Below are 144,179 nucleotides of genomic sequence, written 5' to 3'. Positions count from 1 at the left end.
GCTTACAAGACGAAGCCGACTTTTTAAAACCTCCACAGTTCTGTTCCATTAATGAAAACTGCACACGGATGCCAGTAAAAAAAGGACACCAATGTAAATAAAATGAACTATGAAATATTTGGAGGTTACAACACAAAATCATAGATAATGGTTATTTGGGGGTAATAACACAACATCATAAATAATGGTTATTCGGGGGTTATTACATAAAATTATAGATACTGGTTATACCAGTATCTTTTTCTATTTTGTTTAAAATAATCGGCCAATATATTAATATTTACAGTAGAAAAAAAATCGTTCCATGTAACTTTATTGAGTGCCTTTTACACTGAAATTCCCGACGCCCTTTGATGCTTTGCATCAATACTTATCTTGTTATATGCTTTAATACATCTGACCTCCCAATTCTCACCAAAATGCCTGTCTTATTTAGATTAAAAAATAGTCATAATTTGTATGATTAAACAGTTTCCTTTTATTTTTTCATGAAATTCTGCCTTGCCCCTTATCGATATAAAGATCATATTCAGTTGAAGAAAGGGATGAAAGTGTAATAACTGATTAAATGGTAATATAAATATGTGTTATTATATTGCATTCTTGTTAGCAATTCGGAAATGAATATGCTTGGGCTATTACGGCCGTTATTAACGACCTCTAAACGACAATATAATACATCGCTTTGCACCAAACCATCCAGGAATAAAAAACGCAGCTTAGATTAGGCGCTGTCATTTTAAGAACGGTTCAAAATATTCTGGTATCTTTTTACCTCTACAATAATAGTGTAATCATGCACAGTAACTGACAGTTGTGCCTATGTTGCCAAAAGTTTCTACTAATGGACCCGTAATGCAGATAAAATTACTGCAACTCACAGATATGTCGCCATAAATCAATTCTCATGCTTTTAAAATGCATTAATTTCGCATTAGGTTTCGGCATATCTTATTTTATTGGTGTGTCGGTCAATAATGTAAAGTTCCATCACATTTAGTTGTGATTTGTAACATATGACTGTATTGCATTTAGATCTGTAAACGAACAGGTATAAAATACAACATCTGTTTTTGCGAAGAATTCAATAAATAAATATCTGGCTTATATTTCACAAAAACATACTATTAATAGACTCGTTATTGCTTGTCTGCCTGTTGTTGTTTTTTTTCCCTGTTCACACTATCACTTGTTTGATACCTTTTAATAAAGAAATCTAAAGAACATTATGCTTTACTGATTACTGATCTGAGGACAAAAGTTTAATGCCCACGATTGTCAGACTTCATTACAAGATATGGTTGTAAAATATGCATTACCGTTTATATTTACTACCGTATTTAAACAGACCAAGTTAATAATACGTTAACTTAAACATAACAGCTTTAAGCTTCATTAAAATAACAGTGGTGTGTTTTAATAAATGCGAGAAGCATGTGGTTCATTAGATACGAATAATTGACATGACGCCTTATGAGTGATCGCTCCGCCCACTTAACCACGTGGCTCAGCGGGAAGAAAACCTAGACAAGCTAACACCAAAATGGCTTCTTTGCCTATAGACTACATATAGATTTACGCGATATTCCGGATGATTTTATGGACTTGTTTAATACTATATTACACTTGTAAAGGGGTTGATGCCATTTAGTTATTCTGCAAATGCAAAATATATACGATTAAAGAGAACATCAGCTATTTATAACGGGTAAATCGGTACATTAAACACGCTCTCAAACGCTTGCGCGCTTACCGAAATCAAACCTGTTATTACGTGTAATGGTGGTATTTGCAATAAATTAACACTTCACCGGTATTTACCCGTGTTATTAACACAAATATTACCGAAACATTCCCCCGTACCCGTGTATTTGACACGAAATAGCGCTTTATAACTGGGAATTCGGTGAAGTTTTAAGCGCTTTCTGACGCCGGTTGGGTACCTCAATCCCACATGTTATTGCGTATAAAAGTGATATTAATCATATTAAACATTGCTTATGGGACCTTTATCAATCACTATAATTTAAAGCGCAAAAACAACAGAGTAAGTTTGGACATTGTCTGATATAAAAATCGCGTTGTACGAAATGGAATACGGTCAGGCTATTATAAATTAATATGGCAACCAATATCAGACGCTCGCGCAGGTACCGACTTCCCCGAAGTTACCGCATTTATTGGTTAACTTATATCAGTAATAATAACTCTTTTACAATAGCATTTATCGATACGTCTTTATTAAAATAATAACAAAATGGTTTTCACTTGTTTCTGACACACACAGAAACGCGATTTTTAACGGGGATTTCGTAAAGTTACACGAATTGGGTACCAAAATTCTCAATTATTTTACGTGCACACATGACATATTACATACTTAATAATGCTTAGTTATTGCTTATATGACACTTCAAGTTTGTGAAATAAATTAATCTTCTATAAAGGGTATCTGGGTAATTCTTGAAGCTTCCACTCGCTCTTGTCAAGACCGCATTACCGCGTTGGAAATGGTATAAATATAATTCATCTAACTTATCTTTCTGGATACCAAATGTCAGAGTTGCATTAACCCTTTTTACACCGTTTTTGATATATTTTATTTCCTTTTTTTAATTCGAACAAAATAAACGAAACTCGTTTAAAAAATGAGATCTAGGCATTCGAGCTCCTAGTGTGAATTAAAAGCGTTTATTGGTGACACCACATGCGTGCAAATGTGTAGATACCGTTAATAAGATAATATATCACATGTCACCTTCAAATAACATGTATGATGTCAATTAAGTGCATTACTATCAGAGTAATAAAACACAGCATGAATTAGGCTTCATGCTGGGTTTTATTTCTCTTTAAGTAATGCAGATGAACCTCGCTTCTGACCTAGTAACTGATAAAACTATAAAAAAAGTGAAATATTATGTGATAATCAGATCGATAACATAAACTATTTAAATCTGCTAGTATATCCTATAAAAATATATTATAATTGTCTTTGACAGTGTTGACGTTCAGTTGTTCGTGGTGACGACCGCATGTATTTATACATCTCTTACACTTCTCAAGATCTCTTTTCGGCTTAGGAAACGATATAAATTAAATGTCACCAACTTATCTTTCAGGATATCGATTGTCCGAGTTACATAATCCCCATTGACACCGTTTAACCATTTTTAATCGTTTTTTTTTTAAGCGGAAAACAAAAGAAACTAGTTGGAATAAAAGTGAACCTAAACATTTAGCTTGTCTAGAAAATGGCGGACAGGTCGTTGCTAACGAGTGCGCCCGATTAATCGATCGCTGATTGGTGGATCAATTCTAGTGGGCGGAGCGATCATAGATAAGGCGTCATGTCAATTTCTCTGGATAGCGATTAGCTTATTTACTTATGGCTTGATGACTTGGCGCTGTTCCTCAAACTAGTAACAGTTATATGATTTTCTCATTTAAGCGAACTTAAAAGCAGCACGATGCGACTTTGGGCCAGACCGCTTATTTTAAGGTTATATATTCAAAGTGTGTTTGAACTTCGACGTCCAATCTGCTAATTAGTTTTCTCAGTTTATTAATAAATAAGCAGCTTTAGGAAAATAGCCATCGCTACACTTTTTTCCAAAAGCAAAATGTTTTACATATTTTGATGAAATTCTTACAATATTTTTGGTTTATAAGTACAATTTATATCTAAGTATATTCACTTAAAAATCCCGGCAAGAGAAAACAAAGCTGTGAAGTTTTTTTATCTTAAAATAGAAACACTATTGTAAATTGATTTATTGCTTTTATTTAAATATAATTATAATTTTCGGACATTTAATTTTTGTCTCTAAATTTTCGTACACCTGAAATTGTTGAATATTTTCCGTATCTAAATTTTCGGACACGAACAAATATAATTATTTTAAGTATTCGAAAACTTAGAGTTATTTAGGTATATAAACGGCGAACGTGTGCGCCAACACTGTCAAACAAGTGGATATTACAAATATCGACCTATTGGTTAAGTTTTTCCGCACTAGCATTTGTATATTCACCAAGACAATTAACTTTACATTACAAACTGATTGTGAAATATATTCGAAAAAAAAAAACAGTCGTTGATCCTCAATACGCGAGTAGCTTAGCAATCTAGGTTTAACGATGCCTGGCATTTCCAGGATGCCTTTTTAGATATTGTAGTTTTTGACGCTATATAACAAATACTTACCAATAAATTGTGTCGTAAAGTGTAACGTTTGAATAGAAAACAATAGAAACGCTATTTTTACAGAAACGCTTCTAACTGTAAACTTTAACCACAATCAGTATAATATAATATTAAAAAGCACAGATTTAGTCAATCTAGGTAACGGTTATCATCACATATAATGAGAATTGAATGTGGCATATGTTTCAAGCGCAACACTACACGTTTCGAGCAAAGGCCCGCGCGGTCTGTAACAATCTTCAAGACGGATATCATGTTGCTCTTGGTTGTCACCTGTATACCGCTTTAGGATATAAATATTTTTTAATTTCATAAACACAGAACAAATATGCCAAAAAGTGCACGTATGTCATCCGATAGTGAGTCGAATAAACCTAGTGCACGTGTACATGCCGCATTTCTAGCAAGATCGACCAAAGTGTACGTTTAAATCTGATGGATGATCTAAATAAATCGTAGTCTATGCATGTCGTCTATCTATTCGTGTCTTATATATCAATTGATGCTTTTTGTGCGCTTTTACTTCTGTAGTATTAGAATGGTAAATATAGATTGATTACTGTTAATATAAATTTATATTATTTGTGCATTTATTAGTATTAACGTTTTCTGAACCTCGTTTATTATTATTTAGATGATCGTTATAGTTATCTTTATTAATTAGTATGATTGTTTTCTGAACCGCGTGTATTATTTATTATTTAGTTAGTCGTTCTTACTATGTATAAAATTGTGTCTATTTATGTCATAAAACCTCTAATGGAAGCTGTCTTGTCCTTCTGGAATAGCTGTAAATAAATCTATAATAAACTAAATATATGTTATACATATTTAAAGAAAGATGACATAGAATCTATACCAAAACAAAGATATGGCATGTGTTGTACTATTTGTTAGTTAAACCCACATGTAAACAACACCAGGTAACATGCAACTACGTTCACGTGTATACATATATTTAATTGTGTTTAATCTTATCTAACGATTTATGAACTTCTTTGATGTTAGTACTCAAAAATTGCGACTCGGCAAATGTTGTACTCTTACGTTCTACCGTTACATTACACAAATACAGATTACTACAAGACATTTATTTTTTCCCCGCAAATCACTTTGAACTTTACTTGTAATCGCTTTGCGGACATTTTACCAGTGGGATATAAATCGCTGCGATTAAGTTACATGCGGTAAATATATATTTAAGTGTACATGCTTAGACTTTTGTCGTTCCTGTCACGACAAAACGTTCACAATGTCAATAAAAACAGAAAGTTTAAACTGTTATTAGCAACACTTGGCGGTTTAATATAAATAGAAATGTCAAGAATAATTGTCACATTAGAATTGTATAAGCAATCTTAATCAATGTATTATCCCTACTTCAAACGCAATCATAATCTTCTTTTACGGACAAACTGCCTGAGAATCGGAGAAAAACACAAGAAAGATGATCATGTGAGCGTACATACTCTAATTACTCTAAGATCTCGAACATTAAAAATCAAAGCGCTGACGGCACTGAAAATGTTCGTTATTGCATAATCTTAGACGCAAGTTCATTTTCAAAATTATGTCTTTTTTATGCGCTTGTTTGAAATTAACACAAGCCATTAAAATTTAATGGATAGTAAGTTGGTTCCTTTTTCCTAGTTCCTTATTCCTTATTCAAATAAGGAATAAGGAACTGTTCCTTATTCCTTATTCACGCGTTACATATTTGTTATAGGGTTTTAAAGAACAATAATGCAATTATTTCTGAAGTAAATCAATTCAAAATAACTCGAATACATTTACTTTATGTATTACGTTACATATTCATGTTTCTTCATCGCGCTTGCATGGTTTTTTTTGTTTAAACCGAACCGATATTTTCTAATTCGAAGATGTCAGATACAGCCGTGGTGCTGCTACAATCTCCTTCATCACGTTGGGCCATATTCATCGGACGTTTCGGCACTGTCCAACTACGTCCTCCTATTGTGTGCCGACCGGAAGTGATACATTTCCAGACAGGAGATAATACCTCCGCTACACTTCCTCATCTGCCAGGTCTCGGTGGCCAGTCGCTAGTCAACTGCCCTATGTCCCCCTATCCACTTCTCTCTCTCTCTTCCGCCATAGCCACAAGGAAGCAGACTCCTTTTCACGTGCAACAACCGATATGGCCCGTTTCCGGACCTGTCCTGTAACCCCCAGTCTGCTGAAAGAGCGCAACAGAGATTGCGCTGGGAAACCTCTGCAGCCCACCTTCACCGGAAAACACCATGCCTTCCAGCCTTTCTCTGTGCAGGTATCTGTGAGAGACTGGTACGTTTCGCGCTTCCGTTCGAAGCTCTCCTCGATCCACTCTTCCCATGGTACTGTGAGCTCCACCATCACAACCTCTTCTGATGCATCTGACCACAGTACTATGTCGGGTCTCTGGCTTGTTACGATGATCTCCAGTGGAAACTTCAGCTGTTTATTAAAGTCTGCTTCCATTCTCCAATCTGTTGCCCTGCCAAGAATCCCACATGCGCGTTTGCCCCTTCTTCTCCAGCTCTGACAAAGGAAATGAATAAGGGGCCTTTGTTGGTCGTCTTCTGCGCTGTTCGTGCTTGATCTAGGTGATCGGCGATTGAAGCAAGAACTCTGTCGTGACGCCATCTGTATCTGCCATCAGCTAGGGCTGTATGAGCTCAGGACATGTTCCAGATTCGCTGGTCATCCACAGAGCTTGCAATCCGGCGTTTCAGCGAGACCTCAAGTCACTAGGTTTATTTGGACTTGACAGCACGTCGTAGACAGACTTAAGCAGGAAACTAAGTCTGTCGCTTTTCATGGTCCAGATCGCATTTCATGTAAGCTTCCTCTGTGGTACTCCCTCCCAGTTCATCCATTTTCCCTGCTTCCGTAGGGTAACAGCTTTGGTGAGCCTGGATTCTTCCTCCATTCGGCGAACCTCTTCCTGCACTTGGATGCGTCGGTCTTTTGCACTGGCTTTGCTCCACTGCGAACGGGTGACGCATCCGAAACCTAGTCGCCTCTGTGCGACATTACCGATAATGTCGCTGTGCCGAAGACGAGCCTCATCCTCTTCCACTGCCTTGTCAGCCCTCCACTTTCTCCCGGTGTTGACCTGCACTCCTGCTTCTCTAACCTTCTCATCACTACTTGCATCGTAGCATGATGACTTTCCGAGCCTTTGTGACCTTGTATTCCTCCGTCAGTGATCTGAGAGGTATCTGCAGCTTGCTGCCTGTGCAGTACAAACCGAGGCTGGTGAAACTCTTTGGCACTCCCATCCACCTCCTGAGGAATGAATTTATTGTCCTCTCCATTGCTGCCACTGTTGATGACGGTACACTGTACACCAGCAGCGGCCACAATAGGTGTGGTAGGATGCCATGTTGGTAAATCCAGGCCTTGAATTTTGCTGGCAGATAACACTTGTCCAAATCTTTCAACAAGTTCTCCATTTGCATTACCGTGTCTCTGATACTCTGTTGATCATTGAGCGAGTCTCGAAACCAATTCCCGAGGCACTTCACTGGTTGCTCCTTAACAGTCGGGATGAGCTTATCTTTGATTCTATATCTTGCACTCTCTTGAATCTTTCCCTTCCTCAGAACCATGCTCCTTGATTTCTGGGGTTTGAACTGGCCCTCTCGATAAGTTTGCCAATGTCTTGCAGCATCCACCTTCCCTCGACGTACGACTTTGCTGTAATAGTCATATCGTCCATAATGCCCTCGTTGGTGGTTGGATACACCCCGAAGTCATTTTGGGATCTCTGGATGGCTTTTCCGCTGACTTCACTATCAGATTTTTGGCTGCGGCAAACAGCACCACTGAAATTGTGCACCCGGTAACGATGCCTACTTCGTGTCTCTGCCAGTCAGTGGTTTTTGCCCTCGTTGAAAATTTCATGATGAAGCTGTCGAATTAGTGCCGCAACATCTGCCGAAATCGAATGGGTACATGATAACAACTGTAGAGTCTTTTGTATCATCGGATGCGGAACAGAACCATATGCATTCGCTAGGTCAAACCAGATCACTGCGATGTCTCCTTTGTTCTCGCGTGCTTCCTTTATGATTTGGGTGATGACACTGGTATGCTTGACGCACCCAGATACGCCGGGTAATCCTCCTTTCTGCACAGCTGTATTGATGTACTTGTTCTGAAGCAAATAAGAGGTCATGTCATTCTTTTTGAAAGGACAGCGAGGAGTACCTTCCCCTCCACGTTCAGCAAGGGTTGATGAATCCTCTTCTTTAGGAATAAAACAGCCCTCTGCCTTCAACCATTCTCTGCAAAGCTCTCCTTTCCTCCAAACAACCTTTATGAGCTTCTACAACCAAAGCAAGATCTTGGGGCAGTTCTTGTACACTCTGTACGGTACTCCATTGAGTCCTGGTGCTGAAGACGCTCTGGCCTCCTTAAATGTCCTTGACTTCTTGCAACCTAGGTTCTGCGCAATCAAAGTCGTGTTCAGGCTCATCTGGTGTGAGCAACTTGTCGCACTCGCCCAGTTCCTAGTGACGGTCACTGTCACTGTACATATCTTTGATGTACTTGTTTGCCTCCTCTTTTGTGCATTGAGGTTCACAAACTGAAAGGGATTGCTAGTGAACTGAGCTCTCTTTCGCCTTCTCTCGTGTCTCTTCTTGCGCAGATTCTCAGCTCTCCGCAAACACTGGATCTCCTTTCGTACACCGTCTCTCAGTTCAGCCAGACCTTGTTTCTCCTCCTCCTCTGCTTGCCTGTATCTGCTTTTCAAGCGTCTGAGTTCTCCCCTTAGGTTTGAAATCTTCTGCAGTCTTCTATTCCCGCCAACCATAGGTTGTCCGAATTTCTCTTTAGCAGTTCCGAATCGCTCTTTTCCAAATGTGTAGATCAGCTCAGACATGACATGCAGCTTGCTCTCTACTTTGCCTTTCAAGACGTTCTCCATCACCAGTTCCAGCTCCTCTTCAAACGCCTAAGACTTCACTCTCTCTGTACTTGCGGGCCACATCACTTTCTTCCGCCGCTCTGTAGATTCTACTGCAGCTTGATCTTCAGTCCTCTCTGCGTTATCGATGGTTACCTCAGCCTCTTCTGATGCGTGGAGGCTTTGAACACTGTTGTGTTCATCCTGATCCAGCTCCTCCTCCGTCTCACCAAGTTGCCTGGCGCGTTGCAACAGATTTAGGATTGGTGCGCATCCCATCTTTGTGCGATGAATCTTCAGTCCCACCTTATTCTTAAACACCGTCCCACAACTACATGTTCTTGACCAGTTCCGTGTTCTGATTTGTTGTCGGTTGATCGAGCGTGTTCGTTACCTTGTGGTCTGTAGGTCGATCATCCATACTAACTTCACATCAACAAAACCTAAAGCATATGCTTTTATTTAACATGTATGTGATAAAAAAGCGATCTTGTACATTTAAACATGTTTGTTTTTATTTATAATCCAGTTCCTTATTCGAGGCTAATAATGTAGTGTTAATGTAGGTTGGGTATAGAAACATTATGTGCAGTACATCTCTAATAAGTTTAATTTAATGATAACATAGTTCCTTATTCGTATTGAAAAAGGAACAAGGAACTGGTTGACGCATTGAAATCGCTTTTCATCCTTAATCATATCCTCTTGTAACTGTTAAGGTATAAGAACGGAATGGGATAGCTAAATCATGACTGGTATTCAGCTATCGGAAAGTTTTCTCTAGAAGTTAGGGTCAGAAAAAAACTTCAAGAACTGTATCAGACATATCAATAAAAAATTCTTACATTAAAGGGGCCTTTTCACAGATTTTGGCATTTTTTAACTTATTCATTAAATGCTTTATATTGATAAATGTAAAAGCTCCAGTAAAAAATCAAGAATAAAATTAAAAAAAGGAAAAGAACATTGCCCGGAGCAGGTTTCGATCCAGTGACCCCTGGAGTCCTGCCAAAGTCCTGAAGTAAAAACGCTTTAGCCTACTGAGCTATTCCGCCGAGTACACATACTTGACGTATTGTATACCTTATATAAGCAATCTTCGTAGTTTCACAAAATTTAACGACAAAAACAGAACTCTCCAAATTATTCAATCGTTTCGCGTTGCAACGCTTTATATTTTTTAGGTTTTAAAATCGTCAAAAGATGCATATAATGGCTATATTAGACCATGGTAAATGTTCAGTATTACTGTTTCCTTACAAATATCATAACTAAAACGAAAATGTGCGAATCTGAAACAACTTTTTTCAATTTTGTCAATTTACCAAAGCGTGAAAAGATCCCTTTAAATATAGCCAATAATAAAGAATATATAGCTGTGCTATTCTAGAATGATCCGAATTTTAAGTTCCGAAATTATGGCCTCTGAATAAGGAATTGGGCGTAAAGTTAGTTCCTTATTCGGAAGCCTGTATTTCGGACAATCACTTTCGGATATGTTATATTTAAGATGTAGTGTGGGTTATTTAAGCATGATTTTGTTATATGGACGTATTCTTTCACATTTCTTTTTATATTCTATGTCACTATACACGCTGAAAACAAGTTTTATGAAGAGGATAATTGGGAAATGATATTGTCTTTCTCAAACATAAAGTAAAATTAACCAAATAATATCAAATGTCGATGAAAATCATGGTTTATGTAGTTTCAAAGTTAAAAATATTTATTGCAATATATTTCTACCTAGTATTATTTAATAATAAAACAGTTCCCTATTCAGTGCGAATAAGGAATGAGGAACTTGTTCCTTATTCCTTATTCAAATCAAATCAAATAGGAACTTGTTTTTTCATACTAAACTAACTATTAAAATAAACCAAAGAGACCAATAAATCATTGTAAATTTAGGTTGGGTATCAAAAACATTAATTGCAGTATATCTCTACTATGTTTTATTTAATGATAAGCGTGTTCCTTATTCGGACTGAAAAAGGAATAACGAACTGGTTCCTTATTCCTTATTCAAATCAAATCGAATAGGAACTTGTTTTTTCATACTAAACTAACTATTAAAATAAACCAAAGAGACCAATAAATCATTGTAAATTTAGGTTGGGTATCAAAAACATTAATTGCAGTATATCTCTACTATGTTTTATTTAATGATAAGCTTGTTCCTTATTCGTATTTAAAAAAGGAATAGGGAACTGGTTCCTTGTTCCGTATTCAAATCGAATAAGGAACTGGCTTTTTCATACTAAAGAAACTAATAAAATGACTAAAGAGACCAATAAATCAATGAAATTCATTGTAAATATAGGTTGGGTATCAAAAACATTTTATTGCAGTACATCTTTACTATGTTTGATTTAATGATAACCTAGTTCCTTATTCGGATTGAAAAAGGAATAAGGAACTGGTTCCTTTTTCCTTATTCAAATCGAATAAGGAACTGGCGTTTTCATACTAAATAAAATATCAAAATGAACCAAAGAGACTAATAAATCAATGAAAATCATTGTAAATTTAGGTTTGGTATCAAGAACATTAATTGCAGTACATCTCTACTATGTTTCATTTAATCATAACCTAGTTCCTTATTCGGATCAAAAAAGGAATAAGGAACTTATTCAAATCCAATAAGGAACTGGCATTTTCTTACTTAAACATCATTGAAATTGATCCAATATTAACCACATATAAATGGACATATTATTTATATATTGGTTGTATTTGTAACATTCTAATTGCAATATATTTCTACTAAGTTTTAAGTGATGATTATCCAGTTCATTATTCAGTTTGAATAATAAATAAGTAACTGGTTCCTTATTCCTTATTCAAATCGAATAAGGAACTGGAATGTTTCTATAAATTATAAATCAAAATTACCAACGAGACGAATAACTCAACGAAAATTATTAAATATGTTGGACGGGTATAAAAATATTAATTGCAGTGCATTTCTACTTTGTTGTATTTAATTATAACATAGTTACTTATTCGATCTGAATAAGGAATAAGGAAATAGAAATAGAATAAGGAACTGGTATTTTCTTACTTAACAAATAAAATACTATGAATTAAGAGACGCATACATCAAAGAAAATCACTGTATATGTAGGTAGGGAATACAAAATATGTATTTATTACAGTACATTTCTTTTTAGTATTCTTGTGTAATGATAACCTAGTTCCGTTTTCGCGGCTGAATAAGGAAAGCGAAACCAGTTGCATTATCTAAAGATATCACTTATAACCACCGAAAACAGTGCCATTTTGTCGGTTCTCACGACTTTTAATCGTGCGCCAATTTGAAGGTGGTCGGATGTAACCTAGGCATCCTAGAGCGAGGAAACGCGCTTTCGGAGATAGACAATCTATTGAAATTAAACCACCGAATTACAGCTATGCAAGTTTTTGTTTTTAATTGAAAAAACAACAACAACAGCAACAACGAAATACAGAGGAATTTCGATGAAACTTTCCAGTCTAATAGAGGCACCGTGGCCGCTGCATCCGGTTCAGTCTCGCTTTATTGTGACATCAGTGACGTCGCACTGATAACAACTCTGTCCGGAACATTGGCATTCGTCTGTGCCGAGGTTGAAAGTCGCCGAATGTACCGTCGGTCTGCATGAGCGAGAAAACGCGTATTCGCACTTAAAATAATATCAGAAGAAAACACACTTTTACAGCTAAAATGCGCGTTTTTTCGTTTCAATTATAAAATAAATAAAAATATTGAGGCATTTGGATAAAACTTTTCAGTCTTACAGTGGCACTTGGACCGCTGCTTCCGGTGCAGTCTTTCTTTTGTGGAGACGTTTTGAAATCATTTTGCATTCTTAATCATATCCCTTCGTAACAGTTTTCGTATGAAAACGGAACAATATATCTAAAACATGTTAAGTTTTCAGCAGTTATATAGTCTTGACCGAAGTTCAGGTCAGATAAGAGTTCAAGAACTGTACAGAGATATAAGTAACAAATTTTACACACAAAAATCGCCAATAATAACAAATATAAAGCTGTGCTATTCTAAAATGATCCGAATTAAAATATCCGAAATTATGGCCTCTGAATAAGGAATGGGCGTAAAGTTAGTTCCTTATTCGGAAGCCTGTATGTCGGACGATAACTTTCGGATATGTTATATTTTATAAGGTGTGTGGGTTATTTAAGCTTGAATATGTTATATGGACGTATTTTGTCAGATTTCTTTTTATATTCTATTTGACGATACACGCTTAAAACAAGCAATATGAAGACGATAATAAGGAAATTGTATTGCCTTACTCAAACATAAATTGAAATTAACCATATAATATTAAATGTCGATGAAAATCATGGTTTATGTAGGTTCGAAGTTAAAAATATTTAATGTAATATGTTTAGACCTAGTATTATTTTATAATAACACAGTTCCTTATTCAGTGCGAACAAGGAATAAGGAACTGGTTCCTTATTCAAATCGAATAAGGAACTGGATTGTCATCACTTAAAACTTAGTAGAAATATATTGCAATAAGTATTTAACATGTACAACCAATATATAAATAATATGTTCATTTATATGTGGTTAATTTTGGATCAATTTCATTAATGTTTAACTTAGAAAATGCCAGATTCTTATTCGGCTTGAAAAAGGAATAAGGAACAAGTTCCCTTTTCCTTATTTAGCCGCGAATAAGGAACTGGATTATAAATAAAAACAAACATGTTTAAATGTACATTATTTCACTTTTATATTACATTCATGTAAAATAATAGTATATGCTTTTGGTTTTGTTGATGTGAAGTTAGTATTCGAATTAGAAAATATCGGTTCGGTTTAAACAAGAAATCCTATGAAAGCGCGAAGATGAAACATGAATATGTAACGTAATACATAAAGTCAATACATTCGAGTTATTTTGTTTTGCTTTACATCATAAATAATTGAATTATTGTTCTTTAAAACCATATAACAAATATATTACGCGTGAATAAGGAATAGGGAACAGTTCCTTATTCCTTATTCGAATAAGGAATAAGGAACTAGGAAAAAGGAACCAACTTACTATCCATTCAAATTTATAAAGAGTGTGTCTTAACGCACCGTCGTGTATGCGTTATGTTTATGTTAATGTTATAGAGATAACTTAGACAAAATAACAACAACATGTCCCTTTGACGTTCTGAAAGTATAGAAATTATGATGAAAATGGTATGATAAGAACCAAGTATAAAAGAAAATGTGCAATCACCATCATATTAAATGAATATTTATGAAATATCGAAAACCTATCGCACTAAGAATATAATTGCATGATGTCACTTCCCTGTACAAAACAAATGATTAATGACACCCTATACAAATTCAAAATATGCCATAAGATAATTGATGAAAATAAAAGAAAAATAAATATGCTAGCAATACTTTTTCGGCATAGCGGTTTTACCCAGCTTGACCTTTACATAACACCAGCAGACACGAATGAAAATTTTCGACTATTTCATAGGCTGATTCGAGTGAAATCCTCTGAACTTTGGCTGCATCGCTGTGTCTTTGCACAGCGTAAAGGATGTAGCACTGCTCGGTGTAAGGAATTCCGGACTTTTCTGTGTATGTTCAAACAACACAAATTGTGCCCCAGTGACAATTACGCATTAAAATCCATCTGTACTCGGTCACTAAATCGTCCGGGTAAGACATAATAGACTTTCGATAAACACGGTTTTGCTTTCAAGATGAGAAAACAAACACTACCGAAATAGTATAGTGTCACGATAAGAGGAAGATCGTTTAATATCTAACCACAATTTTTGCCGCACTCGATCAGCACGTCTGGAAATCGTTCCTGAACGCCTGGATATGCTACCCTTATTTACCAGTTTGCGATATTTGCTAATGCTGGTTTTGTTGTTGTGTTTATAGGTTCCTCCGATGACTTTGCGAAGTACCAAAGACGATAAGTCGACTTGGTAGATAAATGACTGGCACACGCGAATGTTTAATACTGGTGGTAACACACGGTTACAAAAATAAAAATAAAATAGAAATAAAAGTAAAAATATACGAAATTACGTAATAATCTTGACAGCTAACGCGATTAAAAATATAGTTACAGTTTTGATATATATATACATATGGAGGAGGGTATATCACTGATGATGTCATTGCCTTAAAGCATAACGGGCGGTCTCCTGCAAGCATGTAGCACCTTTTGAAAATTTAGTTTTGACAGGAATTCCCTGGATAGCAATTCGATCCTATCAAGTAGTATTGAATTGAAATCGATTTTGTATCGAAACTCATTGTGCTAAATGTGCCATTTACAATTCGCAATAAAAATGTTTAAAGTGATATTATGGGCATTTTTCACTGTTGAATTGAGCTGAAACGAATTAACAGGTCAAAAGAGTTAGTTAAAATGCAGTAACTGACCAATTATCTGCAACTCATCTTGCTACCAGTTGTTTATAAAAATATATATTATATTCGATATTGTACATGACTCACTCAGTCTTCTAAGCCGAAATGATCCGTAAAACAAAATTGTGTCTTTGTGTCGTTTGAACTAATCTGCACTAAAACTAAATTTAGATTCACATCGTACATCGAATCATTTGTCAAAACGAAAGTACGCTTGATATACAAATGCATTATTTTTCCCTTTCCGTGATATTGTTTTAGTATGTCGATGCTGCATTAACAAATATAAGTGCATATGAAGTGAAAACACCAAAAATAAACAACGGATGCAATAGACACTTATGAACCTAGCATATACTATTAGATGCCCATAATATCACTTGAAGACCCTCGTCATCTGAAAATGGGTATCATGCCATATGCGTCCATCATATCTATAGCCCACCCAACCTGCGCACCTCTCAGTCTGGTCAGGAGATACATAATTAGACCATAACACCTTGGGTTATTTTATAGCGGGCAGCAACGCCTTAGACCAGACTGCGCAAATGCACAGGTTGGGGTTCAGCTACTCTGGCCGCAATGCCATAAAACCCATTTTCGCATGACGCGGCTATGATTGTGTCGGAAGAAAACTGCGTGTTAATCAAATATTAGCATACGATATACGGTGGTAAAGAAATACACTCATAATAAGCCATGTGAGGACATGTATGTGAACTCCCGTAGTATAATTTCTATCTACTTACACACATGTGTGGTTTAACTGTAATAACACACATTTCATGCTGTGAATATGCGACTCCACGTGAAAAAACACAATAGTTAAAATTTTGCTTTCAATTTAATTATTTAGAAATGTAAATTTAAAACTTGATTTCAGAGTCAGCATTAATGCCGAATATCTTGTAAAAAGATAGTTCTTGTTATATTTAGTTGTTTTTTATATTCGGTTTTAGAGATTATAAAGCAAAGTTGTCGTTGTCTATGGTTTACCTGTAGTTATTGGTGAACTCGTGTTTAACGTTTTATAAATTGAGAACTATAAATATAAACAAACTTAAACTAATACTATTGCGTTGTCATCATCCGCGCAATTGATAATACAAGAGAGATCGCCGCTACCTGTTGAGAACAAAAGAACGCTTCACAGACATATCAAATTTAACCCCACTGTACTAGCAAGAACTATAATTGAGGTTACGCAACAGACGCGCGATAGTGTATTAGACTCTCGATATCCCAATATACTTGATGATCAGCAGTGGTTTTATTTTCCTGCATCTTTGTATAGCCTCAGATTATGAATGACCTGTGCTGAGCAAAAATACCACGTAATTAAGACGCAGCAAATAGTGGACAATTTTATTCATTCATAAACATTCTCTTCCGCGACACATATAATTCAAACATTGTTCAAACATTTAGAGGCATTTTGATGAATATCTGATTTTCTTTTCAAATTTTCATCAGTCGGTTGTCATTGTGTTTCTTTTTGCAAAAATATCGTATAACTGCAGTAATTTAATTTCATTAATTCACTTTATTTTGATTGATTTTATTTTCTTTTTATAGTAACACAATGTTCAATTACAAAGGCAATAAGTCATTTTTATCAAAGGTCAATGCTGTCTCTATTTACAAACATTATCAAAACCAAAACATAATCATGAAAAAAAGTGCATCCCTTAGTATTTTTAAGAAAAGACAATACTATTTTATACAAATACCAATGCAACGTATATGCGTAAAAAAATAACGTAAAACAGGTGCGTACATAAAAAAGCAGCATGTGTTTCTAAAATTGCACTAAAATATAATTATAGCTGTATAATGGTATTGAATTTCCTATAAAACACAAACCATACATGCAATACAACATAAATTATCAATTTCCAATTCGTGTTTAACTGCAGTTGAACGATCAATGCTCCGTCACTTTTAAACAGTAAAATATGAATGCAAAAAAATGGTAATCGCAATCCTTGATTGATGGAAAACCTCCTGACCCACGCTTACAGTGTTGATTACTCAGAAAAAGAACCTGAACATATGGCGAAGAAATTGTCTTCTTCGGATACTTTTTTTAAATACAATTTAGAAAATTCTTCGCTAATCTTAATTTAATTTAATTCGTCGTAAATGACTATTAATTCATATTCAGGTCTGCAGAAAATGCTTCTAGTCATATCCTCTTTAATATTCTTAAATTGTAAAATCAGTATCGATGTGTTATTAAAAGTTATTATGAAAATGATAAATAATTGTATGTCTTTAAATTTGTCTTGAGAGTCAATTTTTAATGTAATCAAATTTGCTTAAAGCGTATAAGTCATAATGTGATCATTTAATCCAATCATGTTTGATTATGGTATGATTAAAAATAAAAGGATGTATGAATGTAGGATGATGTACAAATTTATCAAGCTAATAACATCAAATAATGCACTTTTACAAAAACATTTTAGCTGTTATATTTATCATTCCTTTCAGATTCGATCGCAACATGTACATGCATACCCATCCTTTCGAATAGGTAGCATGCAAGGGCTGATGTTTATGCTATTATTACATGCATGTGATATACTATAATACTAGTAATTTACTTGTATTATAGAACATCTAAATGTCAACAAGTATTTTTCAAGTCTGTTACTATCACAAACTGTACTACTACTCTAAAACATATGATGTACATGTATATTTACATGTACTAGTATCATTAGAATGGTCCTCATCAAACGAATTTGTTACACCGGATTAGTACAAAGTATTATTATTATTGCACTTGACTTATGAAGGCCTAGTAAATGTTAATTACAGTTTGTTTGGTATATTGCATTAATTAAATTTAAGCCTCATTACAATTTGACGTAATTTTGACATATTAAATATGCCATATTTACACGCCACGTAAAATTACATATATAATTTCGATATTTAATTAATTAAAGTTCAAGTGTAAATTCATGTATGTATCGCAACAAAACGTTTTACTTCTTTGTATAACTATAATTTGTAAAATCATTAACTTTGTACGTTGTTAACACTGTGTGCTTGCCGTGTCCACTTAGGCTTTTTTGCCTTCTGGATGTACAAGCTAATTAATAAACCCTTTTCTACTTTATCATGCTTTAAGTGAAAACTTAATGTTGAGATTATAAACTTTCAAAATGTTCACCCTTAATATTTAGATTGTAAACACTTAATACAATGTTCACTCTTAATGTTAAGATTATAAACATTTTAAATGGTCACCCTTAATGCTAATTGATAAACACTTAAAATAAATAATCATATTGTTACGATTATATAGACGATGTTTGTTCGAATCGGTGTAATATCGATTTTAATTCATGAATGATTCTATTTTCACGATTTGTGCAGCCACGTGTGAAAATATATTTGTATATAATCATGAGTGATTGAAATCGATTTTTCACGGAATCCAAAAACATAAAAATAATATATATTATGCTTTTTCTCCGTTTATTTGCATGATTTAATAGTTCAGCTTAAGAACTTCGCTGGAATAATGATGTCATTTCGTCCAAAAAATGACTTCATTTAACAGTAAAACTTAAAATTTTCACTGTTTATTTGCATTGTTTCAGGGTGCATGATCAATTATTGAGTTTGTGGAGTTATGCCTCAGTCATAAATAGAGACCAATCACCGTCAGATCAGCGGACGAAGTTTTTTAACGCTCATCGGGCGTCCCGGCCGATGATCGCACGGACACCTGGTCATTTTTAGCATCGGGCGGCGTCCGGATTAATTTTAACTCTCACTTCAAAGTTTTTCCGACGTCGGGTCAGGAATCGAGTTGAGATAGAACAAGAAATATCTTTAAAAAAGATATACGGCGTTGATTGTGGTCGATGTTTATGAACGATCAAAAGTTATCTCTATGAGATAAAAAGTAGCGGATGCCTTTTTTCTGCGCAGTTGTTAGCTACATCATAAGCAAATCAATTACGGGGTGTTGCGCCAGATTTCGTGGCTTATTTTGCTTTATGTGATATTATTACTCAGATATCTATATTTACAGAATAGAAAAACACAAGAAACATGAAAATAAACGAGTGCATATAGGTCAGCCGGCAATACTCGAATCTTATTTAATTGCATAATTATAGTATAGCGAATTATTGTGGTCATGCTTAATAAACTGGTCTAAATGGATAAATATTTCTAATTAATTTTATCAAAATTGGTCCTTATCATGCAAATTTTGAAACCATATTAAAAATCGATGATTGACATACCACAATAATATCGCCGAATATCTTTATTTAGTATCTTTCTGATCAAAACAGACTTCAAGTGCACAAAGTTTACGAGACGGCGTTTATATAAAGATTTCTGCAACTGACCGCAAACTGACCTTGATACCTTGCGGATTGGAATGCAATGCATTACAGTCACTACGTTATTGTCAGTAAGACACAATGATCGCAACCCCTTTTGCGAACTCCGGTGATGAACTGTATATAAACTCTGACTTTCACAAAATGACCGCGTATTGACCCGAAATCTCGCGGGTTGAAATGCAATGCAAGTAAGTACTAAATATGACAACATAGCCTTTAGTTAAACGCTTTTGCGCTGGTAATTCTCTGAAAATAAAAGGTGAACGCACAAACTGTATTTATGTCGAAAATTGATTGTAAAACTGTTCTATCTATTGGGCCTTTTCATTAGAGATAAAATTGTTTCATGCAGTAAAACAGTGTTACAAAGACGCGGATATGTTTCCAATGTTCTGGTGTTATACTCAAATCAGCCAATGGAATAAATGAAGTGCATTCATTCGTAGCTAGCCGCGGGAAATTTGATTTGAGTATTATTGGACACTTACAAAGGTCAAGTCAGGGTGAAAAGCTGGCTTATTCAGCTTACGCCGAAAAAAGATCGGTCGATCAACGCCCGGTAATCGCCCGGCGATTAGTGTGCCAGACAGCTGTTTTTTTCTCTGTACAAGAATGTGTTCAGTTTGCAGTTTTTCTAACCAATGTACTGTTTTTATTGCACGTTTTAGGTACAGCTTTCTATTATAATTTTCAGTGGCATAACATTTAATTTACATTACCAGTTTACAATAAGTACTATGTATAATTAAATTTAAATATGCTGTAGTTTAAGGTCCTACATAAGGCTAAGAAGACTACACACACAGTGGCAACATTTCGTCGAGCCCTCTACAGACTTCAATGGACCATTAACGGCAACACCAATAAATACAACTGAAAGTGTCGCAGACTTGAGCACTCTTGCCACAATTGCCTACAACACACAGCCCCTTCCAGTTGCCTACAACACACAGCCCCTTCCAGTTGCCTACAACACACAGCCCCTTCCAGTTGCCTACAACACACAGCCCCTTCCAGTTCATGAAGCATACCATGTTCAATGCCAGACACCAGCTTCGGTGAGTTGTATAATTGAGTCACATGTAACTCGACACAATTACAGTGTATTTGTTCATTCTGATAGTAAAACTGAATAGTCAATAAGAAAAATTAAGTAGGGTGGCATAGTGATCATTAATTCATACACTCATTAGACGGCGGACGGCTCCGACGTGTCCAGTCTTCCCGATGCCTGGAGATCGGACCGGATTATTTGTGACTAAAACATAAGTTGTGTTTTTTCGAATAACCTTTTAAAACTATTTTTCTTAAGAATTTCGAAAATGCATTAAAGACAGGTTTTTATGCTGCTTATGGCATTGTTAAATACATCAGAATAACTTGTGTTCTTCTTCAAAAATGATAATATTATGTTTACTGCATTTATTTATACGGTTATGCTTCACGCAACGTAAAATTTTGGCACCGATTTCAGACGTATTGAAGGATTTATTCGTATACCTGAAGATATCGGCAATAACTTCAAGAAAAACTGTTCTGCACAAAATATTTTTTCAAATGAATTTCAATAATTTAAGATATTTGCAAAAATAAAGTTTTTAACGGTGTGTTTACATTTTGTCCAGCCCGTGTGCAAGCCCCTGAAAACCCCGTTTAGTCTGCACCCTGTGTTTGTAACAATGAATTATCAATGTTAATCCACTGATATTTCTCTATAAACAATCGTGAAGCATAAAATAAAAACGCTGAACATGTTCATCCATATTCTCGTTTTATTTTTTATGATCAATTAATTTACATGCATTATGTACGTTAAATAAATCAACACATGTAATAACATACCAAATGCAATTTCTGGCTCGTCTTTGTATATGCAGATGAATACATTTATATTTTCAATCGTGGTTTAGTTCATTTCGATAACAGCATTGGTAAATCTAGTGTCAGCGTTTCAGGAATAGAATTATGTAATTTGCAACCTTTACATTACAGGCGAAAACTTTTATCAAAATCACACTATTTTTGCAAATTATAGTCCACAGCCCTTTCAAAATGTATTGCCACTTATTAACTTTTTCTAGACAGCCATATACCGTAAATTGATGTAATCAAAGCTATTTATGTTTTATATCAGATTATAGTAGAGGCAGTCAGACTATTCAAGGACAAACTCAACGCTCTTTCAAAAGCTTAAGCAGTTATCATCATTTTATAAAAACTGTAGTTGTCTTCAAAAGATTCGTTGTGTTTATCTGTTAACACAGTTTCATGTTTTGTTTTAATATGCAAAACGTTTTTGTGCCATTGCTGCTGAGACAGGTGCCATGTTGTTTACATAATATGTGCCCCATGCTATTGCAAGATAAGGATATAAGTACATACGTAAAGGATCGTGTATTCATATATAGTGATGATACAATAATTGCTTATATAAGTTTGGTGTCGTTGTTCAGTCTCAATGAAGGGCCATACGTCTATATACGTATATACCGGTATACCGTCGTGCAGCTAGTATTGAAAACTGCCGTGCGGCAATTATTGAACAACATCAGTTCATCGCGAGAGATGTTCACCGATACATTATATCGTTACGATAGTGCAAATGTATCTAGACATATCATAGACGCAAAAAATACGAACAGCAACTATTCCTTTTGTGCTCAACAAAAAGCAAGAAATACATGTATTTATTTCAATAAATAATTGCATGTATGTTGCTGTATTTGTAAAAAAAATCACGAACGATGCGGAACGGAGAATTATATCGTATACAAAAATAATAGCTTATAAAGATTGTATTTTTGTGGGGGAAAAATCTCGCAATATGGTTACAGTTTACTTAATATTTTCGTGCGCAATGCCTTACTCTCTCAAAAAAGACCATCGTATATTTTAAGACACTTTTGGGCACTTGTAATGACTTTATTTTATCATATTTCTTTACGCTTGTGGTAGGAAAAGTATCGTTGTGTAGAACAAAATGACTGCGTGTCTTTAAGGTAGAACTACATGGAACTTTGACAGTTTGTGTGAAACCCTCATCAACTGGAAAGAAGCTGGTAAAAAGTTAACGTTTAACAGTGGCCGTTGATTCGCGTTGAGTTCTATGCAACATATGACATATTGTTTTTATTATTAATATCATGTCGGCTTAGAATGCTCTTTTAGAAATGCGCAAAAGTCTAACTCTATTTGTTGATGAAATTATTGCTTTTACATTGACTTTGTTTGGGAAATCTTTAAGTCTATTGTGACCTAATTCTTAAAAGTAAACCGAAGAGATTATACGAATTATAAACTGTAAAAAGAAGTGTGTAATATGAGAAGTTATCATGAAATGCTGTTTATTTACGTTCAGTAATAAACAAATCAAACCTGAATTTAAATAAGCAGCAGCGTGCAATTTTCAAATATCACTTTCTTACGTGAATGACAAATTCAGACACAATTAAGCATGGTAACGGCTAACTGGAATTTATAGTTTATATGTTGTTGTCATAAAAGGTCTATGTAAAATATATAGATAATATGATGTGAGCGATCTGCGTGAAAGAAAAAACCCATATACGCCATGTGTATGTGATTCGGAGTTTATTAACAGGTCGTCGCTGAGTCGTCACGTGTACGCTATGTTATTTCACATTGTTAATGACCTCAGTGAAAAAAATTGTACGCGGATTAAGTCACAGCGGTGATAATTACAGAATCGCCGTCATTAAGACCCGAGACTTCGTGAACGGTCAAGAATCCGATCCAGGTTTATCAAATAGAAAGCAGTTTGTACCTTCGGCTTCTCTACCTTATCCAGCTCAGAAACCAGCTCTGGACCCCGAGGTTTAGAAGTTAGGCACAGTAATTAAAATCATTAAGATGGTATTCTTCCACATGCATGTGTAGTAAAAGGTTAGCAGAAATTTACAATCTTCATTGACCGATCATTGAGTCTCTTTCGAGATAGATTTAATTGACCGTAAATGGTCAAATATGTCCGCGGTGGGTAAAGGGATGTCAGCGGTTAGTCCGGCGTAAAACTGTACCAGAGCGAGCAACTGGTTTAGTAAATAATCACTCGTCTTTCCCAATTGAATTGACTTAAATTGCATTTCTTTCCTTAAAAACGACCAAGGGAGATTTTGAAAACATCTTGGTAATTGACGAATATTGTCATGATGTTCTGGGGAAATTCCAAAGAACAAAACCACCCGAAATACGTCGCGCGATCACTATTTTGCTCAGTATGGATTCCCGGAAAAGTTACATACTCATCGGGGCCAAAACCTCCTTTCAAAGGTCATACAGATACTCTGTAAATTCAAATGTACCCGGCAAATACACACAACAACAGACAGACAGACAGGCAGGCAGGCAGGCAGCCAGACAGGCAGACAGACAGACAGACAGACAGACAGACAGACAGACAGACAGACAGACAGACAGACAGACAGACAGACAGACAGACAGACAGACAGACAGACAGGCAGACAGACAGAGCGACTTTAAACATTTTATGAAGTCATCGGATGCATGAGCCACGGTCAGGTTACGTCATAACCGAAACCTTTCATAGATTTATTTTTAAGTTAAGAAACTCGTTTCTTTGGTATTTTTAATTTTGCGTTTATATATTTATTAATATTATGGTGTTGCTTACCATTCAAATGAACGTTGACTTCTTTTCTACATTATTTCTGAAAACTTGTGGTTTTTTTTCGGCATAGCTGTTTAACCCAGCTTGTCACCTTAAATCACCATTACATGACGCCAGCAGATCCGAATTAGTACATTAAATATTGAATTGGCTGTTTTGAGAGAAAGTCCGCAGAACTATGTTCACATCACTGCATCTGTGAACAGCGTAAAGGATGAAACATTGCTCAGCGTAAGGAATTCCGGACTACTGTCTGCATTTTTATACGACATATACACAAAAATTTGGACCCACTTACAATTACGCGTTAACATTAATCTCCATTAATTTTAAGGTCAGTACTCGGTCACCAAATCGTCCGGGAAAGACATAATCGACTATCATTAAACGTTGATAACACAGCATTGCTTCGATGATGAAAAATCAAACACTTCCATAATTGTGTATTGCCATGATACGACGAAAACGTTTTATTTTCTAACCACACATATTTGCCGTACTCGGTCAGACCGTCTGAAAATCGCACCTGAAAGCGTGAACAGGCTACCGAAATTTACAAGTAGGCTATTAATAACACAGTTGACTTCATTTTTCTATCAAAAAGTATTGTGCTTAGTTGTTGCATTTACAAGAAGAAATAAGATTTTTGAGGACACGCGTCATGCGAAAATGGGTGCTATGCCATATGCGGAAAATGTATCTATAGCCCAGCCTGCGGATCTCGCAGTCTGGTCAGGACATACCTACTATGACCACGAACCTTGCTTGATTTTATAGATGGCAGATCAGCTCCTCGCCAAACCCATAAGACCAATGACGCGGCTCTGAAGGCGTGATTTGAATGTAACGAATGAAAACTGTGTGTTAATCAAATGTTAACATACAATATATTCGGATCGTGAAGAAATACACTCATTATAAGCCATATGCGGGCACATATGATGTGATCTCCTGTGGTATAATTTTTATGTACGAACACTAGTGTGTGGTTTTAGTATACGTACACTTAAAAAACATTTCATGCGGTGGATATGCGACTAACATGTGGAAAAAACTATCAAACCTGTTTTCAATTAAATTATTTTAAAACGTATTTTTTCTAATTTTATTTCGAAGTCAGGATATACGCCGAATATTTTTTCTAAACATATTCTTGGTTTGAGTTACATGAGTGCTGATGTTGTTGATGATTGTGTCGATAATGTTTTACTGACGAACATTTTAATTTCAACCAAATATAAACATCAATCGAATACGAAAACAATAGCATGCATTGATTTTATAGCAGAATAAAAGTTTCTTTAAAGCATAAAATCATATTCCTAGCAAAACATGTTATCGAGAGGCAATTATAACGACATGTACTAAGCATTTGCGACATAATATGGATATAATGTTTATTGAAGTAACTTCTTCACAGAGGATTTTTAATGTTGAAGTTTTCTCAATTTAAATGGTTTCATATAACTGCTCAAATTGTCGATGTATGACACATTTAAATAAGGTTCAATCCATTGCAAACGTTGAAGAATTCATTACATGTATATATAAATCGGTGAAATGTCACTAAGGACGAAGAAATATATAAAATAAATATCCCTTCGTGTAATAATGTTTATATATTGATATTTAAATGTAATTTAAGGAAATACATGTACTAATAACATTGCATATATGATTTTTGTTCAATACGGTAATCCTTTAAAGGATATCATCAAATGCAATTAAGTGTTCAAGAAAATGACCTGACTAAAAATGGCTACAAAAACCCGACATTAAAAACGTTACCGAGTTTCATGTATGCACAATTAAAAAAATACCTGTACCGATCATAAATTGAGCTTTATACTAATCTGTTTTCATGAACTTGAAAGGAAGACCTAGGAAACAAATATGAAAGGTAAGGTGCTATGATAAGAAATTCAATAATGGCATTGATCTTTAAACTTTCTTTATCCGTTGACTGTTCCTTGAAATATTTACTGATTTATTATGATGTGCGGGACGCTTTTTATCTGAACATTGATGATCTACCTCCCTTGAAAGTTTGTGTGTAATTTAACCTAAAATATTAGTATTTTGCAGCCTTTTACAATGTCAATTATTGAAAACCTTTATTTGCAGTTATAATCCGATGTCAATGCATATGTCTGCCTTTTGTCAGAGAGCAAACAGTTGCTGGAAATGTAATTTGATTTTCCTTTCTTCTGACTTGAAAAGCAATCATATATTGAGCAATTATAACGTAGTCACATATTTTCGCGGTAAACTGTATGTATGAATAAATCATGACATACATTTCATTGCTTTCAGACACAGTGTATAAATCAAAGTATTGACCCATAATACATAAATATTAGCGGAATCAAGGTTGTAAAACATGGTTACACATACAAATGTAGCTCTTAACATGCGGTAAGCGAATTAAACATGCAATTTTTGTGGAAACTGAATGAATATTGAATGGAATATGGTTGTTACTGGTTGAGTCGTGGGTTCTGTTTGATTCGTGGGTATAGAAATCGCCTGAAATCTCGCGATAGAATGTTCGCACATGATGCAGTTCGTTACGGAAAAATGTTTTGACACGGTCACTATTTTTTCCGATCAAAAATGTGTCAAAAACAAGTAAATAGTGTAATTCATCATAACTTGATAGGTCGGTATGAAATATTTCCTCATTTATGTATTGTTCATATAGTGTTTCAAAATAACACAAAATCGTTTATTTAGAAGTATTTACCATGCATCATCGTCTGTTGATATTTTTTCACAAGAAATTAACCTGTCCTGCAAGGTCAGTTTAAAGGCTATTTATAGTATGCAAATCTTGAAATTCTGGCAGCCAATCAGAACCCACGAATCAACCGGAAGCTTATTTTCATGATGGTAGTATTACACTATCAACACAGTCGATTATTTTGATGATAAAAGACGATAAACATATGGAAAAAAGCAACAAATCTTAAACAAGAAAGGTTAATTATTATTTTCATAATGATTCATAGTCATATATTTATAAAATATTTGTGATGTAACAACTTTATGAAAATTACCCACGACTCAACCAGACTATAGCATACTTGTTAAGCGCCAGTAATCGGAAATGTTATCCGCTAGAGGGGGGGGGGGGGGGTATATTAAGATTAATTTTTAGTCTCAAAACTGGAATCAAATTACTTAAGATTACAAGTAGCATGTCTATCCGTAGTATAGAAAGTATAGTCTTGGAAGTGAGCAAATACAAAAGGCAGTGGCTAGTCGTACAGCCCCGTACCACTAGCCAATATAGGCTAGTCGTACGGCCCCGTAGGGCTAGCTTATATTGGCTAGTCATACAGCTCTGTACATATAGCCTTTCCAATAGGGACTGTCTAGCTGAACGGCTGTTGTAACAAATAAATATATTGATTGTTTATTGATCTATGTGCAGATTTCTTTGCCATGCCTCATGAGAAAACGTCCTAATACATTGTACATGTACTTAAATAAGTATGCTACCACGCTAGCTAAAGAAACTTCAGCGTACAGTTTATATAGTATTGACATACCTGTACGCTGAAGCCAACCCATTAGCGAAAGTCAACCAGAGTCGTAACATATTTATGTCACGCTATAAATCAAAGAAAGCTCATTTTCTTGGATACATTTCTACATATATTGGTGAATGAATATAAATTACTGCATCGGGGAATATTTTAAGGTTCAAATATTTCAAATGCATCTTACAATAGATGAAGATAACTCTCATCAGTCTGAAATTCACAATTTTGATGCCTTTGTCGCTTTGTCACGTGACGAATTTTCATTTGGATACTTTCGGATCGACATTTTTTGCTGAAATTGTAAAAATTACTTTCGTTTTCTGAAATCTATTATTTGTGATTAACAACTTACGTCTGGTGGATTATAAGACTGATTTCAGTGTGAATCAGGTAGTTTTAAATAATATTTACTTTGAGTTTGTATTTACACTACAATTTGTGTACAAAACAAGCCAGAATAATCTAAAATACCGGGAAATGTCATTCTGAATTTGAAAACACTTGAGCACATGGAATGTTACTAAAAATAGAAATAACGTCATATGACCGTGAAATCTCGGGTGATTTGCATTTGTCACATCGCTGTTTTTCTCGATATGTAAGAGCAGAATAGATAAATTTTAAATGTTTAAGATAGTATTTTGTGAAAGAATATATCAGTTAAATGTGAAAAATATTTATCTTTCCGATCAAGAGGTTGATTTGGGCCAATAACTGCATTTAAAAGCTGTTTTGGACCGGTCTTTGTTAACTGTCAACTTTTCGGGAATTTCTGGTTGACTTTCCTAATGGGGTTGGTCCATAACTATAAAGTCGCGCCTGTCAAAAATCATAACAAGCGACATTTAAAGTTATGGTAGCCAGAACTACTGCAACGCATGCTTATTAGATGATAATTGTTTTTCGCTACATGAACGTCCCGCAAGATAATCAGTGCATTTGTTTTAGCTACTTAGATAGTGAAATTCCAAAATGTCTAGCCTTTAGACTAGCTCGTGTAGTCGTCGTCACAGAATTTGCAGTCTGGTTTATGTTTCGTCGTGGTTGAAAATCTGATTCTTGCAGGGTGTAAATAAAAAAGGAAGATACAAAAATGTAAATTTATTTCGCCAAGCAACAATTACAGCAATCAATATAAATCACAGTTATGGAGTATATAAATATGCAATGTACACGCAAATATCAAATGTATACATTAAATGTAATAGTAAATAATCTTAACTTAGTCAATAAAAATTGCGACACAATGACAAAAGTTTTTAACAAAACAAATCTAAGGAAACTTAACGTGAAAATGATAAAACGATAAAAGAGAATGGGAAACCTAAATTTAAAGAAGTATTATACATGTAGAACAAAAACAATTAAATATGATTTGATTGCTTTCAGATAATAGCACTTGACAAAAGCATATACTGGTACAACATGAAACATACCCAATTTCACAATATGAGGCACCATTTCATGACAATTGGGAATAATACATGCAATGTCGACTAAGAATACAAATACATCTTCGGAACTACAATGATTGCTTTTTGATTTGTAATTTCTATTAATGATGCAGCTGGAACAAAGAGGCTGATTAGACAGTGTGAATACATAGGCTTATCCGTGAGTTTGTTTTTGCATCTATGACATATGAAGTTGCTCATAGCTTAAATCATGTTACTTAAAAGAACCACCATGCGCGATGCACGAGAAATGATACAGTATACAAACTTCACTAAATCAACCGATATATACATTAATATGACATGGTTCGCTCGAACCAAAGGAAACAATGATAATTGTCTTAAATTTTGATCAAAATCATAGTTTGTGGATATACAAAAGCTTGAATCCATATGTACAACTTTCTCTACACCGAGAATATGCACCATGTGCATTTTACATCGTACATACATATTCAAACTTTTATTATCTTAATCATTTAAGATAACCTATACTAGATTATTATTATTAGATTATTATTTACTTCCTCAGACCTTTTAATCTGTTTCTCAACCAAAGAATACGCGTATTCAGTAAGCTCCTTTCTGTACTCAGCAGCAACAGAGTCGTCTGAGTGGGCTACAATAGGCGGTCATTTTCCACAGTTTGCCGTTTATCTCAGTTCTGTGAATGTTAAAGAACACTAAAATGTCCTGTGCAAAGTCGTCAAATTTGGCATTTTTGTCAACGACCTGTTTGATTTTCTGGTTGATACTTTCAAGAGGATTGTTGGTATTGTTACCCAAGGAACATGAAGTAGCCAGACCGATGACCCACTGGTCCTTGATGGGATCCCAAGACTGACGGAAATATTCAATTGCTTGATGATTCTGTATCTCCATCAGTAGCGCCTTGTTTGATTCCTATCGCTCCGGTGTAGATGAGTATGCACGTTTCTGTAGAATTTCCAATTTATTGTCTCTTTGGCGTTTATTCACACCGATTTTCGCACTTGTTATTTCTCTGCGAAAAGTTATTTCTCTACGGAAAGATCTAAGCACATAAAACAAGCAGATTTTGAGCTTCGCTTGGGGCAGCTCTTTCTTAAATACCTCTCTCTCTCTACAAAATCTTTTTCTGATCTGACTGTTTGTACTTTATCCCAGCTAGGGTTCTGTTCTTTAAATAGTCTAACCTTTTTTGTCATCATTTCTTCTGTCTCGTCTGCAACTGACCACATTCCAACTACCTCACTCTGTCCATTTCCATTTTCTATAAGAAATATACACATGGGCATTCGGAGATCGTTCACCTTGTACGTGGCATCTATACAGAGGAATTCAGGATATGCTTGAAATATATCACGCATCCTTGCGTCCTGAAAGTAAAGTTCTCTCAGTTCACTATTTTCATTCTTCACAAGTTTTACATAGGCGCCATTACACTTTGAGAGATGATCAACAGCGGACTGGAGGGTGGTCACATCTTTAGTAGTGCTTTTTAATTTCGCATGCAAGTTGTGTATATCTTTCAACAATAGAAATTTCCCTGTTTCATTCATAACTTGTTGTGTGATCATTTTGTTGTTCGCTTTAACACTAAGCATATTCGCAATATTATCCTTTTCATGGGTTTCCAGTTGACGCTGCTGAGGCAAAGTCCTGAACACTGCATTATTTGTTTCATGTTTGTGAAGCTCGTTGAGTGACCCCACTTCCAGGAATTGTGCGTCAGCTGAAGCACGGACCTTGATTTCAGCTTTGCACCCCATTTGAAACGTACTGGAAATTTATAACAAATTGAATAGTACAAAGAAGACGAATTTTGAGTAGAAGAACTGGTCGTGACATTCGCATACAGTTGGTTTATTCCCACTTTGTCTACTTCCCATTGCGTCCTCTCCCTTTTCCCCTAATGTTAGTTTTTCTAAAAAGTGACTATAATAATTTTTTAAAGCATTTTTTTTATTAGTTTTACAGTTGTTATAGCTAATTTATACTATTTTCCAAGAAAGAAAAATGACTATTTGCATTAAAAAGATGTTTTTACAAAGAAAATAAGAGTTGGCAAAATGAAGTAGATGAAATGAGAATTCAACAAAGTGGGACGACACCCTACATAGCTAAAGACATATCACAATGCTAACATGTCCGTGTGGTTAAGACCCAGATCCCTTCAAGCGTATTTAACTCCTTAAACAGTGGTTGAGGAGGATATTCGTTTTTTATGCCCCCTTTGAAGAAGAGGGGTTTTATTGTTTTGCACATGTCGGTCCGTCCGTCCACCAGATGGTTTCCTGATGATAACTCAAGAATTCTTAAGCCTAGGATCATGAAACTGAAACTTCATAGGTACATTGATCTGGCAGATGACCCCTATTGATTTTCAGGTCACTAAGTCAAAGGTCAAGGTCACAGTGACTGGAAACAGTAAAATGGTTTCCTGATGATAACTCAAGAATAATTAGGCCTAGGATCATGAAACTTCATTGGTACATTGATCATGACTGGCAGATGGCCCCTATTGATTTTCAGGTCAAAGGTCAAAGTCACAGTGACAAAAAACATATTCACACAATGGCTGCCACTACAACTGACAGCCCATATGGGGGGCATGCATGTTTTACAAAGAGCCCTTGTTATTCTTATTTCTGCTGCAAACATAGATTTTTGATAGTCGTTAGAAACTGGGTGGGTCTAACAAGTACTTGCATTGTGTTTTAGAGCAGAAATAAGAAGACAAATGAAATAGTTTTCATAATTTGTCATATGATAATTGTCTTTTTTCAGCTGTAGAAATCAGTTGTAAGCATATGCATTACGAGCGGACGGGAAAGCACACACAAGTAAGCATGCCGAATCATACAGACATATCATGGTTGAACAGCGACACAATTCAGATACATATCATGGTTAAACAGCGACACAATTCAGATACATATTGTTGAATAGCGATACAATTCAGATACATATCATAGTTGAACAGTGACACAATTCAGATACATATGGTTGAACAGCGATACAATTCAGATACATACATGGTTGAACAGCGACACAATTCAGATACATACATGGTTGAACAGCAATACAATTCAAATACATATTATGGTTGAACAGTGATACAATTCAGATACATATGGTTGAACAGCAATACAATTCAGATACATATGGTTGAACAGCGACACAATTCAGATACATATAGTTGAACAGCGTTACAATTCAGATACATATGTTTGAACAGAGATACAATTCAGATACATATCATGGTTGGACAGCGATACAATTCAGATACATTTGGTTGAACAGCGACACAGTTCAGATACATATCATGGTTAAACAGTGATACAATTCAGATACATTTGGTTGAACAGCGATACAATTCAGATACATATGGTTGAACATCGATACAATTCAGATACATATCATGGTTGAACAGTGATACAATTCAGATACATGTGGTTGAAAAGCGATACAATTCAGATAATATCATGGTTGAAAAGCGACACAATTCAGATACATATGGTTGAACAGCGATACAATTCAGATACATATCATGGTTGAACAGCGATACAATTCAGATACATATGGTTGAACAGCAACACAGTTCAGATAAATATATGGTTGAACAGCATCACAATTCAGATACATACATGGTTGAACAGCGACACAATTCAGATACATACATGGTTGAACAGCGTCACAATTCAGATACATATGGTTGAACAGCGACACAATTCAGATACATACATAGTTGAACAGCAACACAACTCAGATACATATCATGGTTGAACAGCCACACAATTCAGATACATATCATGGTTGAACAGCGATACAATTCAGATACATATGGTTGAACAGCGATACAATTCAGATACAAATTATGGTTGAACAGCGACACATTTCAGATACATATGGTTGAACAATATTACAATTCAGATACATATCATGATTGAACAGCGACACAATTCAGATACATATCATGGTTGAACAGCGATACAATTCAGATACATATCATGGTTGAACAACGATACAATTCAGATACATATGGTTGAACAGCGATACAATTCAGATACATTTCATGGTTGAACAGTGACGCAATTCAGATACATATGGTTGAACAGCGACACAATTCAGATACATATCATGGTTGAACAGCGATACAATTCAGATACATATGGTTGAACAGCGATACAATTCAGATACATATCATGGTTGAACAGCGACGCAATTCAGATACATATGGTTGAACAGCGACACAATTCAGATACATATGGTTAAACAGCGATACAATTCAGATACATATTATGGTTGAACAGCGACACAATTCAGATACATATCATGGTTGAACAGCGACACAATTCAGATACATATGGTTGAACAGCGACACAATTCAGATACATATGGTTGAACAGTGATACAATTCAGATACATACATGGTTGAACAGCGACACAATTCAGATACATATGGTTGAACAGCGACACAATTCAGATACATTTCATGGTTGAACAGCGACACAATTCAGATACATATCATGGTTGAACAGCGATACAATTTGGATACATATGGTTGAACAGCGACACAATTTAGATACATATCATGGTTGAACAGCGACACAATTCAGATACATATCATGGTTGAACAGCGATACAATTCAGATACATATGGTTGAACAGCAACCCAGTTCAGATAAATATATGGTTGAACAGCATCACAATTCAGATACATAACATGGTTGAACAGCGATACAATTCAGATACATATCATGGTTGAACAGCGATACAATTCAGATACAAATGATGGTTGAACAGCGACACATTTCAGATACATATTGTTGAACAGCAATACAATTCAGATACATATCATGATTGAACAGCGACACAATTCAGATACATATCATGGTGGGACAGCGACACAATTCAGATACATTTCATGGTTGAACAGCGATACAATTCAGATACATATGGATGAACAGTGACACAATTCAGATACATACATGGTTGAACAGCAACACAATTCAGATACATATCATGGTTGAACAGCGACACAATTCAGATACATATCATGGTTGAACAGCGATACAATTCAGATACATATGGTTGAACAGCGATACAATTCAGATACATATCATGGTTGAACAGCGACGCAATTCAGATACATATGGTTGAACAGCGACACAATTCAGATACATATGGTTAAACAGCGATACAATTCAGATACATATTATGGTTGAACAGCGACACAATTCAGATACATATCATGGTTGAACAGCGACACAATTCAGATACATATGGTTGAACAGCGATACAATTCAGATACATACATGGTTGAACAGCGATACAATCAGATACATATCATGGTTGAACAGCGACACAGTTCAGATACATATCATGGTTGAACAGCAATACAATTCAGATACATATGGTTAAACAGCAATACAATTCAGATACATATCATGGTTGAACCGCAACACAATTCAGATACATACATGGTTGAACAGCGACACAATTCAGATACATATCATGGTTGAACAGCGACACAATTCAGATACATATCATGGTTGAACAGCGATACAATTCAGATACATATCATGGTTGAACAGCGATACAATTTAGATACATATGGTTGAACAGCGACACAATTTAGATACATATCATGGTTGAACCAGGGGCACAATTCAGATACATATCATGGTTGAACAGCGACACAATTCAGATACATATCATGGTTGAACAGCGATACAATTCAGATACATATCATGGTTGAACAGCGATACAATTTAGATACATATGGTTGAACAGCGACACAATTCAGATACATACATGGTTGAACAGCGATACAATTCAGATACATACATGGTTGAACAGCGACACAATTCAGATACATATCATGGTTGAACAGCGACACAATTCAGATACATATCATGGTTGAACAGCGATACAATTCAGATACATACATGGTTGAACAGCGAGGGTTTGTCTCACAGGGTGTTTTGTTGAGCCTTACAGAATGATTTTTAAAGTGTGTTATCCAATACGGACATCTGTGATACCTATTTAATATATAAAACTACAATTTTAATACAATGCTGAATAGCTTAAGGAGGAAAAAATCAATAGATTTATTTGTCATTTATATTACTTGACAAAAAGTATTTAAAAAAATTAACACTTCAATAACATGTTTCATTAAAATATTAGAATGTCTTCATATTTATGAAAATATGTTGATTTGATACTTTTTAAACTTCAAACAGGCAATTATTCATAGGGAACAACTTTCCTTAATAAATCTGCATAACTAATGTCTACATTTATCAATGTGGTCGGACTTCAATGACTATGACAAGACTCAGGAAATCATTTCTATCAGCCACTAAATAATGTGCTTAAGTTGAAAGAATAAAGGAATATCAAGAATGCGAACGTTATGCTATTTACCTCTGATTTTCCTTGCCTGCGCCTTGTGATTTGAAGTTCTTCCCTCCATAAATACAACTGTATGTAATTTCTGACACTTAGGTTTTCATTGAAAGCTTTCTTAGGGCATTTGCTTTTAGCAGCCTTAATTTTCCTTGAACTACGTTTGTAAAACTGTACACAATTTGAAAGCTGGTGCAGTTCAATTTTGCCTATTAATGCACCATAAGTGGAGAATTTTTCCCCAACGGCAAGGCCATTTTTAGAGAACTGATAGATTGCTTGTATGAAACCATCTATTTATCAATTGTCTAAAAGATAATTAAATTATTTGTGTAACTTAATTTCTAGGACCTACCTTTGACGGTTGCCGTCATTGAATTTCATCATATCAATGCCGCAACTCATTAAAAACAGTCTTTCACACCTTACTTAGGAAAGTCGCCTACTTAAAGAATCAAATTAGAAACCGTATTACATAAAAGGTAGCCGAAACAGATGAAGAATTTGTGTACTTAAAAGTCTTTCATGAGCTCAAACAAACTAATTACTGATTAACAGCACTGAATGACAATTCTATACTTAATTAAGCCTTTTGGCTAGACAATCCTCATAGGAAAGGCTATACGTGCAGAGCCGTGCGAGTAGCCAATACATGTGCTTGTTCTAAAAAAGTAATTTAATGGAAAAACGAAACTCTTGTTCATGTTGTTCTTAAAATATTTTTACATTTCATTCAAATTAAGTGAAATATAAAACAATTTTGATAAACATAAACAAAATAACATAATTGTGTGTTATGTAATTAAAAATCATAGCATCACCCAGTCCCTGGAATAAACATGACCTACTTTCCAACGAACACCAGAAAGGATCAGAATGATTGTCTTAATAGTCATGGATAACCATCAAATAAATTACAACTTCTAAAAATTGAAAAAAAAACATTAATTATCTAGCACTTCTTGAAGGTTTTAAGGTTAAGGCACAATACTATGAGGAGGACCGATACTTTGAGAGTAAGGGATAGCTCCTAATTTAAAGGGGAATATGGATTGAATATTGTCACATTATTTATGGAAGTGGTGTGTTTATTTTCAGGTTTGGTATATAGGGGATGGAATCCTGTCATGATGGGCACAACTAGACAACTGTCAACCACTCTTCCTCTTCAGCGAGTAAAAAGGAAGCAATCTGCATATCAGCCAATAGTTCCACCTTTCTATTCTTATGGGTCTACCCATCGACTTATGTAAGAGCATCTCATAACTGAAAAGTCTATGTTTTCTTTTCTAAAAGTTGTGTTTTTACATTAGTAATTGAAGATTATATGTTTCCTATTACATTTTTATGATATAATATCCTTATTCTGACTTTGCAGTTACAATAACCTAACTTTATGCCCCCAGCGGGCGGCATATAGTTTTCGCACTGTCGGTCGGTGGGTCAGTCTGTCTGTAGGTCTGTCCATCCGTCACACTTTTTGTGTCAGCTCTCTAAATCAAGTAGTTCTCATCAGATCTTGACCAAACTTGGTCAGAAGTTGTTTCTAGATAACGTTTAGGCCAAGTTCGAACATGGGTCATGCCGGGCCAAAAACTAGGTCACGGGGTCACTTAGTGCGTTTCAAACATTCAGCATGGTGTCCGCTCTCTAATTCAAGTAGTTTTCATCCCATCTTCCCCCAAACTTGGTCAGAAGTTATATCTAGATAATGTCTTCGCCAAGTTCGAACATGGGCCATGCTGGGCCAAAAACTAGGTCACCGGGTCACTTAGCGCGTTTTAAACATCCAGCATGATGTCCGCTGTCTAATTTAAGTAGTTTTCATTTATTTAAATAAGAATAATTTAAATATTGAACACCTGTTATTCAGCAAACTAATAGTTTAATAAAATAAAGGTGATGTATATCTCAAAATCATTTACATAGTTATGCTTTTATGTAGCAACAAAGTTACAGTTGGAGGCATCCGTGTCATGTGGACACATTTCTTGTTTTCTTAATAACTTATATTGTTTTATCCAATTATTTTTTTCAGCAGTAATTGATCTGGTTCAGCTTGCATATATTTTCAGGCGGGGTAAAAGTCTCCAACCAGAAAACAACTATGGCCCATTGGTGGATCTGCCAGATTATACTTACCTGGGTTTGTTTTCTTTTATTTATGAGGAAACCGTTAAATTCAAATCACACTAATATAAGTAAGGACCATGGTATGATAATGTTGGTCTTAAAAATTCCAAATGACCACAATGGAAGTTCAAGGACTTTGGAAGTTAGACATTTTAGGTGACCGTGAGAGTTATAAAGAAATTGAAATGATATTTTGTATCCAAAACAAGCTTCACTTGATGAAAGCCAAAACTATGAAAGTGTTAAAGCTGTTGGTTGAGTTTAAAATGTATGTAGTAAAACAGGAATATGTTCATTTCATAACTCTAAAATTCTTACATTCTAATATTCAGATGGCCGTCCCACTCCATTGACCCCAGAACAGAGGCAGAAGAAGCAAGAACGTAGAGAAATGGCTGTAAGATATATTATTTAGCTCTTTTATTACAAAATAAAGTGCATTTCTCTAACAATTACCGGTATTCACATCAAACTTGGACTCTATAAACAGGAATTATTAGTCATTTCATTTCACTTGATTAAAAATGATATAGGTCAAGACATAAAATATATTATAAACTCAATTTAAACTGATTACAATTTGTATTTAAAGTTATGTGATGTGCTGGACTCGATATATTTTTATGCCCCCTTTCGAAGAGAAGGGGGTATATAGTTTTCGCACTGTCCGTCAGTCTGTCACACTTTTCGTGTCCGCTCTCTAATTCAAATAGTTTTCATCCCATCTTTACGAAACTTGGTCAGAAGTTGTATCTAGACAATATCTAGGTCAAGTTTGAATATGGGTCATGCTGGGTCAAAAACTAGGTCACGGGGTCGAAAAAAACAAATCCAAGGGAAGTATTAAGCTTTAAATGGACATAATTATCTGACCTGCCAAATTAGATATTTTTGTTAAATAAATCAAAGCAGTAGGCGGCATTGTGTTTCTGACAAACACATCATGGTAAAAGGTCAAGGTCATCCTTCAAGGTCTAAAGTCAAAAATACAAATCCAAGGGAAGTAATTAGCTTTAAAGGGAGATAATTATTCAATATTGAACATAGCAACTTGATATTTGGCATGCATGTGTATCTCATGGAGCTGCACATTTTGAGTGGTGAATCTACAGTCACGGAAGTGGCTTTTAATTATTTGCTAGAGATTTGTTAGAGACAATTATTTTCAAGGGAAGTAATTTATATAATTATAAATCTCAGATTATATATTTCCTTACCAAGAATTGGAGTTCTTTTCACAGTTACTGCACAGATTTTTTATTTTGATTATTTATAACTCTAATGATTGATTTGTCAAAGTTTTTTTTTTAATGATATAATTATCATTTCTTTCGTGTACTAATTTGTGAATGGTAGGGTTCATTACATAAAATGTGTCCATATATACATGATGAACTCTGGCTATGATCTCTTTGATAAACCACAGGCCTTGGTTGTCAGTGATGTCTGACTTGGTCATTTGTTACCCCCCCCCCCCCCCCCCCCCCCTGGTAGGATTGGACAAATCCAAGGGAAGTAATAAGCTTTAAAGGAAGATGATTTCTATACCTGCCAAATGATAAATAGAAATTTTATTTCAAAGCGGCGCAGTAGGGGGCATTGTGTTTCTGACGAACACATCTCTTGTTTTTCATATTGCCATCATAGTTCATGAGAAACCATTGTTGCCAATTCATGACCCTTGACAAAAGTCAACTAGTTTTTAGCTCTTGGTTTCGTGAGTTGTAAAAAAATGGTTCCAGTTGGTTGAAAAACATTGTGATAAGAGTGGCTAGCGCAGATTGCGTTATATGGTTGTAGCAGAACCTTGTTAACACTCTAGAAGTCATATTTTTTGGACTAATGATGATGAAACATTCTCAGACCATTTGTTCAAATAATATCTCGGCTGACTTAAAATATGGTTGGGGTCTTTTGAAAAGCATGGCTGCCAGAAAAATGAGCAGTTTACCTGATATGGCTACATTAACACATTGTTATCACTCAAGAGGTCACTTTGTTTAGTACAATCTTCATAACACTTGGTCAGAATATTTGTTGTTTTGATTTCTTGATGGAGTTCAAAATGGTTCATGGTTCAATGAAAAACATGGCTGCGAAGGTTCATAGAAGTTTTCCTTGTACAGCTTTGTTGAGACTTTGTTAACACTCTTATTAAAGTCATATACTAGTATTTGGTCCAATCACCCTTGCTCAGAAAATTTGTTGTGATGACATGTCAATTGAGCTGAACATGGTCCTGATTTGATGAAACACATGTCCACCACGGGGTGATGAAGTTGCCTTATATGGCTGTTTTGAAACCTTTTTAGCACTGTAGAAGTCACATTTTTATGCCCCTGGTAGGGTGGCATATAGCAGTTGAACTGTCCGTTAGTCAGTATGTCAGTCTGTCCGTCCGAAAAAACTTTAACATTGGACATAACTTTTTAAATATTGAAGATAGCACCTTGATATTTTGCATGCATGTGTATCTCATGGAGCTGCACTTTATGAGTGGTTAAATTTCAAGGTGAACATCATCCTTCAAGGTCTAGGGTCGAAAAAACAAAGTCAAGGGAAGTTATAAGCTTTAAATGGACATAGTTATCTTACCTGCCCATGTATATATTTTTGTTAAATAAATCAAAGCGGCGCAGTAGGCAGCATTGTGTTTCTGACAAACACATTGTGGTAAAAGGTCAAGGTCATCCTTTACGGTCTACGGTAAAAAATACAGATTTAAGGGAAGTAATAAGTTTTAAAAAGGGAGAAAATTATTCAATATTGAACATAGCCACTTTATATATTTGGCATGCATGTGTATCTCATGGAGCTGCACATTTTGAGTGGTGAATCTACAGTCATGGTAGTGGCTTTTTATTATTTGCTACTAAAAATAGAGATTCGTTACAGACAATTATTTTTAAGGGAAGTAATTTATATAATTATAAATCTCATATTATATATTTCCTTACCAAGAATTGAAGTTCTTTTTACAGTTACTGTACAGATTTATTATTTTGATTATTTGTAACCCAAATGATTGTTTTTTCTAAGTTTTTTTTTTTAATGAAATAATTATAATTTCTTTGATGTTCATTACATACCTGTGGACTTATGTCCATAGATACATGATCAACTCTGGCTGTGATCTCTGCCAAATGATAAATAGAAATTTTATTTCAATGCGGCGCAGTAGGGGTCATTGTGTTTCTGACAAACACATCTCTTGTTTATTCAAGCATCATAAAACTTCCACATAACAATAATGTCTTAACTGAGTTTAAAACTTGGTCATGTGGTGTCGCAAACAAGGTTGCTAGGTCAAATTAAAGGATAAGCTTGTGAACACTGTAGTTACATGGAAATCATATCATGCATATTTCTTAAAGAAACTTTGTCAGAACATTTTTCCCACGTTATGAACACTCTTTCTAGGCTGTTAATCACGGGCACCACCTCTTTTTTGCGATGCATTAATACATGAGCCAATTTTACTATCGAGGTGACGTTAAGGAGGATCGGATGTTTTTTTAACCCTTTCCCACTCAGGATTATACTGATAACCCTTTCCTTCTAGGAAGCAAAGTGAAAATAGCTATGTGAAAACAGCATAAAACCAGAACAGCCTGCGAGTAACTCGCAGATTTTTTACTGTTTGCTGCTGATCAACATCTAAGGGTTTCATCTAAGGGTTGGCAATGAAACCTTTTAAACTTGAATCTAGGAAGAAAGGTTTTTGATTAAATTTAACTTTCTCAGGGACTACACATGCATAAAAATGCATATCTAAGTGGAAAAGGGTGAAAGTTCACGGATAATTCTTAAGATTGAGTAGGTTTTATATATTTTTAACATATTTCTCATTATTTTAACATTCGGGCAATGTAGTGCCATTCAGAGAAGATTGATATATCCAAAAATGTACATACACTGGAAACAAAACATACAATCACAACGGCTTTGGTTTACTTTAAGATCTTTATAAGTTGTGGCATGGTGAAGTTTTTGAAAGCAAATCTATGTCTTTTGCATGTGTGACTAGCAAATGTCCACCCCATTGATTCGCCAACGACATCAAACCATTGCGTTAAACATATACTAGTTGCTGCATACACAAACACATGTTGTTACTTGCAGAACTAATAGATAATTTGGAATTGTCTAAAAGAGACGGAGCCAATGCCATGGAGGTGGTGCTAGGGATAGGAGGTGGTGCCAATGCTCGATATATGAATCATCACATGACTAACATTTCATAGATAATGTTCCTTTGTCATATTAATTTTTATTTTTCAACGCAAATACGTTAACAAGATGTAAATATATATAATATAAATAACCAAATCAAGAAAGAATTTAGCAATATTAATATTTATGCTCCGCTTTGAAGAAGAGGGGGTATATTGTTTTGCACATGTCGGTTCGTCGGTCGGTCGGTCCGTCCGTCGGTCCGTTCACCAGATGGTTTCCGGATGATAACTCAAGAACGCCTTGGCCTAGGATCATGAAACTTAATAGGTACATTAATCATGACTGGCAGATGACCCCTATTGATTTTCAGGTCAAAGGTCAAGGTCACAGTGACTCTAAATAGTAAAATGGTTTCCGGATGATAACTCAAGAATACTTAGGCCTAGGATCATGAAACTTCATAGGTACATTGATCATGAATTGCAGATGACCCCTATCGATTTTCAGGTCACTAGGTCAAAGTTCAAGGTCCCAGTGACTCGAAATAGTAAAATGGTTTCCGGATGAAAACTCAAGAATGCTTACGCCTAGGATCATGAAACTTCATAGGTAGATTGATCATGACTGGCAAATGATTCCTATTGATTTTCAGGTCACTAGGTCAAAGCTCAAGGTCCCAGTGACTCGAAACAGTAAAATGGTTTCCGGATGATTACTCAAGAATGCTTACGCCTAGGATCATGAAACTTCATAGGCACATTGATCATGACTGGCAGATGACCCCTATTGATTTTCAGGTCACTAGGTCAAAGGTCATGGTCACAGTGACTCGAAACAGTAAAATGGTTTCCAGATGATAACTCAAGAACGCTTACGCTTAGGATCATGAAACTTCATAGGAACATTAATCATGACTGGCAGATGACCCCTATTGATTTTCAGGTCACTAGGTCAAAGGTCAAGGTCACAGTGACTCGAAACAGTAAAATGGTTTCAGGATGATAACTCAAGAATGCTTACGCCTAGGATCATGAAACTTCATAGGTACATTGATAATGACTGGCAGATGACCCCTATTGATTTTCAGGTCAATGGTCAAGGTCAAAGTGACTCGAAATAGTTAAATGGTTTCCGGATGATAACTCAAGAATGCTTCCGCCTAGGAGCATGAAACTTCATAGGTACATTGATCATGACTGGCAGATGACCCCTATTAATTTTCAGGTACTTAGGTCAAAGGTCAAGGTCACAGTGACTCGAAACAGTAAAATGGTTTCCTTATGATAACTCAAGAATAATTAGGCCTAGGATCTTGAAACTTCATAGGTACATTGATCATGACTGGCAGATGACCCCTATTGATTTTCAGGTCACTAGGTCAAAGGTCATGGTCACAGTGACAAAAAACGTATTCAAACAATGGCTGCCACTACAACTGAAAGCCCATATGGGGGCATGCATGTTTTACAAACAGCCCTTGTTTTTAAATAATGCGAAATATGTTGGGGAAAAAAAACCTACTAACCCTGTAGAAATATCCGTAAAATTACAAAACATCTGGTCCTTAGCGCCATCTTGAGGGTATCATTGGCTCATTTATTAATGCTTGAAAAAAGAGGTGGCACCCATGATTAACAGACGTATCTTTAGGCCACATTTATTACCAGATATTCATGAAACTTGGTCTAATCATTTGTTGTTATGATTTGTCCACTGAGTGAGATATGATTCCAGTCCATTTTAAAACATGGCTACCATGAGGTTGGGCATTTGTCCTTATCAGGCTTCAGTAAATTAATTGTACACCCAGAAAAACATTTGCAGCAATCTCATCTTGAAACTTGCAAAGAATATGTATGTTATGATATCTGGACTGAGTTTAAAGGAGTGTGGTTTGTTAACAAACATGGCTTCCGGGTGATGGGCAGTTTATTTTGTTTTGTTATCTTAGTTCTTTTGGTCATCTTGTTTATGTGTTTTTGTATAAATTCACTTACTGATTTGTATGAATGGTAAAATAATAACACGTGATCTTTATATAAATTTACATTATTCCATGAATCTATAAAAATGCCAGTGAAAAATTAATTGTTCCTAATAAATATTCCCTTGTTTTGAAAATCAGTAACTTAATTCATTTCAGGAACAAGTAATGCAGTATATGCAAGAAATCGACACTGTGAAAAGATATGCGATCGAAAAGAAACAAAAAGTGTTAGATGTTGAAAGACACTTGCAAAGTAGAAAGCTTAAACCTAAATCTTAATACTTATGTTGTATGTTTCTGAATATCTAATAAAACATTTTAGTAGTTATGATGTTGGTCAGTTTTGATGCAGCTTATTTATCTGTAGGCTATTGTTTGTATTGTAGCCTGGTGTCGTGGTGAAACGACATGTCTATCACTGTATTAAGCTTTTGAACTCAAATATAGATTTTATTTGATAAATAAAAGACTACACCTAATTTTCATCCATTGACCATTTTCATGCAGAAACGAACATCCAGTTCGTTGTATTGGTGTATATTTGCTCAGCTATCAACTGCATTCTACATATGGTCATCCATCATTTTATTTTTTTCAGAAAGTACCATCTACCTATGTACATGTATAAATGATTACCTATCCAAATGGTTGCTAGAATAAATTCAGTTTTTGAAATAAGCTTAAGAGACAAAGTTTAAAATAAGTTGAAAATAATACATTGTGATTTATCTTTTTTGTATGTATTTATTTTAAATTTAGGTATATTTATAGGAAAAAAATACATTACATACATAGTAAAAGAACCCCAATAATTACTTAAAACCAGTGGACGCAATTAACTATGTGTTTTCAAATTTTGTTATTAAAATGTATTTTTGAAAGTTCATTTTTGTGATTATAGACAGCTTAAAATATGGAACTTGATGACAACACAAGAAAAAACACAATTTTACAATCCATTTATAGGTATAATGATTAAACCAGCAATGTGTGGATTTATTAAAATAGCTTCAGCCTTCATATGTCATGCACACTGCTTGTCATGAGACTACTGATTGTTGTCAATCCATAAAATAGAACCAAAAGTTTATATTTCTTTTATTATTTTGTCATATCTTTAGGGAGCCCATTTTTCGTCACTGGATGATAACTCAAGAATGCTTACGCCTAGGATCATGAAACTTCATAGGTACATTGATCATGACTTGCAGATGAATTAATGATGAAACTTGACCAGGATGGAAAATATCTAGGTCAAGTTTGGATTTGGTAAAGATTGAATGAACCGACTCCTCTCAGGTGAGGGAACTAGGGCCATCTTGGCCTTCTTGTTATATGTAATGCAAATTTTACCGTGAGAAAATATTGGTTACTAATCAGATCAAAAGTATTCATTAAAACTGCCAATATAGCGCATGTTTTGGATTACATTTTAATCATATATATTGTAATGATTATATTGACATAATTCTTCATGTGTGCGCAACATTAAATTGTTTAAATGAAAAGGTAATGCATCCAAAATATTAAATCTGATTTTTGCATGATTAAAAATGCGTCTTACATCTGCCAAGCTTTAAGACCTAATATCTTATAATTGGGTACTTAATTAGACAGGGTTCGGTGACTGCGGAAAATCGCAATATCGTGAACTTTCATGAATAAACGTGTTTTTGATGACCACAACTTATCGGAATATTGCTCATGAGCACAGGTAAAACTGCTTTCTGAGAGCGAATGGTAAATTGGATCACGGTTTCTGACATGTGAACAGCTCGTAGGGGGCGCAATTCATATACCGCGAGAACACATATGCCAACTATAATGTTTTGAACAAATCATTTTTTAGCTCAACTATTATATATCAAATATATATAGTGGAGCTATCCTACTCACCCTGGCGTCGGCGTTCCCGTTAGCGTTAGCTTGCAAATGTAAAAGATTGCGTACTACCCCAAATATTTCCTATGTCCTTTGACATATTGCTTTTATATTTTGCATACTTCTTAACAAACATGACCCCAATCTATAAACAAGAGCAGACAACTGTATCAAGCATTTTGACAGAATTATTGCCCCTTTTATACTTAGAATATGCATATGATTGATAAATCAATGTTAAAGTTTGCGTACCACCTCAAATATTGTCTATGTCCTCTGACATATTGCTTTCATATTTTGCATACTTCTTTACCAACATGATCCCAATCTATAAACACGAGCAGACAACTGTATCAAGCATTTTGACAGAATTATGGCCCCTTTAATACTTAGATAATTGAACATTTTGCTTAAATTGCCTTGCCATAACTTCTTAATTATGCCCCCCTTCAAAGAAGAGGGGGTATAATGCTTTGCACATGTCGGTCGGTCGTACGGTCTGTCGGTCGGTCGGTCTGTCGGTCGGTCCGTCCACCAGGTGATTTCCGGATGATAACTCAAGAACGCTTGGGCCTAGGATCATGAAACTTCATAGGTACATTGATCATGACTCGCAGATGACCCCATTGATTTTGAGGTCAATAGGTCAAAGGTCAGATCACGGTGACCCGAAATAGTAAAATGGTTTCCGGATGATAACTCAAGAACGCTTAGGCCTAGGATCATGAAACTTCATAGGTACATTGATCATGACTCGCAGATGACCCATACTGATTTTGAGGTCACTAGGTCAAAGGTCAAGGTCACAGTGACCTGAAATAGTAAAATGGTTTCCGGATGATAACTCAAGAACGCTTATGCCTAAGATCATGAAACTTCATAGGTACATTGATCATGACTCGCAGATGACCCCTATTGATTTTCAGGTCACTAGGTCAAAGGTTAAGGTCTCAGTGCCAAAAAACGTATTCACACAATGGCTGCCACTACAACTGACAGCCCATATGGGGGGCATGCATGTTTTACAAACAGCCCTTGTTTCAAAAATGTTTTCATGCAGTATACTTATATTGATATTTACAAAATTGATGCATATGAATGATAGACTTTTACTAAAATCATTTTAATTATACTGAAATCATGACAGTGAATTAATACTGATAATTATTTAATATATTTTGCTTGATACAATCATGTACATCTATATCAAATGAGATCATACTGTAACTTCAGTGATGAATTTCAGTGAATTAAATTAAATCCAAAATATAAGTAACTCCTATATCTCTCCCGCAGCGCGCACACCTAAACATCCTGCTGTGTACCTATCCAGATCCAGATAAAAAGATATGATACATAATTATGTATCATATTGTTCAGAGGGGATGATTTTACCTCTGTTGTATCAATGCATTGTTTTACTTCTTTAATCAGTGTGTTTAAAGATATATAAACATAGCTCCAGGGTCTTTGCTTCAGGCAATGAATATTTCATATCCTGATCTCTTTTTCTAATGGATATTTTAACTAGTTCCTACATTCAATACAGTCAAATATATGTTAAGTAGTATCAGTACACATTGGTAGATTAAATTTGTACATCAAATATTATTTTTTAATTGTTTTAAAAAGATATAGTTCAAATGTTCATACTAGATTAATTTAGAACCTTAGTCATGTGAAACTCTATGTGCATAAATATCTCAAGTCTTCATGAAATCAGGACAACAAAAAATGTTTTTTAAGTCCTTAATTGACCTGGCTATAGTAATCAGATTATTATAAGCTCAATTAGTCTATTTATGTCATATGCTTTGTGTATTGTAAACATACACACAATATTGCAGGTACATGATAGCAATAAATAATAACAAAGCCATCCATACTATAAAGGTCAATGGCAAAGCCTGTGAGAAAAAATTTAACGCATTAAGTGTAATCACACAACGTGCTCATGGTGAGCTTTTGTGATCGCTTTATGGCCGTCGTGAGCCGTCAACATTTACCTTGTTTACTCTGTGGATGCCACGTTTATATTCCAATCTTCATAAAATTTGGCCAGAATATAAGTCTCAATTATATCTTGGATCATTTCGAAATTGGTTACAATTGGTTGAAAAACATGGCTGCCAGGCCAAGGGGGTGGGGCATTTTTCCTTAGATTGCTATATTAAAACATTGTTAACACTGGAGAGGTCACATTTATTTTTCGATCTTCATGAATTTTGGTCACAATATTTGTCCCAATAATATCTTGTTATTTCAGGTGAACGACTTTGGGCCTTTCAGGCCCTCTTGTTTGTTAATCTTACCATTTGAAGAAAAGATATCATTGCACAGATGTCTTTTACTTTTAGAATGTGTTATGCTGCATTTCTAATGTGGCTTGTTCGGGGTATATTTTTTAACACATGTCGGTCAGTCCGTCAGTCGGTCCGTCCACCAGATGGTTTCCGGATGATAACTCAAGAATGCTTAGGAGTAGGATCATGAAACTTCATAGGTACATTGATCAAGACTGGCAGATGAACCCTATTGATTTTCAGGTCACTAGATAAAAGGGTAAGGTCACAGTGACTAGAATGCTTAGGCCTAGGATCATGAAACTTCATAGGTACTTTGATCATGACTGGCATATGACCCCTATTGATGTTCAGGTCATTAGGTCAAAGGTAAATGTCACAGTGAATCAAAAAAGTTTAATGATTTCCGGATGATAACTCAAGAATGCTTACGTCTAGGATCATGAAACTTCATAGGTACATTTATCATGACTTCCAGATTACCCCTATTGATGTATAGGTCACTAGGTCAAAGGTCAAGGTCAAAGAGACTCAAAACAGTAAAATAGTATCCGGATGATAACTCTAAAATGCTTACGCCTAGGACCATTTAACTTCATAGGTACATTGATCATCACTGATATATAACCCTTATTGATTTTCAGGTCACTTGGTCAAAGGTCAAGGTCACAGTGACTCATAACAGTAAAAAGGTTTCCTGATGATAACTCAAGAATAGTAAGGCCTAGGATCATGAAACTTCATAGGTAAATTTATCATGACTGGCATTGATCATGAATGGATCATGAATTGATTTTCAGGTCACTAGGTCAAGGTCACAGTGACAAAAAATGTATTCACACAATTGCTACCACTACAACTGACAGCCCATATGGGGGGGCATGCATGTTTTACAAACAGCCCTTGTTTGTCTTATGTTGGTAAATGTTCATCTCGGTCAATTCTAGGTTAAGTTTAAAAGTAGGTCATATGTGGTCCAAACTAGGTCAACAAACCAAATCACAGAAAAGGTTAGTGAACACTCCAGAGGTCACATTTTCTTCCAGATCTTCATGAAAATTGGACAGAATGTTATCTTGATGAAATAAAGTTTCAGTTTGAAAGTTGGTAGTTTGTCAAAAACTGGGTCATTAAGTCAAAATATAGAAAACTTCCTTAACCTTTCTACAGGTCCAATATCTTCCTGATTTTCATGAAAATTGCTTACAATGTCCATCTTAATCAAATCAAAAGCTGAATTTGCAAGTTGGTCATGTGCAGGCTAAAGCTAGGTTACAACTTAGTCAAATCATACACAAGTTTTTGACACTATAGAATGAGTTTTGGGTGAGCGATACAGGGCTATCTTGTTTTAGAACAGCCTGTAGTAAGAAAGGGAAGGTATTGTATTTGTTTCAAAAGTAACATTTTATTGTTATTGGAAGTAAATGAGCAATTATATGATGTCATAGTTTTGGTTATTTTGCTCACTTGTTATGATGTGACAAGGTGAGCTTTTGTTATCACTCTTAGTCTGGTGTATTTAATCCAAAGTTTATTGTGAACACATAAGATATCATTTTACAATGTTTAAATTTGGGTGTCACCTATTTGCCAGATTCTTATGAAACTAGTCACCTCTATGTCATTTTGGGTTTCATATTCTATCAAAAATTAGGGCACTATATCAAATATAAGAAAAGGTCTGTTAGTGGTCACATTCTCTCTCTGATCCACTTGTAAATTGGTTAGAACATTATTTTAAATGATTTCAAAGTCAAGCTTGAAAGTAGCATACTAGTATTCAACATTAAGGTCACAAGGTCTAGTCTCAGTGATTAACAGGTCACGTTCCAAAGTGGGTCATGTGCTTCCAATATAAAGAAGTGAAACTCCAGCTGCTGGAGCAGTATTGAATTTTCATTAAAAACAATTAGTTGGTCCTTTATTTAAGGCAAGTGACCGATTGCCCAAACAGTACAAAACAGCACAATACAGCACTATACAAACCAACATTAACACAAAATATGAATAAAGCTGGGTCACCGCCTTGGAACGGTCAATGCAAAGCATTGGGGGTTTAAACCTGGTTATAGAGCGCTCAACCTCACACTTGGCCCAGCAATATTCATAATACATTTAAGTGTAAATAAAATTTAACGTCATAGCATTGTAACTCAAATTAAACAATAATAAAAGGGAATTAAAACGCATTCAATTTAATTACTATTTAATTACTCAATTGCATTGAAGATACAAGAGTAACAGAATTACAACTTTTTGACGAACGATCAAATAAAACTATTAACAATTGTCAACTACATTCCTTCTTTATAGAAAAGATTTGAGAATATAGAATCATGGAGTTAATATCTCAGATAATCATCGCGCAAATACAGGGAGAAGCAGCAATAATGGGTGTAAAAATTCCATATTACATAGCTTGGATGTTTATGTGACTGCTAAAAAAATAAAAAAATAATTAAATAAAACAAGAAACGCCTATCAGAGAGAAAATATAAATAAAATGGAACGTTATAAACCCAATGACCTATGCATGTAGATTACAACTGGGAAAGTCGGTCGTATGACGTCACAAAAATCCATAATGACATAATGACGTGAACAAATTCCAGGGGCAGTACTAACTAAAAATATTAATGGGGCTGTGCTACTAATAAAACAAGTTTAGGTGATTTAATATTAAGAAGCAGATAAATAAAAATGGTAATTCCATTAAAGCGACATTATTGGAATCAAACAGTATATAGGTGTTTTGACAACTGAAGACAGAAATGATTTGATGTACGATTTGAGTCCAAATGTAGTTTACATGCAGATTTGTTCATACGACACAATGACACAATTTTATTAAACAGTGAAAAATGCCTATAATGTAGTATTCATGCAGATTTGTTCATACGACACAATGACACAATTTTATTCAACAGTGAAAAATGCCTATAATATCACTAATGATTCCAAATTTTAAGGGAAGAAAGATATAGTGAATCGAAAACCATCAAACACGTGTTTTTAAGTACATAAGCATCGTATCCTTTTGATAAAAACAAGTTAATTAAATTGAAAAGTTTAATATGAACATTTGGTTTAACATATTTTAATTTGCGGACACGCTTCAAAACATCTCCGTAAAATGATGGATGGGAGATTCCATTATTTAAATGCCATTTTAAAGAAACATTATATTTTGAAATTAAATCACCATACTTAGAGTAAAAATCTAGCAAATTTATTTCTTAGGTTATGATACAAAAAGCCTTGTTTTAGCAATTTTTTAGTTAATATTAGATTACGATCATTAAACTCTTTAATACACGAACATGCTCTGGCATAACGTACCAACTGCGAAATGTAAATACCATAGGAAGGTCCTTTAGGGATGTTGCCATCTAGAAACGGAAAATTCACAATTTCAAAGTTAAAATCGTCCCGTTTGTCGTATGAACTAGTTTTGATCAAATTATTATAAATAGTTAAATGTAAGTCTAAATACGCAGCGTCTGTATTGGCTATACACGATCTATTTAAGACTAGTTCTTTTGGGTAGATTTTGTGAATATATTGTTCAAATAATGGATTATCTAAATTAAGTATGTCATCAATGTACCTACTAGTAAGGTTAAAACAATTAATCAAATCTACTTGCTTAGTTTTAGATAATTCTAACATAAATTCGCTTTCATAACAATATAAAAAAAGGTCAGCTATAAGTGGCGCACAACTAGTACCCATAGGAACGCCAATAATTTGTTTAAATATTTTACCATTAAATTCAACAAACAAGTTATCCAAAAGAAAAGTAAGTGCTGCACAAAAGTCAAGACCAGTCCAAATGATGTTATTATCTAATATCTGATTAGTAAAAAAAGCTGTTTTAGTGTTTAAAGCTAGATACAAACACTTCTCTCTAGCAAAAGTTTTTTCAATCAAAGAAACAAGTTTGGATTATATTAAAGCGTGAGGAAGCGTTGTATATAGTGTAGAAAAATCATAAGTACTTACCTGTGACACCTTATATTTTTTATTTTCAATTTTATCAATAACTTCTAAGGTGTTTTTTATTGACCAAAATAGGTTAATATTACTATTTTCATAAACTTTATTACAAAATTTAGCTATATGATTTCTAATAGCACTCAATGCAGATGTAAGATACACTGATAATTGTTTGGTGGTACAAGACACTAAATTAGCGATAAAACGACTTTTATATGGCGTCTTATGTAATTTAGGTATCCAGTAAAGTGATGGCAATTTCTTGTCAGTAATATTGACTTTTACATTTAACTTTATGCATTGGGCAATATGGTCGGTAATAATTTCATTAGGTTGCTTATTGTACTCACAATATGATGTAGTTTGTGAAAGTTCTTGTGAAATAGTTTGAACATAAAACACTCGTCATATTATGATAACATTATTAGCAGCCTTATCAGCAGGAACTAAGACGAATTTAGATTTTAAGTCTTCAAGCAATTTACAGAGATTTTGTTTATTAAATTTAGGTGAATGTGGTAGGGCCAAAGGATGTGTATCGTAAACAAATATTTTATTCATGGCCATACTAAATATTTTTGTTTTCCAATCATTGAGTGCAGTAATTTCAGCATTTTCCTTCCTGCACCATTTAGTGCAATAATCATGTAAGGATGTTACGATATTCTTAATGCAGTCATCAAAATCAACAGGAATAGGCAGTCTGTACTTAGGGCCTCTGCGTAGAAAATTTCTAAGGTTTTTATTTTGAATAAAATTAAGGTCACCAGTAATAACATGTCCAACTGGACCATATATATATATATATATATATATATATATATATATATATATATATATATATATATATATATATATATATATATATATATATATATATATATATATATATATATATATATTTAGAACTAGTACAGCATTTGATCAATAACTTAAATCATTAAATCTTTGTTAACACTTACATTTTTTACCTGATCTTCATGGCAGTTGATCAGAATGTTCAAATTAATAAAAGTAGGAACTCGGTAACAAGGCTTAACTAGATCGGATAGACGCAAATAATTTATTCATACTCACAATCCTTTTTTTTCTAGATCTTCATGAAAAATTAGTTAACACCACTAGGAAACAATCAGTTTCAGGTGAGCCACGTTGTGCTGTTAAAGCTATCTATGTATAGTATAGATTGTTACAAAACCTTGTTTATCAATAAAAATAAAGGAAAACAATGGCTTTCTAAAAGTTGTAGTATTGGATAATATATTCTTCAACTTATAATCTACGACAATCTTTTGAGAAGAAAAACCAAATTTGACTATTATTATACCCCAACATACTGTGATTGGGGGCTAGCACAGGAATTCTCAATTATGTTCCTAAAAAAATAATGGGTTAGCATATTGTTGCTGTTTTATCCAGTTGTCTGGACCATTACTCCCAAAAGAATTGTAAGTTCAAATATGAGATATGTAGGTAAATAAATCTCATTGAAGGGAGTGCAGTGTCCAAGAACGAAAACGATTGCACCACAACGATTAACTATTGGCCTGCGTATAAATGACGAGCAATAAAAATTACACAATTGCGGTGATGTAGATTAAATGGATGCTTATTTATTTTATGCTTTCCGGTGATTTATACAGAAATATCAGTGAAATAAACTGGTATTTCACTGTTTTTAACAGTGAAAAATAACAGTGAAAATAACGATATTTTTCGCTGCTTTTCTGGGAAAATCGAAATTCCACAGAATCCAACAAATATCCTCTATATATCCATCCTCTTCAAAAGCATCGTCAAACCAGTACTTTCAGTACTTTGATTTGTAGTTCCCATGGTGCGGACTCTTGTAACCATTGTGTATTTTATTTAACTGATTTAATTCCTCGAATGAATTGACTTTTGATCCTTTGCTAATACTTTAAAACTTCAAAGTTCTATGGGTTTTTCCGAAGTCGTGTGAAAATTGCTGGTTTAAGGTAGCGCATCTGTAATGATTTCCTGCTATTTCTTCGAAGATCGAAGAGCCTTTTTACATGTTTACTTATGGATATCTAATTTAAGCAGGTACTAATGTGAAGTTGTCGTGGTCGAGTGGTAAAGGCGATACACTAGAATACTTTTGGGATCGAATCCTGCCGACAACGCATACTTTTTGCGACGCGTTTTATTTCTTTTCTAACGTAATTTGATTTAATATAGCATATAAGCTATGTTTATTGTTAAATATTAGTCCGGTTTTCCAGCAATAACACAAAAATTGCAATAACTACCTGTATAAACCAAGCTTTGCATCGACGTACAAAAACTTCATATTTTCACTAGCGCCATGCGCTCGCGAAAATATTGCAATTTTCTCACTTCTCATTGAAATAAATGTTTCATATTCACTCAAAACAAACAAATATCATCAATTTATCTGACATAAGGAAACTTCTTTAATATATGTGTTATTTTTAGAAGCTTTTGTCATAGTATATATAACATATACATTGGCTTAAATTGTGAAAACTGTGGTACTTCAGCGTCTTTTGATAAAGCCTCTTCACACGCCCGGTAAACCAACTTATGAATCCCCTATAGGGATACGCTTGAAATCATAAGTTGTACTTCCGGAGATACATAAATTGACTGGAAAACTGCCAAAATGGAGCCTCAAGAGGTGAGTCGTTTTGATTGTTCACATATATGCTCTACTTGTAGACCTTTTCTCCCAAAAAGCTCAATGCTATTCGACCACACACACATTATTTATAGTAAATTTGTACTGAATATAGATTATTCTTTTGAATCCGTCCCGAAATCGCTTTCCTAGTGCTGACCTAGATAGACAATGTGGTTAGCATGTTGCATTTTCATCAAAATTCTTACTCGTAACAGTCGGACATTGTATCCATTTTGTTATTTTTTGAACATTTCATATTGCCAGCGACATCAGAATCTTCTCCTTTGTCGAAAATCGTTTTGAAACGGCCACAATTCACCAAAATCTAATAGGGATACATAAGTGGTATTGAGATACATAGGTTGTATTCTTAGACAGCATATCTCTCGCTCGTGTAAATTACTTTGGGGGTCGAGCCCGGGGGTCAAGTTATATTGCTGTTCAAAAAGAAATGACGGTTATTAGGTCTACTCGTATATTCTGATACTATCTTACAATTGTGGTCTTACAATTTTCAAAAGTTACTACCCTTGTAAGTAAAGTTGCCTCTCAAAGCGAATGTTTCATGATGCAGGACCTCTACAAATTTTATCGGAAGCCAGAGGCCCGATGTCTTTCTCATGGGTTGGTAAATTTCTCCACTTATCCTAGTCCATATAAACGGACTCCCAGAACCTTTGATAATTTTTGCTATGGCGGCTCTGGGAGTCCATATGCACTCCTTAATACACATGGGTGCAGTTCAGCGCACGGAATCCGTGCGCTTCACTAAACAGAATTACAGACGTCGTTCGAGACAAATTGAGGAAAATAATGAATAAACTTCATAACCATGTTAAATTTACCTGAATGGAAACCTACGGATGTTATCCTTTGCATGCATCCGATAAAAACGCGACGATGTTTCAACACACTTTTCTCGTTGACACTGTTATGTTTAAATTTGAAACAGTGTATTCTGTATCGAATACCACATCGTTATCGACTTTTTTGCTCCAACACATAACGCGACGTACAAAATATTGGTGTTATTCGACCTGACCTATATTGGGTCAATTTTCCATTATGGCAGATACAGCGTACACAACAAAACCTTAGTCAATACAAATCAATTATTTCTTGCTTTAATGGTACGATTTGGATGAGTTTGTGGTTTAGATAGGTAAATTTTAATAAGCTCTTGCAGTTTCAGTGTTCATTAACCTTTGAATTGTTGACAACATTTTGCACCCATGGGCAAGAGAGAGCGCATTGCAACTCTCTAGTTCTTCTTGCAACTATGAGTTGAATTATTGCAACTACACTAATCCTAGTTTGGATGTGGTATCCGCCTATCGATAGGGGGGTTGCTGGTGCCATGTCCACACATGGAGAGTTCTCATGATCTCTTTCATAGACACCAAGAGAGTGCGCATGCGTCAAGGAAGCACACCTGAAATTTTTAAGGGATTAAATTTTTATGATTTATAAATTTTTAAAGTGTTTATAAAGAGCAATTTTTAGTGAAATAATAACTAAAAGCTGTATAAATAGTGTGTGGAGTGAACTGGACACTTTTTTATCGAGGAACTTTTTCAACTTCGGACTTTATTGAATTTTTCTAGCGTGGTCTCTCCCGCCTCGTGTCAATTTTCTATAGTGTTCATTGGACGCCATATTGGATTTTAGTGAAAATGCATTGGAGAACTTTTATTACTGTTTTTATCATTATTTTAATCAAGTATGTGAAAACGCATGACATTTTTAACTGTGCAGGTCTAAGTGGATGTGAAAGTTGCAACAATTTTAATGATTTTTTAACACGTGATAGTTGTGAAAATTTTAATGATTTTTTAACTCGTGAACTAAATCAACGGTCGGTCTTCTCGTCGGTCTCAAAACCGGGGATTCACCTGCGGAGTACTCAAGCTAAGTACAACCTATCATACTTTCATAGACGTAGAATAGTTTCTTATATCAACATTCTGTTGTTGCTGGCTGGTGACATTGGGAGCAACCCTGGTCCGCGTTCAGGATGTGGTATATGCAGAAAGCTTGTTAGGAGTCAGGATAAGGCGGTGCAATGTGACAATTGTGATCACTGGAATCACATAGCCTGTGTCAATATTGACGTTGATCACTATAAACTTTTGCAAAACTCAGATGAGAAATGGTTCTGCCCAAATTGTGTTTCACCGTGCGGTATTTGCACAAAAGTCGCCACAAAGACAGATCGAGCTATTGAATGTGACTCATGCAAGCTTTGGATACATACCTCTTGCGCAGTAGTATCGCCCGAGGAATATATGATCGTGCAAGCCACAAACTGCTCTTGGTCGTGCCCAAAGTGTGACTCAGATAACATTTTATCATCTTTTTCTAGTGTATTGTCAGATTATGAAACCAGAAACCAATTTGAAGTTCTATCTGATACTTATAAAAGTATTAAAAAGCAAGTACGTTCAATAAATAGGAGTAAACTCGTTATTATGTCAATAAATATCAACAGTGTTAGGGGTAAAAAACTGGAACTACAAACCTTCTTAGCAACGGAAAATCCGGACGTGGTCGCAATACAGGAAACCAAGTTGGATAATAGTATTAAATCAAATGAAATTATACCAGACAGTTTAGAATATGACATATATAGAAAGGACAGAAATTTAAACGGTGGTGGTACGATGTTACTCATCAAATCTAATTTACTTTCTTCTCCGTTAAACTCAGTTGAAAATGAATCAGAATCAGTATGGGCCAAATTATCTTTAAAAGGGAAAATTCACTTCTTCGGCAGTTGGTATAGGCAGCCGGATACCCCAGTAGACCATCTTGTCTTATTTAAATATCAGTTATGTAAAATTAAATCTTATGTGAAAGAAAATGTCACACCATGTATACATGTATTGGGTGATTTTAACTTCAGAAAAATAAACTGGCAAAATAAACTAAATAAATTTACGTCATCATGCTTATCGGACTGTGAAGGCCAATCCCTTATTGATATCCTAGACGAACATAGTGCTGAACAACCCGTAAATTTTCCCATGAGGGACGAAAACACTCTGGATTTGTTAATTACAACACTACCCGGTCAATTTGAAAATATCTACTCGCCAGACAAGTTTAGTGATCATGATGTTATCGCTGGTACGTTGAAGTGTGATATCCCGTACAAGAAACAACCAAAACGTTCTTATTTCCAATATTCAAAAGGAGATTATGACGCAATGAGAAAGGAAACTTCGGACTTTGCTAAGGACAAATATTTCAACGGTTATCAAAACTCCAGAACAGTGGAAGAAAATTGGCAATTAATCAAGAAATTCTTATTAAAATGTATAGATACTCATGTTCCAAGTAAAATATCTAAAAGTGTACAATCTTTACCTTGGATTACCCGAGAAATCAAAACATTAGTAAAACGTAGAAATAAAACTCACGCAAATTTTAAAAAAACTGGAAATATCAGACTTAAGAATAAGTGGAAATTGTTAAGAAAACAAGTCAAAACTGAAGTACAAGATGCTCATGACAATTATGTGAATAATTTAATTGGTGAAATTAAAAAAGACTCTAAGCCTTTTTGGAAATACATAAACTGTCAAAAATCCGACAAACAGGGTTTACCCCCGTTAGCAACAAAATGTGGCTCTACTGTAGAATCAGATTTAGATAAAGCTAAAGTTTTAAATGAACAATTCACCAGTGTCTTTACGTACACCGAATATACATCAGTTCCTTATGAAACACCTCTATATGAAAAAATGGACTTAATAAATATTACTGAAAAAGGAGTAGAAAAATTGCATTAAGGCTTAAATACAACCAAGGCCATGGGTCCTGATAGTATACATCCAAAAGTATTAAAAGAACTTGCAACTAGTATATCAAGCGTCTTAGCGCATCTCTTTCAACAATCAGTAAACATTGGTACTATTTCGGAGGATTGGAAATCAGCAAATATTTGTCCGTTATACAAGAAAGATGACAGATCAAAACCTAGTAATTATAGACCTGTGTCGTTGACTTGCATATGTTGCAAGCTTCTAGAGCACATCATCTGTTCCAACTTAATGCAACACTTTGATAACAACTCTATTCTGAACAAAAATCAACATGCCTTTCGTAAAAATCACAGTTGTGAAACCCAACTTGTAACAGTCATTAATGACTGGGCAACATCTATAGATAAATCCAAACAAGTGAACATTTTTATACTAGACTTCGAAAAAGCGTTCGACACCGTGCCTCATGAATTATTAAAAACTAAATTACACAAATATGGAGTTTCCGTAAATATTCTACAGTGGATAGACTCATTTTTAGTAAACCGTAAGCAATGCGTTGTAGTTAATGGCGCCAGATCAGAATCATCAATTGTTAAATCCGGAGTACCGCAGGGAACTGTGTTAGGCCCTTTCCTATTTTTGGTGCATATTAATGACATCTCTATGGACATAACTTCGAATATTAGACTTTTTGCCGACGATTTTGTTTGCTATAGGGAAATTAATAATTTTGAAGACTGCTTAGATCTACAATCGGACATTAATAAATTTGGTAATTGGGCCACTTCTTGGGGTATGAGATTCCAACCCAGTAAATGCAACATGATGACTCTTACACGTAAAAAGAAGAAAATAATTTTGACTACACATTGAAAAATACTCGTCTAGACTTCTTATCTTGTATTAAATATCTTGGAGTGAATATCACATGTGATCTGAATTGGAGCAAACATATAAATGAAGTCTGCAACAAATCGTACAGAACGTTAGGTCTTCTCAAAAGAAATTTATCCATGTGTCCTCAAGACGTAAAACTTCAGGCATACAAAGGCCTAATCCACCCAGTGTTAGAATATGCCAGCGCGGCCTGGGACCCGCATCAAATTTATTTACAAGAAAAACTTGAAAGCGTACAAAAGCGTTCAGCTAGATTCATCACTTCTAATTATCGGGACTATGAACCAGGATCCATGACTAAAATTTTAAAAGAGTTAGAACTACAACCTTTGAAAGAAAGAAGAAATCAAAATAGACTAATATTACTATGTAAAGGACTTAATTCACGTGCAAATTTACCATTGGATCAACTCCATCGACCTATTCGTTTTACCAAAAACATGCATTATGAACATTTTAACAGAATTTCGACAAGGACAAACGTACTGAAGTTCAGTTTAATCCCAAACACAATATGTGACTGGAACTCTCTTCCTCCGGACTTGATTCGCAAATATCAAACAGCTACAAACGATCCTGTTTCTGTGTTTATAAACCAAATTAAAGTATGTTTCACAGCTACTTGACGCACGCGCGGTGAGTAAACGTTTTTCAATGTTTCACCATAACACATCAAGATCAAGATCAGACCAAGTAATGGTTCTTCTCAGTAAAACAGACTTGAGAATGTCTCAATAAGCCTTAGGCTGTCAATGCAAATACCAGGTCTTTCTATTTTAAACTCAGTAAGCATTATCAATTGATTGGGGGTATTGTGTAGAACTTTCAATAATTGCTCATAATGAGTACAAACGGATAAATTAATGTTTGTTTTGTAACTGTGCTTTCAGAAAATGGAAAGCAAGAGAAAACGTAAAGCCTGTGACCATTGCGGTAAAGGTGTTTTCGAAGGCATACATCTTGAGCCACATCAAAAGATGCCATAAAATGGAGGAAAAAATGACCGATACTCATGCTCTGTTTGTGGTAAAGAATTCAAAGAAAGGTGGATTTGCTCAAGGCATGAGCAGAGTATTCATTTCCATGCAAAGCCTTTTAAATGTAGTGACTGCAGTAAAACTTTTGAACATATACACCAACTGGACATTCATATGGGGAAGAATCATGCAAAGGACACCTTATTTGAATGTGACAAATGTCAGAAAAGGTTTCAAATAAAGTGCAATTTCCAAATCCATCATAAGGCTTGCAACAACCAGAGCAACAGAAGAGTAATGTGTGAAATTTTTCTCAAAACGTTAAAAAATGAATCGTCGCTTTGCACGCATGTGGCAGTAATTCACAGGGCAAAAACCTTCAAATGTGAAGTTTGTGATACAGCCTTCAAACGAAAAGACCATTTCACAAGACACTTGAAAACAAAAAGCCATCAAAGACATCTATAAAGTTGTTGAATTCAAAATTGGTTCAACTATTGCTAATAATCCAAATTTCTTGTTATTAAAACTGTTTTATGTTTCATTATTTTTGTCAATAAAGATAGTTTGTTGCCATCTCTAACATGTAATTGAAATTATAAGCATGTTTACTTCTTATTTAAAAAGTCACCTTTGCCCAGGTATGTCTATAATGTGTTCTGTTTTCTTAATTCTAAAAAAGATTATAACTTGTTTTTCAAATTAAACGTTAATTGATTTTAATTGATTAAAATCAGATGTGGTTAGCGTGTAGCTATGATATTAATTAGTGAAAACATCATTTTGAATGATAAATAATCATATTTTAACGAAAATTTAAATTTTATGAAAAAAAAATTCACTATCAAATATATATATAACAAGGTATGCAACTCAAAATCACCCCAAAACGGGGTGCATCGCTTTGAACAGCCATATCTTCATCAATTGTTCAACGATTTTCACGATCTTGGTCTTATTCAACGCAGAAATGAATTTCCTTTCTGGAAATGTATATGTCTTGCAATATTTATACAAATGCTGGGTCATCTTTTAAGAAATAACACGATACACAACTCGCATGACCCAGTATGCATCAAGACTAACTGTCCAGCGCCGTTTGAAACCTTTGTTTACATACATTTCAACTAACGGACATTTTAAACACACGAGTGATTTCATTGGGCCAATGCGGAGGTGTGTCTTTACAACTGGAGATTTCATTCATAAAGACTGCATGATCATTGTCAACTGGGTCATGCGAGTATATATATATATATATATATATATATATATATATATATATATATATATATATATATATATATATATATATATATATATATATATATATATATATATATATATATATATATATATATATATTTGATAGTGAAATAGTTTTTTTCAGAAAATTTAATTTTCCGTTATAATATGATCATTTATCATTCAAAATGATGTTTTCACTAATTAATATCATAGCCACACGCTAATCACCTGTGATTAAGATTAGTGCAAATGCAGTTTTAAAGATGTTTTCCATAAAATAAATGGTCAAACATTTTTTTGTTGGTAACGGTATTTGAACTTTTTCTTCACAAGGGTTACTCTATATTAATAACTATGTGTTGTTTTGTAAAAAACAAAACACTTCGAAACTTTATGTACACATGTGCTTTTATGATAGGATTATCAGTTTACATTACCTTTCAAACATTTTTGTTTAATTGATTGTTTGATTGAAAACAATGAAAATCTTGTATATATGTATCATGTATAAATCTATAACTTTCAACAGCACACAAGTTTATCCTTTAACAAAATATCATCATTAGCAAAATGCAGAAAAATGGAAATGCATTTTACCTTTGTTTTTCAATTGCTTTAATGTTAAAACTGTTACATGTAAGTTGTACACATGTTGCTATGTTATATGTAATTTGATGTTTTAAACAGTACATTCCAAAACACAAGTCAATTTATAAACTTATCTTACTTTATTATAACAGAAATATGTCATGTAAATGCATATATCAAGTTATTGAATGTTGTATTAGATTTCTAATATGTAGATGGTTTACACAGATGTATCACTAGAAATTACTTATTTTTTATGGATTAAGTGCAAATATTAAGATTCTCGTCCTAAATTTCCTACGCCAGAATCCATTGAAACACATTTTTTTTAATCATCAAGATTTGCCCTATGAATAGTTGACATTTTAGAAGGATGAATATCATACCATTCCAGTTGGAAGTTTCCATGTCATTAGCATGTTTACATTTTATTTAGTGATCAAAATGTGTACAAAAGTAATAATTTAATAAGACTCAAAAAAGTTTAACTAGTTCATGTATGTTTGTATCACTTTAGTCTTAAATATTGCATTTTTTATGCATTTCACCTTTTGTGACCAACCTTTGTCCGCCATGTGTAAACACTCTTTAACTAACCTCCTAAACCAGTGAGCCATATTAATGAACCTGCACAGGAATAATCATTTTGTGGATCCATGCAAATGTTATCTAAGCCGCTCTGGTCGTCAACTGCTAAAGCAGGTTACTAGAGCAAAAATTGCTTTGTGAAAACTTTTTTTTTAAATGACATCTCCAGAACACCAAAGTTTTTATAAATTAGTTGAGTGATATGAGGGTCATCATGGCCCTGTGTTTTTTTATCCCTCGCCATAGGCGAAGGGATATTGTTTTGGCGTTGTCCGTCCGTCCGTCCGTCTTTCCGTCCGTCTTTCCATCCGTCCGGCACTTTTGTGTCCGGAGCCATATCTTGGAAGTGCTTTGGCGGATTTCAATGAAACTTAGTATGAGTATATATATGGATAAGAGGATGATGCACGCCTAATGGCATTGTACACCATCTGTTAATAACAGAGTTATGGCCCTTTGTATCTGGGAAAAATGCTTTTTTGTGTCCGGAGCCATATCTTGGAAGTGCTTTGGCGGATTTCATTGAAACTTGGTATGAGTATATATATGGATAAGAGGATGATGCACGCCAAATGGCATTGTACACCATTGGATAATAAAGGAGTTATGGCCCTTTGTATCTTGAAAAAATGCTTTTTTGAGTGTCAAATATAACACTTTTGTGTCCAGAAGCATATTGGCGGGGGGATATCAATTCAACGAATTTGCTTGTTGTGTTAATCTTTGAATTGATTGTGCATTAAGTATTTGCTTTGTGATAAATCTTGGTATAATTATATTGCTCAGGCAGAGCTTCAATGTGATAATTACTGTAAATTAAGTATTTGTTTTGTGATAAATCTTGGGATAATTATTTTTCTCAGGCAGAGCTTCTGTGTGATAATTACCTTGCTCAAGAAGAGCATTAATGTGATAATATTGCTCAGGATTGTAACTTGTTAATGCCTAATAGAAGGCCATGCAATTAAGGCTGAACCAAGTTATTAAGTTTAACAGGCTCATATATTTAAACACAGTTATGCAGTAAGTTTTTTTCTTCAAATATGGTAAATATGCACTGAACCGATAAATTATCAAATATTCACAATATTTTTCGCTAAGTGTTGAATTGATTATGACATTGACATAAATTGAAATGTAAATCTGAACAAAAGGATTTAAAAAAATATTATTGTACCTAATGTGGCCATGAAGGTCATATGTGGCAGAGCCTATTAAACAAAGAAATACTTTGTTTGTTCAGCCTTACTACTGTAGTTTTTTTAAGATACATTTTACGTTTTGCTGTTACTGTTAGTTTTATATATTAAAAATACAAATGAATGAGTCTCGCTGTTTTGTATTTTTTTAAGTCAACTCAGACACATTTCAACATTTTACGAAGTTGACTGACCGATGTAAGCTTCACACATGTTTCTTTGAAGTAACATGCAACAAATAGCAACTTACATAACTTACTGTAGTGTGCAGTATCTGTTTATTCGACTAATAAGAAATTGCATAACATATTACAATGTGATTGTAACATTTCAAATGACACATGTGAAGTCAAGAAATGAAAGTAATGCTTGTTCATGTTGTAAAAAAGGCACAAGCTTAAATTAAGAATCAAAGTTTAAATTGCCTTTTATGATGAAGAAACAACAGATTGACCTCCGTTTTGACAGGGGAAGGTGGTCAGAATACACCAAAACCATGATGATGACTTCAAACACTTAGAAAATTCTCTCCCTTAAATTTGCAATTTAAGGGACTAAAAATCAGACAAAATAATCACCAAAACAACAATCAATTCATTATCATTACAATTTTAGCATGGATAATGTAATGTGACTTATGAAGGCTATCCATACAGATATTGTGTCAGTCACTTCAATGCAAAACTTTGTATGCCCCCCCCCCCCCAGAAAAATGCCATTATATCCATACAGCTGTAGAACATGAAAATAGAAAGTTTAGAATGTGGCCTTGGCCTTGTCTTCTACTACTTATAGACATCAACCGTACCAAGGTTAAAATAAAAGTGTCAAAAGGTACTTTATTTATCACTCATACACGATTTTCATATATAATAGTAATATATTTAAATGCTACTCTGTGGCCTTGACCTGTGGATTATTTACACAAAAACAGATACAAGTCTTTGTCTAGTCATAAACAAAAACTATACCAAATGTGAAAACTGAGAGTCGTACAGAACTCAAGATATCACTCAGACAAGCCTGTCACAAATAATAAAATATTTTAACATGACCTTGTGACCTTAAACTTCTGTTAGTGTTAAGCAACAACTATGCCATATATGAAGACTTAAGGACAAACAGAACTTTATCATTTGGACTAGGTTGTCAAATAAAGAAAATTGTTAACGTGACCTTGTGACTTTGAAAGTCTCAACTCCTCAATCATTAGGGGTCTTCACTTTTTGTGACGTCAACACTTTTGCTTCATTGATTTTGTAAGCGTAACTGGATCTAGTTGGCTGATCTCCTTTAAGTGGCTGGTTTAATCCAGAAAATGTAACTGTCTTTTCTTTGGACTGCCTGCCCCGGAGCCGTGCTTCTGTATGAAAGTAATGATCCCTGAAATACAGTTCTTTAATTAAGTTCATTTATTGTTAATCAGTGTTAATGCAAGAAAAATAACCACGCTGTTCAGGTAACATTGGTGAAAATTTTTGGGTTGATAGGTATGCTTTTTTATTCTTCAGACAGAGGACAACAGACAAAAAATACCCGATTCACACGAGCGAGAGATATGCTGACTACGAATACAACTTATGTATCCCAATACCACTTATGTATTAGATTTTGGTGAATTGTGGCCGTTCCAAAACGATTTTCGACAAAGGAGAAAATCCTTATGTCTCTGGCAATGTGAACTGTTCAAAATATGACAAAATAGATAAAATGTCCGACTGTTTCGAGTAAGAATTTGGATGAAAAATACGAAATGCTAATCACAGTGTCTATCTAGGTCAGCACAAGGAAAGCGATTTCGGGACGGATTCAAAAGAATAATCTATATTCAGTACAAATTTACCATAAATAATGTGTGCGCGGTCGAATAGCATTGAGCATTTTGGGAGAAAAGGTCTCAAAGTAGATAAGTGAAAATTAAAACGACTCACCTCTTCAGGCTCCATTTTGGCAATTTTCCTGTCAATTTATATATCCCCGGAAGTACAACTTATGATTTTAAGCGTATCCCTATTGGGGATTCATAAGTTGGTTTACCAGGCGTGCTTCAGTTACAGTTGATAGAATCAGATATGCTTTTATGCTTAAAATAATTACTTTGGATAGCTTAATAATACTGATTTTATTCATACTCATTAGTTTAACATGAAATATTTTGCTTCAATTTTTATGTCCCCCACTATAGTAGTGGGGGACATATTGTTTTTGCCCTGTCTGTTGGTCTGTTGGTTGGTTGGTCTGTTGGTTGGCTAATTGGTTTGCGCCAACTTTAACATTTTGCAATAACTTTTGCTATATTAAATATAGCAACTTGATATTTGGCATGCATGTGTATCTCATGGAGCTGCACATTTTGAGTGGTGAAAGGTCAAGGTCAAGATTATCCTTCAAGGTCAGAGGTCAAATATATGTGGCCAAAATCGCTGATTTTATGAATACTTTTGCAATATTGAAGATAGCAACTTGATATTTGGCATGCATGTGTATCTCATAGAGCTGTACATTTTGAGTGGTGAAAGGTCAAGGTCAAGGTCATTCTTCAAGGTCAGAGGTCAAATATATGTGGCCCAAATCGCTTATTTTATGAATATTTTTGCAATATTGAAGATAGCAACTTGATATTTGGCATGCATGTGTAACTTATGGAGCTGCACATTTTGAGTGGTGAAAGGTCAAGGTCATCCTTCAAGGTCAGAGGTCAAATATATGTGGCCCAAATCGCTTATTTTATGAAAACTTTTGCAATATTGAAGATAGCAACTTACTATTTGGCATGCATGTGTATCTCATGGAGCTGCACATTTTGAGTGGTGAAAGGTCAAGGTCAAGGTCATCCTTCTAGGTCAAATATATGGGTCAAAATTGCTCATGTAATGTAACTTCTGCAATATTGAAGCTAGCAATTTTATATTTGACATGCATGTGTATCTCATGGAGCTGCACATTTTGAGTGGTGAAGGGTCACGGTCAAGGTCATCCTTCAAGGTCAAACGTCATATAGGGGGACATTGTGTTTCACAAACACATCTTGTTAAAATTACAACAACGTTATGGCTAAATTGGGTGATTTACTACTGAAAATACGGATCAAGCATGTTGCATTTTTATTTTTATTTTAAATAATTAACGGTAAATCTGTCTATTTCTTGCTTTTTTTTGCTGTGTATCTATAAAAACTAAGTTCACAATATTACTTAAATGATACTATTTTGAATTGAATGACACTTTATTATTAACCAACCCAGTTTTTACTTGGCTTGAAACACTTACATTTCTTGGCGCTCTTCCATAGATAACAAGTTATAAAAATAAGTCTGTAAAAGAATACTTTTTTCAGCTTGTTTAAACTTTAAAAACCTTTACTGCATCTGTACACACCAACTGCATGCCCATATTTGGAAATCTGGATGAATTATGGAACTTTCATATACCTCAGGGTGCAAATAAACTGGACAAAAGCCGAGCGTGGGGTGGTTTTGAAAAAATCAGTATATGTTTTTTTAGCATGGAAAGCATACCTAAAAATTTGCATATAGGTCAGTGAAATGATGCTGATTAAGAAAATAATACATTAGATTATATTTGGAATAGTGCCCATTACAGGTGCGCTACTTTAAAGCCTCCCCTTCGTATATCTAAATTCAAGTTATTAAAATCGAGTTGTTTTTTTATTATGTCCCGCAACTATTTATTTATAGTTTTGATTAATGTCTACAGGTCCTAACGTTTCATAAATATCAAAACCGTCCTCACCAGCGTAGTGATGAAGCTATGTGTTTTTCGTGACAGTCATGTCCAGTTCCGTAAATAAATTCTTTTAAAGTGTGCACATATTTCTCCCATCGAGGACTAGAACATGTCCCGTCTATGAAAACATCGAAATTTGGAAACTGCGGTAATTCAGGTATCATTCCGAAGCTATCTTAGTCGCCATTTAATAAGAACTGTTTTGTGCGATCATGCTTAATAGTATTATGAAACGGGCACATACACGACCTAAAGTATGGAAACGGTCTTTAGCATTCAGCACCTAATTCAACAACTCTCTTATAGCAATATATACAGTCAATCTTGTGCTTGCGACCACTTGAATTAAGCGACTTTTGTCTTATACGACCACTTTGAATTCCCCCCGAGAGTTTTTACTATATTTTCATATTGTATTAAGCGACTTTTGTCTTACGAAACCAACGACCGCTGATTTTCATGTATTTTGATGTCCAAATCTTTAATTAAGCGACCACTTTGAGATTAAAGTGGTAAATCTGTTGACCGTTCAGGGACAAATCAGTGTTAATTGTTTATCTAAGCCGATAAGATGTACGATTGCACCTTTGTTTTGTTTTCACACTAGCCATTTTCCTTTGTCTCAATGACCGGTTCTAATGCAGACTGCGTATCATTTATTTGTGTTGAATAATACAGTGAGGTATTGACACACAGTCTACGGTTTAAAGAGTTTACAATCTGGGACGTTAAGTGACAAACTTAAGGTTCATGGGAGGGATAAAATTCATTAAAACTTTGCTTTTGTTTTTCTTCATTCAATGTGGTACAATATGGTCAAACTATATATCATTTTAAAGGTAAAGACGGAAAGAATAACATAAACACATTTTTGACATTCAATATTTTTTTGCTTTATTCATATTTTTGTTTAAAACAAATACATTTATTACACTAATTCACAAAATCTCAATCTAAAGTTAGGAAGGATATGCACGACCGTAAGTTGAATAAATACAAAGCTATTTACATATACAAAATCAAGTTAGCAACATTTCACAGAAAATTATTGTCGGAAAACAACAAATGAGTTATTATTCAACTGCATTTTTTGGATAATTTTCCTAAACAAAGTTCTAAAAATAACTAAACTGAACTTCTTTTTAAAAATCCAGGTATGGTGGATAATAAGAGTCACCATTCTATTTCAAGGGCTTAATAATTTTGCTATAACCAAATGGAAAATTTTAGACCATCTCAAATTGAATGAAATTTCAGACGACATATAAAATTGTAAAATAAATATAAAGAAATAGGTTTGGCTGGGTAGAAATCATTGTGATAAAAGGAGATATTGCTCATCAATAACAAGATTTTATGAGTTTTGTGCAGACGACTCTAGAAAGCATAGTTTTGCATGGAAATACACACCTAGGTATCATGGTATTTTCTTTCCTCCTTCCTGAACAACTACTCTCCTTGTACCGTTTGGAATAATGTGTTCCTTTTGGCAAACCGACTCTTTTTATATATTTGTATATCGATTCCTACTAGCCATTTTGAACGCGTGGCACTCGCTGTGCTCCGTAGAAAAACGTGCATGACAAATCGGTCGAAATCACGTGAAGTAGTAAGAAAACGTGGTATGTGTATACACATACCTGAGAAAACACATCATTTTATTGACAGTTGGGTCGCGACTAGTAGAACAACTGTTAATATTAATCAGGAAGAGATCGCGCTTAATAACAGAAATGATCACACAGAGATATAATCACTTACCCCATTTCAAATATTTTCGAGCTGAAAATTTCCCCCCACACGTCTTTTTTTAGTGTATTTGTATTGTTTTTCTGGAGCCGAAGTGCATCTCACAGAATATCCATCCGACTTCCGTTGTTTTCACTTCCGTTATTAAAAACTCCGTTTAAAAGCATTATTTTTACATTTAGGTTGTTGAAGCGAACTATTATTATATATTATCAATAAAATAGTATACCGTGATGAATTGAACGGAGTCTCGTATCGATCTTTCTGTTAGCCTGTAAGCGTACTATTTTGTGCGCAATAATACAAGTGCATGTGATTCGACAACAATTGTAAACATTGGTGAAATGCTTCTTACAAAGTTATTTTTTGGAGTGTTTATGAGGTCTGATCATGCAGTTTGCACACATCAACGGAAAGATTACAATTCAATGCATTTGTCATCGTCAACCGTTTGGAATGTCAATTAGGCGATGTGTGAGTTTTTAGCATGTTTCTTTTGATTTTATTAATTTAAAAATGGCTGCCCCCATCGTCATGAAATGACATGTGTTCGAGTTTTGATATTTCTAGATATGTAAACTTTTTTACTATTTAAGCGTAACTTGCCCTCATCAATGTCGATATTATTAACTAGTTATATAATTTTCCGCCGAAATACGTTGAATAAACATCATTTAGATTTTTGAAAATAATGTCTATTTTTGTGTTAAAATCGCTTTGTATTTTGATTGATTATGTCGATGGTATGAGACGTTGCTGAAAAAAATTGGTAGCAGTTTGAAGGAAAACCATCCTTTTAAGCAAATATATATACATTTTCAATGTGGCACTCTTCGTTTAGTCAAATTTGAGTTCAATGCTTGGGGTCCCACATTTTTCAAACTGAAGCCTCTACATGGACCTCAATCGCCGATTTTATTGCAGAAAAAATGCGCCGACGCGACAAACATGTTCACAGTGTTCCCGAGAAAAAATAAACTATTAATCTGTAACATGTGTCAAAATCAGTTCACTAAAAATAATTAATTGTAATTATGCTAATTAGTTTGTGTTAGCAAATTTTCAAATCAGGCCTGTTTATTTAGTTTTCAATCGACGTTTTTTTATTTATTTCCCTATGCACCACACCGTAATCGAGTCAGATTTCCATAAGCTTACATGCAGAAATTAAAATGTCAAAACGGAAAGTGTTAACGTTTAATAAGAAAATTCGGGTATTGGAATTGTCTAAGAGTACAAGTGCACGTAACATCGCAAATGAGTTTGGAGACGGAAAACCCCAATTTTGTAAATTTTAGAATAAGAGAAAACAAATAAAACATATTTTAAGTAAAACATTATTTATTTATTTTATTTTTATTTAGATTCATTTGATTACAAAAGTTGAAATCCTTGTGTCAAAAGGTGATAATCCTACATCTGGATTTAAAATCGAAGGTCCGCATTCTTCCTAAATGGCCTTTTTTATTTAAAGATCATTTAATGAAGAGACCACTTTTGTTTACTCCCTTAAGTGGTCTCTAAATACAAGATTGACTGTATAATACAGAGGATATATGCTGGATTTGTAAAGTAACGATTATAATTCACGAGTGATCATAGAAAATGATATATGCACGAGATGAAAAAGAAAAAAATATATTATCACACGAATGAATTAAAATCGATATATCACCAAATCCAACAAATTTTCTTTTTATTTTATACTAACAAATGATAATTTTTGTATTTTTGCCATTCAGTACAAACTAATTGACATGACGCCTTATCTATGATCGCTCCGCCCACTAGAATTGATCCACCAATCAGTGATCGATTAATCGGGCGCACTCGTTAGCAACGACCTGTCCGCCATTTTCTAGACAATATAAAGAAGTGAAACTCCAGCTGCTGGAGCAGTATTGAATTGTCATTAAAAACAATTAGTTGGTCCTTTATTTAAGGCAAGTGACCGATTGCCCAAACAGTACAAAACCGCACAATACAGCACAATACAAACCAACATAAACACAAAATATGAATAAAGCTGGGGTCACCGCCTTGGAACGGTCAATGCAAAGCATTGGGGGTTTAAACCTGGTTATAGAGCACTCAACCTCAAACTTGGCCCAGCAATATTCAAAATACATTTAAGTGTAAATAAAATTTAACGTCATAGCATTGTAACTCAAATTAAACAATAATAAAAGGGAATTAAAACGCATTCAATTTAATTACCATTTAATTACTCAATTGCATTGAAGATACAAGAGTAACAGAATTACAACTTTTTGACGAACGATCAAACAAAACCACCAACAATTGTCAACTACATTCCTTCTTTATAGAAAAGATTTGAGAATATAGAATCATATAGTTAATATCTCAGATAATCATCTCGCAAATACAGGAAGAAGCAGCAATAATGGGTGTAAAAATTCCATATTACATAGCTTGGCTGTTTATGTGACTGCTAAACAAATTAAAAATAATCAAACCAAACAAGAAACGCCTATCAGAGAGAAAATATAAATAAAATGAAACGTTATAAACCCAATGACCTATGCATGAAGATTACAACTGGGAAAGTCGGTCGTATGACGTCACAAAAATCCATAATGACATAATGACGTGAACAAATTCCAAGGGCAGTACTAAATAAAAATTTAAATGGGGCTGTGCTACTAATAAAACAAGTTTAGGTGATTTAATATTAAGAAGCAAATGAATAAAAATGGTAATTCCATTAAAGCGACATTATTGGAATCAAACAGTATATAGGTGTTTTGACAACTGAAGACAGAAATGATTTGATGTACGATTTGAGTCCAAATGAAGTTTACATGCAGATTTGTTCATACGACACAATGACACAATTTTATTCAACAGTGAAAAATGCCTATAATGTAGTATTCATGCAGATTTGTTCATACGACACAATGACACAATTTTATTCAACAGTGAAAAATGCCTAAAATATCACTAATGATTCCAAATTTTAAGGGAAGAAAGATATAGTGAATCGAAAACCATTAAACACGTGTTTTTAAGTACAAAAGCATCGTATCCTTTTGATAAAAACAAGTTAATCAAATTGAAAAGTTTAATATGAACATTTGGTTTAACATATTTTAATTTGCGGACACGCTTCAAAACATCTCCGTAAAATGATGGATGGGAGATTCCATTATTTAAATGCCATTTTAAAGAAACATTATATTTTGAAATTAAATCACCATACTTAGAGTAAAATCTAGCAAATTTATTTCTTAGGTTATGATACAAAAAGCCTTGTTTTAGCAATTTTTTAGTTAATATTAGATTACGATCATTAAAATCTTTAATACACGAACATGCTCTGGCATAACGTACCAACTGCGAAATGTAAATACCATAGGAAGGTCCTTTAGGGATGTTGCCATATAGAAACGGAAAATTTACAATTTCAAAGTTAAAATCGTCCCGTTTGTCGTATAAACTAGTTTTGATCAAATTATTATTAATAGTTAAATGTAAGTCTAAATACGCAGCGTCTGTATTGGATATACACGATCTATTTAAGACTAGTTCTTTTGGGTAGATTTTGTGAATATATTGTTCAAATAATGGATTATCTAAATTAAGTATGTCATCAATGTACCTACTAGTAAGGTTAAAACAATTAATCAAATCTACTTGCTTAGTTTTAGATAATTCTAACATAAATTCGCTTTCATAACAATATAAAAAAAGGTCAGCTATAAGTGGCGCACAATTAGTACCCATAGGAACGCCAATAATTTGTTTAAATATTTTACCATTAAATTCAACAAACAAGTTATCCAAAAGAAAAGTAAGTGCTGCACAAAAGTCAAGACCAGTCCAAATGATGTAATTATCTAATATCTGATTAGTAAAAAAAAAAAGCTGTTTTAGTGTTTAAAGCTAGATACAAACATTTCTCTCTAGCAAAAGTTTTTTCAATCAAAGAAACAAGTTTGGATTTTATTAAAGCGTGAGGAAGCGTTGTATATAATGTCGAAAAATCATAAGTACTTACCTGTGACACCTTATTTTTTTTTTTTTCAATTTTATCAATAACTTCTAAGGTGTTTTTTATTGACCAAAATAGGTAAATATTACTATTTTCATAAACTTTATTACAAAATTTAGCTATATGATATCTAATAGCACTCAATGCAGATGTAAGATACACTGATAATTGTTTGGTGGTACAAGACACTGAATTAGCGATAAAACGACTTTTATATGGCGTCTTATGTAATTTAGGTATCCAGTAAAGTGATGGCAATTTCTTGTCAGTAATATTGACTATTACATTTAACTTTATGCATTGGGCAATATGGTCGGTAATAATTTCATTAGGTTGCTTATTGTACTCACAATATGATGTAGTTTGTGAAAGTTCTTGTGAAATAGTTTGAACATAAAACCCTCGTCATATTATGATAACATTATTAGCAGCCTTATCAGCAGGAACTAAGACGTATTTAGATTTAAAGTCTTCAAGCAATTTACAGAGATTTTGTTTATTAAATTTAGGTGAATGTGGTAGGGCCAAAGGATGTGTATCATAAAAACATATTTTATTCATGGCCATACTAAATATTTTTGTTTTCCAATCATTGAGTGCAGTAATTTCAGCATTTTCCTTCCTGCACCATTTAGTGCAATAATCATGTAAGGATGTTACAATATTCTTTTTTTTTTTTATTCAATATCATACATACCATGTAAACATGTATATGATCATACAACATAGTGATTGTACAAAGAAATAAAGTTCAGACATGTTATACAAGATATGCTAATATATATAAAAAAATTGAGAGAAAAGAAAAGAACAACAGAGGAATAGTTATGAAAAATGACGAGTTGTATAAAGTCGGAAGAAAAGCATACTGGACTTGTGTGATTTGTTGTATATTCACAATGATCTTGTCAGATTGAAAATAAAAAAAAAAAATAAAAAATAAAAAAAAACTATTTTAGAGAGATCAACTTACATAAGAGTGAAATGTATATAAGTGGACAAAACATTATGAGAATTTAATCCGATTCCATTTTTGTTCAAAGATTTGTAATGTGTCATTACTGAGGGCTATTTCTTTCTCAATCTGGATTTTTAGTTTAAGACTATTTACAAAACAATTAAAATTTGGTACTTGTTTTTTGTACTTCATGTTTAAGATAAAATATTTCATCAATATAATCATAAAATTCACAATATTATTACAGTCTATTGATTTCAATGAGGTAATTCCGAAACTTACATTTAAGAAAGATAGTTTAACGTTTAGTTGATGTTGTTCAAGAAAAGATATTAATTGATTCCAAATAGGCTGGATGTGTTTGCACTCCCAAAAAAGATGTTCTATAGTTTCAATGTTTTCACTGCAGAAGTCACACAGATTTGAGTTAGATAATTTGCATTTAAAGAGATATTTATTTGTAGCTATAATTCTATGGATGTATTTGTATTGAAAATTTCTCAGTGTGCTTTCAATAGTTGCTTTATATGGCATGGTAAATATGTGTTTCCAATTAAGTTCATTTTCTCCAAAAAGGACTTGCCATTTATTTTGGATTTTGGAGTTTTCTGTAGGGTTTTTAATTTGTAGTGTGTAAAATATTTTATTTGTTTTGTTTTTTCTTCGAAGTATGTTTTCTACAAATGTTGTTTGAGTACATAATGTATTATTTGTAATGATTTCAGATTTAATATGTATAGGTATGCTTTTGATAAGTGTGTAGTATTTCAGAAAATTATTTGAAGGTATTCCGTATATGTAGCATATATTATCAAAAGAGTAGAAATCCTTAATTCTATAGTCATATAATTGGTCGACATATTTAATGCTTCGTTCAAACCAGTCTTTATAGAAAAACGTCTTATTGTTTGAAGTTATGTCTTTATTGTTCCATAAAATTGTTTTACTGCTGGTTTGGGTTTCTAAGTTATGAGTGACATCACTCCACGCTGATAGAACATCAGACAGAAATATGTTTTCGTTTGCAATTTCATGTAAGATAGTATTGCTGATGTTACATTCAAAGAGTAAGGAGTCACCATATTTTTTTAGGATTTTCTGGTAGAATAATTTCCATTTACTCGTATTGGTATTATCTAAGTATCGTTTAACCCAGCTGCATTTGATTGCATTCAAGAATGAGTCAATGTTCGTTAATTGGATACCTCCATTTTCTACAGATTGAATTAACTGAGTTCTTTTTATTTTATCAGGCTTACCGTCCCATATGAAATTAAATATTGCTGATTTTATATCGTTAATAACATCATTTGGTGGATTTGGGAGAACTGTTAATACATATATTAATTTAGGAAGTGCAAACGTTTTCAATACTGTGTTTTTTCCGATTAGTGTAGTTTACGATGATGCCATGATTTTAAGCAGTTTTTAAAATTCTGTAATTTAGGTAGTATGTTTTTAAGAACTGTATCCTTTTCATTATTTGTGAATGTAATTCCTGACGTTGTGGCTTCATCGGATGTCCAATTAAATTTCATTTCTTTTTTATATTGAACATTACTTTGTTTTAATTTACCTACTCGTAGCACAGTACATTTACTTTTGTTTAGTTTAAGACCCGATGTCATTCCGTAAAGGGATGGCGACTCTATTAGGTTATGGAAAGAATCGTAATTGTTATTTAAAAAATAAGTTGCATCGTCAGCAAAAAGGGATTGTTTGATTTCTTCGTCAGGTTCTAGTGATATGCCTTTTATGTGTTTATTTGATTGGATGTGATGTGATAGGTACTCGATGCAAATAATAAATAGTGATGATGAGAGTGGACATCCTTGTCGAACCCCTCGTTCGATATTAAAACTGTTTGAAAAGAAGCCATTGTTAATGATTATACTGTTAATATCGGTATAGAATAGTTTGACCCATTGAATGAGACTTTCACCAAAGTTCATATTTTCTAAGCAAGAGAACATAAATGAGTGATCAAGCGAATCGAATGCCTTTTCAAAGTCTGCAAAGAATATTAGACCAGGATTATTTGAATTGTTGAAATAGTTTATGCATTCTTGGATAAGACGAACGTTTTCACCAATGTAACGTCCTTTTATGAAACCAGATTGAGATTTTGAAATGATTGATGGTAATATTTTTTTTATTCTGTTTGCTAGACTTTTAGTTGCAATTTTATAATCATTGTTTAGTAAACTTATCGGGCGCCAGTTTGATAAGGATTCTAAGTTTTTTCCCGGTTTTGGAATAAGTGATATAATACCTTGTTTTTGTAGCGTAGTTAAGTTTTCGTTGTTAAATGAATAGTTAAGTGAATTAATTAGATGTGTTTTTATATCATTCCAGAATATTTTATAAAATTCGATTGTGATGCCATCAGATCCTGGGCTTTTGTTATTTTGCATTTCTTTTAGGGCTAATCCACATTCATATTCATTAAGCAATCCGTCGCACAGTTGTTTTTCCTCCTGGTTTAAAGCGTGATGTGTATTTTTAAAAAGAGTGTTATTTTCAACATTTTTTCGTTTATAGAGGGTTTCGAAAAATAATCGTTGTTCTTCTAGTATTTGAGTTCTGTTTGTTATATCTTTGCCATTGACTACTAATTTGTGTACAGTTTTTTGTTCACTTCTACGTTTTTCAATGTTTGCGAAATATTTTGTATTTTTTTCATTGTGTTCAACATGCTGTGCACGCGCTCTTAGTATTATTCCATTAAGATGTGTATGATAGATTCCATCTAATATTTGTTTTTTTAATGTTATTTCATTTTCAATGTCGGTGGTATCATTTGTGTTTGTTTGATGCAATTGTTTTTCGAGTGTTTCAATGGTTTTGATGGTTTCAGTTTCAAGTTTGTGTGTTTCTTTTTGTTTAAATGGTGTGTATCTAATTGTTGTGTTACGTATATTTCCTTTAATTACTTCCCATAAGGTGTTAGGGTTTGCATCTTTATTATTTTGAACTGTATTTAATATTTCCTGTTTTATTTGTGTTTGATATTGTGTATCTAATAAGATGCTGTTGTTAATTTTAAAGTATCCTGGGCCTCTTTCAGGTTGTATATTGTGCAGTTTAAGTTCAACTAGAGAGTGGTCAGTCATAAATCCTGGTTTTATGTTACATGTGTCAATAATGTTGCAAAGAGATTCAGATATTAAAAAATAGTCTAATCTACAAAATATTGTTGGTTTTGTGTTTGAGTGCCAGGTGAATTTGCTTTCGTTTGGGTATACTGTACGCCAGATATCTATCATATTGTAGTTTTCAATAATGTTATTTAAAATGTTTCTATTTTTTGTATGAGTATAAAGGTTTCCATTCTTTTTATCTATTAATGGGTTCAGGACAGTATTGAAATCACCACCGATTATAATATTTTTATCTTGGTTATTAATTTTAAAGGATTGTAATGTTTCGTAAAAAGTGGAATCGTCTATGTTAGGGCCGTAGACGTTGATTAATGTTATTTGTGTTTCGTGTATTTTGATATCTATACTTGCTTGTCTGCCAATTATTATTTCGTTAAAGTTATCGACTGTGATCCCTATATTATTTTTTATCAGAAAGGCAATGCCTTGTTTATTAGTATATTGTCCACTGAGATATATGTCTCCGTCCCATTCATCTTTTAAGTTTTGTGCTAAAGTATGTGTCAAGTGACTTTCTTGTAATAGGCATATACTATAATTTTTTTCGTCTAACCATTTGAAGATTTTTATGCGTTTGTCTTTATTGTTTAGCCCTTTTGCATTCAAAGTACATAATTTAATCATTTAAAGAGGTGTATGGAGATGTACATGATAAGTTGTGTGTCCAGTTGGTTTCTATTTTAAGACATAAGATGTGTATACATACAAAGAAAAAGTAGAAAACAAAAATTAGGGATTCAAAAAACAGAAATTTCCATAGAAATGAAGAAGTAAAAAGAAATATCACAATAGTGAGAAGAAAAAACAAAAATGGAGATAAACACATAGCTCCTGCTTTATATATGTTAGAAAATTGTTGGAAAGGTAGTCTTATTTCAGGTAGATACAGAGAGGTGAGTTCGAGTGATGGTAAATAATAAGTGTATATCGTAAATAAAGATATGTGCAATCAAATTTACAAAGAAAAAAAACAAACAACAACAACACAAACAAAAAGCTATACAAAAAGGCAATTAAACACTACTTGCACAGGTATATATGATATGTATATAGTTTACAATAGTTACATGGTTACATTGTTGATTTTTTTTTGTTTTTTTTTTTTGTTCAATGTGGGTATTCTTAAAAAGAGAGTTTGCGTACTTAAAACATTTTTTTTGGATTAGATTCGTCTGCCCATACAAATATGGCAGCTACATTGAATGTATATTTTGTTTTCTTAAGATAACTATAAAACAGTATTTAATATCAGTATAACTGCTCTGTCTTGCTTGCTATTCAAAATATACTATATCATTTAATAAGGTGATGTCCAAAAGCGTTAAAAAGTATTCAACTGCAAATACCGTACATATATAGACACAGAGATATGTAGACATATGTTCATTACAAATGTAGCAGTAGAATTAATTGTATATTTGATGTTCCTAAGATAAGTATATAATAACATTTAATATGAATATAACTGCTCTGTCTTGCTTGCTAGTTAGATATACTTTATAATTTAACTAGGCGATTTTAAAAAGTGTTAAATAGTATAAAGAGGCAAATGCCGTACATGTATAGACATAGGCATAAACGCCAAATTTTACGTGCATTTTGTATGAGCTGCTGTTAGTATGATACAACATATACAGTAATGCTTACACACTTCCTACTTTGCACACGAACAATAGAAATGACATTAATTGCAATAAATAACAATTAAATTCCCATAGCAATCAACCGAATTAAACACTTAAAAATAGTTTACAGAGTTGATCTATCAATTAATTACAATTTTGCTTTTTGTATAATAATTATATAATTATTTTACAATCATATGCATTCTTATTTGTAACTGTCTAACATAGTATGCTTTTATACATTAATAATAATTCATATGTGTTGTAATTTATGTTCATTATTTACGGTATTGTCAACAACAATTTTTTTTTTTTTTTTTTTTTTTTTAGATGGTTTTTGTGCTTTTGTTTTTTGAAGGTTGATAAAACTTGCTTATTTAACACGTAAGGCATATCTAAGTATGTGATTATACAGAGCGATCAATAGCCTTCCAAAAGAAGCCGAATTATATGAATTCGTTTGCAATTATTCAATTTACCAGCAATGTCACTTGATATCAGAGTAAAAAGAGTTTAATCAGTTCATCTTTTCGATTTAATATCACGTGTTAGAGAAAAAACTCTATTATGATAAAAGCAATGTAAATAGAGTGACACATATTTGCTTCCCTTTCATTTTAGATTTAATTATTTATTTGTCCAGTGTGCGTCTTTGCATGTACTGCTAATGTTTTTAACAGTTTAAACACAAGAGTTGTCCTTATATTATATAAGGACTCCTGTCAAGGATAGTGGTAACACATGATTTATTGGATTTATCTCTTACCTTCGAAATCAAAAAGGGCAAGAGATAAATACATGTACATCGTTTTTGAGTATTTGATTGCATTACAAAAATGTAAATACCTATTTATTTACAATACATTTGGTCAAAAATTTTAATACTCTTTAGGTACACCTTGTTTATTATAGTACATATATATAGATAATACATGGTGCATAGATGTAACACAATCAATGGTGTGCTAATTTAAGAATGTTGTCAAACATATGCACCAATATATAACATGCATTTAATTTGCTTGCTTTGCATTGTGTGTCACATGCTTACGTAAATTGTTAATACACTGTATTGTATTGTGCATTTGATTGTCATGGTGTGTCTGAATAGCCACTAATCCCTTGAATAACCACTAATCCTTCGTCTTCATTGCACCTTGATAATGGACAGCAGTTAATGATAGTATACTTCCCAAAGTAGAAACGTTTGTAAATGTTATGTCTATGACCATGGTAGACTAAGCCAATAATTATACTCCTTATAAAGGACCCTGTGGATGCTTCCGTTCCGGTTTTTGTAGAAAAGTTTTCCGCTTCTACTCCATACTGATTCTACAGTGTCTTTTTTCTTCAAGCGGATTGAGTTGAAAACTGTTTGGTTCAACTGTGATAGGTGTTCGCTTGCATAAATTTTAACTTGTTTGAGTTGCTTGCTCATTTTAAGAATTTGTATTTTATTGGATCTAGAAATGAATTTTATAACAGCTGGTCTGCTTTTGCCATTTTCAAATCTTCCAAGCCCATGCCCGTAATCGATTTCAGATTCACCAAGTTCAATTCCAGTGTGCTTTTTGATGGTTTCTACTACTAATTTAATGGTTACGTCTGGTGTTTCTGCTTTATCCCTATCAGGAAGGCCATGAAAAACTACATTGTTAATTCGACTGTGTTGTTCAAGGTCATTGAGATTTTCTTTGTTTGACTCTTTTTCTTTTGTTAATTCCAACAGGATCTGTTTCTTTTCTTCCTTTTCAAAAACAAGTTCTTTCTGGAGATTATCTATATCCTTCTTAAGATTATCATTTTCTGTTTCTTTTTCGAAAAGTTTATGTTCAAGCAGTTCGATTCTGTGAAGAAGGCTATTTTACATTTTTCCTACAATTGTTTCTATCATATTTTCTAGAGAGCTGTCATCTTTTAGCATCACTTTGGACAGCTTGACATTTATTTCTCTCAATTGTTTTGAGATATCAACAATGCTCATGTTTTCTGTATCTTTGGTTCCTTCTGCTTTCTGTTTTTCGTGTTTTGACTTTTTCTTTGCTTGCTTTTTGCTTTCAGCTTTTGATTCGCTTATACTAAGTTCATGTTCGCTAACACTGCTTATGTATTTGCGTTTGGTTTTGTCTTGACTATCACAATCTTGGTTACTATCAGATAGTTCTGACTTTTCTAAGTCAATTTCTCCTGGCTCAATTGACTGAGTTGACTGTGTTGCCATATCTTTTTTGAATAGTATATAAACAATGTTTCAAAATTTTAAACAAGGCTCTGTTTTCTTCATTTATTACAAGTTATTTATGTTCATACCTTGTGTGTCACTATCCAGTATCCATTAAACAATGTCACTCATTTATTATCACCAACTTTCCAACACTAAGATTAATAAATCCTATTGCATTTTTATATTTTCAAGACCAAAGAAAAAAAACCACTTGCTCACACAAGGGAGATAATGTTACGATATTCTTAATGCAGTCATCAAAATCAACAGGAATAGGCAGTCTGTACTTAGGGCCTCTGCGTAGCAAATTTCTAAGGTTTTTATTTTGAATGAAATTAAGGTCCCCAGTAATAACATGTCCAACTGGACCATATATATATATAGAACTAGTACAGTCACATAATGTAGGACAATTTCTTATTACATTTATATCTGTGGAAATAGAATTATAATTAAAAACGATACTTCTTACAGGTTTACTATATTTGTAGCAAATAAGTGGTGATTCAGTATTGCGGAAATAAGGGGGAATCAACCGACGTACATTTTTATCATTGAATATTTTAGGAAGGTCAATTAAATCAAGACCTTTGTTACAAAACTCAATTTTGATACGATTTCTAGTTTTGTTAAGTACATTTTCAATAAAAGGTTTAAGATAGTAGTCAGTGAAAGATTCAATAATACAAGCACATTCATATAGAGGGTCAGATTGAAGTAAAATAAGTTTACATTCCTTATCAATATGTGCCAACGAAGAAACAGAAAGAGAGCAAAGTGCACTTAGTAATTTATGTTTACCCCCATTTTGTAATACTGTGTAGCAATCATTTAAAGAAAGCAGACGTTTAAATTTACGCCTTAAGTTACCATTTTTCCTAATGCCATGTGAACGTGTATTTCTTAGACGTTTACTAAACAGAGAAAATGAATTAATCGATTTATTTTTAGAAAGTGTTCCAACATTTAGAATATTATCATTTAATCCAAGTGGGTAAGCTGATTGCAAACGTTTAATCCATTCAAATTCTGACATGCACCTTGCTTTTAATTGGCACTGACTTGAAGTACTATCATTAAAAATAAGTTGCTCCACAGGTTGAATTGAAATATCTGTTACGCTATGACCTGTTTTATTAAAATGCTGGTAAATGAAGTTATAAAATTTATTGTTATTTTTAATTTTAAAAAAATGTTCCCTAAAACGTGTTTTAAGTGATCTACCCGTTTGCCCAACGTATTGCGCACCACAACAGGGTACATTTCAAGTAATAACATAAACCACATGCATAGAATTTCATGAGACATCGGATTTAATATTAACTGAAAATTTGCGGTTATTAACCGATGAAAGAATAAAAGAGGACATATTTAAAAACTTGCAACATAAACACTTCCTGGAGTTGCACTTATTTATTGTAGGATACCGATTACACGGAGCTAAATTACGCTGCGAACTAGAACCCAGCCGCATTGTACTTCCAATGAAAGATGTACGAAGTAAACTTAATTTGACTGTAGGTTTAGAAAAAAGTAATTGTCTATAATTTAACGGCAAATGAATACTACGTGTAATCGGAATTCTCAATGGTGAGAGAACAACTTTCGGGTTTTTTGTAATCAATCTGTCCATAGGTTATTTATTTGGCGAAACCACCAATCTTATAATCACATTAATACACATTGCCAAGTCAACATACATAAAAGAGTAAGAGGCAGCTTGTCAGATAATGGTCTGTAAAAATTCAGTATAACCTGCAGAACTCTCAATTGATGAACATACACGTTTACTTTATAAGTACAGAGAATGTATAAGAATCTAAGTATAAGAAAGGTCTTAAACAAGGTTTCTTAAAAAATAATAAAAACACAATACCGCCACCAGCCTCTGAAGGCTGAAAATATAACAACATCGAAGATATGTACGGGGATACACGCTACTGCATCCAAGCTACATGTTTAGGTTCACTTTTATTCCAACGAGTTTCTTTTGTTTTCCTCCTTAAAAAAACGATTAAAAATGGTTAAACGGTGTCAATGGGGATTATGTAACTCGGACAATCGATATCCTGAAAGATTAGTTGGTGACATTCAATTTATATCGTTTCCAAAGCCGAAAAGAGATCTTGAGAAGTCTAAGAGATGTATTAATACATGCGGTCGTCACCACGAACAACTGAACGTCAACACTGTCAAAGACAATTATAATATATTTTTATCGGATATACTAGCAGATTTAAATAGTTTATGTTATCGATCTGATTATCACATAATATTTCACTTTTTTTTTAAATAGTTTTATCAGTTACTAGGTCAGAAGCGAGGTTCATCGGCATTACTTAAAGAGAAATAAAACCCATCATGAAGCCTAATTCATGCTGTGTTTTATTACTCTGATAGTAATGCACTTAATTGACATCATACATGTTATTTGAAGGTGACATGTGATATATTATCTTATTAACGGTATCTACACATTTGCACTCATGTGGTGTCACCAATAAACGCTTTTAATCCACACTAGGAGCTCGAATGCCTAGATCTCATTTTTTAAACGAGTTTCGTTTATTTTGTTCGGATTAAAAAACGGAAATGAAATATGGCAAAAACGGTGTAAAAAGGGTTAATGCAACTCTGACATTTGGTATCCACAAAGATAAGTTAGATGAATTAAATTTATACCATTTCCAACGCGGCAATGCGGTCTTGACAAGAGCGAGTGGAAGCTTCAAGAATTACCGAGATCCCCTTTATAGAACATTAATTTATTTCACAAACTTGAAATGTCATATTAGCAATAACTAAGCATTATTAAGTATGTATTATGTCACGTGTGCATGTAAAATAATTGAGAATTTAGGTACCCAATTCGTGTTACTTTACGAAATCCCCGTTAAAATCGCGTTTCTGTGCGTGTCAGAAACAAGTGAAAACCATTTTGTTATTATTTTAATAAAGACGTATCGATAAATGCTATTGTAAAAGAGTTATTATTACTGATATTAGTTAACCAATAAATGCGGTAACTTCGGGGAAGTCGGTACCTGCGCGATCGTCTGATATTGGTAGCCTTATTAATTTGTAATAGCCTGACCGTATTCCATTTCGTACAACACTAATTTTATATCAGACAATGTCCAAACTTACTGTGTTGTTTTTGCGCTTTAAATTATAGTGATTGATAAATGTCCCATAAGCAATGTTTAATATGATTAATATCACTTTTATACGCAATAACATGTGGGATTGAGGTACCCACCCGGCGTCAGAAAGCGCGTAAAACTTCACCGAATTCCCAGTTATAAAGCGCTATTTCGTGTCAAATACACGGGTAGGGGGGAATGTTTCGGTAATAATTTTGTTAATAACACGGGTAAATACCGGTGAAGTGTTAATTTATTGCAAATACCACCATTACACGTAATAACGGGTTCGATTTCGGTAAGCGCGCAAACGTTTGAGAGCGTGTTTGATGTACCGATTTACCCGTTCTAAATAGCTGATGTTCTGTTTAATCCTATATTTTTGCATTTGCAGAATAACTTAATGACATCAACCCCTTTACAAGTGTAATATGGTGTTAAACAAGTCCATAAAATCATCCGGAATATCGCGTAAATCTATATGCAGTCTATAGGCAAAGAAGCCATTTTGGTGTTAGCTTGTCTAGGTTTTCTTCCCGCTGAGCCACGTGATTAAGTGGGCGGAGCGATCACTGATAAGGCGTCATGTCAATTCTCGATTGGTGATTACTTGTATGTTCAAAGCAAGTATCGCCGTATGTTTTTATAAACATTCAATGGAGATTAGTCACCCGTGGTAAAATTGGGGGTCACAATGGGGAAACCAAAGATATCTAAAAATAGGTTCGGTAAAACAATGAAAAGTATCTATAATGTTCACGATTATTTGTCCCTGTTTGAAACAGTAAAATATCAGTTTTATTTCACTGTTATTTCTCTATTAACCATCTGAAAGCATAAAATAAACATATAGAGTCATTAAATATAAACCATTCATGCAGATGTAATTATATATAATGCACTTAAGAAATTTACAGTGATTGAGTTGCTTACTACAATATGAAGGCATTGTCTAGGTCGCTGTGGCGTAGTGGATATGGTTTCCGTTTAGCGATCGGGAGGTCATGGGTTCGATCCCCACCGTGGGAGCGTAAAGACACAAAGTACTGGTTCTAGTCCCAGGAAATGGCCCAAGAGTGTTTCAAATACGCCTTTGGCTTTCGATGCAATCGAGCTAAAATAAATACGATTTAACTAAGTCATTGTCTCGTGTGAAAATCGACTTAGGAAAGAACAAAGTCGACCTCAATTCGATAACCCAACGCAAAAATGTAATCCGTTTACTGTTTTACAGTGGACTAAATAAGTTTAACATGTTTTAAATAGATTAAATTACATTTATAAAACTTGTTTTTTACAAACGACTGTTAATTGTGATAATTTTTACAGTATGAACTTTATGCGCTGATGATCATGAAAGTAGACACATTTCTTATCGTATGTTACAATTACTTTGGAAATTATCGCTTATTATGTACTAACCGCGACGCATAAATCTATAAATAATGTTTCGTGATAAATCAATGAGTGACGTAAATTTGTTCGCTACGCAAGTTGCGAAGCGACACCCATATACAATATAATGAATCTTGAAATATTAATATCTCGGCGCTTTGATTTTTAAGGGAATAGCTAAAAACACAGCTTAATCATCTGTTTAACAATAACATAATAGTAACAAAATATGTTTTATTTTATTCTATACTATTTAAAAAAAAAATTGTTTGATACATAGATATTTTACATTTAAGAACAGTTGGAAAAATAGACTGATCCCGAAACAAGGAAGTATGGCGGAGGGTGGAAAACAATCAGACGACGAAAATCCTTTTTCGTTTAAAAATTTCGTGACAAAGAAAGATACTAAAGATTCCGTCGTAGAATCATCAAGCGCAGATGATGAATTTGATATTTTTGCAATTCCCGATGTAATGCCATCCAAACGGCGTGAACAATCGAAAAAAATAGTTGTTATAGAAGCAGGTAGGATTTTCGGATAAATTCGGATACAAAATAAATATTAATGCCGCTATGTCGCATTTGGGAAGACAATTATGAATAAGGCCCAATCAAATCGGGTTTATTGTCCCCTACCGGTGAAACCGGAGGGGACTTGTGGTTTGCACTCCGTCTGTCAGTCTGTCTGTCAGTCAGTCGGTCACACTTTTCTGGATCCTGCGATAACTTTAAAAGTTCTTAATATTTTTTCATAAAACTTGAAACATGGATAGATGACAATATGGAGATTTTGCACGTCATTTCATTGTGTGCCTACGTCAAAAATTCTGGTTGCTATGGCAACAAACAAAAAAAAATTACTGACAATGGTGGAGTTTCACCTCAGGGTTCGCCAAAACTTGAAAAATCTGTCAGTCATTCGGACTGACAGACTTGAAATTTTTGTCAGTCCAAATCAGTTTCTGTCAGTCCCACTGTCCGACTAAACTGTAACAGCAAAACAGAACAAAAGAAAGTACCTTTTTGATGTTTATTGGTTTTGATCACATTAAAAATACAATAAAAACATGTCCAAAGTCGATATAGTTAAACAATTATTATATTAATAATAAACCACATATAAACCAAAGGTATTCTTTTTAGACTTCTTTTTCTCAAACTGTTTTTTAGCCTGCACAGCTCTACAAATCCGTGTTTTTGAAAAGTATATAGGGTGACATCCAATCAAGTTTGACTTAATTGCACACACCCATTCACACTACTTTGGATGACTTCAATTTCTGTTTATTAGCCGATTTCACAAGTTCTATAACAACACCTATTGTTAAAATATTTTCTCTTAGCTGAGCTAGGTGGTTGATTTCCAGGTTCAATTAAATGAATGTCTTTCACACCTATTTATTGATAGAAAGGCCCATGATAATTACCACCGTCCATTCTTGTTGTCTGAAATAACACAAAACATATTGCAACAAACGATCAACAACAAATCAAAACATAAATATCCCTATGTCCGAATTTTAAAATATCCGAAATATAGTACATCGGGTGAAAAATCTAATTTTGATTTCAGAAATTGTTGGTGTGTAAATTAAAATATATCCTTCCCAGAACAATATAATCATGAAACTATTTAACAGAAATGCTCACAAATGCCTGTTGAAACAAGTTTTCATGCGGTGTTTGTTGTGGAGAAATTAAATGGAACAAATAAAATGGCGGACGCACTCGGTTGCTTTTTTTAACAAAGACCGTTGATTTTGAACTCGCATGTGATAGTCAATTTTAATCCAACTTTAAACATCAAAACTTCAAAATGAAGGTAAGAAAAAAATGATTTTGACAAAAGTTGAATAAAAAGCATTTACCTTCTATTAATCCAATAGCATATTATACACTTTGAGTAATCTTTTTGAAACCATTTTTCATCCGATTGTGTCGGTCAGTCGGACCGATTATCTTAAATCACTTGTCAGTCCGTAGAAAAATTTGCCGGTCAGGACCGGCGGACCGACGGTTTTGGCGAACCCTGTTTCACCGGTAGGGGACCATATTGCTTGGCAATCTCTTGTTAATAATTATTTTTATTAATCGATGCAGTATCTAAATCCGCCTCATTTAGAATGTATTTTAACTGGCAATATGGAGACTATGCACGTCATTTCATTGTGTGCCTACGTCAAAAATTCTGGTTGCAATGGCAACAAATAAACAAAATAAAAATTACTGACAATGGTGGAGTTTCACCGGTAGGCGACCATATTGCTTGGCAATCTCTTGTTAATAATTATTTGTATTCATCGATGCAGTATCTAAATCCGCCTCATTTAGAATGTTTTTTAACTATATGCTATAGTCTGGTTGAGTCATGGGTAATTTTCATAAAAGTTGTTACATCACAAATATTTTATAAATATATGACCATGAATCATTATGAAAATAATAATTAACCTTTCTTCTTTAAGATTTGTTTCTTTTTTCCAAATGTTTATCGTCTTTTATCATCAAAATAATCGACTGTGTTGATAGTGTCAAACTACCTTCATGAAAATAAGCTTCCGGTTAATTCGTGGGTTCTGACTGGCTGCCAGAATTTCAAGATTTGCATACTATAAATAGCCTTTAAACTGACCTTGCAGGACAGGTTAATTTCTTGTGAAAAAATGTCAACAGATGATGTAGCATGGTAAATACTTCTAAATAAACGATTTTGTGTTACTTTGAAACACTATACGAACAATACATAAATGAGGAAATATTTCATACTGACCTATCAAGTTATGATGAATTACACTATTTACTTGTTTTTGACGCATTTTTGATCGGAAAAAATGGTGACCGTGTCAAAACATTTTTCCGTAACGAACTGAATCATGTGCGAACATTCTATCGTGAGATTTCAGGCGATTTCTATACCCACGAATCAAACAGAACCCACAACTCAACCAGTAACAACCATACAGTCAAGTTACCATTACCAGATCATTACCCATTGCTGATCTTTTTGATGTTTAAAGGGACTGTCAACCACGAATGACTAAAAAAGAAAAGTTCTAAAATACCGTATTTTTTACAATTGTTAGTTTATATTGATTAAAATATCACGTCTAGTGTATTACAGTACTTGAAAAAAGTTTATATCTTCAGTATATTCGGTAATAAAATTTCCCGATGTAAAATCGAAAGTACATCGCGAAAATAGGTGACATAACGATATACACACTTTAAATAACGCAAGTAGATTGATCAATTTATATATAAAATATATTATACAATTCACTACATTTGCACAAATTGCATTCCTGAGTTTACCACGTGACGATGATGATCAATCTACTGGTGTTATTGATAGTGAACTGGTAGTTACCTGGTAGACATACCCAGTAAAATTTATTAACAAATATACTGAAAATATGAAAACATAATAATTTTTTTTCAAGTAATGTAATATACCAGTCGTGATATTTTAATCAATATAAAGTAATAAATGTAAAGTAATACGGTATTTAACAACTTTTCTTTTCTTTGTCATCGTGGTTGACAGTCCCTTTACCCTTGTCAAAAAAGTGGGCAAAACCCGGTTTTAATCCGTGTTAAAACCGTGTTAAACCCTGCGGTATTGGCACCGGGTTAAAGCGTGTCTTTTAAACACACTTTTTGCTTACCGACTTGGTTTTTTGTAGGTAAAACCTGGATTTCACTCACATAAACCAACACGCTTATACCTTCTTATACCAACTTAAACCAACTAAAACTAACTTAAACCCACTTAAGTGGGTTAAAAGTGAGTGTGTTTTCCTTCTCTATGTTGGCTTTTAAACCCGCTTCTACACATCAAGTCGGTTTTTCCTGTTCTTAAGCGAGTTAAAAGTGGGGTTTTGTTTGAGTGTTAAGTGAGCTAAATGTGTGCTTAACTCAGATTAAACGCAGTTAAAACACGCTTTAAAACCGAGTTTTACCAACTTAAGTTGGTTATAAGTTAGTGTGCTCTCCTTCTTTATGTTGGCTTTTACACCCGCTTCTACACATCAAGTTGGTTTTTCCTGTTCTTAAGCGAGTTAAAAGTGGGTTTTTATTTGAGCATTAAGTGAGCTAAATGTGTGCTTTTCACAGATTAAACGCAGTTAAAACTAGCTTTAAAACCTGTTAAATGCTCAGTAAAAACCCACTTTTCACCCACTTGAAAACTGAAAAACTTTTTTATGATAAGAACAAAAATATCATAAATTAAATTCTAATTACTTTTTTTTAAACGATAAAACATAAAACTTTACATATATATCCATATACACAGCATGATAAAACTATTTTGACAGACATGGCATTGTTATAATAAAATATAATAGTGTTATAACATAACATTGAACACAAAGAAAGAACTGAAAAAAGTAAGATTGTATGGAATAAATACAAACAAGAGATGTGGATGTGTTCGTCAGAAACACAATGCCCCCTACTGCACCGCTTTGAAATAAAATTTCTATTTATCATTTGGCAGGTATAGAAATTATCTCTCTTTGCTTATTTCTTCCATTGGATTTTGACCTCTGACCTTGAAGGATGACCTTGACCTTGCACCACTCAAAATGTGCAGCTCAATGAGATACACATGCATGCTAAATATCAAGTTGCTTTCTTCAATATTGCAAAAGTTATGACCAATGCTAAAGTTTTCGGACGGATAGACAGACAGACGGACAGTTCAACTGCTATATGAGATCCTACCGGGAGCATGAAAATAAGTTAATGTTGTTGAAACAGGTGCAAATCTATATAACAAAGTGAAAACAATGGTTAAATAATCATTTTAACAGCACATTTTATTTACAAAGACTTCAGTCTACTTGTGCATCAGCCGCAGATGCCTTAAACAACCTCTCATCTTTTCTTCAACATCAACCGAAGGCTTGTCAAAGGTTTTGGCTATGACATCTGAAAAAATATGATAGACTATTCATTTTAAAAACATGCAAAAAAACAACAAAATCTGTTCTTAAATAGAAAATACTCTAGCCAGAAAAAGAGGTTAAATATTTGCATATTAAGGAAGTCAACACAAATGAGTTTATTACTGATTGTCCTGGAGACAGTGACTAGAGACACAGACAAAGTTTTTCAATCCCTTACTTCATGAATAAAAAAAAACAACTATTGTTAACTGTCACTTAGATTATAAAAACTCCCCCTTTTCACAAATGATGTAATAAAATGATATTTATGCGACTGTAAACAGTAAGTGATCTGAAAAATATTTGTAGAATGTGTATTGAATTTCTATATGGATAATTGGTACTTCAAATTTTTATGATGAAGAAAAAGTACCAATGATTGCATTTCTCTCAGCAGCGGGGAGGCTTGGTCTTGGTGACCCCTTTGTAGTTGTTGCTCCCTTCATGGAGCAAGTCACAAGCTGGTGGAAAGTGAATAGTCGGCACATGGCCTGTGCGATGGCCATCACCTCCCTGGTTTCATGCTGGATTTCAGCTTAAATGATACTCTGGAACCAAAAAAAGAAAAGGAGTTTTGACAAAATATTTACAATTGGTAATTTTCCAAAGCTTGTAATTTACTTTCATCACATTTCAAACTCTAAAAATCTTTGTCACATTGGTCAGAATTGTGACGCTTTTAAAATGCAATAACCTGTATAGTTTTACCTCTCAACAAATCCAGCTTTCTTGTTCAACGACAGGGCGAGGTTTGCCCACTTCAGTTCCCCTCAAGTTGGCCAGCTCGTGCAGGGTAAAAGCCTGGTGTAAAAGTCCATACATCAGGTAGTATGATTACGGGAGCTAGTCAACTCGTACCTTAGTCAACTCGTACCTTCGGTCAACTCGTACCCGATTTGGTCAACTCGTACCCGATTTTTGGTCAACTCGTACCCCCACTAGTCAACTCGTACCCGAATTGGTCAACACGTACCCTCCTAAAAATTATTTATATATATCAAAGACGTGAAATATGTTTTTGATATGAATATAGATAAAGGTTATAAAAAAAATGTTTTTTTTTTTCAAAAGTAGAGTAGTAGACAAGTTCATTATTTTTCACACGTGTATAAATATAAAGGACGTGTTTGTCGGCGTTTTGTTTGATAAAATGTTGACTTATAACACCTTTATGACAACAGGACCGTCGGCGATTTGTTAAACAATTTGTCGTGCATCTAAAATGACACGCGCGGTAGTTGTCGGCATTTTTTTTTTATAAAATGTTTGATTGTAAACACTGCATGATGACTTAACCAATTAAAGGTATGATCCACTTTGAAGTTAAAGGATATAATAAACTATTTGGAACTGGTGAGTATGTTAAGTCTAAATTATAATGTACACAATATAAAGTGCATCATTTATTATTTTATATATAAGCTGTATATATTAAATTTATAAATTATTTGTACATTCATATGTGTATTATAATCATTAAGATTATGAGATTTTGAGTGTAACTTCTTGCGTTGTGTATGGTTCTTTCATTCAGCAATATATAACCACCGTCTGTCGGATTATCTAATTTATTGTAATCTTGTCGATCCCTGCATAGGCAAATAAATTTAAAATTCATATAAACATCATTAAATCTTAATAAAAACATCATCAATATTCAATTTACTAAACTGATCAACTTCCAATAATTCTCGCGTGTATTGCGCTGTGTGAAGTAGCAACTGGCCTTTATTGATCAATGTCGATTAATTAAGAGATTAAAGAGATAACGGTCTGTGTTAATTGATTGATTGAGTGTCGTATTAACCTAATATAGTTAACATTGAGAACAATTACTAAATCATATAGAAATTAGTTATGTAGAATATGATTATTAAGTTGAAACTATTATCCTAAAGAGTATACTAAATATTGATGCATGCATAAATCATCTTTATAAAACAGAACTGTTATTATTAATTTTTTTAGAAATTATCTTTAATATGATTTTTAATGTGATTATTAGCGTATGATTAAGTAAATAAACATAAATTATGTAAATAAAACAGAGCAGTATATTTTAAATTTTGTAGAAATTGGCCTCAAAGAAAATGTTCAATTATAATAAAAACATTAAGGTATAAGATTATTATTATTTAATTATATAAATATTAAAATGGTAAGCAGCGCAACTTAAAGGCCAATTTTGTAAATTATGTGAACGGTCTCCAAATGGAGAGATAAAACGTCAATTTATATTAAAACTTGTATAAGCAAACCAAAAATGACCGATATATACGATAAATTACGTCTTCGGTGATAGGTTTCTCTTCCGCAATTGACAAAGTAACACGACTAAATGTACGTAAGAGTAAGAGTATCTTTGCTTGATGTATTAATTCAATACATTATTTAATTAGAATTTCATACGGATGGATTTGAACGGATTTTGTAATATATTGTTGATTAACTTTTGGACTTGGATGTATTGGACTTTGAAACATTATGTAAAGAACTGAATAAAGAACACAGAACTATCAATAGAGTTATCTGTATACGAGTTATAACGCAACAATTGTATAAATCGTCCGCATATTCCTTCTTTGTATTTCTGTCCGCAAATCCATATAGATTTTTTTGGCGGCCGATTGCAGTATTCTGCGCTCAGCCGCCATTGGTGTGTTGTACTATGTACACTAATACCAAGATTAGCAGAAAGCAGGCCCCATATGTATATATAATGAGAACTGATGTATTTATGGAACGTGAATTATATATAACTAATTTACGTTTTTAGCCGGATTTTTTTCGAAAAAATCTCGGCTTATAGATTGATGTTGTCGGGCGGGCGGGCGGGCGGGCGGCGTGCTCGAAAATGTTAAAGTTCTTATTTCATGGTATAACTTTGGTATGCTTGGACCTAGAGTCTTCAAACTTGACATGAAGGTTTGCCAGGATTAACAGATGACCACTGGTCATTTCAAGGTCATTCATTTGAAGGTCAAGGTCACTGTGACCTTCAATATAAAAAATGTTAAAGTTGTTATAACTTTGGTATGCTTGGACATAGAGTCTTGAAACTTGACATGAAGGTTGGCCATAACTAGTTAGTAACCACTTGTCATTTCAAGGTCATTCATTTGAAGGTCAAGGTCACTGTGACCTTGAATGTAAAAATGTTAAAGTTCTTATTTCATGGTATAACTTTGGTATGCTTGGACCTAGAGTCTTCAAACTTGACATGAAGGTTGGCCAGGATTAACAGATGACCACTGGTCATTTCAAGGTCATTCATTTGAAGGTGAAGGTCACTGTGACCTTCAATATAAAAATGTTAAAGTTGTTATAACTTTGGTATGCTTGGACCTAGAGTCTTGAAACTTGACATGAAGGTTGGCCAGAACTAGTAAGTAACCACTGGACATTTCAAGGTCATTCATTTGAAGGTCAAGGTCACTGTGACCTTGAATGTAAAAATGTTAAAGTTGTTATAACTTTGGTATGCTTGGACCTAGAGTCTTGAAACTTGACATGAAGGTTGGCCAGAACTAGTAAGTAACCACTGGACATTTCAAGGTCATTCATTTGAAGGTCAAGGTCACTGTGACCTTGAATGTAAAAATGTTAAAGTTCTTATTTCATGTTATAACTTTGGTATGCTTGTACCTAGAGTCTTCAAACTTGAAATAAAGATTGGCCAGTACTAGAAGATGACTACTGGTCATTTCAATGTCATTCATTTGAAGGTCAAGGTCACTGTGACCTTAAATGTTAAAATGTTAAAATTGTTATAACTTTGGTATGCTTGGACATAGAGTCTTCAAACTTGACATGAAGGTTTGCAAGCACACTTAGATGACCACTGGTCATTTCAAGGTCATTCATTCTAAGGTCAAGGTCACTGGAGTGATCATAAGGCTGTCTGGATTTCTGTGTAGGTATGTGAAAGCAAAACAATAAATAGTATTATTTCATCTAAGTTTATTTTCTTACATTTGATAATGAAATTGATGGAAACTTCAAACAATATGTTACTAATTTGCTAATAAAAAAATTGAGATCAAACTTTCCTAATTGTCAATTCAAGTTCATATTTGTGACCTTAAATGTTATTGTTGTTCATGTATATGCATGCATTCAAAACATAACACAAGGTTTGCTCATGCGTTGAAAAGTACTTACATTTCATTTTGACCTTTGAACAATATTTCAGTAATTTAAGTATTGCATTGACAAAAACACGAAAGGTACTTTCCTGTCATTTAAATCAAAAATCCGGCTTCAATGCGGTCATCTCCGACCGCGGAACTCTTGTTAAATAACTAATTCAATATTGCTTACAGTTAACTTAAAAAAATAAAATGGCATTGTCATAATAGAATTTGGCATTAATCTTATTTTTGCCACAATACAAAAAAAAATGAAACAAAGAAATTTGTATCAGAACGATTTGTATACTTTTTAGGTGTCACACTTGCTCAGTACAACATAATTATTTGGTCAACTCGTACCTGCAATAAACATAAAAAACATCAAATGCACTGATGTATTTATGGAACGTGAATTATATATAACTAATTTACGTTTTAAAATAACTAATTCAATATTGCTTACAGTTAATTTAAAAAAAATAAAATGGCATTGTCATAATAGAATTTGGCATTAATCTTATTTTTGCCACAATACAAAAAAAATGAAACAAAGAAATTTGTATCAGAACAATTTGTATACTTTTTAGTTGTCACACTTGCTCAGTACAACAGAATTATTTGGTCAACTCGTACCTGCAATAAACATAAAAAACATCAAATGCATGCAAACACCCATCGCAATTTGTTTCCATAAAGAACAAATATTAAAAAGGTACGAGTTGACCAATCTGAAAAAATGACTAAAGTACGAGTTGACCAAATCGGGTACGAGTTGACTAGGGTACGAGTTGACTTAGGTACGAGTTGACTGGAAACCATGATTACCCCTTTTGCTCTTGGGGCAAGAGTTTAACCTTCAAAATTAAAATATGAGGGAAAGAAATATGTTCAGTAGTAACCAGAAATATCTATAAATAACAATAAAGATGACAATAATCATAAAACACAACCACAATAATTCACTGTACCCAACATTTACACTTTGTCATGTGTATGTTCATCTATTTTTGCTTCAAATTGTGTTGTTTTTCCTTTAAGTTGCAATACATTAACTTATCAATTTACATTTCCCAGTGACAATACATAAATATAATAATGATCATAATTAATTCAGTAAACTAAATAAAAAAAGGATGAAGAAATGACAATACAAACCTGTTAAAACTGTTCTTCAGTATTCCAAAAAAAAACAGTTGAACTTCTTTTCCAACAAACTTATTGTTGATTTCCAAATTGTAGTAAAATACACATTGTTTTCATCACACAATACTTCATGCTGACAGTATTTCAATACATTTTACAGAACAATTATAAGTCTTAATGTTAATTTAATTTAGCTCAATTCAATTGCTGAAACCAGCTTGTTTTTCAAAAGTTGTTGTTTTCAAATAATTTCCTGTGCAAAAAATTGAACCAATCAAAAGTCTTATACCTCATTCCAGTAGTGCGTTCAGTTACAGCGAACGTTCGCCAATGATCGTTCGTTACCGATTCGGTCTAATTGAACGATAAGTTCGGCGCGAACTTTTCAAGATGGCGGCTCCCAGAAAATTGATTGCGATTTTGAAGGCGGAAATCGCTAATAACACAGGAAGTACTTAACTAACAGATATTTCAAAAATAATAAAACCTATAATAATTTGATTATAATTATAAGTGGTGCGGATGCGATAGTGTTATTTTTCATTAGCGACCGAAAGTTAGTGTAAGAGGTGCATTGAATCAGTTATAAAACAAAGCCCTAAAATAGCGCCATACATTACAATATTCAAATGTAGTTGTTATTTTCTTTTACATTAAATGAATTTTCGTTTTGTTTATATTTAATGAAAATATTAATAAATTTTAGCGTTCAAATGGAAAAAAACACTTGCATATTTTGCGAATTTAACTGTCTTTAAATGCACATGTATAGTGAAAACTCTTTTGTAGTGATTATGAGCGATACAAATCTGGCATTTTATTATACCGTAAATCTATACATTTATTTTACCCAAGTATTTTATATCCATATTATGATCAAACGCGATTTGCTTGTTTTCACGATGATGTTTCGAACACTGCAAAAACGCACGATCTTTACATCGGAGTTTACATTTGCAGGTACCAGTTAAATACGATAATTGTGTAGCAGTAAATTTCTACAATATTTTAAATGTATTGTCATTATAAAACACTTAAGTGTTATGTTTAAACTGGCTAATATATATACTGAATAGATCCTGTTAATCCATTTCGGAAAAATGTACGCCTATTTTTTAAATATGTTCAAGTGTTTTATTCAGCAACTGTTAAGTTTTTATGGCTTAATATGCCAAGAGATGAAACGGAGGTATCATAAATTGTGTTTAATGACCAGACACATGTGGTTAGTGACCCCATACTGAGTCATACAAATATAGGTCCCTGGGTTTATGACACCCTGTTTTCTTAATAATTGTCTGGACAGTATCCGATCATATCGAGATAATCGGTTTGTGATGAACAAAGGGGCAATTAAACAATGGGTGGTTAAAAATGCTGAAATAAGGAGTGTCAAAATTGGTGGGAACAATTAAATAAAAACAGTTACATGTATCAAGAGGATTTAGTTAATCTGTAACAAGGTAAGTTTTTACGGACATATTGGTTCAAATAGTTCCTTTATGTTGATTACATAAAATCAATCAATTTGTTGTTTGTTTTCGTCCTTATTTGTGTTTATTCATTGGATTCTATTTAATCTGAAAGAATTTCAATTTCTGAGTATTATGTTGTTCTTAAAAAGGGTCGCGAATATGATTGAAATCTTATCACGATGCGGATCATCAAACGCAAACAATAGCAGAATGGCCGCAGTGTTGACGGCCAAAATTTGAGGATGCTTAAATGTGACGTCATTATCGGAATCCCCAAAACCTCCTATACACTTTGTTTATTGTTCAATTCATTTTATGTACTACAAATTAGGAAAAAATATCGAAGTTACACTGAACAAATACAACATATTTATTTGTCCGCCATCTTGGTTTCGCTAGCGTACTACCTCCCGAGAGGGTTCGCTTCGGTTCGCGAACGTTCGCGGCGAACCGAGCGTTCAATAGCGAACGTTCGCGACCGTTCGCGAACTATAGCGAACGTTCGCTGTAACTGAACGCACTACAGCCTTATGTCTGGGCAAACCCTATCAGTAGCCTTATCTGTCCCTGATAATCAGTACCCTGTTTAGCTCTGAATGCCTGACAGATTGTTATCTGTTTATTGTTAGTGGTGTGAAAAGGGGTGTTTTTAGGTATTGTCTTGTTATTTTGTTGACTGTTTATGTAACACAGGTCATGTTTGGCATCTTATTATTTTATTGCAAATTAAGAAAATGGATATAATGGTATCATATGAAAATATCAAAATCTTGCATAACTTATGTACACAAATTAATAGATTATTTCCAAAATAATGTTTCCAATACCATAATTATTTAAATATGCAGATTTAACAAGTAAATACTGTTTTAAACAAATATAAACAATCATATAAGATTGTTTTAAAATTAAAAAAAAATAAAAATTTTAAGACATAAAACAATCATAAGATATTGTTTATAATAAAAACAAATATAAAGAAAAAAATCAAAGCGAAACACAAACTCTTTCATTTTCAGGTATAAAACTAAGTTTTATCATTTTTATAGTTTTTGGCAGTGATACTTGTTGTCCATCTGTGAACCTGTGATGTTCTGAAAGAGCCATTTTCAACCAATATTCACTAAAAAATTATGGGGAGCACACACATTTACAATAGGGACAATGGCAAACAAGCTGTAAAAAAGCCCCTTTACAATTGACTTGTATTATATAATGGCTATAAACATGAAACAAAGACCTATTTGAAGAATTCTTGTTTTATTGATGAGTATTATTTATAAACAAAAGACCAACTTATTGAAAAGTGTGTTTAAGTGAGTCTTTTAGCCTGGTTTCAGCTCTCAAATTATTTACAAAAAGACCAATTTAAACTCGCTTAAACCCACTTCTGTTTAAAAAGGATCAACTTCTGTTGTAAAAGACTCGCTTATAAAACAAAAAGACACACTTAAACACACATAAACCAACTCATAAATAAAAAGGCTCACTTTTGACACAAAAAAACTGACTCCTTACAGAAAAAAACTCGCTTAAACACACATCTTCTTAAAATAACCAACTTTAAACTCAGTTAAGCACAGTTTAGCGCACATAAAACTCGCTTTTAATAGCAAAAACCAACTTCCGCTGAGAAAAACTCAGAAAAAACACAGTTTTATGTTGGTTTAAGTGTGTTTTGGTATGAAAGTGGGTTATTTTTTGACAAGGGTAAGATTGCATATCGCGATAAATAGTTGACATTTTTAGATGATATTTTGCACACAGCATCTTCAAGGCCTGTTCTTTAAAACGCATTGATTGAGTTGTAATCGGAGCTACTCTTTGTCAAACATTTTGGTATGTTTTGCTGACATGTATATACGACTTTGTTGACTTCCGTCTCGTTTCCAAATCGAGGTTGAACATTTTTTGCGGCCACATGCTATAACTCTGTTGGAAAGTAAGAAATTTACGCATTTATTTAAAGGCCATTTAGTAGTCTTTCTGCCTGCAAAAGTCCATTTCAGTTTTGATTTGTGTTTTTTTAAGAATTTGCAACACCTTAAATGAAATGAAGAATTAGGGCAATAACGGATCAAGCGTGATAATATGCGTATTGATAATATATTATATTAAAATATATGCAAATCTTGTTGATTCCTACAATAAATCATCTCAATCTTAATGTTTTATTTATGTTCCATGTTCAATATCGATGATTAGATATGATTCAAACAATTTACATGGTTTATAAGATGTCCATATCTTGTTGATCTTTTTAGGATTTTCAACAGATAATTCACACAAGAACACCATGCGTGCCTTAAAGTTTGGATACAAGATTACATATAGAAAACAATTAATTACAAAAAATGAAAATAATTTTTAACTGGCAATGTAACTTGGTCATTGTAAACAAAACATTTCATGTTTCGACAGTTCAAATAGCGTGTTAGATGCCTCCCTGAGTGGTTTCAGTCACATGATCCGTTATGGCTACAACTGATCCATTAATGCATGAATTCTGCGGCGAAAAAAAGGTATCACAAATATATTTTGCTTGCGTTTAAAATAAGACTATGTGCTGAATCAGTAAGCAAAGGTAATATTTAATCAAACTGGTGTAAAAGAAGTCTCAGAACATTTATTGCTTTTCACCAGAACAACTTAATTACGCTACTGATCCGGTAATGGTAACTTGACTGTATTCTAAAAGTAGAGAACTAAGTGGCACAAAAATTCACATATATAAAGTTGTGTTTTTTTGTGCATTTAATGGGATATTTTGAGAATATTTCAGCTTTTGGTTTTAACCTAAGGCCTTAATTGTGTAAGAAATGATATTTGGGGATGTCTTGTTCTGACAAACCCATAGAAAAGATCGCAAATAATGGTTTTGCTATCCTTCTGCCATTTTGATCTTACAAAATGTATACCCCTATGTCAAGCATGATTCAGCATTTTATCCCAGCCAATATTGTTCATTTAGTCTATAAACAACTCTTCTTTTTACGCACTTTTTAGCTGGACTATTATAATGAAATAAATATATCCTATTCACCCCGGCGTGAGTGTTAGTGTTAGCGGTGGAATGTTAAAGTTTGCGTACCACCTCAAATATTTTCTTGGTCCCTTGACATATTGCTTTCATATTTTGCATTCTTCTTTACCAACATGGCCCCAATCTATAAAAAAAGAGCAGACAACTGTATCAAGTATTTTGTAAGAATTATTCCGGGTATTCCCTTTTTATACTTGGAAAATTGAAAATTTATTTAAGTTTTGTGTTTAGGTCCACTTTATTCCTGAAGTATCAAAGCAATTGCTTTCATACTCGCAACACTTACTAACTTTTATAAGGGGACTGTGCAGGCAAAGTTATGTAACTCTGACTGGCATTTTGACAGAATTATGGCCCATTTTATACTTAGATAATTGAACATTGAGCAATGTAGTTCTATTGTTAAATATTCAATGACATGAAGTTGTATACTATAATATACAATGGAATGAAGTTCTATAATATGCTTTTCAAAATGACATGTAGTTCTATACTATAATGTACAATGAAATGTAGTTCTATACTTTGCTATACAATGACATGTTGTTCTATGCTCTAATGTACAATGAAATGTAGTTCTATACTATGCTATACAATGACATGTAGTTCTATACTATAATGTACAATGAAATGAAGTTCTATACTATGCTATACAATGACATTTAGTTCTATACTTTAATGTACATTGAAATGTAGTTCTATAATATGCTTTACAATACAGTTCTATACTATAATACACTGTGGCATTCAGTTCTATACTATAATTAATATACAGTGACATTTAGTTCTATACTACAAATGTATAATATAAAATCACATGTAGTTCTATACTATAATATACATTATAATGTATTGTTCTAAACTATGTTATACAATCTTATGTAGTTGTATACTATAATATACAATCATATTTAGTTCTATAATATACTTACAAATGAAATGTAGTTGTTTAGTATTCTATAGAACTAAATGTTTAATATTGGTGTTAGATTTAAATGCAAGTCCAAATACTGTCTGTGGGTAACGGGAGCATCTAGTTTAATGGGAAGTTGAAATGTTATAAAAGACAAATCTGCATTTTAATAAACATAACTTTTTTTGTGAATAACAAAAGTATGCCTTTTTCCACTAATAAAGCTATTTTAAATCCTTTATTTTCAAAGATAGTATTTTACATTGATTTAATGATAATATATTAATAGTATTATTTGTTTTTCTTTCAGATGATGATTTACCTACTCAAAGAAAAAAAGGAAAGTCAGATAACCCATTCTCTTTCAAGAAGTTTTTGTCAGGGCCAGTTAAACCATCTAATGGCTCAGTTAATATACCAACAATTGAAAACACACACTCAGCTCCACACCCAAAGACAACTACCAGTATTGGTTCTACCAGCAATATGCCAATACCCTCTGATTTACCCGACTTTGTACAGGACCATTACTCAGATAACAAACGTGCAAGACAATTAAAAAAATTGCCCAATGCGAATCAGGATGAAGTTCCTTCATTTGCAGATGTTAATGAACAGCTGGATAGTGTGGATAAAGTACTGCTTAAAAGCAGCTCAAATACACCTCTCAGTGACAAAGTAAAAACACCAAGTGTGATGAATATTAGTAGTAGTTTAGAAGACATCGATCAATTTTCAGACACTCTTGTTTCTAGCTCATCTGACTTGATAGCTAGTCTACCTGATTTTCTAAGTGATGGTGCTATAAATTCGAGCAGGGTGCAGTCTAATAACACTTCACACTCTCTGAGCGAAGAGAACCCAGAACTCAAATTGGTAATATAAGATGCGGGAAAAGTTGAATGTGATAATCATGTTACACTGGTAAATAAAACAATACCATTTAATCTGTTAGTCTATTTAAACAGTGGTTTTCTTAATTTGAATACACAATTCTAGCTCACCTGAGCATAATTTGCTCATGGTAAGCTTTTGTGATTGCCTTTTGTCCGGCGTGCTGCGTCAACATTTGCCTTGTAAACAGGCTAGAGGTCACATTTATTCTCTGATCTTCATGAAATTTGGTCAGAAAATTTGTGCTGATGATATCTTGGACAAGTTCAAAATTGGTTCCAGTTGGTTGAAAAACATGCCTGCCAGGGGTTGAGGCATTTTTCCTTATTTGACTATTGTAAAACCTTTTTAACACTCTAGAGGCCACATTTATTGTCATATCATCATGAAACTTGGTCAGAAAACTTAACTAAATGATATCTTGGACAACTTTGAAAATGGTTACGTTTGCTTGAAAAACATGGCTGCCAAGGGGCGGGAATTTTTCCTTATATGGCTATATATGACTATAGTAAAACCTTGTTAACACTCTTGAGTCCACATTTATTGTCCGATCTTCATGAAACTTGGTCATAACATTTGTTGTAATGATATCTTGGATGAGTTGGAAAATGGTTTAAGTATTTGAAAAATATGGCTGCCTGTGGGCAGGGAAGTTATCCTTATAAAGCTATAGTACAACCTTGTTAGCACTCTAAAAGTTACATTAATAATCCACTCTTCATGAACCTTTGTGAGAACATGATATATTGGGCTTCACTGAGCAGGTCAGTTCCTTTGTGTCTCAGGTGAGTGACTTTGGGCCTTTCAGGCCCTCTTGTATATCAGTTCTAAATTCCATTTCACTGTCTCAGTTGTTTCATTTTATACAGTTACAAGCTGAAAATGACAGATTAAGAAGGCATTTAGAAGAAACTAGGAGGCTTCAGACACAAGATGCGTTAAGGTTTGTGGCTGAAACAACCTGAAACTTGTACACTTCTTTTCTTACCAAAAAGTCAGAGTAATCATGCCAAGGCAAGCTCCTTATCGAGAACTTCAGAACATCCATGCAATTCATAATGTCACAAGCCATTTCACGATGTAGACTTTTTATATTAAAATGCTTTAAATAAGAAAATTGTGCTGCCTTGAATAGTATTGTATGATTTGGTAAGAATTATTGGCTTTTAAAGAGAACATTTGATATGAAGACCCGTTTTCTCTTTAGTAAAACTCAAGTTCAGCTTCCCCTTGGGGATCAAAACTAACACAGTCCTTGTAATTTTGTAAAATATGTGGGTGAAAAAATGCATAGTGTTATTTGTTGAAATACATCTATATATTTTGTACATGTATTTAATAAATTATTATCAAGTATCTGTCACTTGCATATTGTGTTACAAATTTTATATGCCAGTGTATACCATATTTAAGATGAACCCATACTAAAAACTTTAGATATTGGGATTACAAAAATTCTTGTCTGATAGATAATGTCCAATGATTTAAGTACTGGCAAAACAAAGGGGGGGAAGACATAGTAGAATATTTAAGCTTTGAAGCACACTCAATGTTTTTAAATATATAATATTAAAATAATCTCTATAAATTATTGAAATATAATGCATTTTTATAATGCAAATTATAACCCCAAAATGGATTATTGTTACAGGTTATAAAGTAAATAGTTCATAGCACTATTTAATGGGGTCTGGACCAACTTGGTGAGGTACTTGAATCATTCTTCAACCAAGGTGATATTTTCAGGGTAAGTGAACTACAACAACAATTAGTGGCTCAGAAGAAGAAGGAGGCAGAAGAGACAGCAGCCATGGAACATGCAATGGAAAAAGTGGAAGAAAACCTCTCACTGACTACGGTGAGTCCATGATAACTGTGAGTCTGGAACTACCCAGTGAGTGCATAATGACTATAAGTCTGAAACAACCGAGTGAGTGCATAACTGTGAGTATGGAACAACCCAGTGAGTGCATAATGACTGTTAGTCTGGAACAATCCTGTGAGTGCATAATCACTGAGTCCATAATGACTGTGAGTCCTAAACATCCTAGTGAGAGCATAATGACTGTGAGTCCGGAACAACCCAGTGAGTGCATAATCACTGAGTCCATAATTCCTGTGAGTCCGGAACCACCCAGTGAGTGCATATGACTGAGTTCATAATGACTGTGAGTCCGGAACAACCAAGTGAGTGCATAATGACTGAGTCCAAAACAACTCAGTGAGTGCATAATGACTGATTCCATAATGACTGTGAGTACAGAACAACCCAGTGAGTGCATAATCACTGAGTCCATAATTCCTGTGAGTCCGGAACCACCCAGTGAGTGCATATGACTGAGTTCATAATGACTGTGAGCCCGGAACAACCAAGTGAGTCCATAATGACTGTGAGTCTGGAACAACCTCATGAGTGCATAATGACTGAGTCCTTAATGACCGAGTCCAAAACAACACAGTGAGTGCATAATGACTGAGTCCATAATTACTGTGAGTCTGGAACAACCCAGTGAGTGCATAATGACTGAGTCCAAAATGACTGTGAGTCCAAAATAACCCAGTGAGTGCATATTGGCTGAGTCCATAGTGACTGTGAGACCGAAACAACCCAGTGAGAGCTTAATGACTGAGTCCATAATGACTGTGAGTCTGGAACAACCACATGAGTGCATAATGACTGAGTCCATAATTACTGTATGTCCATAATAAGCCAGTGAGTGCATAATGACTGAGTACATAATTCCTGTGAGTCCAGAACAACCCAGTGAGTGCATATAACTGAGCCCATAATTCCTGTGAGTCCAGAACAACCCAGTGAGTGCATATGACTGAGTCCATAATGACTGTGAGTCTGGAACAACCCAGTGAGTGCATAATGACTGAGTCCATAATTCCTGTGAGTCCAGAACAACCCAGTGAGTGCACATGACTGAGTCCATAATGACTGTGAGTCTGGAAGAACCCAGTGAGTGCATAATGACTGAGTCCAAAACAACCCAGTGAGTGCATAATGACTGATTCCATAATGACTGTGAATACAGAACAACCTAGTGAGTGCATAATGACTGAGTGCATAATGACTGGGTGTCCAAAATAATCCTGTGAGTGCATAATGACTGACTCCATAATCACTGGGTGTCCAAAACAACCCAGTGAGTGCATAATCACTGAGTCCATAATGACTGTGAGTCCCAAACAACCCAGTGAGTGCAAAAGGATTGACCCCAAAATGACTGGGTGTTCAAAACAACCCAGTGAGTGCATAATCACTGAGACCATAATAACTGTGAGTCACAAACAACCCAGTGAGTGCATAAGGACTGAGTCCATAATGACTGTGAGTCTGGAACAACCCGTAGAGTGCATTATGACTGATTCCATAATGACTGTGAGTTTGGAACAATCCAGTGAGTGCTTAATGACTGAGTCCATAATGACTGGGTGTCCAAAACAACCCAGTGAGTGCATAATGATGAGTCCATAATGACTGGGTGTCCAAAACAACCCAGTGAGTGCATAATGACGAGTCCATAATGACCAAGTGTCCAAAACAACCCAGGGAGTGCATTATGACAAGTCCATAATGACTGTGAGTCCAAAACAACTCAGTGAGTCCATAATGATTGTAAGTGCAAAATAACCCTGTGAATCCAAAATGACTAAGTGCAAAATAACCCAGCTACTCCATAATAACTGAGTCCATAATGACCGAGTCCATAATGAATAGGATTTCATAATAACTGTCAATGCAAAATGACCCAGTGAGTGAAAAATGGCCGTGAAACCAAAATGACCCAGCTATTGCATAATGACTGAGTCCATAATGACTTAGAGTGCATAATGACTTTGAGTCCTAAATAACCCAATGGGTGAAAAATGACTGTTAAACCAAAATGACCCACTGAGTGCATAATGACTGGGTCCAAAATGACTGAGATCATAATGTCCCAGTAAGTCCATAATGACTGTTAGTCCAAAATAACCAAGTGAGTGAAAATGACCCAGTGAGTGCATAATGACCGAGTTCAAAATGACCCAGTGAGTGCATAATGAGTCCAAATTGAGGGCTGCATTCTTTAATTTCTTTGTACATTCTAATTTCTGGGCTGTTTCTTAAAGGAATGATTATACATGTTTTTATTTCTGTCAGCTTATGTAATTATTGTTTGAATAATAGTGCTTGCTTTTTGCTAAATGATTTCAATTGCTTTTATCAGAAACGAGCTGTTCAGGCAGAAAGTACTGTAACAAGACTGAAACAGGAATTAAAGGCTGCTCAGGTAAACATAGACTTAGATTATCTTTTTATGCTCCCCCAAAATTTATTTTGGGGGGAGCATATAGTCGCCGCTTCGTCTGTCCGTGTGTGAGTCCATCCGTATGTGCACAATTTTTGTCCGTGCTATTTCTCAGCAACTAATGACCTGAATTCAATGAAACTTTATGGGAAGCTTCACTACCAAGAGGAGATGTGCATATTATCAGCCGGTTCTGGTTGGATGATTTTTCACAGAGTTATGTCCCTTTAAAATTTTCTGTAAAAAAATTCTTGTCCCCCCAACTACTGTGCCCTCAAGACGTTTCTTTTTATCTGAATATATAGTGCAATATTGTGACAAAAAAAACCTTTGGGGAGCATCACCCGTCTTCGATGGTTTCTTGTTTTAGTTTGATTACATGTGAGCCTTGCTCTGGGAGAACCAGTTCAGACTGCACAGGCTAATCAGGGGCAACACTTTCAGCTTTTATTGAATTTTTTGTTAAATGGAAGTCTCTTTTTAGCAAAAATCAAGTTTAGGAAAAAAGTGGTGTCCCTGATCATCCTTTGTGGATTTACATTAAGCCCCATTTTCCAGGACCACAGCTTAAGCATAAATCTCTCTATTTTGTCTTTCTTTTTTGTATGTACCTGTTTAATGCCTTTGTATCAGCTGTCTGTATGTCAAAGAATGATACTTCTGATTTTACTCGCTGTGTCTAAAGTTGGTTTCCTCCCTTTAATTACTTTCAAAGCTTGTTATACGTAACTGTTTTTATCATTCAGCTGTTCCTGGTTGAAATGATTTGTCAAAATCATTCTCTTTCCTCTTTAAATAACTTGCATGGGTCTTCAACAAATTTCAATTTTTGTTGCCTTTCTACTTGATGTCCATCTTTCTGTATTTCAGTCTATCCTTCCATCGATCATACTGTGTAATTTGTATGCCCTATCTCAGACACTTATCATCCAAATTTTATGGAACTAAATACATGTATTCACATCCCTTTAGGATGGACATGAGCAATTCTTTCAGATCATTCTCATCCGATAACTTTTCTGGTAGTAACTGTCCTATTATTATTTACATATGCTACTGTTTGTTTCGAGTGGATAAGCGGCAGCCCAGTAGGATGGACATATGCCTACTTGTTGAGTAGTTTTGTATCTTTTCATGGTTTTGATGACATTTTTTCATTAATATTGTATTTATTGTTTTCGCCCCAGATCGAAAACGCTAATGATCCAAATGTTATGCAACTTAACCCTATAGGTTGGGCGCGTACATCTTTGCCAGGTTGTTCTGGTCCAATGATGTTTCCGTTATTATTTGCACTTAGCCTAATAATTTCTTATCATTTTAGCCCAAAATCACATTAATGATCGGTAAGTCATGTTTTTCGTTGTCAGGTCTTCTGGTGCAATGATTTTTCAGGGATTTATTGCCCTTTGATTATAAGTATCATTGTCTAATGGAGTTTTCTAAGATCTAAGGAACTAACGTTCTGAACTTCAATGCACTTTATGTGTGCTTTGCTTTTAACTGACACCATGTTACTGCATAAATATTGTCGAGCAAGACACAATCGTCTGCATGTATTCTTTATGGGCAATTATTGCTTTGTTTCATGGTTTAGGGCTGATATGGTTATTAAGCAGCTTCAACTCAATCGAGGAATTGACTCTTTGCACTTTGTTTTGATTTTGGTATATTGTTATATAATGTGGTTGCTTTACTCAGTACAAATATAATTTAATGCAAGTACATAGTCATGAAATTCTATAATTGTGATCTTGCTGTAATGTAAGCAATAATATTATTAACATATTTTATGTTGTAGCATGAAATAAAATCTCTGCAAGCAGAAAACACCCTGCTGCTCTCTGGAGACACTTTTCTTCGCGATATCAAAGAGCGGACCAGCTACGTGGCTGACCAGCTTTCCTCTGCCACAAATGCAGCAGAAACTAACCTCCGGTAAAGTATATTTACAATGTTGATGGATTGTTTACACTCGGGCCTTTGGTTCTGAACCAAAGCTCAATCCCACTTGTTAATATAGACTTTCACAGGTGTCATAATATAGGAATTCACCGATTTTATAAAACATTAAAATTGATATTGTATCATCAGTAATTCTTTACAACAGGGAATTTATAAATATGATACGGTATTACACTTGGGAATTCGCAATCTGATATGATAAGATATTACTCTAGAGAAACAACTGTCATTATAAATACATTTTTATTAATATTGAATCATATTAGTTGACTCACCGTAATTATATAATTTATTACGATAGGGAATTTACAAATATGATTTAAAAATATGATAATGTATTACACTAGAGAATTCTCATATATGATAATGTATTACGCTATGGAATTTACAAATATGATCATGTATTACACTTAGGAATTCACAAATATGATAATGTATTACAATACAGAATTGTCAGATAAATGAATTAACATTTATATTGTATCATTCCAGGAGACTCAGAATAATCAATAGTTTATTACGCTAGGGTATTGAACGATATGATAATGTATTGCACTTGAGCATTCACTTTAATTATCATGTTTCAAACTAGGGAAATTGCAGCAATTGTAATGTATTTCACTTGGAAATTCACAGAAATATTTATGTTATACACTAGGAAATTTACAGTGATGGTAATGTTTTACACTTGAGAATTTACAGTAATTGAAATGTTTTACACCTGGGATTTGACAGTAATTATATTTTATTACACTAGGAAATTCACAGTAATTGAGTTGTATTTTGATAAAGAATTCGCAAAAATTAAAATGTATTAGATGAGGGAATACATAGTTATTTTAGTGTATTACACTAGAAAATTCACAGATATAATAAATGTAATACACTAGGAAATTCACAGTAATTATATTGGCCTAAAGCTAAAGGCCAAGAAGCTAAATGCACTTGGCCTTGCCTCCTGAAGTGTGTGAACTCAACCAGGAATGAGCTGCCGGTTGTATAACTTTCAAAGCTTTAACACCTTAATGATAAGGTCATAAAGGAAGGGTATAATTGCTTGAAAACTGTTCTTCTTTCACCATTTCAAATATGCGTTGCGGGAGTAAGTGTCTGCAAAACATCTTGTCTGTCAAGGCCAAGTCGTGATAGTATATTCGTCACTTTTGTCAAATTGTTAATTTATTTGTACCCAATTCACCGTTCCAGCACAGTATATATTGATTATTATCCCCTGCCAGAGGCGGAGGGATATTGTTTTGGCGTTGTCCGGCTGTCCGTCCGTCCATCCGTCCGTCCGGCACTTTTGTGTCCGGAGCCATATCTTGGAAGTGCTTTAGCCGATTTCATTGAAACTTCCTATCAGTATATATATGCATAAGAGGATGACGCACGCCTAATGGCATTGTACACCATCTGTTAAAAACAGAGTTATGGCCCTTTATATCTTGAAAAAATGCTTTTTACTATATGCACTTTTGTGTCCGGAGCCATATCTTGAAAGTGCTTTGGCGGATTTCATTGAAACTTGGTATGAGTATATATATGCATAAGAGGATGATGCACGCCAAATGGCATTGTACACCATCTATTAAAAACAGAGTTATGGCCCTTTGTATCTTGAAAAAATGCTTTTTACTATAGGCACTTTTGTGTCCGGAGCCATATCTTGGAATTGCTTTGGCGGATTTCATTGAAACTAAGTATGAGTATATATATGCATAAGAGGATGATGCACGCCAAATGGCCTTTTATACTATCTGTTAAAAACAGAGTTATGGCCCTTTGTATCTTGAAAAAATGCTTTTTACTATAGGCACTTTTGTGTCCGGAGCCATATCTTGGAAGTGCTATGGCGGATTTCATTGAAACTTGGTATGAGTATATATGCCTTGCCAGAGGCGGAGGGATATTGTTTTGGCATTGTCCGGCTGTCCGTCCTTCCGTCACTTTTGTGTCCGGAGCCATATCTTGGAAGTACTTTTGCGGATTTCATTGAAACTTGGTATGAGTATATATATGAATAATAGGATGATGCACGCCAAATGGCATTGTACACCATCTGATAATAACATTATAATAATATTATGATTATGGCCCTTTGTATTTTCAAAAAAATGCTTTTTTTAGTGTCAAATATAACACTTTTGTGTCCAGAAGTATATAGGCGGGGGATATCAATTCAACGAATTTGCTTGTTTTAAGGTTGTTTCAATATTTTCTGAGCATTGGTTAAAGTAGCAGTAACTAAAAGCCTTACAATGACTCTTATGGCTACATTTGCTTTGTTTCGTGTTTTTTTCCTCCAATTTTATTATTACATGTACCTTTGCCAATAAAAGAAATTCATGTTACAGCTTTAAAGGGATCTTTATACAGATTTTGGCATGCTTTGAAGATAAATAGCTATTTGATAATGTGACTATTGGAACTAAATAGCTCAAGTATTAAAGGGGCCTTTTCACAGATTTTGGCATTTGTTTAACTTATTCATTAAATGCTTTATATTGATAAATGTAAACATTGGATCGTAAAAGCTCCAGAAAAATTCAAGAAAAAAATAAAAAAAAGGAAAAGAACATTGCCCGGAGCAGGTTTCGAACCAGTGACCCCTGGAGTCCTGCCAGAGTCCTGAAGTAAAAACGCTTTAGCCTACTGAGCTATTCCGCCGAGTACACATTCTTGACGTATTTTATACCTTATATAAGCAATCTTCGTAGTTTCACAAAATTTAACGACAAAAACAGAACTCTCCAAATTATTCAATCGTTTCGCGTTGCAACGCTTTATAATTTTTAGGTTTTAAAATCGTCAAAAGATGCATATAATGGCTATATTAGAGCATGGTTAATGTTCAGTATTACTGTTTCCTCACAAATATCATAACTAAAACGAAAACTTACGAATCTGAAACAACTTTTTTCAATTTTGTCAATTTACCAAAGCGTGAAAAGATCCCTTTAAACAAAAATAAATTAAATTAAGAAAAAAAAATCATTAACTGGGCTCGAACCACTGACCCTTTGAGTAAAAGACTAGCGCTGAAACCACTCGGCCATCCGTGCTCATAGAGAAGGGTATTTTATACTTTTTATAAGGAATTCTCGTAACGTCACAAAATAAAAGATAACAAAAGAACTCTCCAAATTATTCAATCGGTTCGGGTTTGTAACGCTTTTCAACTTTCAGGTTTTTCAATCGTCTACAGATGCATACAATCGATATTTTAGAATGTGGTAAATGTACACTATTACCGTTTACTTGCAAATATGATGAATACAACGAAAGTTAGGAAATCTGAAACTTTTTTTCAATTATGTCAATTTATCAACACGTCAAAATGTCCAATAGTTTTAAACAATTGTACAATGGTATATGATACGTACGGCCGATTTTTCGTTGTGCAACATAACCGTGAAAATGTCCGATAGTTTTATACAAGTGTATACTGTTTATATGACATGTACAGACGATTTTCTTTGTGCAACATTACTTTCGACCTCATTCAGACACATATTCCCTCAAATATGTTATTTTAATTAAAGCGTTTTCTCTCAATAAACAGCATCTAAATGCAAGGAAGAATGCGTTTATAGAACAGCCATAGTTTAAATTTATATATTGAACACTGCAACACGCACTTGAATGAAACTGTTTAGATTAATAATACTTTCGATTAATAATACATGTAAAAAAAATCGAATATTTTTACCATATAGCCATTTAATTATCAATCAGAGATAATTGTTTCGTTATTTTCCTTCCCTCCCATGTACGAAATAAATAAATGTATTGTTTGATTTACAGACAACTGTTGAACGGAGTAGGACAACTGAAGTTATTCTCGCAAGTGCTCTCGTCAATAGACAAGATCAGCGAAGCACCTTCAGATTCCACCTTCCAAAATAAGCCGAATACTTGACAAGTGTGCTGCATGACTGTTTTTGTTAAGATAAATACATAATCATTGAATAAAATAATTGCAATATTTATTTTTTTTACGGCGTGCAGCGTGCGTCGTACGTTGTAAACATTGTTTGTGGACCCAAGCAGCCGCCTTTATTCCCGGCCAGAAATTATTTTTGCCATTTTCTTTGGAGATGCATAAGAAAACACCCAAATGATACTTCCGAGGTGTTGCTACGGACCGAGAAATTAAAAAAAAAAGACGATGGAGAAATACAGAGGTTGTGTAAATTTTGTATGTTTTTTTTTTAGCTCACCTGATTGCTCAAGTGAGCTTTGTGACCGGTCTTTGTCCGTCATCCGTCCGTCCGTCCATTAACATTTGTTCGTAAACACTCTAGAGGCCACATTTATTGTCCGATCTTCATGAAACTTGGTCAGAAGCTTCGTCCCAAAGAAATCTCGGTCGAGTTCGAAACTGGGTCGTGCCGGGTTAAAAACTAGTTCACTAGGTAAAAAAAAAACAAAAAAACTTGTAAACATTGTAGAAGTCACATTTCATGCCCAATATTCATGTAACTTTGTCAACAACAAAATGTTTGTCTTAATGATATGTTGGTTGAGTTCAAAAGTGGTTCCGGTCCGTTGAAAAACATGGCCGCCAATGGGCGGGGCAGTTTTCCTTATTTGGCTATAGAGAAACCTTGTAAACACTCTGGAAGTCACAATTTTTGCCCAATCATCATGAAAGTTGGTCAAAACATTGGTTGTATTGATACCTCGGACGAGTTCGAAAATGGTCCAGATCGGTAAAAAAAACATGGCCGCCAGTGGGCGGTGCATTTTTCTCTATATGTATATAGTCAAAACATTTGAACACTCTAGAAGTCACATTGTTGGCCCAATTTTCATGAAATTTGGTCAGAACCTTTGTTTCCTAGATACGTGAGTTAAGTTTGAAAATGGTTCTGGTCCGTTGAAAAACATGGTTGCCAGGGGAACGGGGCAGTTTTCCTCATATTTATATAGTAAAAATGCTTGTAAACAATCATGATTTAAGGTCATGTAACATGCGAGACAACTCTTCTTAATATTGCATTTAAGTTTACAGTAGTTACTCCCCTTTGATTATTAATGTTTTCATAATAATACAGTGTAGTTGTGTGTATCATTTATGTGTTAATTGTTATTCGAGGTTGGATGTTATTTTAGCTCACCTGATTGCTCAGGTGAGCTTTTGTGACCGGTCTTTGTCCGTCGTCCGTCCGTCCACATTTAGTGTCCGGGTTTCATGAAACTTGGTCAGAAGATTTGTCCCAATGATATCACGATCGAGTTCGAAACTGGGTCATGCTGGGTCAAAAATTAGGTCACTAGGTAAAAAAAAAAGCTTGTAAACACTGTAGAAGTCGAATTTAATGCCCAATCTTCATGTAACTTTGTCTAAATGTCTGTCTTAATGATATGTTGGTTGAGTTCAAAAGTTGTTCCGGTCCATTGAAAAACATGGCCGCCAGTGGGCGGGGCTGTTTTCCTAATATGGCTATAGAGAAACCTTGTAAACACTCTAGAAGTCACAATTTTTGCCCAATCATCATGAGAGTTAATCAAAACATTGGTTTTATTGATATGTCGGACGAGTTCGAAAATGGTCCAGATCGGTAAAAAAACATGGCCGCCAGTGGGCGGGGCATTTTTCTCTGTATGTATATAGTGAAAACATGTGAACACTATAGAAGTCACATTTTTTGTCCAATTTTCATGAAATTTGGTCAGAACATTTGTTTCTTTGATACGAGAGTTGAGTTGGAAAATGGTTCTGGTCAGTTGAATAACATGGCTGCCGGGGGGTGGGGGGGCAGTTTTCTTATATTTATATAGTAATAAAAAAGCTTGTGAACACTCTAGGTCACATGTTTTGCCCAATCATCATGAAACTTGGTGAAAAGATTGGTTTTATATATATTTCAGATGAGTTTGCGAATGGTCCCGATGGGTCAATAAACATGGCTGCCAGGGGGTTGGGGCAGTTTTCCTTATGTGACTATATAGAGAGAAACCTTGTGATCAAACACTATAGAAGTCACATATTTTGCCTAATCATCGTGAAACTTAGTCAATACATTGGTTTTTAGCTCTACTGCCAAAGGCAGAAGAGCTTATGGGATGGTATGGTGTCTGTGTGTGTGTGCGTGCATTAGACTTTTCTTGTTTATCCGATAAAGTCCACAGTTTTCATCCCATTCTTTTCAAACTTCTTCAGTGTCTTTATATTAATGAGGACTCGAACCCTATTGATTTTCAGGTCACTAGGTCAAAGGTCAGGGTCACAGTGACTCGAAATAGTAAAATGGTATCCGGATGATAACTCAAGAATGCTTAGGCCTAGGATCATGAAACTTCATAGGTACATCGATCATGACTGGCTGATGACCCCTTTTCATTTTCAGGTCACTAGGTCAAAGGTCAAGGTCACAGTGACTCGAAATAGTAAAATGGTTTCCTTTTTCTTGTTTATCCGATAAAGTCCACAGTTTTCATCCCATTCTTCTCAAACTTGTTCAGTGTTTTTATATTAATGAGGACTCGAACCCTATTGATTTTTAGGTCACTGGGTCAAAGGTCAAGGTCACTGTGACTCGAAATAGTAAAATGGTTTCCAGATGTTTACTTAAGAATGCTTAAGCCTAGGATCATGAAACTTCAAAGGTGCATCGATCATGACTGGCTGATGACCCCTATCGATTTTCAGGTCACTAGGTCAAAGGTCAAGGTCCCAGTGACTCGAAATAGTAAAATGGTTACTTTTTCTTGTTTATCCGATAAAATCCACAGTTTTCATCCGATTCTTTTCAAACTTTTTCAGGTCACTGGGTCAAAGGTCAAGGTCACAGTGACTCGAAATAGTAAAATGGTTTCCAGATGATAACTCAAGAATACTTAGGCCTAGGATCATGAAACTTTATAGTTACATTGATCATGACTGGCAGATGACCCCTATTGATTTTCAGGTCACTAGGTCAAAGGTAAAGGTCACAGTGACTCGTAACAGTAAAATGGTTTCCGGATAAGAACTCAAGAATGCGTACGCCTAGGATCATGAAACTTCATAGGTACATTGATCATGACTGGCAGATGACCCCTATTGATTTTCAGGTCACTAGGTAAAAGGTAAAGGTCACAGTGACAATAAACGTATTCACACAATGCTGCCACTACAGATGACCCCTATTGATTTTCAGGTCACTAGGTAAAAGGTAAAGGTCACAGTGACAATAAACGTATTCACACAATGCTGCCACTACAACTGACAGCCCATATGGGGCATGTTTTACAAACAGCCCTTGTTTAAAAAGAGCAATATCAAAGCAATGAGTCCAGAATGACTTCCCCTTGAATATGAAAAAAATTTGAAATCCCACTTGTTTACGCAATTAATTCCACAGTTTTCATCCAATTATTTCCAAATTTGCACAGTATCTTTATATCAATGAGGACTTGAACCCTATCGAATATGAGCAGTATTGAAGAAATAAGTACACAATAATCTCCCCTTGAACTTGAGAAAATTCTCCTTGTTTGCGCGATTAAGTACACAGTTTCCATTTGATTCTTTCCAAACTTGCACAGTGTTTATAGCAGTAGAGCGATTCAGGCCCTCATGGGCCTCTTGTATATATTTCTTGGACAAGTTGGAAAATGGCTCAGATCGGTGAAACACACTTTTTAGCTCACCTGATTGCTCAGGTGAGGTTTAAGGATTGGTCTTTGTTTGCTGTCCGTCTGTCCACATTAGGTTTGTAAACACTCTAGCATTCACATTTCTCAAACATTTTTTATCAAAGTTGCTGAAAGATCTCAGTCAAGTTTGATGATGAGCAAAATCGCATAATTAATGCCATAATTATTGCCCTCAGATTGTCCAAATTTTCATTATATTATACAAAATCCTTGTAAGCAAAGTTTGATGTTTGGTAAGGGGGGGTAAACTCAAAATATAGGTCACCATTTCAAATCTTACAAAAACAAAAACACTCCCTACGCCAGAGTTTTTGTTCAATAATGATAAAACTTGACCAGGATGTTTGTCTGGTCAATATCTAGGTCAAGTTTGACATTAGGTAAAGATTGAATGAACCGACTCCTCTCAGGTGAGCGAACTAGGGCCATCTTGGCCTTCTTGTTAACATATTTCGCCTTAGTTTAAAAATTTGACAATGTAGTGCTATTAAGCGGAGATTAATTGATCCATTTATTTTACAGAAACATACAATCATACCTCATATAGAAACCTTGGGACCTTAAGAATATGTGAAATGGTGAAGTTTTGAAAATCAAATCGATTTACAAATATATCATCAACAACATACAAAACCTACTAAGCCACTAGATGCGTCCATCGCTTGTGAACAACTTGGCGCCACCTCGGAATTAGAATTTCCTTGTTTATTGATTCCTCTCAAATCAATGTTACAATTGGTTAGAACATAGGCCCGTAACCAGGTCATGGGGCCCGACCCCTCCCCCAGCTGGCTATCGAGTTAGGAATTAAAAAAGGGCCTACTGCAAATATTTCTTTCATGAAACGATCCACAGTAAACTCTATCTGAATACAAAAGAACAGATGTGTTTGATTGTCCCTGATAAACAAGAGGATTAGCACTTATTTAAACGCCAGTAGAGATAAGCCTCTTGGAAATGTTTTATAATCGCCTTGCACTCACATCTCCGATCAGTCAATTTCCACTTTTGATCATGAATGCTTCATCTATCAATGGTTGATGTATTGCGTTTCTGATTTACCAAGGAAAGAGACGTAGCTAATGGAAGCAACTGATACGGGATGTGTTAGGTCTGAAAATTGCGGATATTAATAAGTTGTGAAAAACAAATAATGTTGGAAGCAATTAGAGCGGTGATATGGATAATCGTCATAAATTTGAACCGGTTAGTTTCTTTGTCGAAGTCCAAGGCCCATACCTTCGCCAAAAATGAATGGACCGGAACGAGTCATACTTCATCTGAAAGTCATCTAGGTAGACTCACACACCAAATATCAGGTCAATATCGTCAAGCGTTTTGAAAGGAAAAGGAAATGCCAGTCGGACGGACGGACAGTCTGACTGCTTTATGCCACATTACCGGGGGGCATAAAAATCAGCTCTAAATCTGAAAGAGTTGTGTTATCAACTTTTCGGAAATCGATTCTTATAGAGAAAAAAACAAGGCCCATAACTTCGCCAAAATTCCATTGACCGGAACAAATTTCACTATTCGCCTGTTGTTCATGTAGGTAGACTCCCACACCAAAAATCAGCTCAATATCTGAAAGTGTGAGTTAAAAACCTCTGGAGAACAGTTATTTTAGAGACAATTTCAAAGTCCAATCTGATGTCGAAGTTGCAGACGATTGTTATGGTTTTATCTGTGTTGATGATGGTGAAAGTACACATCTGTAGTAGATTATAAACATTTGATTAGGAATTTACCTTCAAACTTGAGAGGAGGTTTGAATTCAAAGAGAAAGTGATATTATGGATATATGTCAGTTATACTTTGATACATTTCTTAATAAAGGTTTTTAATTTTCAAAGTTTGCTTTGCTTCGTCATCAAGCGTCATACATTTCTGACATCTTAAGCTTTAAACATTGGTGTGAATTTCACAACCTATTTTAAAGCTTTAGAGTTCAGAAAGATGCTGATTTACTTGTTATATGCCATACATTTTTATCACAAAATAAGTTTCTCTAAGCATTTAAATTCACCTTGAAAAGTGCCAAATTAAAAAAAAAATCGTGAGGGGAGAACCCTTCCACTTCCCTGTAGCCCCCCCCCTCCCACCAGTCAAAAAAATCCTGCGTACGGCCGTGGAATATTTGTCCCAAATGAAAGCGTAGGCGAATTCAAAACCGGGTAACGTAGGGTCAAACATTTGGTAAATAGACCAAATTTAATTTAAAAAAAAACAAAAACTTTCTATGGGTTACTTCCCAATCTTCATAAAACTTGGTCAGAACATTTGTCCCAATAATACGTCCGTTTAAACTTAAGTGAAAGTCGATTACATCGCCACGATGTCATATGAAAGAAAAGATTGTGACCATTCTAGTGGACACGTGTATTTTCGATTCCTCATGAATCCTGTTCAGAAATTCGTTCCCAATGATATTTTGGTCGAGTTTGAAACTGTGTAAAGTGGGGTCAAATACTAGTGTTCCTTACTTGGCTATAGTAAAACTATTTGTAAACTCGATACATATTTGACCGACCCATATTGAAGCTTGCTCAGAAATAAAAAAAAATTCGTTTTAATTATAGCTGGGCTGAATTTAAAAAAAAGATTGTTTAAAAATTTTATATCGGGTTCGTTCCGTGACAGTTTCCGTATTAGTCCATTGTGAAACCTTGTGATTTCTACCTGCTCATTACAGTATTGTTCAATGGGATCTCCGGTAAGCGCCTTTTACTCTTGTTTACAAATTAACAGATGACATTTTTGGTTAGAACAGACAAAGCTAGCAGCTGTGTTAATTAAAAAAAAACACTGTTTAATCAGGTTTAAAACGAAGCTGAAAAATACTGGTCATTAGATAGAGGTATGGCGAGCGGGAGGCGTAAAACGACAAATAACTATAATTTTCACTTTTTATTAAGCGATCTGGGTGAATCTTTAAATACAGAAAGCCTCCATGAGTGCCAGCTTGGGATAGTATTTTTGGCGCGTCGGAACAAGATCAAGGTCGCAGTTGCTAAATTTAAGTTTCCGCTCAATAACTTTAGTTTTGATGGTAATATTAAGTTAATTTAAATGTGTTTAGGGTATCGCCATGTCCGCCAGTCCGTGCGTGAGTGTTTTCGTGAATAGGATTAATCCTTAGAAGCATCTGTATGAGCGCGTCTATCTGATCTAATCCACATATACAAAGCGTAATGCGCTAGTATAGAAAAAAACTTTAGAGAAAATCCTTTATTACCTACCCCACTTCTCAAATATCCCAACAAATAAGGCGACCCTACAAACTTCATAACGACACGACCAGCAAAATGAAACGAATAACAGCATAAACAAAATATCATCACGAACTACCATGTGAACACACACATTTTTAGCTCGATATTATATATGAAATATATATAGTGGAGCTATCCTACTCACCCCGGCGTTGGCGTTTCCGTGAGCGTGCAAATGTTAAAGTTTGCGTACTACCCCAATTATTTTCATCGTCCCTTGACATATTGCTTTCATATTATGCATACTTGTTTACCATCATGACCCCAACCTATAAACAAGAGCAGACAACTGTATCAAGCATTTTGACAGAATTATGGCCCCTTTTATACTTAGAATATGCATATTATTGATAAATCTATGTTAAAGTGTGCGTACTACCCCAAATATTTCCTGTGTCCCTTGACATATTGCTTTCATATTTTGCATACTTGTTTACCAACATGACCCCAACCTATAAACGAGCAGACAACTGTATCAAGCATTTTGACAGAATTATGGCCCATTTTATACTTAGAATATGCATATTATTGATAAATTTATGTTAAAGTTTGACAAAACAACGCTTACCTGACATACCACAATGCACTCCACCCAAACCATCCCCCACGCCCCGTGGATTCATCAGAAGATTCATCCCAATAATATCTTGGAAAAGTTCGAAAATGATGCCGGTTGGTTGACAAACATGGCCGCCAGGGGGCGAGGCATTTTTCCTTATATGGCTATAGTAAAACCTTGTTAACACTCTAGAGGCTACATTTATTTTCCGATCTTCATGAAAATTGGTCAGATGATTTGTCCCAATGATATCTTGGATGAGTTTGAAAATGGTAACCTTTGGTTGAAAAACATGGCTGCCAAGGGACGGTGCATTTTTCCTTATATGGCTATAGATGGCTATAGTAAAATCTTGTTTACACTCTAGAGGCTACATTTTCTGTCCAATCTTCATGAAACTTGGTGAGAAGATTCGTCTCAATAATATCTTGGACGAGTTCAAAAATAATGCCGGTTGGTTGAAAAACATGGCCGCCAGGGGGCGGGGCATTTTTCCTGATAAGGCTTTAGTAAAACTTTGTTAACACTCTAGAGGCCACATTTATTATCCAATCTTCATGAAATAAGGTCAGAAGATTTATTACGATAATATCTTGGAATAGTTCAAAAATGATGCTGGTTGGTTGAAAAACATGGCTGCCAGGGGGCGGGGCATTTTTCCTTATATGGCTATAGTAAAACCTTGTTAACACTCTAGAGGCCACATTTATTTTCTGATCTTCATGAAACTTGGTCAGAAGATATGTCCCAATAATATCTTGTTATCTCAAGTGAGCGACTTTGGGCCTTTCATGCCGTCTTGTTTTCAACGTATTTCGCATAAGTTTTAAAAATCAACCAATGTAGTGCGATTCAGCGATTATAAATTAATCCTAAGTTGTACAGCAACATACAATTACAACCCATTTGGAAACCCGAGGACCTTTATAAGTTGTGGCATGGTAGAATTCGTAAAAGCAAATCGATGTATTTTGCCTGTGTGACGACTAAATTCCCAGTCAATGAAATCGCTCATTACATAAAAACGATTGCACAAAAACATCGGCTTCTTACCGATCTAATAAGATAAATATGCATTTTTCAAAAAGAGATGGAGCCAATGCCAAGGAGGTGGCGCTCAGATTAGAAGGTGGCGCCAATGCACATTTATAGCTATTTTGAAGTAAAATATTTTATGTTATTGTTTCTATTATGTTTACAGGACTGACAGTATTCTTTGTAAGTTTTGACTACTTCAGCACATTTGAGTCGCGTGCGTTTTAAATAAAAACAAAGTGTGTTTATGAAACACTATGTCCTCCCACCCCCCCCCCCCCCATATATTTGATCGTTGACCTTGAAGGATGATCACAAGGCGCAAAGGTAAAATAATTGGTGTGTTCCAAGTTATTGTTTTCTTCAACGCAACTTGTTCCAATCATGCCATGGCGATAGAGTCGATTCTGGACACACGCCAGGGGTCACATTATTTACATAGACTTTCATATCAAAATAACTATTTTTGTTTGAATCCGCGAGGGTATTTATTATACAGCATTGTATAGCGGTCTTATATAACATGTTTTAAAACCATGCGCGTGTGTTTAAAACTGCCCACGACCCATTGATATTATGTTTGATTAACTTGCATCATGGAGTCCAATTCTTCGACACTTTTGTGACAAACTCAGTCAGTATAGTCACTTTTAGTTCCTGTCACACGTGTCTAAACAACAACTCACCTAGTTATGTAAGCAGTGTCTGAATTTATCTTCATTCTTTTACGTCCGGTGATCTTACCCGTACGCCTTTTTAAGAAAGCAAGATATGTTGGTCCCATATGGAACAAAAAACTGTATATGGCCTTTATGGGCCCCATTTGGGCTGCATCAGGGCCCATTTGAGCGGTAAATAAAGATTCTATCTTGAGTGCCCGGCATATAACTTTAAAAAACACACAACATATCAAGGCATTCAACTTTATTTAACAGTAATTATGGTGCAGGGTCAACGGGGTTCACATTGATTAACACACGGGCTTGACAGAAGGAAAACACACCGTTAAGTACTTTAATTTTGCAAATATCTCAAGTCATTGAAATATGTATGCAAAAATCCTGAGTGCATAAAAAACGGTTTTTTTTTGCAGTTGGTGCCGATATCTCAAGATTTAAGAATGCATTATTGAATACGCCTGTAATCGGTGCCAAAATTTCACTTTGCATGAAGCTCAACGGTGTATATGAATTCATTGCACATCGAATTTTTTTGCCAAGCACACAGACTTAATAAATAAAGTAATTTCGATGTTTTTCACATTGTCATAATCCGCACCTTAATTTATATTGTGAATTAAATATTTTCATCCTAAAATATTGACTTTGACTTACCGGTCATGGGGGCTGTTTCATCAAACATCATGTGACAGATTTAGAATATGATGCATATTTCAAATAAACATTATTAATAAACACGAAATCATAGTATTGCTAATTTCAGTTAATTGATACATGTCATAATGTTCTTAACCATGGTCCAAATTTTGAGTGCATGTTGTTTAACGGCTTTTATATGTTCAATTGTCCAGTTTTAATTGTATATTTGAATTGTCGTACGACCTTTGACGAAACAGTCCCCAGCATCTTTAAAGTTTTTGCTTCATATAGATATACCGGGAAATATGTACCAACTTTTTTCTTAAATTACTTGCTATAAAAAGAAAAAAAATGATTGAACAGGATTTCTTTCTGATCGTTTCCAGGTAAACATAGCCATGTAAGCAATTAATATGTAAAACAATACTCTAAAAATAATAAGTTGTATCCGATTTGACACCTTTAAAGTACATGAAATTACACCAAGGGAAAATAAAGTCCACAATCCATAGAAAATGTTTAATGTGATTTACTTAAATAATCAATTATGTGTGGATACAACATTTCAGTTTATATGCGAATCATGTAATGTAAAATTATATTATTTCAGAACAATAAATGTTTAAGGCCAGTTTTTTAATATATATATATATAACCATATATATATATATATATATATATATATATATATATATATATATATATATATATATATATATATATATATATATATATATATAACCATATATATATATATTCGAGTGGGAAAGCAGTCAGTTGATTTCACAAAGTCACTAAGTGGTCAGTACTTTTGATGCAAGAAATGCTGGCTAGGTGGTCGTTCCATGTGTATTTTGTTGTTTTCCCCGTCCACTTATATGCTTAACAATACGTTGGAGATTTTGTACTAACATAAACTAAGGTCTTCAAGAAACTCTGTAGTGTTTACTTTGCATCATGCAAACTAAATCGAACAGTAGAAAATTCCACACTCCCAATATGGAAATATCTCATGGCACATGGAATAATTGTCACACATGTGTCTAAGATAAACCAAAGGGATTGTAAATTATAACTTAAACATTGCGTTATAAAAGTTTATCCGAAATCCGTTCTCTTCGAAATATAGCCATATAAATATGTCTATGTAGTAAGGTTTTACGTAAGAAACAAGACAAATCAATATCGCCAATATATTATTTATAATAAAACGTACCGATTATCATGATTTGAACTCCTTGCTCCGAAAATAAATTAATTATCCATTTTAAAAAACACATTGGCTGTCGCCATGAATCATGTGTGCCTGACCCAATACAAAGTGTCAGGGGCAGGTAATCCATACTAATGCAATACGTGCGTGCATTTATAAAGGAGATTGATCTTGAGAGATATCAACGAAATAATGAAACATGTGGTTAATACATGAACAATTGTTAATTTCTTCTTTGTTGATCATGTTACCAGAAGTTTCGTATTTTTTTGCATTATTTTTTTCACGCACCTGTTCTGGGATATATGTTGAACTCAAACAGGGTTCATGTGGATCGATGTGGACCAAACATTATTAACCCGCCATAAGTGTTATATAAACTTATTTATTAAAGACGGTCAAGAACAAGCGAGCAAAACACAACACGCTTAAATAAAATAAATACATTTCATTTTCATTTCACACGAGCTTACGGTGCTTATAATCCCCGCCGAAACAAAATTCAGAGGGGATATAGTAATTGGTCCCGTCCGTCTGTGCGTCTGTCCGTCCGTCTGTGCGTCCGTCCGAAACTTTGTCCAGAGCATAACTCAAAATCTATTCAATGGATTTACTTTAAACTTAGAATATAAACAGATAGCAACTAGGAGAAGTGCAGTGACCAAGAACCATAGCTATATCAACCTTAGTTTTTGAATTATCTCCCCTTTTATATAATTTCAAAGTAAATTTTTGTCCGGAGCATAACTCTAGATCTACTGAAGAGATTTACTTGAAACTTAAAATATAAACAAATTGCAAGTAGGAGAAGTATAGTGACTAAGAACCATAACTCTATCTACCTTAATTTTTGAATTACCTCCCCTTTTATATAATTTCAAAGTAAATTTTTGTCCGGAGCATAACTCTAAATGTACTGAAGGGATTTACTTGAAACTAGAAATATAAACAGATGGCAAGTAGGAAAAGTGCAGTGACTAAGAACCATAACTCTATCTACCTTAGTTTTTGAATTATCTTCCTTTATTTAATTTCAAAGTAAATTTTTGTCCGGAGCATAACTCGCTCTTCTGAAGGGATCTACTTGAAACTAGAAATAAAAACAGATGGCAACTAAGAGAAGTGCAGTAAACATGAACCATAACTCTTTCAGCCGTAGTTTTTGAAATATATCCCTTTATTTTTTTATTTTTATTTATTTATCATTTTAAATAATATATAATTTATTTTCATAGTAAATATTTTAGCTTTTCAATTTTAATATCTCCCTTGATCTAATTTTACAATAATATTTTAATTTAAACACTGAAGTATTCACTGTAAAATGAATAGATGAATTTAAGGAAAAATAAAGTGATCAAGATCAGTAACTGTTTATAGTCTTCTTTTTAATAACCTTCCTTTCTTTCATTTCCATATATTTAATTCTCTACAGAATAACTCCAACACTATATAATTAATTGATCCTTGAAGTATAAATAGATGACACAGGTGTCATGTTTTACAAATATTATTCTACTCTCTAAAACAAATGTTGTCACACAAGCAAACACATTTCGGCGGGGATTTTTTGGCACTACTGTGACAAGCTCTTGTGGCTTTTGTTATCACCTTTGTCCGCCATTCGTCTTCAACATTTATTATAGAGGCCACATGTATTTCCCAATCTTCATGAAACTCACTCCGAACATTTATCTCGGCCGAGTTAGACAGTGGGTCATATAGGATCTAAAAAGAAAAAAAGATGAACTTAAAAAAAGATTTTGAACACTCTAGAGCTCCAATTTATTGCCCAATCTGCATGATCTTTGCACATAACATTTTCCGATGATATCTCAAACGAGTAAAGAAATTGTATCGGTTTGTTGAAAAACTTGGCCGCAATGAAGTGGGGAAGATTTCTTCATGTGAACACTTAAGAAGTCACATAGTTTGTACAATCATAATATTACTTGTTCAAAACATTTTTTTCAATTATATCTTTGTCGAGTTTGAAAATGGTTCCGCTTGGGGCAGTTTTCCTTATATGGCTAAAGTTCAAAATTCTGAACTTAAAGTCGCATTTTTGTCCGAATCAAAATGAAAGATGCTTGGAACATTTGTTGTAATGATATTTTGAGATGAGTTTAAAAATTCTTCCATTCTGTTTCAAAACATGGCCACCACGGGCCGGATATTTTTCTAATAAAGCTATAATCGAACAATCCAGATGTCACATTTACTGCAAATCTGCATGGGGCTCGCTCATATTACCGGTATATGTGAAAATATTAAAATTGCACTGATATGAAGCTTTCGCACTGTTGTGAAACTAGTAAAACTGCTCGCGTTTGACCAAAATAGCTGGTGTATAATGAACAGCAAAAAATAGCGTGTGTTTAGTAATCATAAGAAATAATTTGTGTACAGTTATCAACAAAAATAACGTGTGTATAGTTACCATAAACAAGAAAAATCTTTAAAAAAGATATACGGCGTTGATTGTGGTTGGAGTTTATGAAAGGTAAAGAGTTCAATGAATGAGATAAAGGATAGCGAATGTCTTTTTCTGTGCAGTTCTTAGCTGCATCACACGCAGTACCGGATGTTACGCGGAGTTTTCGCGGCTTATTTTACATTATTACATATTGCTGGTTATAAACCTATAGATACAAAACAGAAAACCAACAGAAGAATGGAAGTGAAATTAAAACATATGAGTCAACCGGCCACACGCGAAGTATCCGTACATATTTTAAATATTTATACGCGCGTTCTTCGAACAAACCTGTTTTAGTGGTTTGTCGGGCATTGCTATTTGATTCGAATATTTACAGTATCGTGAATCATCGCGCTCATGCTTAATACATTAGTCGATATGGTGGAATAATTCTTGTTAATAAAAAATAATATATATCATGGTATTGTTGAAAACACATTAAGAATCTATTATTGACATACCATAATTAAATCGCTGGATATCTTCATTTAATATCTTTCTGGTCTAAAGAAAATTCCAGTTTACCTAGTTCACGCTATAGCGTCTTTATTATATAACGATTATTTTACTGGCCGCGAAATCCGGTCAGCACATAAGGTAGTCGTGAAGACGCAGCGCTGTATATAAACTCTGACATTCACACACACTAACCGCGAACTGACCCTGATACCTCGCGGGTTGAAATGCAATGCATTTAAGTGAGGCCTCGCTTCCACTGCTCGTTAACATGTTGACAGGAATATGGAAGTTAGCATTAAATAGGAGAAACATAGCCTTTAAGTACAAACGTTCTCGCGCTGGCAATCCGCTGAAAATAAAAGGTGCACGCACAAACTGTATTGATGTCGAGATTTAGTGTAAAACTGTTCTATCTAATTATTAAGCCTTTTCATTAGAGATAAAATTGTTTCATCCTGAACACGCAGTAAAATAGTGTTTCAAAGACGCGGACATGTTTCTAATGTTCTGGTCGTATGCTCAAATCAGCCTATGGGATAAATGAAGTGTATTCATTCTCACCTAGCCGCGGGAAATTTTATTTGAATGTTATTGGGCAGTTACAAAGGTGAAAAGCTGGTGTATACAGCTACGCCGAAAAAATAACGTGCGTATAGTTACCATCAAAATACTGTAATTGTGGAGGTCATGATGTTCTAAATGTTAGGCGTAGCATTATTTTTAATGAATGGTTCATTGGGAAAAAAACTGCAGGTGTATTGAAATATTTCATATGTGTCTTAAATATTGTTTAAACGGGGATAATATCATGCAAATAACTAAAAAAAGTATTTATTTTAAAAAATATGACAACGCCAATAACAGGTTTTAGGGTCAGAGCATTAAAGAAGGTCATATATGCCCAAACTTGTTTTTACGACACCTTAAATTGCATGTGATCACGTCATTTATCCATGTGTATGTGTGTATTAAGAGTAATTTATCGGTAATAGATCGGTTATAGTATGTATGTTTATGACATACCTTTTAATTCCAGAAGGAACGATGTGTTTTGCTGTTTTCCTAGAAAATAAACTGTTAACCTTTCATTTTAATGTTCATTTTGCACGACGCAATATAATTATTTTACCGTCGTCATTATAATCAATATAATTACCAGTTTCATTATTAGTATCGTGATTATGAATCTATGTATTACATTGAAAACTTCAATTTATTCTTCCTTAAAGAAGAACACATAAACATCAATTTGAACTCACGCAGTTAAATGAAATTATTCTCGGTTTGATAAATACGGTATAGTATGGTTTAATACGTGTTATTTAGAAGAGAGATTATGGTAATGGTTTAGCGCGTATAATGCACTGGTTTTGTGTGCATGTTTTAGCTCGAAAGCGCACGAGTTTTTCGTTTTGGGGTATATATGATTTGCACATCTAGTGAGACGCCATTCGAGGGTTGTTTTTGACAGGCAAAGTTATGGAGCAAGAAAACGAAAGGGTGATAAAGTAGTTTAGGCGTTCATTTGCGAAATACATAGTATTCGGAAGGAGATTTTTGATGAGAGGACTGATTCTCTGCTAGAAGCGGAATGGTGAGCTGGAACTTCGAACAAAGGTCAGACTTGTTGGTTCTGTTTATTGTAATAACGCTGGCAACAACATTCCGATTGAAATTAACACAGGTTGTGTTCCTTGTTAACTTTTATGATAAGTATATTCAATAACATGCTCCATATCTTTATTTGTGCTGTTGTTTTTGTTTAGTTCCAATTATTCAGATACATCAATTGATTTGATTATTGGGTAAAAATGAAACTATTTAAGTTCAAAAAGAGGTCGCAAATGTAATGGTCTGGTAGGATTATATATAGGTAAGGCCACATAGTGTGTCACTCCAGGTTGTTTTGATAGCAGAGTTAGATCACTCTTCCTCATGTTTTTACGAACACCTTGCTTTAGTTTTATTGTTTATAAGATATAACACCTTATTTGGTAATACATGTTTTACAAGTTTGTGTATTAGTTCCAAGCGTATAATTCAACAAACGATTAATAACAATTAAATGCCGTTTTCCTTATAATTCAGCTAGATGGTTGTGTGCGATATATGACGTGGTATGATAATGAGCGGATAAAAATTTATGCGAACATATCTTTAAACTATTCAGGTATTCCAATTGTGAATTAAGAATGAAACATCAAAAATCGATACATTACGGAAATATATATTCTATTCATCTATGAAACAGCTATAGAGACTTGTCTTGTAAACTTTTTTCGAAACATGTTTGTGTTTTGCATATATTACATCTCGTTTGCTGGATATTGAATAAACAGTTTATATGTTATTGTTGTATACAATTAAAAAAAAAAATTGAATTAAAACATTTTGAGTTATTATATTTTTCATAATAATTTAAGACGTTAAGTTTTCCCTGCAAGGTTGGTGTCAATAATGGTGCATGCATATGTGCTAATTAATTTACGATATTTTGGATAAACTGTGGTATAAATTTGGTTTGAAAAGAGCGTTGACAATAAGACTGTTGTTTTAAACGTAGATGAAAGGCATTTGTCGGTTTTGTTAAATTTAGTTTCGTCATAGTTAAATGCATTTTTAAAGATTAGGTACTGTAATGATAACAAAAGTAGACCGGATTTATTTGCAATATAAGTCATTTTGTTTTCGTGATAGTTTTTGTTCTTGTTTGGTGGCCTGTTGGCTTGATGTGTAAAGACATTTTGCTTTTATGGTGTTTGGCCGTTTTTTGAATGCCAGTTAACATGTGTAATTTGCTTATCGTTTTGGTGAAAGCCAGTTGACCAGATGTGGATAAACCCAGTTAGCGCGTGTAGTTTGTTAATCAAATGTGTTAAAACGTGCGTTTACATTTACATTTTTGTTTTTATTTAATGTTAAGATTGTACTGTTCGAAGGATATTATATATATTGGAGAGCATTAAATGTATGTTATTAAGGGCCAGATTGGCTTATGTAAATTAACCGGTTGGCTCGGGTTGTCCGTTGACAGTTTGTTGAAAGCAGATTTTTTTCAGATGCGTATAAGCCAGTTTGCTTGCGTGTCAGTTCACAAAAATGTCTCAAAACACATGTTGAAATTGCATTTACACATGTTTGCGAAGTTTATTTTTTCAGAAGCTGGACAGTTCGAAGAATAAATAATGAATAGTGTAACATTATAGTAAGAGGGCAGCTCGAAAGGTATAATTTGTTGTTTTTTTTGTGGGTTTTTTTTTATTGTGTAATTATGTGTTAGAAAATAACTTGTTAAGATTAATAATGATGATTTTATTGATGATGTTATAAATGTTGATGATGATGCTAACGTTATTGATGAGGAGGAGGAATAGTTGACAGTATTTTGTGAATGGATAATTCTACATTAACGAATTTTTAGTGAATGAAATTATTTTAGGTTTGATAAATACCGAATGATGTTGGTCTATACATATTATTTAGAAGAGAAAGTGAGTATGGTTATGGTTTAGCACGTACAAATGAATGAGTTTCTAGGTTTTGCGTTTAATTGAACAAAAACAAGTAACGGTTCAGCAACAGGGATTATTCTCAGATGGTACATGTATTCCTTTTAGAGTCACAGAAATTCAACTTTACATCAATACCGGTTTTCTTTGAGATTTGTTTGATGGGTTAAAATTCCAAAAATTGACGAGTTTTGCAGCCGACCAAGTACCTATAGCTTTGTATTTGAGTGTGTTAAGCATTTAGTTGTTTTCAAATTAGTAAATCAAAATTAATACGGTGTTCTAGTATATCAATTGAGCTTATGCTATTGCCATGGAAATTTGAGCCAGGGTTCGATCAGTAGCTTAAAGTTTGTCTGTGTTGGTGAATTGAACCTTAAAACAAATGTCAAGTCGGTAGTTTTAATTTTAAGAGCAGAACATACGTATTGATTGTGAGAACATTAGTAAAATGTGTTTGGTATTTGTGCATGTCTCTTGTGGTCATTGGATTAAGTTGTTTAAGGCCAATTGGCCTGATTTTGAAAGCCAGTTAGCTTGTATGGTCAGTTGACCGTTTTTAAAGCCAGTCTATATGGTGTGTGAAAGCCTGTTGGCTTGATTTGTCAGGTTACCGAACTTTCTTAGAACGAAAGTCTCATAGAATTTACAATATTTGCAAAATTATTGTTTGCAATGCAGTAACTGGACAGTTCGAATAGTATATTAAGTATTGAAGAACATAAAGGTATGGTTTATGTAGTATGTTATTATTATTACTAGGATTATTATGATGTATTTTATTTGGGTGCATTCGGAGAATTGCAAAGCCGGTAGTTAAAAAGGAGCCTATTACATCGGATATATTTAAGAAATTTTATCACACTTTTGTTTCTGAGAGCGATTGTTCTTCTGGGTATTTAAGAGGCGTTACAATCTTTTTCTTATTTTATGCTGGTTTTTTAGGATAAGTAAAATTTTGTCTGTTAAAAGATCAGATGTTGTATTTTTAGATACGCATTGTGATATTAAAGTTGAAAAGTAAAAAACGGACATTTTAAGAGAGGGTAATACTGTTCTGATTGCAAAAACTAATACAGACACATGTCCTGTGAAATTGTTTGAAAAGTATTTGTGTGTTGCAGATATTGCATGTTCATCTACTGATTATGTGTTTAGACCAGTTTATTTGTAAAATGTTAAACACTGTTTCAAATTGATTTCTAATAATAAGCATATAAGTTATTCTAGTATAAATGATAGTTTTAAGAAGAAGTTAAGTCTATTGGGTTATGTTTCTTCTAAATATGGACTTCATTCTTTTCGTGCTGGTGGAGCATCTATGAGTGCCAATAATAAGACTGTGGATAGACTTTGGCAAAGACATGGTAGATGAAAAAGTGTTTCCACTAAGGACGGATATGTTAAAGGTTCTTTGAAAGACAGATTATCGGTGTCGCTAAATTTAGATTTGTGAAAAGTCATTATTAATGTATGTGTGATTTGAAATGTATAATGTGTTGTTCGTAGCACATTTAAAGACACTATAATATATTATTATATAAATGGTTTGGAAATGCTTTTGAGTATTATTAAGTTCTGTGTTTGTGTTGTGTGTATGTTTCCTTGTGGTCATTGGACCAATTTGTTTACGGCCATTTGGCCTGATTTGGTAAGCCAGTTGGCTTGTATGGTCAGTTGACCGTTTTTAAAGCAAGTTGATCTGATGTGTGAAAGCCGGTTGGCTTTTGTTAGTTGAACTTATTTTCTTAAAAAGCATGTTCACATGGAATTAACAATCTTTGCAAGTTTATTTTTTGCAGTGCAGTAACTGGACAGTACGAATGGTATATTAAGTATTGGAGAACATAAAGGTATGGTTTATGTAGTATGTTATTATTATTATAAGGATTATGATTATGATATTTTTTATTTCCGTTTAAATGTTTTTCATTAATTTTGTAAATATTGTTTTATTATATCTGTTTAATTCTCTTGTGCATTATTCGATTGGTCATTTGACCGTTTGTGAAGGCCAGAGTGTGCCTGATGTTGATTAGCCGTTTGGCTTGTGTGGTCATTTGACCGTTTGTGAAGGCCAGAGTGTGCCTGATGTTGATTAGCCGTTTGGCTTGTGTGGTCATTTGACCGTTTGTGAAGGCCAGAGTGTGCCTGATGTTGATAAGCCAGTTGGCTTGTGTGGTCAGTTGACCGTTGTTGAAGGCCATAGTGTGCCTATTTTGATTGAATTAGTTTTATTGCTTTTACAAATGTTTATAATTGTATCTTTTCAGTTAAAACACAGTTCGAGAGGTATATAACGTGGTGGAGAATATTTAGGTATTCATTTTATGTTTTATATTATTTGTATTCTCTCTTTGTTTTATTCGAAAGTCCTGTCAAATACAAGCACTCACTCCTATTTTGTCTTTGGTTTATTATTTGTTTGATAATGATAATGATGATGATATGGGTTATAAAGATGATGAGATTTTAATAGTATTTTGAGAATAGAGAATAATAAATTTACTCATAACTATGAGTAAATGAAATTATTCTCGGTTTGATAAATACGGTATAGTATGGTTTAATACGTGTTATTTAGAAGAGAGATTATGGTAATGGTTTAGCGCGTATAATGCACTGGTTTTGTGTGCATGTTTTAGCTCGAAAGCGCACGAGTTTTTCGTTTTGGGGTATATATGATTTGCACATCTAGTGAGACGCCATTCGAGGGTTGTTTTTGACAGGCAAAGTTATGGAGCAAGAAAACGAAAGGGTGATAACCCCGCCCGCCCTTAATGAACATCTGTATTGTTAAATAATTGGTTACATTGCTTTTATGTTTATAATTTTGCAATTATAAAGTCTATATTTAGTATATTTTCAGTTCGGTTTTTAGTCCATGTGAGATGGGATCTTAACACAAACCGATTCCTTTACTGGGAAAGACGATGGGTTTATTTTCATTTAAGTCTGAAGCAGCTAAGTTTTCTTGATTATTTTGACTCATTTTTTACTTAATATTGTGTTTGAATGAGGTTTTTTAAGTTATGGGTGTCATGTTTTTCGAGACTCTCACTTCCTGGAGATAGTACCTCCAGCATATTTATTGAAATATTGGTATGTTTAAATTTCAGTGTTATTATTTTTTGTTGTCTTTCGTAATGAACGTTTAATTTTAAAGACATTTTTATTGTACGATTACTTAATATTTTCATTTTGGTGTGACTGGTTAGATGTTGAAGTCGGTTTAATATAGCTGTTCGTCATATGCATTTATATATTTCTCGGAATACTTATGATTTATCAACATTCTTTTTAGGTGCTTTATGGATTTTATGGTTTGAGTGATTTGTTTGTTTTTATGTTGATGTCCGGGGTGTGTGCGGGATGCTTTTGATGTTTGTTTGTTATGTTAATTTGCGCAATGAAATTGATAATGTTTTAATTACATTTTTTACTAAATAATACTTAATGTTTACAGTATAATAATAGCTGCTTATTTGTAGATTTCTCTAAAATTAGAGGTTTCGGGAGGTGATGAAGGCACCTAGACACCGGTCTTGAGCCATGGGTCCTCATACGTCCCCCTGCCATTAAAAGAAAAAATAAGAAAACAAAAATGGCAGTAGGGTTGCGTATCCCGCTCGCGGTTTTACCTGAATCGTTTATTACTACTGATTATTGTATGGGGTGTACGTGAAGTCATGTACACTTCTCTTGATTGGTGGTGATGGATGAATCTTGCAGATATTAGCAGCTTCTTTGAACAAATTAATGTTTCACAATTGTTAATTTATAATATTTAAGCAAGTTAGCGTGATTGATGGGCATTGTGGGCGTCCTGTGTGCACTTTGGTAACTCTTTATTTGAGATATATACATGACGTCTAATTGTTATGAATAAATTTGCATATTTTCACATGACACACATGTGCATGTGAAGAATTCATAATTACATGCCCTACAGCATTTAAATAGTATCGTTTCAGTTCTTTATACACCTGAACAAAGATGTTACACTGTTTCCAGTCGTCTCGAGGCTCATCAATTGAGCGGTGCCGTTGAGGTCTATATCCATTGCACATACAACACATACGGGCGTCAGAAGAATTGTTTTTTGCATTTATATGTTGAAAGTCCTGTCAAATACAAGCACTCACTCCTATTTTGTCTTTGGTTTATTATTTGTTTGATAATGATAATGATGATGATATGGGTTATAAAGATGATGAGATTTTAATAGTATTTTGAGAATAGAGAATAATAAATTTACTCATAACTATGAGTAAACACATATGGATTAACTGTCCATCGCCTCAAACACCTGGTGACAGGCAGTGTTCTTATCTTTTTGATTCGTTTATACATACGAATGGCTAATACGTATTTACGCTTCAACTTATATTTACTATATTTGTTATTGCTATTTTAAATTATGAAAGCTCAAAACACATTGCCATCAAATAAAATAAAATGTCTGTTGTATCTTAAACAAACATGACAGTGAAAACTTATTGATGTCATTCGGAAAGAAATACCCATGTAAATAGATTTGAATGAAATAATGAAATCCGTGTATTTAAATTAACGAGAGAGCTGTTTTAAATTCTCTTTAATCATACTGCATGTTTAATTATATTTTTCTATTTTGTTTTGTTTTCTCATATATATGGAACTAAAATTTATGTTGTGATTTTATCAAAAGTATGGTGTTTGCCGATTGTACGTACAGTTGGTCACTAGTCATTCTAATTAAATAGTGAATAGCTTGTATGCTGAATAAAATCAATCTTGTTGAAATATATTTTGATTGAAAACGATAAATACTCGAAGACATCTTAAAAACTCGATTGCGACTTCAGAACTTGTCGATGGCTTACACCGATACCAAAAACTGGGCCAGTGATCCAGAAACGTTTTTGATTGCTCATATATTAATATAACGAATTTAGGTCAGACATACCTGCGTAATAAATAACAGTAAATGTGATTCCATAGTGGTTATTTATAAAGTTTAAACATTATATCATAAACCGTCAAAATAGTTAAGCAAAAACATGATTATTTTTCTGGATCGAACCAGTATACTTGCATTTTTATATACTGTTAAATTTTGACCTGCTGTGTGTTTCAAGGTCGTTCCGCGTCTGATGCTGAATTATGTGTGGTTCCGGAGTGTGTCCCAGCACTCTTACCTAATAAACTGTAATCACTAAACACGCGAAAGGTGGGAGGGATATTGTATTATAGCTTCAATTTACCCACCTGTCCGGTATGGTTACCACCAACCACACTCATATGCTTCCGGGAATGAGGATTGAACCCGGGTCGCACAGGTGAGAAGAGCATATACCAACCACTGCACTGAGGGAACATAATAAAAAACGTATCGATACTTTCTCATTCCTGCGCAGGCTATAAGTGCCTTCAACGATGTTATCAACCATTTTTATATGTTGACTTTCTTTATCGGAACTTCCAGTGCTTAGTCACTACAATATTTCAATATTCGATGTAAAACACGGGTATTCCTGTCTTTTTTTTCTACTAAAAGCGACGATTAAAGATAATTTGTTATTTTAGTATTTCAATGTTAGATGTATGCTTAAATGGAATTAAAGACACAGGTTTTTGCTACCAAATAATAGTGTAAGAAATTTAAATTTTCAATGTCGGTGCGCAGAATCCATTTTTAATGAAGATTTATGCTGTTTTCATTAGAGTAGCAGACCATAGTAAATTCTTCCTTAGGTATAAATCAAGTTCAAAAATGTGTATTAAGCTCTCCAAAATATTGGGTCCGTGGCATATGGGCGTAATGCCCTGAATAATAACAACCCGTTGTAACGGTTTGGTTACGGCGTCGTAGATTGTATTGTATCCGCCGCCTGAGAATGATGTCCCGGGTTTGAACCCCACTATCCGAGCGTTATAAAGAGTATCTCTTCAGACACCAAGGACAGGTTGAACCAATTAAACAGACTCGAGTCTGCTTCAGTAAGCCTAAGGCAATCGAGCTATTATAACTATTGAAATGATGCATATTTCCACGTTAAATATATACGCATATATTTAGAACCAATAATATATGAATAAAATACAAAAAATGTGTAAAACACTTTTTGTGACGAGTTCAACATGAACTTAAAGACATGTCCTTCAAACGATGTAGCTTATTATTAAGCTTATAATTAAGCTTTAAATTATTGGACCCGAATGGACAAAATGAACATGCCATCGGAAATTAAGATAATATAATTGGTTCTTTGTTAGATAAATGTGTCAATCCGTCATTAAATAACGAGCGCGCATAAATGATACTGAAACCCTATGCATGGATATTTATACAGTGCATGTTCGAATGAGATTAACAGTTTAACTAAAATTAATATCTCTAGGTTACGTAATCTTATGACTTTTTTATTTCATAGCGACATTCACTGTAAAATGATAAGTTATCAAATTGTGAATCAATAAATTAAAATCATATGAGATATTAAACTATAATTTTTATTTATTTGTTAATATTACGATTTTTGACGAAATCCATTGATACAAATCTAAGTGTTTCGTTTAAAGTGTCTCTAAGTGTATTATCTTAAAAACCTGATAATTTCGTTCATCTATATCAAACAAAGGAAATCCCATATCGGAACAATTTATGACAGAACGAAACAAAACACAAATTGTATTACGACTTGTTCTTAGTGCATCGTCAGTCTTAACCATGTAATAGTAAACATATCAAAAGGTCATGTGAAAATAAAGTGATTATAGAGTAAAAAAATTGTAACTAACATAATGTATGACAGTGGTGGGTAAACACAAACAAATGAAGACAGAACAAGAGCTGTCACCATAGGATGACTTATGCCCCCTATAAACGCTTGATAGAAGTTATGAGCTTTTTTCGAAACCTAAACGCAGATTTCGAAACCTAAACGCGGACCCTAAGTTCAAGGTGAAGGTCACAGGGGTCAAAATTTGTGTGCGTATGGAAAGGCATTGTCCATATACACATGCATACCAAATATGAAGGTTATATCTCAAGGGACATAGAAGTTATGAGCATTTTTTGAAACCTAAACGCAGATTTCAAAACCTAAACGCGGACTCTAAGTTCAAGGTCAAGGTCACAGGGCTAAAAATTTGTGTGCGTATGGAAAGGCCTTGTCCATATACACATGCATACCAAATATGAAGGTTATATCTCAAGGGACATAGAAGTTATGAGCATTTTTCGAAACCTAAACGCAAAGTGTGACGGAAAATCAGACAGACGGACAGAGAGACGGACGGACGGACAGAGAGACGGACAGTCCGATTACTATATGCCCCCTTTTCTTCGAAAGGGGACATAAAAATGTATGTAACTGAGCGGCGGTCAGCTATTTAGATGTTAACATTTATGTAAAATAAACTTACACCAAAATATTTGATGCCATGTGTATACTTATGATGAAAGTATAATAGAAAGTTATAGCTCATGAACTTAGCATGTATAAGTAAATATGGCGTCAAAGTTAACACTCAGACGTAAGTGTGGTCATCTTATACTAACAATTTGCACTCGGGTCTTTAAGCTACCGTAATTACTCTTAGTTTTCGGACCGAAAATTCAGATACGGAAAATATTAAATCAAAGTACTGACAGTACTGGTGTGACGATGCTTTTGAAGAGGATGGATATATGTACGAAAAAAAATTGGGTACGAAAAAAAAATTGGGAACGAAACAAATTTGGGTACAAAAAAAATGTTGGAAAAAAAATTGGGTACGAAAAATGTTTGGTACGGAAAAAAAATTTGGGGGTACGGGGACGTAGTACCCCTGGGGAACTTGACCCACAATCGCACATTCTTGGCCCTTTCCTTCAAACATCGGATAAGTACCTCGAAGGCAATAGTATGAATACACATTTATGGCGTACCATTTGGGTCGAAAGTCAACAAGACCTAGTAGGTAAAAAGAGAAATGTACTTTGACGTACAATATGTACGTCGAAGTACATTTTTGTACTTCGATGTACAAAATTGTAATTCGACGTTCAGTCTTTACTGACCCTTGAGTGTTAGCCAATCAGAAGACGCCTTACATATGTTGCTTTTAGAGATATTTGACATTGAACATTACTATTATTATTATTTATACCAAATTATCCGACTATCGACCGCTAACTAATAGATATTGAGCGTTTTAATTGACCTGGCGTGGCGGAATTAACCTCTGACTTATGCAAATAATGGTAAACCGCTTTTAAGCAAACAGCTTTCAAGCGACTGCAGGCTGATCTGGATCCAAACTGGCCAAAATCGCCTTAATGTCTCTTTTACTGTGATACAGTTCATTTGACTTAAAAATTATATTTAATACAGTCGATTGGTGTATAACGGATAGCTAAGGACTTCGAGTCTCATTTCAACGTAAACAACATGCATTCAGTAATTAAACCTTTAAACCTCGAAATACAAATGTCTTTCCTATTGAAACATGCCAGCGGTTTTAAATTCCGACAAATATTTTTTGTTTACAGCGCAAATTTCAGGGTAAATTACCGGATCGCTTAGGTCTTTATCGGATTACATGTGTATCGTGTTATTTCTTGAAATTTTACCCAGCATTTGTAAAACATATTGCAAGATATGTACATTTCCAGAAAATGAACTTAATTTCTGCGTTAAATAAGACCAAGTTCATGGAAATCGCTGCACAATCGATGAAGTAATGGCTGTTCAAAGCGATGCACCCTATATGGGTCGTTTTGAGTTGAATACCTTGTTATAAATATTTGCTAGTGAAAACTATGTTTTCAGAAAAATCGATTTTTCGTTATAATTTTGATTATTTTTCATTCAAAATGATGTTTTTACTATTAAATATCATAGCCACGCGCTACCCACATGTGTATTGGACAACTTCAATTGAGTTTTCATTTAGTTTGAGACAATCCCCACATTCCCGAATATGTGTCGCCACATGTCCGTTATTCACTAAATCACGAGTTGCAGCTCTCATGCTCATTTTATGTGGTACGCATCAATTTGGTTTCTGAGCATTCTTACTTTTAGAAAGGACACATTATACTACAATATTACATCAATGAACATAATGTTTACCAAACAAAATCTGCAAAATTCATTCAGGAAACCATACGTCTTCACTTTTCCTTTCGTCACAAAAACGGTGCGTACATAACGTGACCTTGTTTTGCTTTCGAAAAAAGAAACAATTGTCAGTTAAACATTGACACACGTCAACTAAAACATGAATCGACTGAACAATGAGGCATTTTGTATTCAATTCATAGAACACTATAAATCTTTACATAAATAAAAGTATTTTGCAAAAAACGTTTAACCTATCCGTTACGCACTAAAATCCGCTATACACCAATCGACTGTACTAAAATAGAAAGAAGAAATAATACAAACCCGTAATATGAGGAAAGACTTTGTAATCAATGTTTTCAGGACAGCTTGGTGATCTGCAAATCCCATGTGATATGTTGATATCGGGTATCATAGTCATTCAATTAGTCGCAAAATGCTCGAATACAATTTACAAAGCAAAATGTGACTTAAATTAATAACTAAAAATACCAGTTTTGCCGTGTCAAGCTGTCAAGATCCAGAAAATCCTGCATTCACATCGAATGTATCCTTCGAATTCAATTCATTGTTGAAATTAGCGGAGATTTAGTTAATAAATACTCATATATCCTAAATGACAGTTTCTAAATAGCCAAACAAGCCGATGTTTGCTGTAAGAAAGTTTTGACACGAGTGTGAACATTCTCTCATGAGAGCGGTCCGTCTAAAATGCGTATATGACTCATATCCGCGGATATTAACGAAAAGTGCGAATATGAACGAATATAGGCAATATTTATGCGTTTTTTTTTTGCAGTTTTGTTATGAACAAATTACTGTTGAATAAAAATTCACAATATGTGATAAGTCATATACGCATTTTAGTCGTACCCTATGTTCAGGCATGAACAACAACTCTGCTGGAGAATGTTACCAATGCTAATCAGCGAGATATGCCGATTAGAAAATCGACACTATCTCAATCGGACTGGCTCGGTCTTTTACATAGCTCGCCATTGTGAAGAATTTTTCCATGGTATGATAACTTAGACGATGCTGAAGCAGCATCGTCAAAAATAACATGTGTCCGAAAATTTAGAGATAAAAATTGAGTGTCAGAACATTATGATTATATTGAAATAAAATCAAGAATTCAATGCACAATAGTGTGTCTACTTTGAAATAAATATAACTTCACAGATTCGCCAACTCTCTTGCCGGAAATGATACAGAAAAAAAGCAAGAAATATCTTTAAAAAAAAAATATACGGCGTTGATAGTTCAATAAATGAGATCAAGGATAGCGAATGTCTTTTTCTGTGCAGTTCTTAGCTGCATCACACGCAGTATGGGATGTTACGCGGAGTTTTCTCGCTTATTTTACATTATTACATGTTGCTGGTCATAAACCTATAGAAACAAAACAGAAAACCAAAAGAAGAATGGAAGTGAAATTAAACAAGGGCTGTTTGTAAAACATGCATGCCCCCCATATGGGCTCTCCGTTGTAGTGACAGCCATTGTGTGAATATGTTTTTTGTCACTGTGGCCTTGAAATAAAATCCAATAAGTATCATGGAATCATTTACTTATTAATACTAAGATGAAATTCTCTATACATTCTGTCTACAATTTATGTCACTTATGTCAATGACCTGTGAAATGTATCCAATTAATAGTGCAAAAACCAATCAGGACCTATACTAATCAATTATATCCATTATTTGATTGAGTCTTTGATTTTTTGGAATCCTTTCACACATTTTGACTTATTTGACAATATGTGAAACGTGCACACAATTTGTAATGTTTTATTTATTAATGGTAATGAAACATTTTATTTATAGCAGTTAACTCCCCTAGTCAATGACCACCATAGATAGCAATGCAATCTGATTAAAAATAGCCAAGGCTAGTGTTGTGTATTGGGCAAATGTATACAAGTGCAACACATCACCAGTATCATGTGTTAACCACACACAGAAGTCAGTTATGTAATAGACCATTAATTCCGCTCCCAACTTTGGCCATTTGCCAAGATACTGACCAGTATCAGATGGGGTTGTGAAACGGTGTAAACAGTGAACACAAGTCCATGTAATACTGGCCTACCACTTGTACTAGTTGGTTTGGAGTTAATACAGTAATGCATGTACAAATGAGACACTAAGCTCAAAAGTTAATTATATGTGCGCTCTGAAAACTAACCAGAGGAGTGGGTTGAAATTTACAATCTTTACTTGGCATTTGAGGAAATCTGAACTCTCAGGGTTTGGATAGAACATCCCCAAATTAACTTTTCTTTACACTGTTGTTATTTTTGTTCAATACACAAATATTAACCTAACTTTACAAATCGTGTACAGTAAAGGAAACTAAATCTAAGTTGATATTTTAATATGCTTGATCCTATTTATGTATTAACATTGTTTTATACAAACAAACTGTGTTGCTGTTTTTCAATTAACAAGCAGATTAAAAATTAATTATATTTTATGTATAATTTGAATTGACAAAATTAAATGCAAGATGCGTAGCAAGAATTACATGTTTGATTTATTGTCAGTGAATCGTGACATTTTCTCAATGTTTCAGACCACCAGTTTGTCAAAGCTATCAACCGCTTGGATGGTCAAGCTGAATAGAATTGACCCAGCAAATCACAACTGTCCTGTTGCGATATCATATTACATTGGTTTTTTAAATGTTGAATTCTCACGTCATTTCCATAAACATAGTATTTACTGGCACAAAAACAAAGGCTTATACATCATTATGAATGAACATGTGCCAAAAATTCAATTTGTAAGTCTCTTTACTGGACAGTGTGAAAACAGAATAGATAATTTTATTCTGAAGTTTACATCTTACTGTTAAAAACCTAGCAATCTTTTATTGATGATTGGAGTAAAATTTACGGAAGAATGACCCACATAAATTAATCCAAGACACGTGAAATAACCTAGTGACCTGAACAATATATATGGGTCATCTTCCAGTTGATCAATGAACATATTAACCCTTTGCATGCTGGGAAATTTGTCGTCTGCTAAAATGTCGTCTGCTGAATTTTTAAAATTAGCAGTTTCTTCGTTTTTTTCAAAGAATACTATCAGAATAGCAAACAGTTTGGATCCTGATGAGACGCCACGTTCTGTGGCGTCTCATCTGGATCCAAACTGTTTGCAAAGGCCTTCAAAATACGGTTCCCGCACTGAAAGGGTTAAGTGTCATGATCATAGGCCAATGTGTTTTTAATTATCAGTTGGAAACCATCTCGAGGATGGACTGATGGTGCACCATCAACGGATATGTGCAAAACATTATACACCCTCTTGTTTGAAGGGGGCATAAAAAGGGAAAAAGCGCAATATTGTTGTCCAGAACTATCTATTTGGCATAAGTATACATACATTGAACCAATTGGACACAACCTTCACTACTCATTCACTACTTTAAGTTTTTTTTAATATGGGCTATCAGTTGTATTGGTTATTTTGTCAATGACTGAATGTGAGCTTGAACTTAGATCTTCATTTATGGAAATCAATAGGGGTCACCTGTAGGTGATGATTAATGTGCCCATGAACTGTCATTTCTTGTGACAGCCATGGTGTTAATACGTTAGAGTATGATGGACAATTCAAAGAAGAATTGCTTACGTTACTTATGGAGTTGTTAATGAGAGTCCGGTGATTTGTTATAAACTTCAACCATATATTTTTCAGGTATCAAATAAGGACAAGTGTAAAGTTTATTTTTTTTTTATTAACATGTACAATAAAAACAGTTAGGTACAAAGTTTAGTTGCATACGTTGCATACAAATGATATATAGTTCCTACATGGTTTGGTGTGTATAACAGTCTTCTGATATGCACACTGAAGAAAACAAAGCAGTTTTTGCATGAGTATTCCACAGGGATCGTTAGGTAAAAAATACTCTATTATACTATATACATATATACAAGGGATACAACTGTCAAATTTCCTGCACAACATCATGGTCTGAACAATAGCAAAAAAATCGCTTCCAAAAGCAATAATTACACCAAAAAATCTGTATAACAACAGCTCAGACATTTATCTATCAGATAATAACTATGTTTATAGCAGTAAAAGTGTTCAAAGTTGTGTTTGAAACGAAAGTTTCATGAAAAACGGTAAAATTTTCGAAATGCGACACAGGTGTGCACACCCACTTTGACACATTTTGTTTCATAATTAAATAATTACAGAGAAGTTGAGCAATTTTTACCTTGTTTTATTATCCATAGACACTTTATTAATCAAAGTAGACACCTTCCATAATTGCATGTAACTGCATATATGTAAAATACCGTAAATATTAAATTTGTTTACATTTCTACTATCTTCAAGGATTTGTATGCAATTTGTCAGGTAATGTTACGTGGAA

The 144,179-nt window shown here is 34.1% G+C and overlaps 2 protein-coding genes and 2 long non-coding RNA genes across 7 annotated transcripts; 3 read left to right on the top strand and 1 right to left on the bottom strand.

Moving 5' to 3' along the window:
- The first annotated feature begins 26,610 nt into the window (after positions 1–26,610).
- On the top strand, positions 26,611–44,586 carry LOC127845710 (39S ribosomal protein L52, mitochondrial-like). The gene is made up of 5 exons (XM_052376804.1): positions 26,611–26,750; positions 37,061–37,211; positions 38,038–38,108; positions 38,428–38,492; positions 44,415–44,586. Exons 1-5 carry the CDS (start codon positions 26,699–26,701, stop codon positions 44,535–44,537), a joined length of 462 nt encoding a protein of 153 aa, XP_052232764.1. The 5' UTR covers positions 26,611–26,698; the 3' UTR covers positions 44,538–44,586.
- A 42,105-nt stretch (positions 44,587–86,691) lies between these two features.
- LOC127845708 (endosome-associated-trafficking regulator 1-like) lies at positions 86,692–118,696 on the top strand. Of its 2 annotated transcripts, XM_052376802.1 has the most exons (8): positions 86,692–86,912; positions 102,351–102,916; positions 103,807–103,880; positions 104,684–104,795; positions 107,155–107,217; positions 109,037–109,173; positions 113,005–113,122; positions 117,367–118,696. In XM_052376802.1, exons 1-7 carry the CDS (start codon positions 86,720–86,722, stop codon positions 113,117–113,119), a joined length of 1,260 nt encoding a protein of 419 aa, XP_052232762.1. In that variant the 5' UTR covers positions 86,692–86,719; the 3' UTR covers positions 113,120–113,122; positions 117,367–118,696. The 2 variants fall into 2 exon arrangements, with proteins under 2 accessions (XP_052232762.1, XP_052232761.1); XM_052376801.1 differs by lacking the exon at positions 117,367–118,696 and having other exon boundaries at positions 113,005–113,185.
- LOC127845713 (uncharacterized) lies at positions 89,938–92,172 on the bottom strand. Its single transcript, XR_008033331.1, has 3 exons — positions 92,045–92,172; positions 91,710–91,884; positions 89,938–91,319 (listed from the first exon to the last, which is right to left on the bottom strand). It is a non-coding gene; the product is annotated as an uncharacterized LOC127845713 (long non-coding RNA).
- A 9,906-nt stretch (positions 118,697–128,602) lies between the features above and the next one.
- Positions 128,603–134,839, top strand: LOC127845711 (uncharacterized). Of its 3 annotated transcripts, XR_008033328.1 has the most exons (3): positions 128,603–128,797; positions 130,340–130,405; positions 132,492–134,839. It is a non-coding gene; the product is annotated as an uncharacterized LOC127845711 (long non-coding RNA). The 3 variants fall into 3 exon arrangements; XR_008033329.1 differs by lacking the exon at positions 130,340–130,405; XR_008033327.1 differs by lacking the exon at positions 128,603–128,797 and having other exon boundaries at positions 128,806–130,405.
- Positions 134,840–144,179: the final 9,340 nt, after the last annotated feature.

The sequence above is a fragment of the Dreissena polymorpha genome, chromosome 9, assembly GCF_020536995.1.
Source record: "Dreissena polymorpha isolate Duluth1 chromosome 9, UMN_Dpol_1.0, whole genome shotgun sequence".
In the NCBI taxonomy this organism is placed as follows: Eukaryota; Metazoa; Mollusca; class Bivalvia; order Myida; family Dreissenidae; genus Dreissena; species Dreissena polymorpha.
Note: the sequence above shows the minus strand (reverse complement) of the source record. Positions and strands in the feature narration are given on the sequence as shown.

Coding starts and splice junctions, on each gene's coding strand:
- LOC127845708 (XM_052376802.1), top strand. CDS start 86,720: ATGGCGGAGGGTGGAAAACAATCAGACGACGAAAATCCTTTTTCGTTT. Junction 102,917..103,806: donor AGAACCCAGAACTCAAATTG/GTAATATAAGAT, acceptor CATTTTATACAG/TTACAAGCTGAAAATGACAG. Junction 109,174..113,004: donor GCAGCAGAAACTAACCTCCG/GTAAAGTATATT, acceptor TTTGATTTACAG/ACAACTGTTGAACGGAGTAG.
- LOC127845710 (XM_052376804.1), top strand. CDS start 26,699: ATGTCAATGCATATGTCTGCCTTTTGTCAGAGAGCAAACAGTTGCTGG. Junction 37,212..38,037: donor GGGTCTACCCATCGACTTAT/GTAAGAGCATCT, acceptor ATATATTTTCAG/GCGGGGTAAAAGTCTCCAAC. Junction 38,109..38,427: donor GCCAGATTATACTTACCTGG/GTTTGTTTTCTT, acceptor TCTAATATTCAG/ATGGCCGTCCCACTCCATTG.